At 41.9% G+C, this 128,916-nt stretch overlaps 3 protein-coding genes across 9 annotated transcripts; 1 reads left to right on the forward strand and 2 right to left on the reverse strand.

Moving 5' to 3' along the window:
- Positions 1-27,549: 27,549 nt before the first annotated feature.
- Positions 27,550-57,302, reverse strand: MRPL22 (mitochondrial ribosomal protein L22). The gene is made up of 7 exons (XM_060240259.1): positions 57,119-57,302; positions 54,424-54,469; positions 41,028-41,163; positions 35,991-36,056; positions 32,898-32,975; positions 29,454-29,523; positions 27,550-27,829 (listed from the first exon to the last, which is right to left on the reverse strand). The coding sequence occupies exons 1-7, from the start codon at positions 57,141-57,143 to the stop codon at positions 27,618-27,620; spliced, it is 633 nt and encodes a 210-aa protein (XP_060096242.1). The 5' UTR covers positions 57,144-57,302; the 3' UTR covers positions 27,550-27,617.
- Positions 57,301-90,367, forward strand: GEMIN5 (gem nuclear organelle associated protein 5). Of its 2 annotated transcripts, none has more exons than XM_060240257.1 (28): positions 57,301-57,551; positions 59,201-59,355; positions 60,519-60,700; positions 62,324-62,475; positions 62,733-62,849; positions 64,978-65,110; positions 65,401-65,563; positions 66,290-66,502; positions 67,396-67,481; positions 67,846-67,928; positions 68,793-68,929; positions 71,602-71,675; positions 72,129-72,310; positions 73,744-73,883; positions 74,656-74,827; positions 75,280-75,495; positions 76,079-76,186; positions 76,984-77,112; positions 78,017-78,112; positions 79,283-79,420; positions 79,603-79,750; positions 81,007-81,126; positions 84,667-84,877; positions 85,934-86,191; positions 87,040-87,202; positions 88,274-88,811; positions 89,550-89,646; positions 89,903-90,367. In XM_060240257.1, exons 1-28 carry the CDS (start codon positions 57,386-57,388, stop codon positions 90,068-90,070), a joined length of 4,545 nt encoding a protein of 1,514 aa, XP_060096240.1. In that variant the 5' UTR covers positions 57,301-57,385; the 3' UTR covers positions 90,071-90,367. The 2 variants fall into 2 exon arrangements, with proteins under 2 accessions (XP_060096240.1, XP_060096241.1); XM_060240258.1 differs by having other exon boundaries at positions 62,736-62,849.
- Positions 90,368-91,178: 811 nt separating this feature from the next.
- Positions 91,179-116,511, reverse strand: CNOT8 (CCR4-NOT transcription complex subunit 8). Of its 6 annotated transcripts, none has more exons than XM_060240264.1 (8): positions 116,384-116,511; positions 110,365-110,523; positions 105,288-105,481; positions 102,629-102,790; positions 96,407-96,551; positions 92,512-92,622; positions 92,153-92,305; positions 91,179-91,382 (listed from the first exon to the last, which is right to left on the reverse strand). In XM_060240264.1, the coding sequence occupies exons 2-7, from the start codon at positions 110,479-110,481 to the stop codon at positions 92,156-92,158; spliced, it is 879 nt and encodes a 292-aa protein (XP_060096247.1). In that variant the 5' UTR covers positions 110,482-110,523; positions 116,384-116,511; the 3' UTR covers positions 91,179-91,382; positions 92,153-92,155. The 6 variants fall into 6 exon arrangements, with proteins under 6 accessions (XP_060096247.1, XP_060096246.1, XP_060096248.1 ...); XM_060240263.1 differs by having other exon boundaries at positions 116,312-116,421; XM_060240265.1 differs by lacking the exon at positions 116,384-116,511 and adding an exon at positions 116,154-116,202.
- Between the last annotated feature and the right edge of the window lie 12,405 nt (positions 116,512-128,916).

The raw sequence follows: 128,916 nt of genomic DNA on the forward strand, positions 1-128,916 counted from the left end.
TTCCTCCATCCAAATTCTAAAAGTTCTCATGCAATTTCTATTTTTAACTATACCAAAATATGCAACTTGTGTCCCACTAACATTTAGGATTGCCAAATGAAAGTTAAGCTTAACTCCACTGAGATATCCTAAAAACAAAGGGCAGTCTTTAAAAACAAAATACTTACCTTAACAACAAATCGATTCGACAGCTAACCCTGCTATTAGGTCTCAGTAAAGTTTTGGTTCCTCTGACACTTTTCCTCAGTTCATCTATCTTGAATATGCTGTTGAAGGCTTTCACAGCCAGAGTTCATTATTTGTTGTAGATTTTCCAGGCTATATGGCCGTGGTCTTGGCATTGTGAGACCTGACATTTCACCAGCAACTGTGACTGGCATCCTCAGAGGTATAACCCAGAAAAATGGAGTTCTCTCTGGGTCAAAGTGAGAAGAAAATGGTAGGCATGTAATTTATATCTACTCAGGAAGGTGGGGCAGGACTGAGTCATTATCTTGTAGGAGCTTCCCAGGCTGTGACACGCTAATGGAGGAGCTTTCCTGAGAAGGTTCTTTTGTATATGGATTGGCTATTGAAATTCCAATCTTATCTGTAGTGCTGTTGTAAGCTGTAGAGCATTTTGTGTTTTTCAGGACTGGAAACCATGCCCTATTCATTTTTAATATTATTATTAAAATGTAGGCACATTTCTTTCCCCATATGCATATAGCCTCTCATAGAAGTTTAGGAACACAAGTCATTACTTGCCTTTTTGAAGCCATTGCCATCGTATCTCATTAAACAGCATTGTGTTGTTTCTTACAGGGATCCTGCAGGGGCAGGCAAAAAGTACAAACACTAGGCCCCCACAAGGCCTTTGGTGGATTAGGTCACAATGTCTAATGTTAATAGGGTTGCCAACTCATGTTTGGGAAATACCTGAAGATTTGGGGATGGAGCCTGGGGAGGATGGGGTTTGAGAAAGGGAGGGACCTCAGCAAGGCTGTCTTAACGCATGGGCCAGCAAAGGGGCCCCATACTAATCTGTGTATGATGCAGTACTAATAACTATTTACATTTTTAGTTGTCGTAGGGGCCCAGTACACTGCTTTGCCTGGGGCCCATAATGCTGTTAAGATGACCCTGGACCTCAGTGGGGTATAATGCCACATAGTCGACCCTCCACAGTAACCATTTTCTCCAGGGGAAGTAATTTCTGTCATCTAGAGATCAATTGCAATTCCTGGAGGGTGGGACAAACAAAATTGTGCACATTCAACCTTTCACCTTTTATATTCAAAGTAATGGTTTTACAGAGTCAAAGAGAGAGCTTATTGATGAATTTGTCATCATTAAATATTACTAAATAATATTTAACATGTCAGTATTGCGTGTACTTAAATATACTATATTAGCTACTGAAAGAATGAGAGGGATGCAAGAGGAGGATCACAATTTTGCTCCAGGACCAGGTTCTCTTCCTGCAGTCCTGGTTTCTTTCCTGGATTCTAGATATTCTGGCTGCCAAATGAACTCTTTACACAGTGTGTGTATGTGTGGGTTATTCATTTGCTGACTGCCACCACACAAACTCTCCACATGCACGTATACCCAAACACAGGAACAAACAAAACCTCTACTCACACTTGCTGATCAGACCACTTTCAGTCATGTTGATTGATGGTTTGGCTTTTGAAAAAACAGCAAAGAGCTGCTTACACAGAGATTGTTCTCAGCAAGCTCTCTAAGGTGTACGGCATGCTAGACTACTGAGAAGGAGGCACAGCTGTCCTGTGCCTGTTCTTTTCTACAGCAGCTTGCCCTTTGAATCTGAGTTTGAATTCCTTGAAACAACAAGAGATGGTGGTGATGCTGTCCACAGAATATAAAATTAGGTCTGTTCATACAGCACATATTCTTGAGATATTCTGGCTGTTCGTTGAATGTGAAAAGTTCAGTGTTATCAGCCACCATATCTGGAAATTTCCCATTTCTTGTTCTCTTCTGAGTTATTTTTTTCTAGGAAAGGTGCCAATTAGCAATGGGTAATGACCAAAGATGATGATTATGAATAGAGACTTGTTTATATTTTGGTTTAATTAATAATTATTTTAAATTCCATTGGCTGAAGTGCAGCCAGATGAATATGCCTTCGTAATCCAGATCTTGTTGATAAAGCGAAAATTGAATGAGTGGATTTCTAGCAGGATTTAGAGAATTATAGGGAATACCTGTGGTTCAGTAGGAATATTTGGATTAACTGTACATCTCTAAATCAGAGGGTGGACAGATGTCAAATACAAGATGAATTATCAGACATGCTTCAAGAAGAGCTGAAAAACCTGCAGTTTCTGCTGATCATGAAACCAAATTACAATAATTTGTAAAACTTCACATATTACAAATTATGAAGATATTTAATACGTAACAGTTTTGTAGTCCTTTAAAGGCAGGGTTTCCAGCTGTCCAGTTTTGAACTGGACAATCTGATGTTTCCTATTTCTTTCTGTGGAACAAATTGAGAAAATACCAGACCTATAAAGCAGAAAGTAGGCAAGTGTCCCAAGCCTTGATCAATCCCTGGATTGGGAGTCTAAGAGAATCTCTGCAGTTGCTGGTTCCTCCTGGCCCCTGTCACCACCAATCATTCAGCTGGCAGCAGCAGAAACTTATTTTGCAGCCCAAGCAGGGGCTGAAGTGCACTGGTGACATTGGTAAGACAGAGACTAGTAAGGGGGGGCCCTAAGCTTGGCCCTCCTAGAGTGACTTTGTCAGTCTCTTGATTTTATTTGATCTTGATTTTGATTTGACTTGATTTTATCTTCCTTCCCTGGCACTAGGAGGAACAAGAGCTCTCCTGTTCACTGCCTTCTCACTTTCCTGCCTGTGTTGCTGGCTGTGAAGAGCCTAAATTTCCCACCAACTTCAAAGGAGGGGCTTTCCATATTCTCTAAATGGGCACAGGAGGGGTTTCAGCACTCGACAGGGAGCAGGTGAGTACTTGAGGATCAATTATGTCTCCTGATACTAGGAACTGTGAAGAGAGATGGTGAAGGTGGGAGCAATAGTTAATTTCTCTGAAACTGCTACATGTTCTCTCTTTCTCTCTGAATCTTGAACTTTTGCAGAATTCTGAAGGCTGCTCACAAAGCCCTCCCCACAATTACCTGCAAGTTTGGGGGCTAGCCAGGAGGCTGCAACAACATCAAGACTGGAGTAGTTCCCCACACTGGTCATTAGCACCAGGACCAAGTCAGGTAGCTGCAGCAATATCAGCAGGGCAGGAAAAACCCTCCCCATACCCATATGGTCCAGCAGAACAGAACTGGAGGGCTCCAGCAACAGCAAAGTGGCAGGAGCAGCCAGAGATGGTAGGCAGATTGACCTGCCAGGAACAATTGGAGGGGGGAGGCCTCAACAGCACACCTGGGGTAGGTGGCCAGGACGACCAGGCTATCACAGGCTAAGTGGGCTGGCGCACACCAGAGCAGGAGATATGAGGAGAAGGCAAGAAACAGGCAGAGTCAGGAGGGGGCGTCTTCCTGGGAGCAGCTTCAGACTGCAGGAGGTAGTTTTGAAGCCTTATATATACTTAGAAACAGAGTCTGTATTTGCTCTACAAGAATTAGTACTACCATTCTTAGGGCTGCCAATCCCCAGTTGGGTAAGGGGGGAAAATGCACTCAGCCTTCATGTAATAAAGTCACACTATCAACAAATTTCCCTTCTGTGTATTATTCAAACAATTAGAGATATACCTTTTTAAAGGACCTACACAGAATACATCATTGGTACATACAGTGAAAATGGAACATTACATAGTAGGAACCTGTAATCCAATGCGATGCAAATTAATGTCTCTTAAAATGGGAACCTGTCCCAATTTTGATGGATCACTGGTGTCCCTGTGTTGTGTAGTTATTGTGTGTATGGGAATTAGTCCATTTAGTCCAAGTAGCACTATAGCTTGATCTTCCAGCAAATGGCCACTCAGCCTTCAAGCAGCAACTTGGCTTTTTATTCCAGCAAATGGCAAATCTGCTAACTCAGTTGAACCAGTTTGCTTTCCACGGTGTTTCCCAATAGCGTTATCAAAGCTTACGTTGTTCAAAACTTATACTTCCTCAGTATAAACATTCAGCAGCTTCGCAGTCTTCCATATGATTCCAGAATTCATTTGCTTTACAAGAATCAGTGCTGCCATTCTTAGGGCTGCCACTCCCCAGCTGGGATCAGGGGATCCCCTGGTTTGGGTTATCAGATAGTGGGGGCGGGGGAATGTCTGCTGGGCACTCCATTATACCCTATGGAGATCAGTCCCAATACAGTATAATGGAGAATCAATCTGGGTTTATGGAACTCCGGCCTGTTTTTTGAGCAGGCTGTCTTTTGAAGTAGAGGCACCAGATTTTCAGCATAGTATCTGATGCCTCTCCTCAACCCCCCCCCCCCAATTTCAAAAAGATTAGATTGGGGCTCCAATTCTATGAGCTCCAAAAGAAGGTGCCTCATCCTCCATTTTTCCAGTGGAGGGAAGGCATATAAAAGGAGCACAGTCCCTTTAAATGTGATGGCCAGAATTCTCTTCAGAGTTCAATTGTAGTTGTCACAATCTTGCTCCTGGCTCCACCCCTCAAAGTCCCCAGATGTTTCCTGAGCTGGACTTGGCCACCCTGGCCATTCTTGTGACAGCCCACAAAAGTGGTTCTGGATTTATTGTCTCTGACTATGGCTAAATTATCAGTTTTTCTTTCCAGATAATTAATGCTTTATATCTTTGGATCTCATTCATATATAGAAGCTAATCAAATAAAGACAACTTCTAAGGCCTATTAACTTAACCAAAAAATCAGTTTTAGCTGCTCAGTAAATTCAGAGCACATTAGAGATTGCTGTACAGAGCCAAATGGTCATCCTTTGTGTGTCTAAAATGATTTTCAGCTCATGATGAAGTATGTGGGAAACACAATCAGTATCATTACTTGCTGAAAATCATTCTGGCCATGTGTTTAGCTGTCTGCAACGTACATCAACTGCTCTGCATAGCCGGGGCCAAGTTTCAGCTCCTGTGAATATGAACAGACTAAATGTAAACAGAAGTTGGCATCTGCAATATTGTTCGTGTCCAGTTTATTTGGACTGTAGCTATGAAAAGTAACTGAACCAGAAAAGCAGCTAAAGAGACCCAATGTAGTATAGTAGCTTGGGTCACTTCCTTAGTCATGTCGTCCCCCCAATATGGCCTTGATTCAATCACTGTCTTTTAGCCCAGCCTCCTTTATATTTTTTGGTGTAGGGATAAAATGAGGGATACCCACAATATAAGGAAGGAGGAATTATAAACATAGCAAGATAAACAACCCCTACATTTAGCATCTAAAACACTGTTCCTTCAAATCTATTTTAGAAAGATCTGCTCATGTTATGTCAACCTCCTCCCCCCAAATAAATATCTGTATGGTGGATGGCATGCTGTATTTTAGTTGAGAACATTATTATTATTATTATTAAATTTATGCCACCTTCCCCCCCCCCCCCCCCCATCAGTAGCCACTTTGCTCAGCTAGTGAAACTGAGAAGCCTAACCAAATGGTGCAGTTTCACATATTATTATTTCTGACAATGTCCCAAGCTTCCACCCTGAGCAACCTGATGGAAGAACATGATTCTAATCTGGAGCACAGGAATCATCACCCAGCTGGTAATTACAATTCGGCTGCTGAAGCGTGTTTCATTTGGCAGGAGGTTAGAGAGCTGATTTAAAAATAATAGAAAAAAATGGAAACACTTCTAAGTATTTAAAAGTTGGAAGAAGATTTGCACTGAAGTTTCATTGTACTTCATTTTTCCTTCCATTAAACTTAATTATGCCAAACATAGCCTACAGCTTTAATCTGTCCCTGCTAGTCTGCTTTCATGCATGCTTGCTTCAGATTTTTGTATCATCAGCATATATAGATTATGCTGAATCTACATTGTTCTCTGCATCTTATTAATACAATTAGTAGGTAGGAGAAACCCAAAACACTGACCCCAGTGGGATCCCTTTCAAAATAATTCTTTAATTGGAGGTCACTCTATTAATGATCACCCTCTGCTAAAGGCCTGCTATCATGCTTAACAGAGGATTTCATCAGTAATTAGGACTTAGATGCCCCATACAAATGCAGATTTGAAAGTGATTGAAAAAACAGAACAGAAACCAATTTGTGTGCTATGACTTGAGATCCCAGAATATATTATAGCCTTCATATCTTTACCAATGTTTGGTGTAGGACAGCCAGTCTGGTGCCAGTTTGGTGTAGTGGTTAAGAGTGGTGGACTCTAATCTGGATTTGATTCCCCACTCCCCTACATGCAGATGCTGGGTGACCTTGAGTCAGTCACAGTCCTCTCAGAGCTCTCTCATCCCCACGTACCTCACAGGGTGTCTGTTGTGGGGAAAGGAAAGGAAGACGACTGTAAGCTTCTCTGAGACTCTGAGTGAAGGGCAGCGTATAAATCCAACGTTTCTTCCTCTTCTTCTTTGACACATTCATTGTCCTGCTGAATAGACCATGCCTTTTATATTTCTCCAAGAAACTCACCTAAAAGACCCTCAAAAAGATACATTAAATACAATTTGGTATGATAAGCAATACTCATCTTCAGGTACATCAAAGGCCAGAGGTGCAGCAGTACTAATACCAAAGCACTTACGTTTTAAGCTTATTGAAGAAAAAAAAGGACACTCAGGGATGTTACATATTCATAAAAGGAAAGCTGGAAAACAAATTAGTTACATTGGGGTTGATTTACGCCCCTAACAAAGGACAACTAAAAATTTTAGCTGACACCCTAGACATATTAAGCAACTTCCAAGAAGGAGAGGTCCTACTGGGAGGAGATTTTAACCACATCTTAGACTCCCACTGGGATAGATCTAATTAAAAAAAGAAAGCAAAAACAAAAAGCAAACCAACTGACCTACAATAAATACTTGATAAATATGGGCTGAGTGACACCTGGAGGACATGACATCCTCAGGAATGAAATTATACTTACTTCTCACACAGATTTCACACATACATATGAATAGATTACATTCTAGCTTCATACTCTTTATTTGACCGAATAAAAGACTCAGACATAGAATTAAAGATCTGGTCAGACCATGCTCCAGTATCTCTCACAATTCAATTTAATGCATACAGAACAACACATAAAAATGGGTACTAAACAAATCCATTTTATTACAGCAACATCTCACAGAACAAATAGCCAAAAACATATCATATTTTTTGCAGAAAATAATCCAGATACCACTTCACATCAAACAACATGGGACACTCTGAAAGCAGTCCCCCGAGGCCAGCTAATCTCAATGTCTGCAGCACAAAAAAAAAAGGAAAAAAATAGGGAAATTGATAAGATAAAGCAAAACATCATAAGGCTTGAAATTTTACACAAGAATACAGGTTCTAAAAATACCTTTAATATGTTAAAAGCTGAAAGAAGATTACTAGAATCAATTATATCGAAAAAAATTCAAAAGGATTTACTTTACATAAGACAGCAATATTGGATAAAAACTCCAAAGACACTAAAAATTTTAGCATGGAGGGTCAAGGAACAAAAACATGCCGGACACGTTCATCACATAAAAGACTCAAAAGGTGTTGAACATACAGAGTTAAAACAGATCATACAAGTCTTAGAACAATTTTACAAAACCCTTTACACAGCTAAACGTATTAACAATGAAATTATAAGGAAGTACGGTACATAGTGGAGAACAACTTAGTACAAAAGCTGTCAGAAAGTCATAGGAAACTAATAGAACAAGAAATAACAGAAATGGAAGTTCAAAAAACAATTGGACAATTCAAAAGTAATAAAGCGGGGTGGGAAGTGATGGCTTTCCTATAGAATTTTTTAAGATTTTTAAAACAGAGATCAGTAAACCACTAACAGAATTGTGTAGCAACATTTTTGCCACAGGCAGGGTTCCTAACACATGGCTTCAATAAGAAATTATACTAATCCCTAAACCCAATGCAGATCACACTACAGCTGCAGCATACCGACGCATAGCCTTATTAAATCCAGACGCTAAGATATTTACAAAAATCATGGCAGAAAGACTAAAAAAAATCCTCCCATCATATATTAGTCAAGAACAATCAGGATTTCTTCCACAGAGAAACATCACAGATAATATAAGAAAAACTCTTAGTATAATAAATTACTGTGGCAACACCAAACTAGAAGCCATTTTACTGCCATTAGACGTGCAAAAAGCATTTGACAGGGTAGACATGAATTATCTCCACAACATTTTAGATCTGATGGAATCTGGGAAAATTTTTAAAAGAACAATACAAGCAATATATGCAAAACCTACCGCAGTAATCAAGGCCAATAATTTAACTTCAGGGAAAATACAGCTGCAAAGAGGCACTAGACAAGGCTGCCCCCTTTCCCCTCTCCTTTTTATTTTAGCAATGGAACCATTAGCAGAACTTATTAGGAAAAATCCTAATATTAAAGGCATCCAAATAAATAAATCAACCCACATTTATATGCTTTATATCCTGACGATTTGATATTATACATTTCAGACCCAGAAAAATCCCTACAGGAACCTAAAAATTCTATCTCACAATTTAGCCAAATCTCAGGTTTAAGTTTCAATGACAATAAATCAGTGTTGCACTCACTGAACATCAAAAAAGAACAACTGAACATATTGAAAAAGAAGTTCTCATTTAAAATTGCCCCCAAAACTTGGCAAAATCTAGGCATATATATCTCCACTAACCCATCAGAACTTTTTAAAAACAATTTTGGACGCATTCACGAAGAAGTGCTAGCCATGCATAAAAAATGAAAATCGCAGTCTTTTGCCTGGTCAGACAGATTACAGCAAATTAAAACTTTTATCATCCCAAAATATCTGTTCCTTTTTAGAACACTTCCACTAGACATTCCACAAAAAACTCTCATCACATGGCAATCAGAATTGAACAAATTTCTATGGAACTATAAGAGACCCCACATTAAATTTAAAACTCTAACACAAACTCCAAACCGAGTTGGGACAGGTCTACCTAATCTAAAAACATACTATGAAGCATCAAACATTGCAAATATCGTAACAGCTGCTGCAACATCTAGCACACCAGAGTGGTTCCAGATAGAAAGAGGGGAATTAAGTGGAAACTTTCTATATAACTTACTATGGGACAAAAATATTCAGAAAGAATTTAAAGGCAACACAACAAACTTTTTGAAAAACTTTTAAAAATCTGGTTTCGGAAATCACAAACTAGCCCCAGGCATTTCATATCAAGCCTTATTTATCTTACAATAATGGTTTGAACCAGCCTGGTTCAAACTGTTCCCATTCGTAAATGTTCCCATTCAGGCTGTACCCATTCATGAATGTTCCCATTCAGGCTGTTCCCATTCGTAAATGGGAACAGAAAGGAATAAACTGTATAATTCACCTACTACATAAAGGCAAACTTAAAAGCAAACTAGAGTTGGAGACTAAATTAGGCCAAAAAATTCATTGGTTTATATACTTCCAATTAACACATCTTATAAATTCACCACCTTTGGTAGAGACTAGAAATCGTCAACAAACACCATTTGAGCAGCTCCTTCAAAACAGAAAAGAAGGGCAGCCCAGTTCAGAGAACCGCCGTGTAGCTGCGCTTGAGTGCAGAACTAGCGTAGCCGGCCACAGTCAGCTCCCAAAGGGGAAATGTTATGCCACACATGGGGAGGGAGCGCAAGCCTGACAAGCGAGAGAGAACCCGTCACCATAGTGATTCTGCCTATGTGCACGCCATTGGCCCACTGCCGAGGTGGGGATGGGGGAGGCACAGACTCATGCGGGATGACGGGATTGGCCAGCCCATCGCATGTGACCGGGAGAGGGGGTGGAAAGCCCGCACCTGAGAGGTCGTAAATTCCCTCACACCCTCCTGCAGTTAGACACTCTGCCAATGGCAGACAGATAGGCAGAAGCATGCACAGACAAACAAGAACCACAAAGTGCAGGAGGTCGCTGCTCTAAACAGTGGCTGGAATTTGTGTCTGGGAGCGGGCAGACCACCAAGTTCACCCTACCACCACCACCCAGAGGCCCCCTGGTGTTGCCCTGCCACTGCTCCCTGCTATGTGCAAGGAACAACTCCCCTGGGGGCCACAGAACTCAGAGTGCGAGCCACTGGGCATGCATCCACTTAATCAGCCCCCCCCTTTGTGCTCTGTACACAACAGCGCTGTGGGGTTGGGTAGGCTGGCAGCCCAGGCAGGCTGAGGGGTGGCACCCCCCCTCCCCTGTCCAGCCACATGGGAGTAGTGTGGCAGCTCATAGCCCTCTCTCTCCTCCAAGACCCAAGTCTGCCCACCCTCCCAGGCATTCCCTCGGAGAGGCCACTGACAGAGTGGGAGTGGGTTGCCCAGGGAACGTGCAGCAGATGCCAAGCAGGAGAGACAACAGAGGGTACAGATCAGACTTTATTTTTCCAGAACAGAGTGCAACAGTTTCCCTGGTGCATGCTGGTCAGTCTCGCCATGGGCAGGGCTTCATTCAGAGCAGCGGGCGGAAACAGCTGAGGGAGTGGAGGGGGGTGGAGTGACACACACGGAAGCCTCTGTGTTGTATTCCCACCTGCAAAACAGAGATCAAGAGCACCTGCAGGGGTGGCAGCTGGAGGAGCAGGCTGCGTTTCAGCTGGCCACTTTCTTAAAGGGACAGTCTCTGACCCACCTCCCCGCATCAGGGCAGCTGCCACACACACACCCATGCCCTGCCAGGGGTTTGGAAAGTGGCAGAGGGCAGACCAAGGGAAGGGAGCAGGCAGCATCACAGGGGAGCGGGGTCAACAAATGCCCCCTGCTGGAGCCCACTGCCGCGTTCAAGTGCCAGAGACACTCGCACACCGAGCTGTTGAGAGCGAGGGGAGGGGGAGGACAGTGGGGGGGGCACAGTGCAACTTACCCAGCCATGGGCGACAGTCCTCACATGCAGAGCCTCCAGGAGCCCAGAACCTGTGGAGACTTGGAAACAAGAACAGTTAGCCACTGGGGAGAGACCTTGCTTTCCCCCTCGCAAGTCAAAGAATTGCAACTTCTGTGAAAATTTCTGATACAATCCAATCTTTCCATTTCACATACACATGGGCAAAAAGACATTCATTCAGCCACAGACAAATTATGAAATAACCATAGTGAGTGACATGAATATCTTTGTCACATTGACTGTTTTAACTTTAGTTGAATTGGGTAAATTAAACCTCTGTCTATTAAATCAAAGCTTATTTGCCCATTTGCATCTGAGGCAAGTGTGTTCCATTGGTTAGATGATATTAAGAAATGTCCAAAGCTAGATGAGTTAGGCATTTGGATGGAATGCCCAGTACAAATGCAGATTTGAAAGTGATTGAAAAACCAGAATAAAGACTGATTTGTGTGCTATAACTTGAGATCCCAGAGTATATTATAGCGTTCATATCTTTACCAATGTTTGGTGTAGGACAGCCAGTCTGGTGCCAGTTTGGTGCCCTCCCCCCCCCACTCCCTGAAGGTACTTTTAGACTTTTTCCGCACTAACCTTGCTCCGTGCCAGGCTTCCATTTTGCTCTGGAGCAAGCTAGCGATTCTGCACCAGCTGCTCCATGCCACCATTTTGCTCCAGGGCAACCTGCAATTTGGTGCGCAGCAACAGAAACCTGAAAAGAAAGGTTTCTGTTGCTGTGCACTAAATCATAGGTTGCTCTGGAGCAAAATGGTGGCACGGAGCAGCTGGTGCAGAATCCCTACCTTGCTCCGGAGCAAAACGGAAGCCTGGCATGGAGCAAGGTTAGTGTGGAAAAAGCCTTCGAGATGTACATTTGGTGGGGAATTGGGGCGGCGGGGGGGTTGGATTTGGATTTCAGGAACTGTTTCCATACTGGTATTCCAGTTTATTTGGGGTCCCCAATACTGTTTTGTAATTTGGATTTGGGTTTTATTTTGGAATTCTGAAATTCTGGGTATCCCCTACATGGGATATTTCTGAGGGGGTGGAATGGCTATTTTTCAAGTATTTGATACCAAGATTGCAGGGAATGTAGCACTGCCAGGCCACTAAAGACCCCCCCCCCCAAGTTTCAAGCAAGTTGGATCAAGGGGTCCAATTCTATGGGTCCTGAATAAGGCACTCTCAGCCACTCTACTTGTCTCCATAGTTTTCTCCATAGTGGAGAAAGTACATGCTCTAATCATATCTAGATTTGATTACTGTGATGTGCTATATGTGGGGCTGGCCTTGAAAAGTGTTCAGAAACTTCAGTTGGTGCAAAATGCTGCAACTAGGTTCTTGACTGGAGTGGGTCATAGTCACAGTCTTGTTCCATCTACACTAGCTCCCAATTTGTTTCCAGACACAATTAAAGGTGCTAGTGCTGATATTTAAAGCCATATATGGTTTGGGATTAACCTACCTGAAGGACCACCAGTTCCCTTATGAGTCTACCAACCACTGCAGTCATTTTCAGATTGGGGGGAAGCTTCAGTCACCTCCTCTCTTCTGCTTAGCCTTTGCCCTAGGGCCCTGCTTCACTCCATTCATATTACTCATTCTGTCCATCTGAACCATTTCACCAAATTAAGCTAGCTGTTAAACAATGCTACACTACTATATGAGTTTCTGGGTTGTATCTAACCTGCTGTCCTTGACTTTACTTGTCCTTTGGAGCGCTAACTTGCAATTGCCTCCCCCCCCTCCCCAACCTATACAACCTCTCTCTCTTTTGGGGGTAAAATTACATCTAGGATTGTTTCACTGGAATTTTTAAAATAAAACCTACTTCTGACTTTAAGTTCTTTCTAGTCTAAAAGCTGGCCTTTTAAAAAACTACATCCTGTGATACAAGAAATTATTTTTAAAAAACTGTTGTTTTTTTCAAGCCTACAAACAAAGCATCCCCCCCCCAAAAAAATTAAACTAATCCCTAATCTTTCTGAGAACCTGATTTCAGAGTTTTAAAAAAAAAGACTAAAAGGTCAGCTGAAACATTTTTGACCATCTGTGTTCAGTTGTTTGAAGCCTAGGTCAGTCAATTTTATAAAAAGTAAAACCTGAGTCCGCTTGTGGAGAGGGCGGGATAGAAATTTAAAGTAATAAATAAATACAATTACTTTAAAAAAAATGATTTGGGCAAAGAGTAACCAAAGTCTACTTATTTTTTGAGAACTGAATCCTAAGCTGAAATTTACTCTGTTTCCTTTTAAAATGTCTAAACCCTCAGCTACAGTTAATTGTTAATAAACCACATTCAGAAATTTTCTTCAGAGCCTGTTTTGAAAAGCCAACAGGAACACTCCAAAATTCCACAACCCCCCCCCCCCCATATGCAACAGAGAAAGATCTTTAAAACAACTGTAGAAGAACAATGGCAAAACCAGAACCAGGAGAACAAAAAAAGATACACTTTTAACACAGTTAGAACTAGGGAAATTCCCCCAAACACAAATGCTTTAAGTTAAAAACAATGACAAACTTTTAGATACGTGGAAAATTCAAAACAGTGCAAAAATTCTGAAATACATCAGGAGAACCCAAGAGCACAAGGCTTTTAATCTCTTTATTTAAAAAAAAATCAAAAACAAAATCAAGAAAAATTGCTTTTAAAAAGAACTAGAAAGAAAAAATGCTCTCTCCCCAATTAAAACCCCTTCTTCAACAACCCCCCCCCCAAACCCTTAAAAACAAAAAACACAGAAACACTTGAAATCATATCAAATAAAGGCCACTTTTATGGTTACCAACCTCCCAGTAGCACTTGGAGATCTTCTGCTATTATAATTGATCTCCAGATTACCACGATCAGTTCCCCTGGAAAAAATGGCTGCTTTGGAAGTTGGTTTCTATGGCATTATACCTGCTGAAGTCTCTCCTTCCCCAAACCCCACCCTCCCCAGGCTTCACCCACAAAATCTCCTGGTATTTCCCAACAGAGACCTGGAAGCCCTATTGTTATGTATTGTACATACCGTATTTTTCGGTCCATAAGGCGCTCCAGACCATAGGACGCACCTTCCTCCTGGGGGGCGATCCGCTGCCTCCGATCCCGGTGCTACCCCCACACCTGCCTGCCTGGCTCCAGCTCTGCTTCCAGCAAGCGCTGGGATCGCTCCATGCTGCCCCCACCGCAAACCCAGCGCTTCGCGAGCGCCGGCTGCGGAGGGGGCAGCGTGCTTCCTCCATGCCTGTCTGCCTGGCTCCAGCTCTGATGCTTACAGCAAGCGCCAGGATCGCTCCCTCCGCCCTCCGATCCCGGCACTTGCTTTAAGGATCAGAGCTGGAGCCAGTCAGACAGGCACGGAGGAAGCACGCTGCCCCCTCCGCAGCCGGCGCTCACGAAGTGCTGGGTTTGCAGTGGGGACAGTGTGGAGTGATCCCAGCGCTTGCTGGAAGCAGAGCTGGAGCCAGGCGGGCAGGCGCGGGGGAAGTGCCAGGATCGGAGGTGGAGGCAGCGGATCGCCCCCCCCCCTGGAGGAAGGTATGTCCTATCGTCCCTTTGCTCCATAAGATGCACACACTTCCCCCCCACACACTTTTTTGGGGGGAAAAGGTGCGTCTTATGGTCTGAAAAATACGATAGTTCATAGTAGCAAAGAAGCATGCTTCTGCCCTCCAGGATACTAATGCCTACGTTACAATTGGCCATTCCTTTGAACCGGCCAATCGGGGCTCTGGGCATCTGAAGGTCATATGCAAATAATAGGATCCTGGAGTGTCCAATGTTTGAATTTCCCACCAACTGAATGGGTGTGTTTTGGGCAGCATCTGTGTGTTTATATTCCCTGGTACTTGTCTGTTTTCCCCAGTCCTGGTTCGAAATAAAACTGAATTGCATCTACCCACGGCTGAACTCAGTATTTTACATTGGCAACAAGGATGGGATTTACCTGGGTATGCAACCCCGGGAACGGAGCTGAACACTAGGTGGTCGCTTGGGTAGGCAACCCCAGGGTCCATGCAAGCTGAATCACTAATGGAATCACATTGCTAAAACGCTGCTGGGAGGAACCAGCACCTTCAGTCAACCGGCACACCCAGAGCTACTGTGTTCCAGAGTGAGATGCAGCACGGCCACCAAGGTCCAGTTCGATCCATTTGACGCATCCAGCGACGATTGGGACTCCTACATCTCGCGGTTCCAGTACTTCCTAACAGCCAATGACGTTACTGAAGTCGCCAAAGTAAAAGCTACGTTCCTGAGTGTATGTGGCCCAGAGACATTTGACATTGCAAGGGCTCTCGTAGCACCAGCTGAGCTCGACTCCACCATGTTTCAGACAATTAAAACCCAGCTGAAGGAGCACTTTGCGCCCAAACCATCATGATTCGTGTGCTGCCACGCATTTTACAAATGTGATCAGGCACCAGCAGAGTCAACCGCCTGAAATTTCTGAATACACATCCATAGTTGCATCACTCTGAAATTTCTCAACGGTTTAAACCAGGGGTGTCGAACTCATTTGTTATGAGTACCAGATCTGATATCAATGAGATCTTGTTGGTCCAGGCCATGTGTGTCATAAAATGTAATGCCAGGAAGTGGAAATATAAACTTTATAAAAGACACTGAGGTACTTTCTTTTTTCTTTTTTTTTAAAGTGCTTTCTTTGTATTTTTCCCATGGGGTCGAGGGAACTGGACAAGGGAAGCATTGGCTCTTTCCCTCTCTCCCTAGGGGATGAGAAAGGGGAGAAGCCTCAGCTAATAGAAGGAAGAGGGGCTTGGCTCAGTAGCTCTGCTATGCAATTGAGGAAGCCTGGCAAAGCAAGCTCTCCATTTCCCCACTTCCTACTCAAGGGAGGAACCTCAGCCAATGGAGAAAACAGAGGCTTTGTTCTGTAGCTCCTGTGCAACTGAGCAAACCTGGCACAGCAAGCTGTGACACAGAAGGAAGCAAGAGAAAGGGAGAAGGAAGCAGGGCCTGGTAGGAGACCTCTGGAGGACTGATCCATCCCCTGGGCTACATGTTTGACACCCCTGGTTTAAATGATATGGCATTGTAAACTGAGATGAAAACAGTTGGAGCGTCCCTTACTTTTCAATTACTAAAATGTATAAAAATGCAATCTGGGACAAAGTTATCCTTGTTAAATATAACTAATCATATTCAGACAGAAGATATTGCATGCTTAAGTACCTTTCAAATGAAATCAGCTGCCTTGACTAACAGACTGTGAAATATATGTATTTTATCTAAAATGAACCTATCCATATGGAAGGAACATTATAGAAAAGCCCTTGTCCACTGTTGATGGATAGGCATAGTGTATGTCAATATCAAAGATAAAATCATTGAACCATCCCATAACAGTTTTGAAATACTGGGTGATCAAATAAAAATGTATATATTGATATGCAATTATTTGCCATTTGTACTCATCAAGGAGGTTTTGGCAGCACAAGAACAGAAAATGAGCAAATTATGGGTTTTTAAGTCTCTTAAAGCTGAAATTAAGTTTGAGATTGCCTTTTGTCCCTGAAATATGTATAAATTAGATTTTATTTATAGCAATTTTACCAGAAGAAAAAGCTGAACAAATCTATTCTGTGGCTGCTCATCAGTATATGAGTACAAGAAGGGATGCAGAGAGTTGTGAGACCCTTGGAAGTAATCATTAGCATGCTCAAATCTTGCCCATCATGACTAGTTAATTCATATTCTAGATGTTTTCCTAACTAAGAGGCTCTTTTTAAAGAAATTAGGGTTGCCAGCTCTGGATTAGAAAATACCTGGAGATTTTGTGGATGGAGCTTAAGGAGCGCAAAGTTTGGGGAGAAACCTCAGCAGAGTACAATGCCATAGAGTCTACCTTCCAAAGTAGCCATTTTCTTAGGGCTACCAAGCTGCCGGGTGGGATGGGGGTTCTCCCACTTTGGGTCCCCAATCAGCCAGCCCACAGTGGGCCAGAGGGGGATCCCCTCCTGATGCCACCAATGCAATGACATCACTCGTAAGTGATGTCATCGTGCCAGCGACATCGCCCACTGGCTGCTCTAAGAGCTTCTGGGGAAACGCTACGGACACTTTATCAATTTGAGAGGAAAACTCTATGGTACCATAGAGAAGACTGGAGGCTGCGAGGGACTTGGCAACCATACATTTTCTACAGGAGAATTGATCTCTGTAGTCTGGAGATCAAAAGTGGGAGATCTCCAGGCCCCACCCGAAGGTTAGCAAAAAAAGTGAGAAACACAGAAAGCAGGAAGACAACCAGGCACAAGTCTCCACGTAAACAAGGTCTCAACAACAATAAAGAATTTTTATAAAAACATTATAATAAAGTCTCAAAATATTATGCAGTAATTCAGAGTCAAAATTATTTTCTACAATTCATGGAACAAATCCATCTTGGAACAGGCAATCCAAACATGCAAATCCAACAGGTAAGTATTTCATAATGTGAAGCAATCACTTACGTATGGAGGATACCTTCAGTTCCAATGCTGAAATTATGCCAAATATTACAAATCCATCTTGGTTCCAAATAGCAGCTAATGAGCAATCCAGGAATACTGTGGTCTCATTTCACTGTATGCTTTATCTAAGCTTTACACTTCAAATGGAAAAAATGTCACCACATGCATTCTAGCTCTGCTGTCTTCTCAATGGTTACAAAATGTTGATATAATTTCAGTCAACTTTACCCCTCTTAGCAAGGTGTTTCAGAGTTCTGTAGCCATTCAACTCCAGATTATTTAGAACAGAGGTGTCAAACTCATTCTTTTGGAGGGCTGGATCTGACATAAAAGGGACTTTGTGGGGCTGAGCGAGGCTGAGCCATGTGTGTCCTAAAATATAATGCCAGATAGAGGAGATACAGACATTATAAAGGACACAGGCAAACACAAAGATATTTTTAAAACTTAAAATACAAACATGTTTAAAACTCTTGCAATATTTTGTTTAAAATGGGAAGGTATGGGAATAGTGGGATTTTGCAATGCAATTTAAAAAATAAAACATAAAGGAAAAGCACAAGGATAACATAGCAGAAAACTAAAAATATAAAATGCTCTCAGGCTGGGAAAACATGAAATGGCAAGGCATTGCAAGCTTCTCCCCTCCACCCTGGGTCTACTCAAATTAGCAATAGCTCTCCAGTGTAATATCCTTTTTAACTGTGGGTTCCCAAGTTAGAGTACCCACTTGGCATTAGTTCTCACCCCATTGAGAAGAGACAAAGCTGACTCAGAGTTTAATTTGTAAGGAAGCTTCAATCAACCCCAGGAAGCTTCAATCAACTGGCCATAGAACCCCTGGGAAGTGTACTGAGTTCCTCTCCATTGAAACAAGGTTGAAAGGAAAGTGTGGAGTGGATTTTCCATTCTGGTCTGTTCTGCCCATAGGCCTGAATGGAAAATTCATTCCACATTTTCTTTGCAGCTTTGCTTCTGCTTTAGCAGAAGGAGCTGGGAACAGCCTTGGAGCTTCGCAGGGTGAGGACAGGAGGGGGAAGAAGAGAGCCTGATTAAAACCCTTGGGTGCAGTGTGGCCTGCAGGCCACATGTTTGACACCCTGATTTAGAACCTTTTGAATCTGGCTTTCAACCTGGGTATGAGCCTTTATCTTGAATGATGTGATAGATGACTTTCACCAGATGGTTCACAGGATGTGTGTATCCCTCCTTATATTTTTGAACCTCTCAGCATCTTGTATCCTTCTAGCCATGCTTTGAAGGCACTGTCCTGAAGATAGGTTTTAGGATTCAGTATTTTCTTCCATGTTGTAATTCTAAGAAGCCAAGATTCAAAGTGTTGCAAGATGAAAAGAAGGTTGATGCACAGTCCCAACCAATCAGGGTGCTCCATTTTGTCACCACCAAAGGGCTTTTATTATATTATAGAAAATAATCCCCCTTCCTTTCTTTTCTGTATCCCATCTTAATTTATAATAATATCATGAAATATTTAGAAAAAGTCATGGAAATGTTATAGTATTGTTACTACACCGATTTCATTTATTTATGCATTTCCATGCTGTTTTTCTTCCCAAAATAATAAAAAATGGTTTAAAGAAATTTCCACAGCTAATTTAATCAATATAAATAAACAAAACAACAAAATCTGCATTTGTTATTATAGACCATGGCTTGCACATCTTACTGCAGATTTTCAGAGCAGTAAGCCTTTAATCTTGATTTCGGATTCTGTGCCTGCCTTACATGCTATTCTTTTTCTTCTGGTGTATTTATTCTGCAGCTACAGTTTTTAAAACTGCACTTTGCTAAATTGGGGTGGAACATCACTTGTGACATGTGAAAGGTGGTGTCCAAAGTCCAAATCAGCACTGGCACCAGGTTATAAGGCGCCCCGGTCTCCCCTCACTCATGGGCAAAGTGTGCCCCTCACCCTGGTCTTCCCCCCCCCCACAGGCACCTGGCCAGCCTCACCTTGCTTCAGCTGCCTTACCTGAGGGGCATCTGAAAGGCGGGGCAGAGCTCCCTTTCTTGCCATGCTCCAGTGTGGTGCAACATGGCCTGGCTGTGTGCGCTACAATCCAGACACACGCATGCACACCACCTTCACTTCTGCCACCCCCTCCCTTCTGGGCAATTTAAAACATGGGAGGGGACACAGGCCTTTATCTGCAAGTGGGAAGGAAACAGCTCTTTCTTCCTAGCTCACTCACTTGCTCCTCCCACCTGTTACCTAAGAAGGGGGCACCCAATTCAGTGCCCCTCCAGGGCCACACTCATAGGCAACTGCCTAATGGGCCACTGGCCCTGGACACAATTAACCTATTTTAGCCACATAGAAGTGTCCAGCAAACACCTTCCATTTAAATCCTTGTGGTTCAGATTTTATGCAAGCATTTTAGCATTAGTTCATTGAATGAAAAGGAACAGAAAGGAAAGCAGTGGAAAACCTACTGTTGAAACTAGCCAGATTTTTTCTGAAACTGACAAGCAGCTGAGAAGCCCTATTTTCCAAATTGCCATGTACTAGGGGATTATCTGTTATCAGCTATTGTGAAAAATGGGAGTCACATGGTCTCATGATATGGGGGAACATGCTGGATGTACAGAATGCACAGTAGAACCCACTGACACTGCAAGCTGTGAGCATCGGCAACATGTGTATGTGCCTGTGTACATTTGTACAAAGTTGGCTGCAACCCCACCATGCCTTGCTGAGGGTTGCAATTTCTATGGGGGAGGAGTCCTCTGGCACAAGCTCCAGAGAGCTTTTTTAGTCTTGTTGCACTAAATTGAAAAAAAAAATGGAGGGTGTTTGTTATTTTCACAGATGCCCTAGCACAGCTGCATAGCATTGCTAATTTCCTCCCCTTCTTTGCAAATTCAAGTGGTTTTCTCTTTGTGATTCTCTAATTTGATCCTGCATACTGGTGATGATTGTGGCAGTTTTTAAAAGCATGTTCTGTGCAGATTGCATTCTTCTTCCAAATGGATTCCAAGCAATTATCAAGTTTGGTGGTTCACAGAAGGTCCAAGTGGCTCAGCCACCATTTTAATGTTAGACTACCAGAAACTGCCAAAATGGTCCCTACCCCCCACTAAAGCATTAAAGGAAATTTTCCCTAAAATTCCCCTCCCACTGTCTATCTTTAAATCTCATGTCAATTTCATTATATGCTGCCAATTCCCCCTCCCTGGGGACACTGCCATTTACCTCCTCTCTGATCCCCCTTTCAAATCAATACCATCAGGGAACTAAACCTTACACAGCTCCTTTTAAACTTCCACTCCCGTCATTTTTAAAAACTCTGTGATCTGAGACAAGCAGTAGTAGTCCAATATCCAGGGCTTTTTTGGAAGAAAAAGCCCAGCAGGAACTCATTTGCATATTAGGCCACACCTCCTGACACAAAGCCAGCCAGAACTGCGTTCCTGTGCATTCCTGCTAAAAAAAAAAAAAGTCCTGCTCATATCACTAAACTCATGCCTTGTGTGAAAAGAATTAAAAATTTAAAAGCAAGGGGGGGATGGAGCTTGTACACTGATGAAAGGGGGAGGATGGAGGAAGGTGCAGAGTAGGCAGCATGACCTGGATGTGGGTGGGGGGTGACCTTCAAGGGGCAGCAAAAGGGTGGGGAAAATTCAAGGGAATGGGTATGCTTCTGAATTACCTCTAGCTTGAAAAGTGAAACATGGGAAAAATTGACACAAAACACTCTCAGAAAATCCAGAGGAACAGCAACCAGACAGTGCACTGAGCACTGAAGGGAGGAAAATCAATGCAGAATGAGAAAGAAAACCCAACAGACATGCACGGTGAAAGTGAGTGGAAGCACCTGTGCATAGTAGGTCCATGAGTCAAGGGCACACTCAAGATCTCTTGCCTCTGACCACATCCAAGCTTAAATACTTGCAAGGAGAAGAAAAAGACACTCAGTCTAATTGGTACTGAATTTCTGCAAGCAAGCTATGGGTGCTGCAACTTGGACCCCTTAAATCCAATCCTCACCAAACCCGGAGGGCACGTAGTCAGCTGAAGATCCCCTGCAAATGTGGTGTCTCTTAATGACCACCTATCATGCCTAAACTTGAAGGACAAGTAGATGAGATTCAGCTGGAGATTTCTTGAGTGTTTGGTGTCTCTAGCTTCCACAGGATTCTTTCCATACACTCCTGGACCTGCATTTGTCAAAATGGTCCATTTGACAGCTGCAGGTATAGGGTACATGGAATGGATCCTGTGCAAGCTAGAGTTGCAGGGGACTGCCCCCCCCAGATGCTCCTCTACATGCCCTCCAAGTTGTTGCTTTGAAGTTTTGTAAAAATTTTGATTGAGTGGAGACAGTCTGGGAATGTATCTTTTCACAAACCTCCACAAACATCTTGAAAGTCTGTGTTGGTTACCTGTCACAAACTTGACTTTGCAATGCATGAACCTGCCAAAATCCATCACTATCTTTAGTTCATGAACCAGTTTGTGCCCATTTCCACATATCCAGAACAATATAATACAAATGCAGCCAAAAATTGTTTATGTTGTAAACTTTGTAACATTTATGTTTGCAGTGATTATAAGTAAATACACTTGGTTATATACAGTAGTTGATAACTTTTAAGAGATTTTGTATTTTTCCCACAGGCATTTTGTGTTCTCTAATATAAGTCACCTACAGCTGGTAACTTGGTTGGAAACCCATGTGCCAGGAAGTTGGGACTGAGGTGAACTAGAGCAGTCTTCTTTTGGGGTAAATGGAGGCATCTGAGGGCTCTAGCACTGGATATGAAGACTGTGGGGCTATGGAGAGGAGTTCCAGGTAAAGGTCATATAAGGTTTTGACGGTCAGTAAAAAATCTTGAGAGTCCCTTGGACTGCAAAAAGATCAAATCAGTCAGTCCTAAGGGAAATCAACCCAGACTGTTCCCTGGAAGGTCAGATGCTGAAGCTGAAGATCAATACTTTGGCCTCCAAATGAGAAGGGAGCACTCACTGGAGAAGATCCTGATGCTGGGAAAGACAGAAGGCAAAAGAAGAAGGGGACGGCAAAAGATGAGATGACTGGAAAGCATTACTGATGTAACAAACACGAATTTGAGCAGACTTCGGAGGATGGTGGAAGACAGGAGGGCCTGGCGTGACTTTGTCCTTGGGGTTGCGAAGAGTCAGACTCGACAGTGTGACTGAACAAAAATATCTGTGTACCCATTCCCCTTGCTTTTTTTTTTACTTTTTGCCTTTGGGGTGGGGTTCATAATGTAAATCCTCATATAGTTTCTGATTCTAGTAATATGTTAATATACAACGCAACAACAACAAGACAGCCTTTATTGACATATATAAGAATAGAAAATAGAGGGTCAGCCAGGTTACATATTAAAAGAATACATAATCCATACAGAATAAAATTAAAATTACAAAATAAAAACAAAGTAGCAACTTAGTAAAACCTGATACATAGTACTACTTATCAGGACGAGTAACCATGGCTCTATAAAAAAACTTTGCTACTAATTCTGTTATTTCCGGATCAGAATTATTTAGCAAGAAAAGCACCTTAAAATCATCAGAGGTCTCTAAAATTTGGACCAATATGGAGTATAAAAGATCCCGGCAGTACGCCAAATAGAGAGGACATTGGAGAAGAACATGGACAACAGTCTCAACACAATCCATTTTACAGGGACAGCACCTATTTGAATAGGGAAACCCTTGGAATCTGCCAAATAAAATGGCTGACGGAAGGGCATTGAATCTGGTCAAGGAAAAAGCTCTGTGCAAATTTGGAGCTAGAAGTTGGTAGAGGTACACATCTGGAATATTTGCATTTGGAACAATCCCTAAGTTTAGGGGAGAACAGGTTTTGTTGGCAAGACTATAAAGAGTTTGTAGCTCTGAGCTTAGTAAACTAGATTTTATTTCTCAAAAAATCCTCGGACTCAGAAAGCAAGGATAAGGAATCTAAAGATAGATTCAGGGAACTTATTTTAGCTTCAATGTAAAATAGCCAGCTAGAATTATCAGATTCAGAAAGTAGCTGATACAGAAAACTAAGTGGATCAGAGTTGGTCATAACCAGAATTTAATAGTGTGAACCCATGCCTTAGTAGCCAACAAATTCTGTCCACACTCCAAACATAAAACAGCATAAGGGACATACATAGGTATCCCCATGATCTTTCGTGAAAAGGTGGAGTGGGCACATTCAACTGAAATGTCAACTGCATCAATCCAGAGAGGTGCCCCATACAATAATTGTGCTCAAGTTTTAGCATTAAAGGCCTTAAGTGCTGCTGGCACATAATGATTACCTCTGTCAGAGAAATAAAAGTGAGATATTGCTGCAGCACTAACTTTAGCTACATTAATAGCCATTCTGCGATGGTGGGTCCAAGTAGCGTTGGATTGAAAATAGACCCCTAGGTGTTTGAAGTGCTTAACCTGTTCAAGTTTGTTACCACTAATAGTCCACTTGTATGATTTTCGGGACAAAGGAAAGACCAGTAACTTTGATTTTTCGTAGTTTAGCTCCAGTCTGTTAGTCACACAATATTCGTGACAATGGTTCAGTAAGCATTTTAATCCAACACAAGAGGTAGACAAGAGAACTGTATCATCAGCATATAATAACAAGGGGATGTGAGCAGAACCAAGTCTAGGGCTGTGGCCATCAACTAAAGAAGGTGGCAAGATCATTTTAAAAAGATTAAACAAATGGGGAGCTAAAATGCACCCCTGCTTAACTCCTTTTCTTGTGCGGATCTGGGGGGGGGGGGGGGGAGGGAGTCTCCCAGACAAAGAACACCTGATTTGACAGGATGTGAAGGTGTGTAGTCTTTTAATAAGAAACAATAACCTCTTATCTAAAGACATCCCGTCAAGCTTTACCCAGAGAAGTTCCCTTGAAACCGAGTCAACAGCCCCTTTTAAGTCTAAAAAGGCAACATACAATTTAGACCTTTCCCTTTTTGTGTACTTATTGATCAAATGAGCGAGGACTGTGGTCCAAAGCTGACTTCCCCTGGCAGAAACCCACGTGGTTCTGGTCCCAAAATTTTACTAGGTAGCATCCATGTACAGAGCTTAATTTGCAAAAATTTTGCATATAGTTTCCCAATAACAGATAAAAGACTAATTGATCTAAAATTAGAGGGATTGAGATGGCAGCCCTTTTTGTAGATGGGAACAATTATTGCATTAGTCCAGGCTGCTCGCATCTGGCCGGTCTTATTTACCAGGGTGAAAAGAGCAGCTAGTGGAGGGGCCCACCACTCTGGGTCAGCTTTCAGTATCTCAGGAATTATCACATCTAGGCCAGGAACTTTGCCTAATTTTAGCTGATCTATAAGAGTTATTTCCTCAGGTGTAAATACAATGAATGAGGGCTGTGACTCAGCGCTAGAGCATCTGGTTCGATCTCCAGCATCTCCAGTTAAAAGCACCAGGCAATTTGTGACTTGAAAGATCTGCTCCTGACTGTGAACAGCTGCTGCCCATCTATGTAGGCAATACTGACTCTGATGGACTGATTCTGTATAGTTTCATGTGTTCATGTCAAATAATATAATTACACACAATGATATAGTTCGTATAAGGGCTCTGGGTATGCTTAAATATAGAACTAAAGAAAGATCACTTCACTATCCAAAACAAATGATATCAATACTTATTCAGCGTGGGAAGAAAGACACAGTCTACCATTTAGAGAAAACAAAATTATAAACGGATGTTCAAGCTTCGAATCCAGTAGCACCTTAAAGACCAACAAGGTTTTCTTAGGTTGTAGCCAGGAGGTGCTGCCTGCCTTTATGGGAGCACTTCACAAGACGTGAGGTCCCCAGGACTGTACACAAGATGGAGGATGCTTGTCAAAAAAACAGGCCAAGTGAAGTCACTCTCTGCAAAGGGCCAGAGAAAATATGTCTGAGCTTGTTCTAACTGTATAGCAATTACAACATAGGCATCCTCCTGGCCCAGCTCTCTCCCTCGCCCAAAAGCCATGCATAAGAGCAATGGACTCCTCAGATAAAGTATTACTCACAATCTAAACACCAGCCAGATGCTAATGGCCCATCTTCCTAACTTCCTGCTACACTCAGCTTCTCTTTTGTTCACCTCTATGCTAATACGGACCATGCTGCTAAATCTTTTGTTTTCCACTCTGACCCCTCCTCAGAGTATTGAAACTAAATTAATTACAGACATTAAGTTCATCATGGCTCATCCTGGCAGACCAGCAGAGTCATTCTCACCTTTTGTTTAAAGCTTGGACTCAATTCAGGCACCCAGGAAAAACCCATCAGCACCCATCAAGAGCCATCACAGCTCTGGGAGGGGCTCCACCCCTCCAAAGTTTATTTAAGATGAGAACAAATTCCCCTGCCTTGTTCATTCTGTAAGGTGCCATATACAGTTTATATCCCCCATTTCTCTTTGTAATTGGACCTATAGGACGTGTCACACTGGTCATGCACATCCTCATCTGTTTTCCTCTATACAGACTTCTGCATATCCTGGACCAGGTAAATATAACCCTCTTCAGCAATCCCTAAAAATCGCTTTTCCTCACCTCTATTTTTCCTAGTTCTTTGAGTGTATTTTTATTTTATGTGTGGTTGTATTTCCTACATATTTTATCAGTAAATATTTTAAAGTATTCAAATCTGGAGTTTTCTTTCTGGTACTAGACCTCTGTATCATTGGTGGAGATCCTGCTACAAAAATAGCTTTACCCAAGTTTACTTTTTGCTAATTCCCCATCTTAAGAAGCCAGCATTTCTGGTAACAAGGTACAAGCTTTGACTCTTAAAAGCTTTTTTAAAAAAACCAGGTAATCCCCTGTGCAAGCACCAGTCCTTTTCGACTCTGGGGTGACGTTGCATCACAATGTTTTCACGGCAGACTTTTTACAGGGTGGTTTGCTATTGCCTTCCCCAGTCATCTACACTTCCCCCCCAGCAAGCTGGGTACTCGGAATGGAAGGCTGAGTCAACCTTGAGCCAGCTATCTGAACCTAGCTTCTGCCAGGATCAAACTCAGGTCGTGAACAGAGAGCTTGGACTGCAGTACGGCAGCTTTACCACTCTGCACCACGGGGCTTTTCTAAAGGTAAAGCTTGTTGGACTTTAAGATGCTACTGGACTCAAATCTTGCTCTTCTACTGCAGAAAAGCAGAGCTACCCACCTGAAACGATATAAATGGATGCATAAAAACCAATCTGTATTAAAAATAAGGAACTTTTAAATCAGTACGCCTTTTAGTCTGTAATGTACATTTTTTCCGTTGCTAATGCTAAGAACTTTGCTTCCACAGAGGTTAGCCAATTTATACATACAACGGGATATGTAATGCAACTGTGAGGAGTCATGAAGTAACTGAACTTTTAAAGTTTTCTTCACTTTGTTAGGTGTTTCCAGAAAATGAACAGCAGTGCCATCTACAGCCATATTTTGGTGAACTGAAAACTCAGCTCAGTGTTTTTACTGTGCAGTTTCTATGAACCATCCTCTGCCTTCTGCAATGTATAAGATCAGGAGCAATTTTTTTTTCTCCAAAATTGTATATTCCTACTACTATCTTCCTCCTTCAGTTTAATTATTGGTCACATCTAATCTGAGCCAGGCAGTGCTTGTTTGTCAAACATTAATAATGGTTGCATTTGTGGCCCCCTTTCCCCCGAAGATTTATCTAGTTGCAGTCACATGCCCTGTGCTCAACATGAGAAACTCTTATGAAATATGTTTTTAATAGGGTGGCAGTGCTGCAGGGACAATTAGAGAACTGAGATCTAAAATACTATTAGTGAAGCTAGGACAGAATCCATTTTCTGGTTTAACTGACAGCATACTTTAAGTATTGCATGTAAAGAATTTTCTTGCATGCTCAGCATATGCTGCCTTTTAAGAGGAAAAAAGCTAATATTTTCAGAAAATGTAAGAACTTCAAGGAAAGCTTAAGAATCCAAATATAAATCACCTTAATGCTGCTCAGCAGGCTCACCTCCTACCATTTTCTCAAGTAGCATAAGTACCTGTCTAGAGCTTGCCATTCCCTCCCAATCACCACAAACTTCTTGCATTTGAATGCTGGAATCAAATCCTCCTTAAAATGGATTTTATTTACAAGTTTTCCAAAAAGGAAGAAAGAAGTACAAAGCATAGAATATATTACAGTGTATTAACAATGTTTCGGTTACGAAGCTGCTGCACGTACTCCTTCGCTTGATCAAAGCCAGTCTTTGGTGCCTCTGGAGGTGGAGGTGGGCCTTCAACTAGTTTCACGAAATAATGACACTTGACTTTGTCCATAATGCCAAACATGCCTTTGCCATGGTAGCGGATCCTTTTTAGATAGTGGCCTTTCCCAGAGAACGATCGAGCTAGAAGATATAAAATAAACTATAAATATTAAAAGGAGAATCCTGGTTATTACACACATCTAGAAAACCCTTAACAGAATTTTCAGCCCTCTGGATGCAGCAACTCTTTTAAATGCATATGCAGTAAGTGCACTTGGCACGATAGAGGCGTGTAGAGGCACGGGAATGGGGAAAGGAGGCTACACTGGCCTCTCATGGAAGCCCGCTCTCATGACAGAAAGTTGACCAATGAAGACTGAAATCTATCAATCCAGATCTTATTCCCAGTATTTGTAAGTAATAAAAATATGCTGACAGTATCCAATCCACAGAAAAGTGTTCTTGTAAGCTACCAACCCTGCTTTACAATAAAAGCTGCAGATAAGCATTCATTTCAGATATGTTTCACTTTCATGGTACATTCCTATGACTTTATGGAACACCTGTGCCAATGATATTTATATATATATATATATATATACACCCTCTTTTCTCCCATGACTCAAATCACCTCACAACACAGCTCTTCCCTCCTCCATTTTATCTTCACAAACAACCCTAGACTACAGTGAGGCCTTACAAAATGGCTGACAACAAGGTCTATATCAATTGGCAGCAAAAGAACCATGGTAAGATACCAATTTAAAATGACTAACGCTGCCAGTTAGTGCTCTATTACCAGGCATTCCAACCGTTTTCTCTAATACAGTGTAAGAGCCCCCTCTATTTTTTTTTTCGAAGTCATGCCCTACAAAGCGTAATTTACAAGTTGGTCAATCACCTCCCTCTGGAATTTCCATTTGAGGTGCTATGAATCATCATGAAGTGACATTTTATTTTTCCCCTTGGTAAAAGCTATTTCTGTGCTGCTTTTTGTCATCACAGGTTTACGAGAGAAATGAGCTTCCTATGGCAGCAGCTGTAATAGTGGAAAGGTAACCGGATCAATTGGGTACTGAGGAGTCAGAAGGCAGTACATAGACAGCAGATCTAAATACACTTTATCTAAAATCTTTTTAACCTCAATTAAAGGTTGATAGATGACCAGTTACTGAAAAGTGATGTACAAGCTGTGAGCTAACCTGCCATAACAAAATGAGTTACAAACTAATGAAATGGGCAGCTGATGAAAAATGGTCTAATGTTTAAGACTTACACAGAATAATGTGTTTTTCATGTACACTGCTGCTGTGGTGAGAAACATTAAGTAATCACCATGGGAAGAATTCTATTTATACTTTCTTCAAAAATAAGTTACATTTTAGGAGTCTTATTTTTTGCATCTGCAGTAAAAGAAAGCTTTAATTGGTTGTTGAAATCACTGCTAAAAATGAGATGACATTCAAACAAGATATTTCTATTGTTCACCAGATTAATACTTTGAGTAATGAAATATATTTGCTCCAAGAACAGTATTAAATATAGGTCAAACAAATCTCGGAGAGAGAAAACAGCATCAAGAACACACAACCTCCTCCTACTTCCTTGCTCCATTTTGATGCTTTCTCAACCATTATTAGTATGCAGAGTAATGTACTGACTACAGCAGTTGTTCCCATAACTGCTAAGCTGGTTCATACCACTGTCCTAGACTGAAATAAGGCGTTCAGAAGAAACTTTCCACAAAAATAAGCAAATTATTTACCAATATATAGGTTGGATTTAAACTCTACATTGTATTTTCTCACTGCCAATTCTTGAGCTTCTAGAAGAACCTATTTTGGAGTTAGAAAAATAATACAAATCACAGATTAAAACCATGCAGTTTTAAGTAAGGGAACATGAGCTATGTATTGACCTTTATAAGAATAACTGCATAGCAAAAGCCTATCCCCCTACCCCCCAGTACTTGGAAACTGTAGTATGGAATAAGCAAGTAAAGTTCAGTGATGACCATTACTAATAAAATCACACCCACTTAACCATGGTGATATCATGAAAGATGACAGGACAGTTCTTCCAAACGAAAATATATTTGGTGGATGCCATTTCAGTCTTGACAAGCAAGATACAGAATCTCTATAAATAGCTTTCAGGTTAACTATGACTTAACTCAGGGTGTCGAACTCATTTGTTATGAGGGCTGGATCTGACATAAATGAGACCTTGCCCCACTTGCCAGGCCATGTGTGTCATAACATGGAATGCCAGGTAGCAGAGATGTAAACTTTATAAAGGGCACAGACAAACACAAAGATTTTTTAAAAACTTAAAATATGCTTAAAACATCAGCACTCTTGCAATATTTTGTTTAACAGTCTCTGACAACTGACACCACTCGCTCTGAATTATTGCATCAAAATCTGGAGACAATGTCTGTGCTGTATGAGTATGCTGTTCAAGTGTTGTTCAGGTGCACATCTGTAAGCCGCAAATCTATTTCTGATTTATTGCCATTCATTACAGAAATCTCATGGTCAGTGCTCTGTGCCCTGGAACCCAGGGGAAAGCATGAAATGGCTGGGCACTGTGCTACTTTGTGTGCTGGTCAAGAACATGTGAAGGCACCATGACACAGACTGAAGGCTACGTGTTTATCTACAAAGCTATAGCCTTCCCCAGAAAAATAACTGCAACTCCTATGAGGCAGTGCAAGAATAGAGAGACAGCAATGTGTAGTGGTCAGTATCAGCCTACTATCTGGGAAGCCTAAGTTCAAAATTCCCAGTCTCCACTTTGCTGGCTTCTTGTTATTCCTCATATACGCAGTTCACATTGCTTTCCTACAGAGAAAGATTGGATCATGAGGGCATTAATACAGTAAAAAGGAGGAGGGAATCCAGTTGCACCCAGGAAAGTTCTGGCAAAACCAGTTTAACAAGAGAGAGGGAGAGAGAAGAAAGGCAAAAAGCTCTCATTTATCTTGAATAAAACTGTGTTGGTCTTAAAGGTACTTTTTGTATTTCTCCAGTGGGACTGAGGCAGCTGAGCAAACTAGCATCTCTTTTTTCCCCAAGGAAAGGGGGAGGAAGGAGAAACCTCAATCAGTGGAGATGGTTGGCTCTATAGCTCTGCTGTGTGACTGAGAGAGCCAGGCACAGCTCTAGCTTTGACTGAGAGAGCTCTAGCTGTGCCACGTTCTCTCAATTACCCAGCAGAGCTACAGAGCCAAGCTCCATTGGCTGAGACTCCTTGTCCCTCCTCCTCCTCCTCCCTTGGGGAAGAGGGAGGGGGAAGAGGGAAAAAGAAGAGAGGCTACTTTGCTCAGATGCCTCAATTCCATGAAGAAAAACAAAATTGGTGATGACAGAAGCAGTAGAGAGGGAGAAGGAAGCAAACAGTAGTGGGCCGCATAGAAGCCCTCTGGGGGCAAGATCAGGTCCACTGGCCAGACATTTACTTAGCTCTTACTGTTAGAACATCCTTTGCAATACATTAACAACAACAACAATTTTTATTTGTATCCCGCCCTCCCCGCCGGAGCAGGCTCAGGGCGGCTAACAGCATTATTTCATACATTAGTCATACAATCAATAAAACTACATTAACAGTTTAATTAAAATTCTAATTAAAATTCTAAAATTAATAAAATATATACTGGTGCTATGATTACGTTTACATTTATGATGGCGAGTTCTTTAGCAGTTTCCCTCTTAATCGGTGAAGGCCAACCGGAAGAGGGTAGTCTTGCAGGCCCTGCGGAACTGTTCAAAGTCCCGCAGGGCCCGCATTTCCTCTGGAAGTTGGTTCCACAGGTGTGGAGCCATAGTAGAGAAAGCTCGGTTGCAGGTGCTTTGCAACTTCACCTCTTTCGGCCCGGGAATGTTCAGCAGGTTTTTCCCAGCTGACCTCAGTGCTCTCTGGGGTTCATATGGGGAGAGACGGTCCCTAAGGTAGGCAGGTCCTCGACCATATAGGGCTTTAAAGGTAATAACCAGCACTTTGTAACAAATCCAGTATACAACTGGCAGCCAGTGCAGTTTGCGCAGCCCAGGCTGTATGTGACCCCACATTGGGAGCCCCACATTATAATTCATTTATCCCAGAACCCACCCCCATTTACAATTTTAGTGATTATTTTTTTTAGCCAAACATAGTGGGTAAAAACCCATAGAATGACCCACACAACATCCTCAAACATTTCTAAATATTTGCTTTTTCAGAGGATGCCCCACAGAATGCCCCAACCCTGTAACTGTTCTTGACTCTCTCAAATAAAACAGCATTTTGGGATTTTGATGCCAATGCTTTCATATGAACATATAAAGCTGCCTTATACTGAATCAGACCCTCAGTCCATCAAAGTCAATACTGTCTACTCAGACTGGCAGCGGCTCTCCAGGGTCCCAAGCTGAGGTTTTTCATGCCTACTTGCCTGGACCCTTTTTAGTTGGAGATGCCAGGGATTGAACCTGGGACCTTCTACTTATCAAGCAGATGCTCCACCACTGAACCACCATCCCTCCCAATTGCTCACCCTTCACAATTTTCTGTGTACCCCATTTTCCCTTTTACAAAACTCTTATCTTATATCTTATTGATGTATTTATTCCGTACATTTTTATCCTACCCAAGGAGCTCAGAGTGCCATACTTCCATCTACCCTTTTTCATTTTAGCCTCACAATGACCCTATGAGGAAGATTAGGCTGAGAGAGTACACTGAACAAGATCACCAGCAAATTTCATGACACACACAGAATTTGAACCTGAGTCTGCTCCCAGATACTAGTTCAACACTTTCATCATTGTACCAGGCTGACTCTTAAAAAAAAAAAAAAAACTAAGTACAACTCAAGGTGGAAGGGGGTCTGTAGGAGTGGGTGGTTAGACTAAATGCCTGAAATAACTGACAATGATTTAAATGTAGCCCATTAGGCAGCACAAGCTCATTATAAAATGGCTAGAACACACAGATATTACACATTACTGACACACCAGCTTTGTATGAAAGAAGATGTTGATCCTTTTTTGATACTAGATAATCAGTGAGCTAGGGAGAATTAACAAAATGAGCCCGTACAGCTCACTATAAACGAGCAAACAGAAAAATCTGCTCTGTTCAGACCTTTCTTTTGGTGTATTGGTGGCTGCTGAAATACATGGGTCTGACCTTAGAAGATGGAATTCTAAATAAATCTACAACATACCTCTTTGACCACTTTTGCTCCCTTTTTATCGATGAATTCCAGCTGAGCTAGTGCTTCATCTATGCTCATGCCTCGTATCTGGAATGAAAAGTCACAAGAAAGATAAAACCTTTAAGCAACTGGGAGCAGAAGGAAGAATTTGCAATACAATGTGTACAATGAAGCAAATTTCATAAGACGTCAGTCTATGTTGAATAGTCAACATATTTTAAATTAAAAATATTAGAGCTATATGACAATCCCTGTTTGTAACTAATTGCTATGCATGATTTTATGTAAATGATACTTTAAAGAACTTTGACAAAAAGTACTAGTGATTCCCAAAGCAGAGAATTCCTTATAGAAAGCTACATCATTTGGCTTCTCACCAAAGCTTCCTAGCAACAGTTTTCTCACATCTCTCATGTACATCTAGATCTGTCTCTCACAATACAGAATCTGCCACAAACTGCTCTTGGAGCCCTCATTAACTATGGAGGCCCAGATGGCAGCCACTGCCAAACCCACATTTTATCATCTTAGGCGGATAAGGCAGCTGGTCCCATACCAAGAATGCAGTGACTTGGCAAGAGTGATCCATGCGACAGTCACCTCAAGAATAGACTACTGTAACGCCCTCTACATGGGGCTGCCCTTGACGCAAATTCAGAAGCTGCAACTGGTGCAAAACACAGCAGCCAGGTTGCTAATGGAGCTACCTCAACAGGAGCACATTCAACCTGCGCTGGAATCGTTGCACTGGTTGCCTGTGTTCCAGGATCACTTCAAGGTGTTGGTTATGACCTTTAAAGCCATATATGGCCTGGGACCTGCCTATTTCCAGGACCGCCTATCCCCATATGAGCCTCAGAGAGCACTCTGATCAAGTTCACAAAATCTCCTCATAATCCCTGGGCCAAAAGAAGTTCAGCTGACCACCACTGCCTTTTCGGTGGCAGCCCCTGCCCTGTAGAACTGTGGCCATGGGACGCTGCCTCTTAGGGGAACACCACCAGAGCCAAGGGGACCTCAAACTCCGTATACCAAAATGGATGCTTGTCAGAATACAGGCCACGAGAGAACACTTCTTTCTCTCCCTCTCTGTGTAACACCACAGAAACATTCTGTAGCCTGGTTCTGATTGCAACAGAGGCAGTTTACAGGTCTGTTTACTCTCCCCGTTCCAGCTGTGTGACTAGATTATGAGTTCCACTGGTAAGCAGCATCCTGTCTCTGTCTTTGGCCATCTGATTAGGTTGGCACCTTCCTGACTCATGCTGTAACTCAACCCTTGTCTCATCGACTGCTTTGGCATTGTCTGACACCTGGATTTCTGCTGCTATCTGCTATGTTTATCGCTTTTCAGGGTATCACCCTAAATTAATTTACCTCTCAAAATTACCTCCTGCATCATTTTCACCCAGCCAGATAAACATTACTGAGTCAGCCCTGTCATTGTATCCACCTGGAGATCCATTAATAAATTTCATCAGCGGCCATCCTGGTTGCCATATTGACAGGAAAGTCTCCACCCTTCCAAAACCCTATATAAACTTGGTCTAAACCTCATTATGGTGTGCATTCTGTAAGGTGCCTTCATACAGTTTGTGCCCTCCATTACCCTTTGTAATGGGATCTATTGGGCATGTCATGCTGGTCATGCATACTCTCCTCTTATTTCTCCTTTGCTACATGGATGTCCTTCAGCTTCAAGAGAAGTAGTATAGCCTGTGTGTCTCCCCCTTGGCCTCTGCTATTCCTCACCCCTTTATTTCTTAGGTCTTGTATGTGTGCCTATATAATTTATGTGTAAAGAGAGTGATTGTATTGCAACACCTACATTATTTTAAGTAAACATTTTAAACTTGCACTTTTGTCTGGAGTAATTTCTTAAGCATCCAAACTTCGTATTATTGGTTAATAAGATTCCAGCTCATTAAAAGCTCTATTTGGGTATTCCTGCTAATTTCCCCATCAAAAAAAGGAGACCCAAAGCAATTCCAGTAACAGAACACCCTCCCCGAAAACATCAGGGCCTTGTAGGACTTGCCACAATTCCGCAAGGCCTGCAAGACAGAATTGTTTAGGCTGGCATTTAACTACTAATGGGGAGGTGCCCACTATTCCACCATCCCACAGCCATTGGTATTTGAACCCATTCCAATATAAAAGTAGAGCACTAAACAACACCTAACATCATTATTACATGTCATGCTCAATAAGAACTAACCACGCCATCTTGGACTTTAGGGAATGAAACTGAAGGATTGTTTTAAACTGTACAAAACTGTATAAAATGTTTTTAATGGTCTTATTGTAATTTAATTTTAGCACCGTTGTTTTAACTGTTGCTAGCTATCCTGAGCCCGTCAGGGGAGAGCGGGATACAAATGTAATAAAATAAATATTGTATTTGTTCCATGCAGTAAGTTATTCAAAGATGACATGATCAACATTAATAGCATGACCAGCACAAGCTATGAACAAGAATGTCTAGTAGACACTGGCTGCCTCATGAGGGCAGTTTCAGATGACTTTCTTGTAGCAGCCACATTATCAGCAACTGCAGAGGATCTGCCATTATGCAAATGATCCTGATGCGCTTTCTGTTTCTCAGGAAACAAGGAATTCACTGTGGGTTTGGTCTTTGTTACCACATGTATTCCAACCAACACAGTGTCTTTTTACCACTGGGCTGTGACTCAGTGGTAGAGCATCTGCTTGGCTTGCAAAGTCTCAGGTTCAATCCATGGCATCCTCAGTTAAAGGATCTGTCAGTAGGTAATGTGAAAGACCTCTGCCTGAGACCTTGGGGAGTGGCTGCCAGTCTGAGTAGACAATGCTGACTTTGATGGACTGAGGGTCTGATTCAGCATAAGGGAGATTCATGTGTGCTTTCTGCGGCCCAACAGCCAGACCTTCTTGTGCTGTGTGGCAAATGTGCAGTTCACATAACATTTGAACTATGGCATTTGTAAGGCCAAGGTATGAAATCTTTTGAATTCTTTCAGCCACAAGTACTTGTTGCAAGATCAATGTAATAGAGTTGTTACTGAACAACAACAAAATCATGGATGCCTTATACAACAAAGCCAACAAAACAATTTCTCTTACCAGCTTGGCCACGTACCACATCTTGTCCATACTGTATTTGATGTGTCTTCGACAGTGGTAAATTTCCTTTTAAAAACCAAAAGTTTATTCTTTAAATTAATTAAATGAGGGTGATTATAATGCCCTCAGGAGGAAAAATTGTTTATAGCAAGCTAAATACACACTAGATGAAAACAGAAATCTCTCCCTTCCCCCCAAAATGATGCTGTGTGTGGCATAAACTACACAAGAAAGTGGGCAAGACTGGTAAGACCTCACAGATAAAGCTTGATGTTTAAAGGAAGCAAATGTATGGCATGACCACAAGCTATAAAACATTTTATCTATAACAGGGCATTTGAAAACTGGGCAGAATACTAAAACCAGGCAATATCATGCCAAAGGCACAAGGACATAGGAATGGCAGGCTATGTTGTAAATATGCAATGAAATCTGACACAACCTTGAAGGCAACAGAGGGGGCACATGACTAATCCTTTGCTGGGCACATCCACATCACTGCTCATTCTTCTGTCTCTTTCTAGTAGCCCTCCACTGTCTCTTCCTCCCCACCACCAGCACAGTGCTGAATTCACTCTGCTTTTCCTTTCTTTGCCCAGTTTTAAAGAACTTCTGACTTCTTATCAATGAAGGGAAGCAGTCAAGCCCCACATGCACTTATCTCAGCTGTGGGATTTATACATGCAGAGTGTGTATTCTCCTCCCCACCTTTATCTTACAGTTGCAAAAGACGTACAGCCCTTTGGGGCCAGGTGGCAAGGCAGCACCAAGATGAACACACCCGGCTCATATTTTCTTTGTTGCATTTTACAAACGTCAGAAGCCACAGAAACTCAGCTGCATGTTCACTGGTCCAATACAGGCCCCTCAGGAAGCACTGAGGAAAGCACATTCTCCTCAGCTATGCTCGCACAAGGTGCCAGTGGGCCACTATCTTGATCTTGAATGGTTTTAGATGGCACTTCAGGTACTATAAATTCCCAGCCATGGTATTCTAAGGGAGACTGCATGGATGAGGTACATTATAATAACACATGTAATGGGGCAGTGCAGTGAGGTCCGCAGTGTATGACCATGCCAATGTCGCTTCCAATGACAGCCTCACCACCACTCTTCCACCAGTCAGTATTATGGCCAGAACCAACAGGTGAATGTCAATGTAATTTTTTTAAAAAAGAAGAAAGAAAAACAAAAAAGGAAAATAAGAGTTTTTAAAAGAGAAGCAAAAACGCACACAGGCAAATTAATCAGTTGATAACTGAAGTCCCATGTACACTTTGTTGCCCAGAAATATAATGCATATATTCAAATCATATTGCTGGCAGAATCAATAAATGTGCACAGAAGGTAAGATGGGGAACATTTAAAACACACACACATTGTACTTGTCTCTAATGGAACCATTTTTCATTTAGCTGTGTTTATCAGCAAGGCAAAAAAATCTGACAGTATGTTATTTTTAAAAAAAGAAAACGCAGGGCCAAAATTACAGTACCTGATGGGAAAACTTGAAAAAGTTTTCATATGGGTCTCACTGTCTTTCCCATACATCATGTTATCAAGTTAGCTATTTTGAGGACTTAAAAAGTAGGATCCCTTTTCCTTCTATGGACCAAACATTTAATATTTAGCTTATCTAGCTTCACACACAATATCTGACAAAAGATCTTCCAGTTTTCTGAACATGCTTTAGAGCATGGTCACAGTGGAATTTAGGCCAGATAAGTGTATTCACTGTTTTCTACCAAATTAAAACCATGGCTGCTGCATCATTTTAGGCTCAGTCAAAAGCTACATTTATTTTGAGTCTAGTGCCACCTTTGAAACCAACCAAGTTTTTTTCTGGGTATCAGCTTTCATGCACATGCTCATTTCTTCAGATACATTGAAACAGAAGTCACCATCATCAACCATTACATAAAGGTAGATGGTGGGGAGGTTGTTGCCAGGAAGGGCCAATTAGAGCCAAGATGCATAAGTAACTGAGCAGTAAATATAACTAAGACTGGATTAAGGCGATTGGTAAGACCTGTGAATAGAAGTAAATTAGCATACGTCAAACCCTATGCCAAAGGATAAATGGACACAAATCTGACATCAAGAATCACAAAATTGAGAAACCTGCAGGAAAACACTTCAGTCTTCCAGGACATTCAGTGGGGAACTCAAAGAGCCTGTTTTATTGCAAAGGAACTTCAGAAGCCAAATAGTAAAGGAGACTGCTGAGTTACACTTCCGGGTTCCGGTCCTGCATCTCGACCTGTGCTATTAGTGACAGGCTGCTTTGGCGGGCCGCTGCGCCGGCCCCCTGGGCCCCACAACGATGGGACCGATGCCACAGGGACGGGCTCGAAATACTCTATAACCCCTCAAAAGAACAGCAGTCTAGCTCGCTTCCCTCGAGCCCTGCCGCCATAAGCCTCAAGGGGGCTCATTTTGCGGCATCTCCCGGCGGGAGGGTGGCACCCGCACGGGACATATATCAAATGAAAGAGGGGGCGCAGGGCTATCAGAAACAGCTGGCGGAGGGAGTCGGGAGCCCACCCCACTGGGGGATCCACACCCCGAAAGTGATGAAGGTGGCGCAGATAGAAGGAAGGAAGGAGGGAGGGAGGGAGGGAGGGAGGGAGGGAGGGAGGGAGGGAGGGAGGGAGGGAGGGAGGGAGGGAGGGAGGAAGGAAGGAAGGAAGGAAGGAAGGAAGGAAGGAAGGAAGGAAGGAAGGAAGGAAGGAAGGAAGGAAGGAAGGAAGGAAGGGAGGAGGGAGGAAGGAGGGAAGGAAGGGAGGAAGGGAGGAGGGAGGAAGGGGAGGAGGGAGGGAGGGGAGGAGGGAAAGAGGGAGGGGAGGAGGGAGGGAGGGAAGGAAGGGAGGAGGGAGGGAGGGAGGGAAGGGAGGAGGGAGGGAGGGAAGGAGGGAAGGGAGGAGGGAGGGAAGGAGGGAAGGGAGGAGGGAGGGAGGGAAGGAAGGAGGGAAGGAGGGAGGAAGGAAGAAAGGAAGGAGGAAGGAAGGGAGGAGGGAGGGAGGGAGGAGGAAGGGAGGAGGGAGGGAGGGAGGAGGGAGGGAGGGAAGGAAGGGAGGAGGGAGGGAGGGAGGGAAGGGAGGGAAGGGAGGAAGGAAGGAAGGAAGGAAGGGAGGAGGGAGGAAGGAGGGAAGGAAGGGAGGAAGGGAGGAGGGAGGAAGGGGAGGAGGGAGGGAGGGGAGGAGGGAAAGAGGGAGGGGAGGAGGGAGGGAGGGAAGGAAGGGAGGAGGGAGGGAGGGAAGGGAGGAGGGAGGGAGGGAAGGAGGGAAGGGAGGAGGGAGGGAAGGAGGGAAGGGAGGAGGGAGGGAGGGAAGGAAGGAGGGAAGGAGGGAGGAAGGAAGAAAGGAAGGAGGAAGGAAGGGAGGAGGGAGGGAGGGAGGAGGAAGGGAGGAGGGAGGGAGGGAGGAGGGAGGGAGGGAAGGAAGGGAGGAGGGAGGGAGGGAGGGAGGGAAGGGAGGGAAGGGAGGAAGGAAGGAGGGAGAGAAGGAAGGAAGGCTGGCCGCCCCCTCCCGCCAGCCACCCCCCCTGCTTTCGGCCCCCTCCCTCCCTGCCTGCCTCGGGGGGGGCTTACCGTCTCCCAGGGCGCGGGTGGCGGCCTCCCCTCCGGGCGGGCGGGCTGGCCAGGAGGCGCAGCGGCGGCTGGTGCTGGTGGCGGTGCTGCTGGCAGGACTGGCGGCGGCTGAGGAGGTGGCCGAGCCCACCGACCCGGGGCCTCCTGCCACGCCGCCGCCGGCCCGCCTCTCGCTCCCGTCAGGCCTGCAGGGAGGGCGGGGCGGGGCGCCTCGGCCTCCTCGCCGCTTGGACCCCCTCCCCCCTCGGCGGGGAGGCCGCTGCCAGGCCGCCGGGCCTGCAGGGAGGGCGGGGCGCCTCGGCCTCCGAGCTTGAGCTGGTGGCCTGGCTGCGGCTGCCCCGCCGAGGGGGGAGGGGGTCCGAGGAAGGAGGGAGGGAGGGAAGGAAGGCCGCCCCCTCCCGCCAGCTGCCCCCCCCGCTTTCAGCCCCCTCCCTGCCTGCCTCAGCTTACCTTCTCCCAGGGCGCGGGTGGCGGCCTCGGCCTCCCCTCCGGGCGGGCGGGCTGGCCAGGAGGCGCAGCGGCGGCTGGTGCTGCTGGCGGGGCTGGTGGCGGCTGAGGAGGAGGCGGCCGAGCCCACCGATCTGGGGCCTCCCGGCACGCCGCCGCCTCCGCCACGCCGCCCACTCTCCTGGCCCTGCGCATGCGCAGAGCCACGCGCAGGAAGGAAGCTCCCAGCCTCCCTTCCGGACAGGCGCTCGCTCGCCGCTGCCTTTCCCGCCCGCGCTCTCGCTCGCCGGCTCCAGGAGCTGGCTAAACCGGGATTTTTAATGGTCCCGGGATAGCCAGCCCGGGAGGCGGGAATTTGGGGGCGGCGGCGGGACTTTCCTGGGCAACCGGGACGATCTGGCCACCCTAGCTTTCATCCAGTCTTAGCTATATCAACTGCTCCGTTCCTTACGGATCTTTAATTGGCCCTTCATGGCAACACCTTCCTCACCCTCTTAAATATATGTAATGGTTGGTGATTTCTGTTTCAGTGTTTATGAAGAAGGGTGCATGCACACAAAAGCTTATACCCAGAATTAAACTTTGTTGATCTTAAAAGTGCCAGTGGACTCAGACTTTCTTCTGCTGCTTCAGACCAACATGGCTACCTGCCTGAATCTATCATTTATTTTGCTTAGCAAAAAGAGGTAAAAACGATAAAACATTCCTCAAAATGTAGCTGTGATGTGCATATTAATCTGACAAGTACAAACACCTCGTTTTGCAACAGTCTTGCCAAAGAGTGGCTGGGACACAGGTAGTACCTCTGGAAACATATGGGTTTATACTATAAATTTTATATTTGATATGTATATAGTGCCCTGGTTCCCAAACCCTTCAATCTCATTCTAACGCTTTAATTATTTGCTCAGAAACTGTCACCTAACAAAATTAAATAAAGACTGTGATAACTACCAGCTATGCAATTTGACTGTATATATTAAACAAAAAAATTCTCTTACTGCAGGTCTTCGAGGCTCTCCTGGTTTCTGAGGAGGATAAACTATTCTATTCTTTTTTTCCCAATTTCCAATACTTTGATAAGATGTCTGCGTACGGATATTTGAAAGAAGAGGAACAGTGCAAGATGCTAATAACCTGCAAGACATGATTTGGCAATGCTTTGAGCTTGAATTATCAGCCGTTACTAAAAATGTTGATTGCTAAATTCATCCCAACTTATGACATTTGTTTAATACAACCTTGTAATAAAGCACTTACCTGTGAACATGCAGTATTGATATCCAGGTCAACAGACACATACTCACAGGGACAGAACAGGTGCTATCGCACTGTTCTGCATTAACATAGATCAAAGCTATGACAATTCCTCTAATACATGTTACGTCCCTCTGACCACAGGGCATTTTACTGGCTTTTTGGCTAGAAGGGAGAATTACCCTCTTCTGCAACTTTCCAGTATTGCCCATGCACAGCTAGCTCATTCTCTTTACTACGTTTAAGAGGCAAAAGGTAGCAGGCAAGAAGAGCTCTCTGCGCAGCATCCATAGTACTTAATATTTTTCATACAGAATTATACTGTGATGGTATGATGGTGGAAAGTGCCGTCAAGTCACAGCTAACTTCTGGTAACCTTGTGGGATTTTCAAGGCAAGAGATTTTAAGAGGTGGTTTGCCACTGCCAGCCCTCATATTCCTCAGAGGTCTTCCATCTGAATACTAGCCAGGGCCAACTCTTGCTTAACTTCCAAAATCTGATGAGACTGGACTAACCTGGGCTATCGGGGTCAAGGTATAGTCCCAATGAGTATTCCCTGTAAACGGAGCGTGAACTAGCTCACAGTTTTTTAGCCTCCAGTTCATACATTTTTGTCTTACCTCAGGAAGGATGGCCACAGAATAAACTAATTTAAGCAGCAGCCAAATCGCTCACCCACAACTTTAATGCCAATAGTTCACAAAGTGGAATTTTTGCTCACAAGACCCCACCGCTTAGAAGGAGCATTGGTCCCAACCAGTGTCCCTTCTAAGCTGAGTTAGTGTGACCTAACTCACAGTTTTTTAGCCTCCAGCTCACCTATTTTTGTCTTAGCTCAGGAAAAATGGTCCCAGAGCAAACAAATTTATGCAGTAGCTCACAACTTTAATGGCAGTAGCTCGCAAAGTAGAATTTTTGCTCACAAGACACCACAGCTTAGAGGGAGTATTGGTCCCAACCATACTTACATGAACACACAAACATATAAAGCTGCATCAGACTGAGCCAGACCATTGCTATTTCAAGATCAGTATTGCCTGTTCTGACTGGCTGTAGCTGTCCAGTGTCTCCAGCTGCAGTGTTTCACATTGCCATATTAGATCCATACCAGTCAGGCTTCCGCCCAGGCATAGGACAGATTTAGTACTAGTCACCCTCACAGATGGCCTCCAAAGGCATCTGGATCTGGAGGGATCAGCAGCACTGTTTTTGTTAGACCTGTTGGCAGCATTCAACATGGTCGAACACCAGTTACTGATCCACTGCCTCGCTGATGATGGGATTCAGGGGCCTGCCTTACAGTGGTTCTCCTCTTTTCTTCAGGGTCAGGAACAAAGAGTGGAGACAGGGGAGCAGCTGTCCCAAAGCCACCCGCTATTATACAGAGTGCCACATTGGGCTGTTCTCTTCCCAATGTTCTCTTCCCAATATGTGCCCCCTTGCCCAGATTGCCTGGAGGTATGGGCTGGAATGTCACCAATACGCAGATGACACTCAGCTCTATCTGTTGTTAGGTGGCCAGTCTGACTACAACCCAGAAAATCTGGACCTGGAATTACAAGCATTGGCTGGCTGGCTCAGGCTGAGTTGACTGAAACTGAATCCGGCCAAGGTGGAGATCCTGTACTTGAGTTGTGGCAGTTTGGGGATGAAGATCTCACTCCCAACGTTTGACAGGACACAGCTGCTGCCAGTGCCAAGGGTTAGGAGTTTGGAAGTGCTCCTGGACTCCTCTAACAATGGAGGCCCAAACAGCAGCCACTGCCAAATTGGCCTTTTACCATCTCCAGCTAGTTAGGCAGTTGGTTCCCTTCCTAGACTACAGTGACCTTGTGACAGTGATTCACACTATGGTCATCTCGAGACTGGACTACTACAATGTTCTGTACACGGGGCTGCCTTTGTCTCAAATCCAGAAGCTTCAAATGGTACAGAATGCTGCAGCCATTCTCCTCGTAGGAACACGTTCAGCCTACACTGAAAGCACTGCACTGGTTACCTATTGCACACTGGATTTGTTTCAAGTTGCTGGTTACTACTGGTTACTACCTTTAAAGCCCTATATGGCCAGGGACCTGCATACCACAGGACCACCTTTCCCCATATGTGCCCCATATGAGTAATACAGTCCTGGTTTCAAAATCTCCTCTCAATCCCGGTCCCAGAGATGCCAGGCTGACTGCACCTTGAGCAAGGGCCTTCTCGGTTGCAGCCCCACACTGGTGGAATGAGCTCCCCAAGGATGTTAGGGCCCTATGGGATCTCTTATAATTAATCAGGGCCTGTAAGATGGAGCTCTTCTACCAACCTTTGATTGTTAAATCTAGTATTTGCCTGGACAGATTGATCTGGTCACCATGAAATTCAGCCCTCAGACCCGAAGTGTATTTGGAGGATATGAATGCTGTGACAAAGATGACTGTAGTACCGCTGTCACTACTATAGCACTTTAATGTTATTGTAATGATTGTTTAATTGGTTTTAATGTTTTAGTTTGCTGCCCTGAGCCTGCTTTGATGGGAAGAGTGAGATACAAATGGAAACTACTAAATAAAAATAAATTAGAAACAAATTACGCACTATCTAACCTTTTTAAATAGAGATGTCAAGGATTGCTCTACCACTGATCCATACCCCCTTCCTAATTTTCAACATGAACAGCAAAATGAAGCTGTAAATCCAGTAAGCAATCCTAAATCAGTGGGACTTCCTGGAAGTTACCAATGAATATTACTCACTAACAGGTTTCATATTAAAAGTATTTCATACTGCAAGACTCCCCCATTACACCCACCGTGTTACATAAAGCTTCAGGACCAGGGTAGGGGTGGCAGACAACTAAAAAGTTGGATACTGAAGGAGAAAAAAATCTTAGAGGGGTTTCCAGGCCACGTCGCCTTGAGCTCAACAGGGTCCATGGGTTCTCCTGCCTGCGGCCCCTCTGAATCAGGCAGGTGGAGGGGTGCCACGGATGTGACACCCCCAAAGAGACCCTGAAGGGGTCTCCTTTTGGCATGGGGCTTTTACAGCACGACAGGGGCGCAGCGGCAGCTGTTCCTGTTCTCCCTGTACCCCCCAAAGTTCCCATCGTGGTCGCCATTACAGCAGAAAGTGAACGCCCAATCGCTTGCTTCTCTTCTTTTCAATAAGCTTTTGATCTATCGCTTCTCTACCTCAAGCATGACAATTCTACGTAGCAAGTAAGTGTGCTTTCAATACTACTGGCTAATGGGTCGTTTTACGTTACAACAAGCGGGCAGTTCAAAGGAAGGGAAAGAGGTTGATATCTCTAATTTCCCTGTGAATGAGGCCTCAAAAAGCTAAAGAACATTTTTAAGTACTGGAAATAATTTAAATTAATCTGAATATGGATATTTAAATTGACCCAGATTATAACTGGATATCTGTTAAAGAGACTATTATTTGGTTGCAATACGGTCTGAACAAAATGAGATATTTGTTAGAGAGATTTCTCCTTGTCATCTGATTGAAATTGAAACGCTAACACTCAAAATTCCAGCTGGAGGAGATTGGCAAGGACGGACTATCTGGGACTCTGAGTTACTTTTCAACTTGGATTAATAGACTGAGTTTGTTGACAGAGAAAAATGGCTTTGCTAAGCGAAATCTTCTACAAAAAATATATTTTAAGCAATTTAAATTCTCTTAAGAAGGATCTTGGTTCATTAACAGAGTTTATTAAGAAACAAATGGAAGCTTTTGTGCTGAAAGCTAGCGAAATCTCAAATCTACATGAGCAGAGTGCTAAAGAGAACCTGGTGACGTCTGTGGAACTGAAATGGGAGAGTGACTCGTTGGGAAACGAACAAAAGAAAATCAAAATGGAACCCTATGGCGCAGTTAAAAAAGAAGACCGGAAATGGAGACTGACTGAAGCTATGTCGAGAGGAACAAAGCCTGTGGAATTTTTCCCACTTTCTTCAAGAGGGATGACTGTATTAAGGAGTAAGAAGGTGTATTTTAATCAGAAAATCATGATGTGGAAATCTTTCAGGAAGAAGGGCTTTTTGAACTAGATCTCTCTCCGTGGATAGTCAGATATGGACCTTGCAAAAAAAACCTGATATGTGATATTAAAAGGCTAAGTGAGATTTTTTTTTGGGGGGGGGGGCTATAACAAGTCTTGTCTAGAGAAATATGGACATAAAAGCTAAAGGACTAAAAAGTTTTTGAAAAGAATTTCATGTCAAAAAAGTTAACTTAGATTAACTTTTAAGAAGGCAGACAGCATAATTATTTTGTAATTTGGTACACTTGTCTTTAACAGATAATGATATCAGCTTTTTAAGTTTGCTATCGATATGGGTAAACCTACAAGCTAGTCTGTAATTGTTAGGAAGGTAAACACCATAATTATTTTGTAAATTAGTAGATCTCCTTCTAATATGTTTGTTTGAAGAAATGGTCTATAATGAGATAGATAAATCATTGTGTTCTATTTTTAGCCTGTTAAGAATAAAGATATTTGTCTCAGACTGTATTAAGGAGAGAGAAGGTGAATTTAAGTTATAAATCAGAAGATAGATTTCTTTTTAAAAAGAAGGGTTTCCTGAACAGTCTCTATCTTTGTAGGTAGTTGGGTATGGAACTCTTAATAAGAACAGATATGTGACTTTTAAAGGTTAAGTGAGATTTTTGGGTTATATTAAGTTGTTTTTTCTAGAGCAATACGGATATAAGAGTTGGATTAATTGTTAAAAAGGCAAACAGCACAATTATTTTGTAATCTGGCAGATTTGCTTTTAATACACTTTTCTGGAGAAACTGTTTATATTGAGATAGACAAATTACTATGTTGTATTTTTTTTAGCTTGATATGAATTTTATGTGCTTATTTTAATGAGGATATTGTTAAACTAACAAATTAGTCTGTGCTTTCAACATGGTTAAGCTAAACCAGCCAGTCCTGTGTTGTGATTGCTCTGACTTTTTTTATACTTATTCGTGTCGAAGAAGAATCATTTAGACTTGTATTGCAAGTAACAGTTCAGTAAAAAAAAATTTATAATGAAAGACGAAGATGGTAAAATATATGGAGAACTTTATACTTGCAGGTAGAACGAATTGGGTATTTTATTTGGAGGTAGAATACAACTGATAAATTTGTATTTTTCTTTGTTTCTGTTTTTCCAATTCTGTATATGCCCTTCCCTCCTTTTATGTATCTATGTTTCTGCTTCTTCCTTTTGTAGTTAAAATCAATAAAAATTATAAAATACTAAAAAAACCTTAAGGAGTACTAAGTTCTTAAAGAATTTATTTTTATTTACATTATTTATAGCCAACCTTTCTCACTGAGATTACAGGATAACCCTATCCCTAAATTCCTATTCTTGGATCTGTATGTACAGAAATGTAAAGCTTGCTATTCCCATTATGTATCCATAGTGTTTTCTCTACAGCTACTAATGGGAACTACTTTTGCTCACTTCTAGCTTACTGTGTGGCCATTATGCATATACATATGAACGGCATTTAGAAATTTACCTATAGTTTTTATTCAAATAATAAACATGACAAATATTTGCTGATGATATTAGTGTATTTGTTGTCTTCTCAAGTTCAGAGAAATATCAAGGAAGGAGATACATCTCCCTCTGGAACTCTGCAGAGCTTCAGATGCCATTCAGCAATCTGCAGAAGTTTCCAGGTTCTGTTTTTCTTTACAGGGGTATATCAGCCTGTGCTTCTTGAAGAGACAGATAGATGTCTTTAGGCTCACAGAGACTTGTCAGCTTCATTTTGTCCATTCACACAGAATGCTACTTTAGGCATGCCTAAGGGTATGTGTTGTGGGACTTTTAAAAAAAAAAACTTTTATCTCTTTTCAACAGCAAAACCTTATGGAATATGCAAGCTGGTTTTGATATTTCCAACAGCAAATTACCACCTAGTATTAGAGACTGCTGTTGCAGAAACACAAGTCCCTGATGTGACCTCAGCCATTCCATACTAGGTACATCCTAGTTAGAGCATTTCAGTGAGCTTTCCATGGGTGGCCTTTGAAAACTGTTTAGAAACTTCAAACAATACAATACAGGGTAATCATATTGCCTGCAGGCATTATTGATAAAGCTCACGCTAGTCTTGAAATATCTGCACTGGTTTTTTTTGTGCTTCCTTAGCACAATTCCAGAGTATAGATCTTCCTTGGCAAGATAAATATAGTTCTAACTCAGGTTACGTGAAAGACTATTCTCTCACATAGACCTACTCGCTGGTCAATACCTTCATTAAAGGACTCATCAACTAAGGCAAGGTCAGTGTACACTAAAGGCTGCGCTTCTTCTATGGTGGTGCCTAGCTGATAGAACTCCTTTCCTACAGAAGCATGTCCAGTGCCAAATTTCCAAGCTTTTAGGTATGAGATAAAAATGCTTTTATTTAGCTGTTTCTACTGTTTTACACACACACACATTTTGTTCTGATTCATGTTTTTATTGGCTATCCTACTTTGTCCTTTTATAAAATGTCTGATCTGAAATTTTACTGCCTCTGGAATAGTTCCACTAAATTGTTTGCTGACTTGTTTTGATTCTGATTTTATTTTTATTGATTTTGCTGCCTGCTTGAACTCTGGCTTTAATCTTGATTTTACTGCCTCTTTCTTCTAACGGTATAGTTTCGTCTTGTAACCCTGTTAATTTTAATTTTAACATTGTTTTATGCTTTCAAAATATACTACAAACTGCCTTGTAGTATATTTTAACATAAAAGGTTATTATGTATTTTAAAGAGCAAATAAGTGAAACTCTGTTGAGCAACTGAACCTAGCGGTATGGTTCTTTTGACATGGAAAAAGAGAGAAACAGAGAAAAAAAATACCCTTACCAGGAGTAAGCAACTAGCAAATCAGTAAATCATAAACCTACATTAGTTAGGTGATAGCACCATCTAGTGCTCAATGCTGTTATACTATGCGAATAAGCCTAAACAAATTATATTTCATTTTAAAGGCATTGATTTATTATCTATGAATCAGAAATACTATTTTATGAGACTATATTGTTTATATTTTATTTTTGTGCAAGCTATTGCCCTTGGTTCACACAGTATACTAAAATTACCTTAAACAAAGGAAGATATTGAACAAGCACTTATAATCCCACTGATTTTTTTTAAAAAAAGACCTACACATCTATACTATTCTCATATCTTTCCCATACTGCATTCTGCATTAACAGAATGCTATCACCTACTGTTCTGCAAGAACATCCAAAATAAGAATGAGATATAATGAAGGCCACTAGGAAGCTAGAAATCTGCTCTCAAATGCTAAACTTAATAGAATGGTAAGAGCAGTATACACTGAACCATGGGCAAGACTTCGTATTAATACAGATTTAACGGAGTATATGATGATCAGCAAAGGAACAAGACAAGGTTGCCCTCTATCTCCGTTGTTGTTTATAATGACTTTAGAAATTTTGCTGATGCAAATACAGGAGAATAAAGAGATAGAGGGACTGAAATTAAAGGGATTTTCCTATAAATATAGAGGATTTGCTGATGATGTTATGTTCATAAATGAAAACCCATTAAAAGTAACACCACTGCTCTTGAGTAAAATACAAGAATATGGAGAACTGGCTGAATTTTATATAAACAAAGAGAAATCAAAAATTTTGTGTAAAAATATGAGAATTGAAAAACAGAAAGAATTACAGAGCTTAACTGAATGTGAAGTTACGACTAAAGTAAAATACCTAGGTGTGGGAATTACCATGAAAAATATTGACTTATATAAAAATAATTATGAGAAGTTATGGCATAAAGTGGAAGAAGGTATGTTAAAATGGAATAGACTCAATTTGTCATTATTGAGAAGAATAGCCGTAATAAAAATGAATATTCTACCAAGAATAATGTATTTATTTCAAACTATTCTGATTGTGAAGGACAATAAACAATTTATTAAATGGCAAAGGAAAATTTTGGAATTTGTATGGGCTGGGAAGAAACCAAGAATTAAAATGAAAGTGTTAACAGATGCTAAAGAAAAAGGTGGATTTCAACTACCAGATTTAAAACTATACCATGAGGCGGTGTGCTTGGTGTGGATAAAAGAATGGATAACTCTGTTAAACAAAAAACTTCTAGCATTAGAAGGACATGGAAACAAATTTGGGTGGCACGTATATATGTATTATGGTAAAAGTAAAATGGTCAGAAGGTCAGAGCGCCTGCTCCGGCTGCAACGCCACTGAGGATGTTCTCAGCAGCTGAGAACGAAACGTCTGGAAGAGAAACTTTCTCCAGTAGAACACGGCACTTGAGCCCGAAAGATTCTACAAATCCTAATGATGTTACCAGCCGTGAAAACCTGAAATCTTTGATATCAGTGATGTCTACGGAGATGAGAGAGGTGGATAAAGATCTGGTGATTAAGAAGTCAAAAGAAATCAAAATGGAGACATTCTGCACAGTTACAAAAAGGAGGTGGAAATCAAGTCTGATTAAAGTTTTTATAGCAGGAAGTGATGGCATGGAGATCTCATCTCTTTTAGTAAAACAGATCTATGTGCCAAAGAGAGAAAAGGCAGATTACTTCAAGTAGACCAAGGCTTGGAAAGCTTTCAAAAAGAAGGAATTATAAACTGTTGCAGTTTCTCATAATTTGTCAACATGGAATTAATAAAAGGGAACCGGCGTGCGGCCTTGAAACAGTTTCGAAATGACAAGTGAGACTTCTAGAGGTGTGTGGATTTGAAATTGCAAATGAGACTTTTAAAATCTGAATGCTTCTCTTTTGTTATTTTTATCTAAGTATCATATATTCTCAAAGCTAAACAGAACAATTTAATAGAGAGTGGGTTAAGGAGGTGTATGATTTTTTCCATCGGCAAAAATAAATGTGTGAGAGAGGAGGCCGTTTTCATCTAGGGATCTTAATTTTTTTTACAAAGTTAAATAGAGCAATATAATAGAGAGTGGGTTACAGAGATTGTATGATTTCTTGCTTAGGTAAAATAATATGGGAAATGAGGCTGTCACTGTTTATTAAACTGGTGCTTCTTAGAGTAATATGAAAATAGGAGATATAGTCTCCAAAAAGTTTAATGAAAAACATTCAACCAAGACAAACAATTAATTTGGGTCAATTTATAATAAGGTAGACAACACAGGTATTTGAAAATTTTAAAGATTTGCTCCTGGTTCTTTTCTCTTTTTATAGCAATAAAATTTGTTGATATTGAAATCGAGAAAAGTACTGCTAGGTTTTATTTTGGTCTTTTGTTATTTTTCTTTTTTTCTCTGTTGGAAGCAATTAAGGTAGTATTAAGGATAAAGAAATTATATTCATATTCTCTACTTATGACTATTAATATTGTTAAAGTTAGTCAGTGGGCTTTATTTTGGGGTTGGTCTCTTTGCTTTTCTCATTTGTTGGTCTCAAAGATGAATAGCTTAGATTTATATTATAAACGATAGAATAGTGAAAATATATATAATAAAATAATAAGACTGTATAATGCAATGGTTGTATTGGGTTAAAATTTAATACTTGCAGGTAGAAGGAATGTAATATCAAGTTTGGAAGGTAGAAATGTAACAGCTATATTTACGGCTTTTCTTTTTTTTCTGTTTTGTTCTTCCCTTTTTTGCTTCTGTATCTCTGCATCACTCCTTTCCCTTATACTGAAACTTAATAAAAAAAATTAAAAACGAAAGAGAGTGAATGTGTTTTTGTGATACACTATAAGGACAATAAAATTCCCCAGTGCAATAGGGCACATATCCCAATCTGGTGAAGATAATCTGTACAAATCTCATCAAGCCTTTGCACGTGCATCACTAACTGGATCAATCTGGGGGGAAAAAAACAAGTAGCTAATAGTTTTTAAAATAAAGTCTGAATACAATGTAACTTTTAACTGCTTTTAAACAGTGTCATGGCTCTTTGACAATAGGAGATCCTGCAGCAAAGTTAAACTCTGAAACACTAACTGCACATGCAGGTGTCTCTCAAAGGCATGACCTAGTGTCAGAGATGCAAGCTTGCATTTCCCTGAATCACCATTCCTTTTACCTGAGCAGCACCCAGCCCTGTGGGTCCTAGAGGCTGAACGCATGCAAATAAAAAAGACCTTTGTAAAAAGACATAAAGGTTTACGAAACAGTTTTTAAACAGAATATCCCATATCCATACCAAACCTTTAATGGCATAACAGTTGCGAATAAAAATACACAGAATATAAAAATGTAAACATTGGAGATAAAATCAAAACGAAACCGAGCTTACAGATACATTCATACATGGTCAGATTTAAATTTAAGGATGTCAGCCAAAAATTTTGCCACAGCCTCACTAACCTCCCCCTCAGTATTGTTCAATAAATAATAACAGGGAGGCAGAATAGACAAATCTGGGGAAAAAGAAAGCTTGCAAAATAAATCTTTACGGAGATTATGATAAAAGGAACAATCAAGAAATATATGCTGAATTGAGTCGGGAATATTCGCTCCACAGGAACAGAGTCTGTCGCCTAAAGGGACTCTATGATATCTCCCTTGTAAAACTTTGGAGGGAATCGCATTTAGTCTAGCCAACATAAATGCCCTGCGATGACTTGGAATGGTTAAGTCTGATAGATAATGGGGCAATTTGCCGCAGAAAGCATAAAGACCTAAGGAACCTGGGGAGCAAATATAAGGGTCTGTTGGACGTAGTTTCGTTTCCTCCAACTCCAACAATCACAGTTTAATACATCTGAAGATATATGACTCGTCAGAAGTAAAAAAATCATCACCCTCTATCCCCAACTGGTTAAGTTTGGACATAAGAACTGCTGACCAGGATGAAATATATGGGTCTCTTTTCATACAATCAAGAAGGCTGTTAGCATCTGTTCTAAAGTGAATTTTGAGCCAGAATTTAAACACTGAAATCCAGGCTTTTGTCTCCACCAAAGACTGACCCACTTCAGAGCAGAGAGCAAAGCAGGACACACATTTTGGCATACCAAGAATTTGTCTAAAAAATGAGGCTTGAATGCCCTCCACATTCCTGGTAAATTCTGAGATCCATATAGGGATACCATAGTGAATTTGGGCTAGCATTTTAGCTTTGAACACCTTAACTGCTGCCGGAACTAACTGGTTGCCCCTTGCAAAGTAAAATTGTTTAATTTGAGCAACTGAACATTTAGCCAAGTTGATGGTGTTGTTACGATGTGAAACCCAGCTTAACTTGTGGTTAAAAGTGATCCCGAAGTATTTAAAAAATTTTGTTTGCTCAGTTGTTGAGTTGCCAATAAACCATCTCTGTGGGTGCCAGCAATTTGAAAGGACAACTACTTTAAATTTGGCGTAATTGATAGAGAGTGAATTACAATTACAGTAGTCATATAAGGCATTCAAATACCTTTGCAGGCCCACTCTCGTGCAAGAGAGGATGGTAGTATCATCGGCATAAAGTAATAAGGGGACCGCTCGACCTGCTAGTTTAGGCGGATGACCATTAATAGGGTTCAACAATTGTACCAGGTCAGTTAAAAATAAATTAAAAATATGCAGGGCCATAAATAGAATATCACAAGGCAATACAGTACCTATACCTCAGCAACAGAGAAATAAATAGCTAACTTTCTATCTAATACATTTAGTACTTAGTATTAGATGGCACACCTTGCAGCATGAGCATCCAATCTGTAGCCTAAAGCATTCTATATGTTACAGTCCATCATGGTGCAGCATAACTAGGGATGGACACAGATTGGCCCATAAACTAAAGTTTATCACAAATTTTGACCAGTTTGTGATTTGGAAAGCAGTGTTTGCAAACTGAAGAGCTGCCACAAATTTCCATAAATTCTGATGCAGTTCATGAAGAGCAAAAAAAAAAAGTTTAAATGGATCTGAACCATTTAAACCCCTGCTTTCTATTCTTCACAAAAAACAACTTTTGGTGGTGAGCAAAGAGCAGGGGTGAAATGGCTGGAAGACATTTCGCCCCCTGCTTTCTGCTCACTGCAAAAAGCCATGGCCATCAGATAGCAGGGGTTAAATGCCTCCCAACCATTTCACCCCACTTTTTGCTCACTGCCAAAAGTGAAAGGGTGTGAAGGGGGACAGAGAAACCTGAGCTAGAGAGGAAGTAACAAGTCTTTCAGTCTCAAGCCAACTTTCAGTAGCACTGGAATTCTTCAACATACAAATAATAGAGTAGATTGTGAGTAATTTTACATCCAGGTTTGACGTACTAATTATATACAGAAAATTATGATCCAGATTTACAGAATCTCTGAAGTATGGGCTCTTGTTTGAAATTTCTCACTTCCTCCCCAAAGGACTTGAGCTGAAAAGAGAAAAATTTTCAGGTGTGTTACTCAGGGCTTTTTTTGTAGAAAAAGCCCAGCAGGAACTCATTTGCATATTTGGTCACAACCCCTAATGCCAAGCCAGCCAGAATTGTGTTCCTGCTGAAAAAAAGCCCTGGTTTTAGAAGAAGAATCATCATTAGAGATTTATACCCCGTCCTTCTCTCTGAATCAGAGACTCAGAGCAGCTTACAATCTCCTGTATCTTCTTCCCCCACAACAGACATTCTGTGAAGTGGGTGGGGCTGAGAGGGCTCTCACAGCAGCTGCCCTTTCAAGGACAACTCCAGCGATAGCTATGGCTGACTCAAGGCCATTCCAGCAGCTGCAAGTGGAGGAGTGGGGAATCAAACCCGGTTCTCCCAGATAAGAGTCTGCACACTTAACCACTACACCAAACTGGCTCTCCAGTTTGAGTTGCTTGAATTACATAGTGCTCTAACAGTACAGTTGGCCTATCTTAAATGAACAAACTTAAATGAACAAACAAAAAAGTATTGAGGCTGCAAAAGCTTATGTAGCCATACTTGTCTTATACATTCAGGTCAAAAGGACAACAGAAGGCATGCAACTGTTGAGAAGCAATGAAAGACATGCATGATCATCTCATGAAGATTAGGTATCCTTATAGGTGCAGAAATGCATCTGTATATGTTTACAGCATGACTATCCTGTCTTTAAAAGGATTTCACTCATTCTAAAAGAGAAAATATTTCATAGGATTTTTTTCAATACTCCCCAAAATTGAAGGTGCTGTTACTTTCATGCTTGTCTTCCTTCCCCACTATAAACACTCACCTCCCAGCCCGGGTCCAACTGCTGAGACTCAAGGCATGGGCAATCCCTAAAAGAAAGAAAGGAAACATCAAAGAAAGAAATGAAACACTGGAGAAAAGAAACATTAATTAATAATAATTAACAACTACAAAGTGTTGCTGTTAATTACTGTTAAGGACTGCCTCTCCCTCATTTCCAGTTTATAGACTTTATTTGTATTTATTATTTCTATGCCACCTGTCCTTCTATTCCACAGTTCTTCTCTCCTGTCTTCTCACAACAACCCTGTGAGGTTGTTATCAGAGAATCATAGAGTTGGAAGGGACCTTCAGGGTCATCTAGTCCACCCCCATGCACAATGCAGGAAATTCACAAATACCTCCCCCTCAAATTCACAGGATCTTCATTGCTGTCAGATGGCCATCTAGCCTCTGTTTGAAAACATCAAAGGAAGGAGAGCCCACCACCTCCTGAGAAAGCCTGTCCTACTGAGGAACCACTCTAACGGTCAGGAAGTTCTTCTTAATGTTGAGCTGGAAACTCTTTTGATTTAATTTCAACCCACTGGTTCTGGTCCTACCTTCTGGGGCCACAGAAAACAATTCCACACCATCCTCTATATAACAGTGCTTCAAATACTTGAAGATGGCGATCAAATCACCTCTCAGCCACCTCCTCTCCAGGCTAAACATCCCCAGCTCCTTCAACCTTTCCTCATAGGACTTGGTCTCCAGACCCCTCGCCATCTTTGTCGTCCTCCTCTGGACCTGTTCCAGCTTGTCTATATCCTTCTTAAAATGTGGTGCCCAAAACTGAACACAATACTCCAGGTGAGGTCTTACCAGAGCAGAGTAGAGCGATACCATCACTTCACGTGATCTGGACACTATACTTCTGTTGATACAGCACAAAATTGCATTTGCATTTGCCTTGCATATCACACTGTTGACTCATGTTCAGTGTATGGGCCACTAAGACCCCTAGATCCTTTTCACATATACTATTGCTAAGACAAGTCTCCTCCATCCTAAAACCATGCATTGGATTTCTCCTACCTAGATGCAGAACTTTACATTTATCCCTGTTAAAATTAATTTTATTGGTTTTAGCCCAGTTTTCCAGCCTGTCAAGATCATCCTGTGCCCTTTGTCCATCTTCTATTGTATTTGTAACCCCTCCCAATTTAGTATCATCTGCAAATTCATCATCTTCATCCAATGAACCTTGAATGGCATAGTAATACAATAAAACAGGGATAAACAGTCCAAGAACTAGACACCTAAAAATGTAAAAAAGGGTCACCACCAACCAGAACCCACTGAAGTTGAAAAGGCAGAGCAGGTAGGCAGAATAGATCTATTTTTTATATTCTCTAGTTCTTAATTTCCAAACACATGACAGGAACTCAGCCACAGATGCAGTGATTTCGGGTGACTTCTCAGATAACAAAAAGGCTAAATTATTATTGGTCAAAGTGTTTGAAGAGGGGAAAAGAGAACGAATCCAGTAATGGCGCAAAGAAGAGTAATGAGAGCAGCGAAGGAGAATATGCTGTACAAAATCAGGTTCCTTAAAGAGGCAGGAGCAAACTCTTTCCTTATAAGGAATGCTCTTATATCTGCCTTTCAAGACAACTGAAGGGAAAAGATTAAATATGCCAAGCATAAAGCCTCTGCGATGTAAGGGATTTGTCAGGTTAGAAAAATACTGTGCCATAGAATCTTGAGCAAAAGGGAGGCCAAAAAAATGTGGGGGGCAAACTCCAGAGCTACCAGCCTTGATTATTTGGGTTTCAATATCCCAGATCATTCTTCAGACAAACTGAAATATGGCCCTTCCGTTAGATTAGCCAGGCAATCAAGATCAATTACAATGGATTTAATTGTGGATACTATAAATCATCTGCAAGTTTAATAAGCATTCCCTCTATTCCTTCATCCAAATCATTTATAAAGATGCTGAACAAAACAGGTCCCAGAACAGATCCACTGTCACTCCTCTCCAAGTGGATAAGGAACCATTCACAAGCACTCTTTGGGTGTCTTATGCTGAGACATAACAAATAGCTCAAGCTGGGTTTCATCACGGCAGAGTGGAGACTGAAATTTAGAACTCTTTTTTTGCTGTAATCTGACAGATTTTATCTATTTAAAAATTTTGCACAAAGATGTCAGGAAAGGTCTTACTCTCCTAGGCTTCTATAAACTGCAAAACTGAACTATTGAAGAGGGCTTTTCTGCACAGGTAATAGGGTTGCACTGTAGAAAACAGTTCACAAAATTATTCATTGTAAGTAGGATCCTATTCTGTAATTTCTGTACTGCTTAATATGTCACAGTAATGCTTCAGTTTCTTTCTGGTGGTTCCAGGCTTCTAAAATCCGAACGCACTTCTTATGAACGTCCCATTTTTATGGCTGTACTGACTCACTACGTGTAATCCACCTTGAGTCCCTGTGAGGAAGGAGGACTATAAATAAATAACACTAATAAATGAAATAAATAAGCCCTCCTTTCTCCCAGACACCTGTGGCCCATTCTAGACACTACATCACCTTTTACGCTAAGAAATCCCCACAAACAAGCAGGCAAAAGAACCTTAGAAAAACCCGTCAAGCGCATGACGGCCCTGAACATGAACCCCAAAATCTGGGGCACGGGATCCGTGGTTTCCTCCTAACAAGCTCGTCCGCTCCCTCTTTCTCCCCCTAACTCACCTCCAAGGATCGCCGGCATCGCCATCCTTGCCGCCTTCCCTTAGCGACTTTCGCCCATAACCCACCTGCTTTACGGCGCAAACATAGGAAGGACGTTAGGTAGTTTGTCCAAAACGAACCGCCGTAGTGCCTTGGGAGCGTGCCTCTCTTGCGACAGCACGTGGGGAAGCAGTGGACGCTTTACGGCGATGTGCGCTGATGAGCGGCTGCTAGTTAGCCGAGTGGAGGCATAAGGTGCTGCTATCTTGGAAGGGAGTAGGACGGCTGATGGCTGCGGCTGGGGTGGGGGCACCTGAGCGGGCGCTGCTGGCCTCACCTAATTGGTACTGCAGCCGCTGCAGTGATGCCTCTGAGGATGGGGGCCTTTTCGGCTTCGCGGCTCGCAATAACATTTGTCTCCTGGTGATCCATTCCGGCGTGCCAGAATTCTACGGTACGGGTCCGGGGTGTCTCTGCATCACCGGTCGGCTCTCCGCGTTTCCTTTGCGCTTTCCTGTTTTAACCGCTGCACCGTTCCTGGCTGCACATTTCTTCCCCACCCCCGGCAATAGGAAGTAGGGACCAGTAGCACGTTAAAAGAGCAAAACTTGCTTCCAATTCATGAGGTTTCGTGAGTCAAAGCTCCATGCATCAGGAACCAGGGATGTAATTTACGCCTCATCTAGTAGACAAGAGAATGAACGTGGAGCCTCCTCGGGCAGAGGCGCAACGTATGTCTTTAAATATTAGACAACAAGGAAGAAAGAGGAGTTGAATGCTCTTACTTTTACACTACCACCGCGTTTCCCAGAGGCATGTGGTTGAGGTGAATGGGGGTGGGGAATTGAGGGTTATTTGGGCTGAGTGCCACTGTTCACTCTTAATTCTGCCCCGCCCCCGGTACTGAGCAGAGCAGTTCACATCCTGAGCAGAATATAACTGCTGTAATCTTAAAATGGACAATGGGCAGTGCAAGACCCTGCATTGCTCCAGTTAGTTGTTGAACAAACTGTGTTAAGAGGCAACACTGTGTCTGACCCATTGAGGCAGTTATTTTCTTGGGTGCATAATGTTATTTCTCTAGGTTTAAAAAAGCTGCTGTAGTTTGCTGTAATATCTTTTTTTATAGTTTGGTAGCTGGAGCGGTTTGCTTGTACACAGAAACTTATACCTTGAATTAAACTTTGTTGGTCTTATAGGTGCCACTGGACTCAATATTTAATCTGGTTATATGTATGACTACTGGAGTTCAGTGAGATTTATTTCAAAGCAAGTGTTGAGGATTGTAACTGAAGAAATAATGACTGTCAAGAGTCTTAGCTAGGAAGCCCTTATTTGAGGCTTGGATTTAAGTTCCGCTCTATGCCCAACACCTGCTAATGTCAGTGTTCCTCATACTCTTAATGAATGTTTTATTATTAATTGTTATAGACAGCCTTTCTTGGAGCAGCTTGACCAATTAATTTCAGTCCTCAGTCATAAGCTAATTTTCATTTTGCTGAAAAAGTGTAGCTTTGTATAAAAATGAGGCGATAGCAAGAAAATAATTCTGTAACAGGAGTTTTAGCTTTCTAAAAAAGTGACTATAGCAAGAAAAAAAATCTGACCAAAGATGTCAAGATGTCTCAGCTTTAAAGGTCAAAATGTAAGATTGCAGCAGTTATATTCTGTATTTACCATATTTCCTTTCATTCAGAAGATCATCGCACAGCTCACAACATCAGGGTTGATTTTGTTGTTGTTGTGAGCCCTTGTACTCTGAGCAGCTATTTCCTAAAGGAACTTGTATTAATTATCCGCTGGTTAGGTTCAGAGTACAGCAGCCCCTTCTCTTGTACAGAACAAAATATTGCTTCTAATCCGAAGTATTCCAGGATTGCTTGTGTTTCACTGGTGATGTTTCTTGTACTTGCAATAATATTCAAGCTGTCTTTCAGTATTGGCATGCATTCCATTAGTGACAGTATTTCCACTTCTGGGGCTAATAAGACCCAAGTGTTTCAAGTATAACCTAAAAGTAATTTTAACTGTGTTAGAATCAAGTTTGAATTGATTAGATGGATAGGGTTTTTTTAGTGACGCAATAATGTTTTGTCACCACAGGTGAGCTAGTGGGCCACACTGAGAGGGTTTCTGGTTTCTCTTTTTGCCACTACCCTGGTCAGAACAGCTACTGTGCCAGCAGCTCTGAGGATGGAACTGTGAAAATCTGGGATTTGCAGACACTAGCTACTGTAACAGAACACACACTGCATCAGGTAAGATAGAATTGCTGTTAACTACATAAAAGTTAGATTTGTAATCACTGGGCATTGTACAGTATGGTAGAAATTATACAAGATTTTTGGGTTGTCTTCTGTTGAATTTCAGCACTTTAAATTTTAGTTCAGTAAAATTATAGGGTATGAGGAACATGGGAATGTTCTCACTAACATGATAAACCTTTCAGCTTATTTCTGTTCTTTTTTTCCTTATCCTAACCATTTTGATTTCAACAGGGTTTACTTCCACATAAATGTGTTTGGGATTAGAGGCTTGAACATTCACAAGAAAATATTTCAGTGCTAATTCATCTACTTTTAATTGCTCTTAGTTGAATTTCAGACCCTCAAATATCTTTCTGGTTTCTTTCTCTTTGTTATCTGTTTGTCTAAACATAATTAATTTTTGGTAGTCTTCTTTTCCAGGTCTTTGCTGAGTTCCAGCAAAAAAGGGAGAGTGAGATATGGGGCAATTTATGTAAGATGACAGAAGGTTCACTGCATTTTGAATTTCAAAAACTGTGAATGACTGTACCCAAGAAAATTAAAAGGCTTCTTCAACATGTTGATCTCACTTTATGTTTTTCTGTACTGTGGTCCATGGGAGAAGCAGTAATGGTCTGGATGTTGCAGGGCTTTTATGGGGAAAATGCATAATTTTCTGGATTTCCATCCTTGTGAAAAGTTATTGTGCTTTTGTAGGGTTTGATCCCATGTTTGGGCCAGGGAAAGCCTGTAGTCTTGTTTGCATTGAAACGCTCATCTAGGCAATCTTGGTCCTATTGTTGTATGATTTGTAGGCTGATTGTGGGATTCCTTTTGTATACAACCTTGATTTCTATGATTGCAGAAAGATGGGATATAAATAAAATTTTCTGTGCTGTGGTTAGTAGTTAGCTTTCTTTGAGGGCTATGTTGAGAAGCAAGTGAAACCTGCCTCAGCCCTACCCATAAAGAGAGCTGCCAAAAAATTGTGTTGCCACAGGTGTCATTTTCTCCCTATTTATTCTGCTTCCAGATTGCCAATTCAAGGGGATAACTGGCATTCCCAAGGAGGTTGGAATTGTCATGATAGCTGAACCCTGTTCTGTGAATCTTCATACATCCATGATTAATTTGCCTCTTTTTTTCTCTTTCCTTCCCTTTTTTTCTTTTTTCAGAATACAATCTCTGCATTGCACTGGTCACCCCAGGTGAAAGATTTAGTTGTGTCTGGTGATGAGAAGGGAATAGTAATTTGCTACTGGTACAATAGAAGTGACAGTCAGCAATTCTTTCCAGAACCCAGGACTATATTTTGTCTTACTTGTTCTCCACACCATGAGAACTTGGTGGCCATTGGGTAAGTACTAATAAGGCTACATATGTATTTGGCCTCACAGAATAAGCAACACAAAATGCATAAAAATGATCTCTTGCTGATCTGTTTACTATGTCCAGCAGTTTTCACTTCAGGGAGGAAGGGAACATTCCCAGATCCTCTTGTATCTCCACATTGATGGTCTTTCGCTGCCTCTGAGGATCAGAGCCTAAACTTAAAGTCTTGCAAGTTAGGGGCAAGTGGGATGAACTGATGCACACAGCCTGTGCTCATCTTTTTCTGAGCACCTAAAATAATGTGCATGCTCCATAATTGCATTCTGCTTGAGAAAGGGCCATGACTCAGTGATAGATCATCTACTATACAAGGTCCTGGGCTCAGTTGCTGTTTCTCTAGTTCAGGGGTGGCCAACAGTAGCTCTCCAGATGTTTTTTGCCTACAACTTCCATCAGCCCCAGCCATTAGCCATGCTGGCTGGGGCTGATGGGAGTTGTAGGCAAAAAACATCTGGAGAGCTACTGTTGGCCACCCCTGAACTAGTTTAAAAGATCAGTTAGTTTAAAAGAACATTATGCGATAACATTTTTCTGTCTTCTATAGATAAATAGAGTCTAATTATCTGTATTCGCCAGAGCTGTTAGACTGCATATCAATCAGTTCGATGGCCTAAGTGTAGGATATGATGAAGCATATGTGGGATAAGAAATTGTTTCTTTAAATATAAATGGGAAAATTTCCAGTTCAGATTTCCCTAAAAAACCCACATTACTGAGTATCTGAAACACTGGAGAGTCATTGCCACATAAAGCATAAAATACAGACCTGGGCAAGAGATTTGACTTGATATAAAGTAGCTTTATGTGTTCATGTAGCCCTTGGAGTAACCAGCAAACCTTATGAATTCTTCAGAATAGAATATGACTGTTCACAGATAGGTGCACAGTGAGTGAGGATTTGAACTTTTTTCCTTCCTTACACAGCTTGTGTCAAGTCTCTGTATTTCAGAAAGCAAAATAACTTCAGTTGAGCCCTCTGTTCAGCACAGAGGATTGCTGCAGAAGTAAATAATGACTGTGGAGTATTTCAGGTTTTATCTAGGCTTGGTGTGTGAATGTGGTAGAAGGCAATGCTTATGTTTTTGAAGTGGCTAGTACTATATTCTTGGTCCTACTGTTGGCCCAAAATAAGAGTTAACCATGTTCATGTTGTTCCAAGATTTTTTGTATTTATTATATTTACAAACAATAATATTCCAAGATAGTTTAAATTTTTGATGCTTAGCACTTTTCCACTTTATGCATCTTTATTGTCTTATGTGGCATTTATTTTTTCAGAAAACAGTTCTTAGCTGGCAAGGCAATGTTCCCACCAGCTGGGCCAGTATTGCTAACATAAAATATTGAAATCCTTAATTTAATGGAGCAGTCATTAATATGTGAAACACTAAGGCGATTCTTAATTAACTGAAGCTTTCTGACTTCACTCTGTTACAAAACCTCAATGAAAAACATAGCTCAGTTTTTAGAAGTTGTAATTGCTGGAATCCAGTCTTTCAACTAGTAGCCCCTCTCTTGTGAACTGTACCTTCATCCTGATGAAACTCGATAGATCATTGTTAACTCAGAATACCTCTTTTACTTTAAGCTATAAAGATGGGATCGTGGTTATAATCGATATCAGCAGGAAGGGAGAAGTTGTCCATCGCCTGAGAGGCCATGATGATGAAATACACTCCCTGGCCTGGTGCCCTGTGCTTGGTGAGGAAAGTCTGAACAGCCGGCAAGAAGAGAGCCAAGGTACGTGCAAGTGCTTGTGTGGACTTCTCCAAGCTGTATTGAGCAATGTGTAGTTTTGTAAAAGACCTCTTCAGCATCAGCTGAATAAAGAAATACAAATCGTTTTATTTATTTTATTCCTGTTTGTCCTGACTGTCAGGGTAGCTTACAATGTACAGTAACCATCACAAAAATACTAAATAGGATGAATGAAAACAGCAGCAATTAAAAATAAAGTATTGTGCTATTGTAATTTAATTTTATGGTCATTTTGGAAGAAGGTGGTGTTAATGGATGTCCATTGGAAGAAGCAGTGGCTGTAACAAAAGGCTGTTACTTGGCTTCAGGAAGCAAAGATCAGACCATCCGTGTGTGGAGCTATACTCGAAGCAGAGGTAAGTTTGGGGCGCTGAAGGTTCCTTGAAGATGCATGTACAATCCCCCCCATTGGTTTCCTTCATGCTTCACTGGAGGTCCATTTTAGAAAAAATAGAACAGTAATTATAGTCAGCATTTTTAACATGCAGAAAGCCTCAATGAATGTGAAAGGCTTGAAGGTCATTTCCTTACAAGTAAGCCCCATTGAATAACAAGGGACTTATTTTTGAGTAGACCTGATTGGTATTGAACATAAGAACATAAGAGAAGCCATGTTGGATCAGGCCAATGGCCCATCCAGTTCAACACTCTGTGTCACACAGTGGCCAAAAAAACCCAAGTGCCATCAAGAGGTCCACCAGTGGGGCTAGAAGCCCTTCCACTGTGCCCCCCCCCCAAGCACATTGGTTTCAAAGCCTTGCTTATGTGAAGCCCTGTTGTAAATTTTAATGACAAATCACTGTCCAGGATGTTTAGACACTGGTCCTGGGAGTTTGCTTTTATGTTCTTGTGTAAATATACGAACATGCATGTTTTTTCACTGTTCTAGCAGACTTTGTTTTTGGTCTTTTATGAACAAATGGCTTTATGCCCTGAAGAAATCCAAAAACAAATGAAAGTGTTTGCAACAGTTATTCCTTGGGATGCTCAGAGGTCTCTTACAGCATCCCTTTAAAGAGCACAAATCAGAAGGTCATGTGTTTGCTTGTGTAATTGCCGGCTGCATCCTGCAACTTCTGAATCTCTCAGATTTGGAGTTCAGTGAAATCTGCTTTTTGCTCTTTTGGAAAGACTGGGTAAGAAGCTTTGAACTTTAATCTTTTTTTCTTAAAATCTACTTAGGTAGAATAGGAATGACAGATATGTTTATATAGGACTTATTTCTATGGGATTTGCTAATATTCTGTGTAACTTTAATAGTTTGCTTAGTCAGATCTAGGGCAATCAGATTATTTTTACTTCAAGTTTTAGTTAATACATTGATTCTTTACTGGCTAGGAAATAACAGGAATTCCCTTTAAAACTGGAACAAACAAATCTGAATGTTTTCCTTAGAGGAGGGGTTCCCCAACATGATGCCTACAGGCGCCATGGTGCCTGCCAACACCTTTTCTGGTGCCCATCAAGTATTTTATAAAAAGTGGGTGGGACCTTTGCTCATCAAGACTCCTGATTGGCTTTGCAGATTTTTAAAACATGTTATTTGACTGTAGTTGCCACCACAGTGCGAGTCCAAAGGAACTTGCAGACTCAAAAAGGTTGGGGGCCCTTACCTATTGAGTGCTGTGTTCTGTCCCTCAATGACTGAATGTTGTAAGGGAGTATTCAGTCACCATGCAGCACAATGATTTAGTGTTTAACTCATTTCTTCTCCAAGTGACTGTTGAAAGTAATGCCACTTCACAGATTGGTCGCAATGACCACCACAATGTAGTTGCTGGTACTGCTGTTGACAGAGACTGAAAGAACTCAGAAGATCCTCCTTATGATAGGGGAGTTCCTTGACAGTCCTAAGAATTGATGATTCCTAGTCTCTCATGGGATATGGATTGGATTCTAAAGACTGATGCCAGAATACTTCATTTAAAAAAATATTTTGTATTATAACTCATTATTTCTCCATCTTACATTCCTACAATATCTTACATTCATATTACAGATCCATCAGTTACCCCCCCTCCCAAATTGACCATTATAGCACTCATTTATATTTGCAACCACATGCACACTCTTTGGAGCCTGAGCCTTATTTCGTTATTGGCCCCTCCTGTTTTTACCCATCCTATATATTTATACCATCTTTCCTTAATTTCGTCAATCCTTTCCTCTCCTTGCTTTCCTTGTTTTAGTATTGATAATATATCTGGCTGAATCCATTCGTATAAATAACCATTCCATTTATCCAAAGTCCATTTCATGGCATCTTTCCAACCAAATGCTATGACAGCCTGGGCCAGAATACTTCATAACCTCTTTGGTTACCTGCAGTGCATGCTTAATTTGTTCTTGGGAAGTGAGATGACCAGTTTTACATTCTGAAAAATGGTTGCACTCCGCGCCAGACTCTGTCTCTGTCCTGGCCTAGTGTTAGTGGAGCCTGCCAGACTCTTAATTTGTTACTTTGAAATGCTTTTGTTTCTGTAGCAGTGATAACTCTGAAGCTGCCCTTTTTAAAAAGGAGAGGTGGAAGTATTGAGTCTGCTGTCAAGGAACGTCTTTGGTTGACTGTGCACTGGCCCCGAACCCAGCCCACACAGATCTTCTCCAGCTGCTTTGGGTGAGTAGCCTGCTGGAGTAACTTGATGGAATGTGAGGTAACTACTAAAAATGTGGGCAAGGGGGCTTCATGTAGAAAATCAGTCTGGGGCATGCTGTAACTTCTGTGTTTCTGTAGGTTTATACAAGAGTTGGTGTTCTCTCACCAGCCTGTTCCATTTATAGAATGTCATGATAACATTCGTTGTGACACATTCTGTCTGAAAAAGTTCTGTGTAAATTTCATTTACTGCTGTTTGCTTGGGTGTGTCTGTATCTGGTTCTCTCATGTTTCCCTGTCTTTCCTTCCAGAGGTGAACTGCTGCAATGGGATTTAGCACAACCTGGGAAACGAAAGTGGGTGATTCTAGGATCTTCCTCTGAAGGACAAAACCACTCTAGAATAGTGTTCAACTTGTGTTCTCTGCTGTCAGAAGGCAGAGAGCTCCTTCTCTCCATTTCAATGGATAGAGATGTAAGAACTCGTATCTTTTCATGTACTATAGAAGCATATGAAAGTTATTTGTAGAGCTTTGTGAATGATTGGACCTTCCAGATGTTAGCTGGTGATCATGAATTGCTTCTACTTGCTGTCTTCCTAATCTGAGCATGACATTGGAGATCTCTGACTTTTTTCTGAGTTTTCCACTTATTGGAAATAACTTGGGAGGAAGTATTAATTCCAGCACAGAAAAGAGAAATCCTGCTTCATCCTCGGTTTCATACATAAGGGGGTGGGGTTGGCTATTTCTGCTGCTGTTTCCATCTGTGTCTCCTGCATAATCTTAAATTCACACATTTTTCACATGGCTGAGTGACAGGCATGTTGTCCTTTCACAGTATGCAAATTGCATCGCATATGATGCAGGTGTTCCATGGAGTTGTCCAATTGGTACAGCTTATGAGCCCATCACCTTTTTGAAGAGTGATGCACATTTTAGTATCTTAGAGCATCTCATAGTACGTCAACTGTGTGATGAAGCACAACTGCTCTCCAGTCACACACAAACTGTTGCTGTTCCTCTGAGTGTCGAAGCTCTTGGTTCCCTGAATTTCAGGCTGCTGCACCAGTTACTTACCCTTGGAACAAATTGCTTCTTTGTCATTTGTAAATAGTATCCTTCTGGATGAAATACTTTCATAACACTTCCCCCTGATCTTTTGTTATGCTTCTATTTGTAATGCTTTTATTTTTCTTCAGGTGAGGTGTTGGGATCTGTCAACTTTAAACTGCTGTTGGACCATGCCATCTCTTGGGGGCTTTGTTTATAGCCTGGCATTCTCACCTGTGGATACAGGCTGCCTTGCTATAGGAGTAGGGGACAGCATGATACGAGTGTGGAACACCTTGTCAATAAATAATCACTATGATGTGAAGACCTTCTGGCAGGGCATTAAATCCAAGGTCACCGCTGTAAGTATTTTGCAGATCTATTTCTTTTAAATGAAGGCAAGAGTCTGCATAATATGTTGTCTTGCTGGCCATGTTTCCACAATAGATTTTTTAGAAGTGGGACTTTGTGATAATATTTGCAAGGCTAACAGAATGCCTAACTTTGGGCTTTCTAAAATTTTGGAGGCCCACACCCCCAGCAGACTCCCACTTTGTCCCTATGTTGTTTCTGAAAGTCTGCTGACACCCCCCCCCCCAATTACAGTACTTTGGGGATTCAGTGGGATGCAGCAGGAGGGAAATGCAAGGAAGTACCACTCTTGAGTCTGTGGGTGATTTTATCCTTGGGCCTCAAGCTCAAAGCAAGTCTAATATTCAGGTACCTGTTAATTTTCTCGCATTTAGTATTTGCAGTTTGTTTTTATGTGCATCCCTGTCCAACCAAAATGTAACCTCTTAGAGTTGCAAATGTCAACAAATATAAGCAGTTATTTAGTAAAAGACATACCTTTTAAGTAATACAGATTTGGTCACACACCTTTTTTGGTATCTTATTTTTAATGTGTGTTCACTGTTTTTGATTTTTAGTATGGCTAGGAGCCTCAGAAGGTAAAAGTGACCTGATCCACCCTGGACCTCTGAGAGGGCATGGTTGGGAATTTTCCTTATGTGTCTAATTCTTTAAAAATTGCTCAGATATGGAAAAATGTAACTTTTCAGCTCACAGTCAGAGATTCTAGGGATTTGGGATATTTATAGCAGTGACCCTAAATGCCTAAACTGTGACAATCTGATTGCAAAGGACTGCCTTGTCAGTTTTCATCTTTTCAGTAATCTACTGAGTCAAAATAGCAATAGTGTAAATGAATCTTGGGTAACGTAGAGTTGAAATCATTTTTTCTCGTTGCTTGCAGCTCTCCTGGCATCCAACTAAGGAAGGCTGTTTAGCTTTTGGGACAGATGATGGGAAAGTTGGCGTGTATGACACTTATTCTAGCAAGTAAGACATGACTACTTTGACAGTCATGTGGTGGTGGTGGGGCTGCTCCTAAACCAGAGGGGTGGGGGAAGGAAAGGTGTATCCATACACATCTTCTAATACTGAAAACACATCTAGAAGCTACCAATCACACTAATATTCCCTATCTTTAGGAACAGGCAACTTCAAATGCAAATAGAATGATAGACAGTTCTAGAAATGCACAGGATTTGTGAATGAGTTGCCTGTTCTAGCATCTGTACACTGTGCCTGTTTTCTTTACCCTTTTATGTATAGTAGTAAAACTGTTTGTTTGAATTATAAATCAGATAATGCATGGTCAGTGAGAACTGTTTAAAGGTGATGTTCGTTCTGTCTCCATTAGGCCCCCGCAGATCTCCAGTTCCTACCACAAGAAAACTGTGTATGCATTAGCATGGGGACCTCCTGTTCCTCCATTGTCTTTTGGTGAGTCAGATTGTTATAGCTACAGTACTTTTTTTGTTGGCAGCAGTGCTTTACATGTACTGTACAAATCTATGTTCGGATGTGTAGCAGAAAGACTGGGCCAGCTTTACAGTGCTTGTAGGCCATTAAGGTCTGATTTAGTGATAAAAAATCTATTTCAGTAATGATTTTTATTATTATTCGTTGCAGTAGTTTGGTTAAGGAAGCTCTGGCAAGGCAGTTCAAGATGGGGCTTATCTGGTGCCTTAGTTTGGATTGTGAGGAATCCCTAATTCAAGCACCATACTAATCGATAGTGATCCCTTTTAGTCCTTATCCCTAGCTGAAAAGAAGCCTAAGTTCATGTAACTGCATTTGTTTGCACATATCTCATGTTACCCTGTCACCCCTCCTGCTGCCAGTTTCCCCACATCCATGTTCAAGTTCAGACTTTAAGCTCTTCAGGAAGCAACTCTCTTGCCTGTGTTATCTAGTAAAGCTCCTTGTATATTGATAACACTATATAATTAATCTGACAATGTTACAAGCTAGGGGATGCATGAAAATCTGTTTGTAACAGGGTTTCAAACACAAATTTTAAAACACTGTTTGCTGTGACTACAAGCGACAGGGAGATTTCACATGACAGTTTATTCTTCCAATGTTTATTTGTTCCTATAGATCAGTGACAAGGCTGTGTTGTGCAAGGCTCCTGTATGCCTCTAGAGGGTGTTAGAACTGCATGAGTTAAAAAAAAGCTTAATACATTCTTCTGTGCAGGTGCATACTTTTTTGAACCAATTTTTCATTCAAAGGGTAAGCTCTCAGAAATAGTTGCCACTGTGCTTGCTTTCTTTTATTTAGTATTCTCTCTCTTTCTCTTAGGAGGAGATGGTGACAGACCTTCAGTAACGTTGTATAGCTGTGCAGGAGAGGGAGTTGTCTTCCAACACAATCCTTGGAAACTTAATGGGGAAGCTCATGACATCAACAAAGTTATCCGAGAAACAAATTCAATCAAAGTGAGCAGGAATTCTTGGAGCATGATAGAAGTTATTTCTGCTCCATCTGTATTGTTCTGTACTTGTGGTAGATAAGCTTATTACATTGATGGACTGAGCTGGTGTGGTGGCATGGAATCCTGAGTTGCTCAGGGAACTACACAGTTGGTAGTCCAGTTTCTGTGAGGAAAGACCAAGTGTCAGTTAGCTAAAATTAAAACCTTATACAGGGGCAAGTCAGTGGCTAGGGAGCGGCCTCTGGCAGCTGTAAAGTTGAGGGGTAAGGAAGCTCAGAGACAAAAACTCTCAAGGAACTGTGTAGAGTTGGAAATGGACTGAGAAAGAGGATTCTTAAAAGAAGGGAAGATGAAGAATGAGTTTGAAGAAAGGGGAGATGGGAATTAGGGGGCTTTGAAGAAATTGCAGTACTTAAAGACTGGAGGGGCTCTATCCTATAGGTGAAGAAAAAGAGGACTAATGAAGAAGCTGGGATACAGGTAGTCTGAAATGCACAGAGCTCAGAAGACAACAGGTGTCAGAATCAGAGAGCTGACAAAAAGAGGAGCAATGGTTAAAGAAAAACGGAGAGAAAAAAGTACACACATTCTAGGAAAGAAGAGGCAGAAAGGGAGGTAGCCAAAAGGTCATAGGAGCTAGACTTAATATCTGTCCAAGGCAATTCTGTATCTTATGCTGTCACTTCAGCCTTTGGCAACTCTTAAGGGGGGAATTGAGGGCCAAAAATTGGGAGGGGAGGCAGGTATAGATGATGCTAAATTCCACATGTGGATTTGAACTAACTAGACAGTTCTTTGACTTCAAGCCTCTACTTTAGTTCATATATGCAAATCTGTTGCAGGTTTGAAACATTGACCCCTCCATGTGAACTTTTTGCAGATGTTTAACAGCATGCAACTAATGTTTCTTTTGTGGCAAAGCCACTGTCCATTGTTCTCTTAAGTCTGTAATGTATTTGCACAGGAAAGCTTAACTGAACAATTTACTGGGTTCTGGCTTTTGGGTCAGCCAGATGTTGTCTAAACACTTCAAGTTTAATAAGGCACAGTGTGTGCCTTATTTTTGGGGTAAGCTACTGTCTCCAACACCATTGTAGAAAATTAAGGAGGGAATGAAAGGTCACAGAGGTGGAATATAGAGTTTTTGCTCTCGTACTGAGGTGAGATTCTCCCTGCCTTGTCTTGTCCAAGAAATTAAATTGTGAAAGTACTAACATCACTCTAATAGTGATCTTGATGGTCCTGTGTCTACCAGGCAACAAAACAAACCACCACAGCCCGGATAAAGGGTTTCTGCATATTTGGGGCACTCCTCAGATAAGAAAAAACCCTGGGTAAATTTATGAAGGAAGCCCCACACAGACACACAGTATTCTGAGGACTGAGCATCCTCATTGCCTTCCAGGAACTATGGGATCTTGAGGGCCTTGAGTATTGATTAAAGAGGGAAAAACAATAAAGCAGGAGGGAAGTTGCTACTCAAACTCCTGACAATTTTCTTGACAGGGAGTATTAAGGGTCAAGAGATGCATGTCTTGAGGGACTCATTTGTCACAAACCTCTTCCTGTGCCAATCCATGATTTTAAGATGTTTAAGGGCTGTGATCTTGAAGCTAGGTGTTTTGATGATGGATGTAATGGGAATCCCTGAAGAAAAGTTCTTCTGGTTCTGAGAAATTGTACTACTGGAGACAATGAAGGGGACATACGAATGTAGGAATAGCCCTGCTGGATCAGACCAGTGGTCCAGCATTCTATCTCACACAGCAGGCAATCATTTCCTCTAGAGGTCCAACAGGACATAGAGACTTGAGGCCTTCCACTGATATTGCCTTCTCGCACTTGAAAAGGTTACTGCTTCTGAATGTTGAAGTTGCCTTTAGTCTCCATGACAAGTAGCCTCTGATAGACCTATTCTCCGTGAATCTGTATTATCCCCTTTTACAGCTGTTTATGTCTGTGACCATCACTACCTGCTCTGGCAGTGGTTTCCATACTTAGATCATTTGTTATGTAAAGAAGTATCCCCTTTTGTCCATATCATTGTATAAAATTGTGAGAGGCTCAGATCAGGGCTTAGGAATGTGTAGTGTGACGTGCATATTCCTCAGCTTCAGTCCCCTGCCCCCAAATCCCCCAATATGGGGAGAGTTAGGTAAAAAAATATTCCATTTACATGGTACTACTCAGGTAACTGTGGAGCCAGATGGTTCAGAATTAGGGTTAAGATGAGCATTCAACTAGTCATGTAGCCTGAGAGCTTAGCCATGATATGCTGTTGCACTATGGAGGAATATCTTGTAAGGGGTTTTCCTGACTCCACCCTACCTATTCTTTGTAGGCTACCAACTTGTGTCTCCAGATTGCTGCTTGTTACATTTGTGACCATAGTCATTATATCCAGAAAACGTTCTAGTTACCCTACACATTTTGTATGTTTCTTTATGGGTCAGTGGCTTTCCTCATTTTCCTGTTTCCAGTGCATAGTAGTAGTTGGAACAGTGGCAGACATTAATTTTTCACTCATGAAAATGATACAGATACCAGAAGTGGTTGAAGGGATTTATCCAATTTATCCCATCTTTGTAGCTTATCCCCCCCTTCATATGCATTTTTGTCAGATTTGAGGAAATTGATGCCAGAATTCTTAAGGTTCTTAATTTCATTTTCTTTTAGCACAAATTACCAGCTCACACAGAAATCAGCTGGAAACCAGATGGCACTATCTTGGCTATTGGTAATGAGGATGGGTATGTGTTTAAATTTTAATTTTCTTTCACTTGACGCTTGTATAAATGCTATTTGGGTAAGGGAGTTTTAGGCTAGTTGGACTGCACATGAGTTTGGAGGGATTCAGCTCAGTGGTTCAGCACCTTTTTATGAGGACAAAGTCACAAGATCAATGGCATCTAAAGTATGTGAAAAAACTCTGCCTGAGTCACTAGAGAACTGTTCCCGGTCAGAACAGACAATATTGAACTTGATAGACTGATGGTCTGATTTGGTATAAGGCTGCTTCATGTGGTCCCATGAGTTTGTGTCTGTAATTTGCCCCTGGATTGTATTAAAATTTTCTAGAATACAGGTGGTAGTATTGAAGTTTTCATGTATGCTTCTAAGATAATAGCTGAAAAACTGCATTCTGCCATGTGATGCAGTCCGTGAACTGACTGCTCTTCACTTTTTCTTCTCTAACCTTATAGATCAATTGAAATATTTCAAGCTCCAGAATTGAAATTGCTGTGCACCATCCAGCAACACCACAAACTTATTAATGCTATTCGTTGGCACCACAATCATGCGGCACAGCCAGAACTGAGTTACATGATAGCCTCTGGCTCAAACAATGCAGTTATTTATGTGCATAACATCAAGAATGTCATAGGTGACTATTGCTTTTACTGTCTTTAGATCTTGTCAGTACACAGTACAATGCTGTTCCTCACCTTCTGGTCGTATGGTATTTTGTATGGATTCAGAGCATTCTGTCTTTTCCTTCATTTTGAGGAAAGAGAAACATTGCGAGTGCTCTAAAGGAGGCCAAACTAAAAATAACTAGAGAACAGGCCTTCTCTATAAAAGCACCCCAATGGTGGAACCAGCTGCCAGAAGAGGTGCGGGCCCTACGGGACATTAGCCAATTCCGTAGGGCGTGCAAAACCGCCCTCTTCCGGCTAGCCTTCCAAGATGGAGCCTGAAATAAACATCACGCCATCATTAACATTAATATAACTGAGATAGCAATGAGATGAAACTATTTTAGACTGATTTTAGACTGTTTTAGATTATGTAAAAATTTAATGGTAAATTGTAAATTGTATTGAAATGTATAATTGTTTTATTGTTCAACATGGCTTTTGTCACACCTTGTAAGCCGCCCTGAGCCTGCCTCGGCGGGGAGGGCGGGGTATAAATAACATTTATTATTATTATTATTATTATTATTATTATTATTATTATTATTATTATTATTCTAATCTCTGAAATGCCAAATGGCAGGGGAATAGTTGGATTTCAAAATATCATTCTCAGTAGTTAGAATTTCTATGAAACTGTTTTATCTTTCAAGTTTGTTTGAAAAGTGTCGGGGACCTAATGAACAGAAATGAACTGTTTCTACTTAAATGTTGCCTTATCTATTCTTGACATTTTAGGGTCTGGACATCTTGTGTTATAGCAATGGATAGTCCCCTTGGGGGGGGGTGTGGAATGGAAAAGAGGGAAATGAATTCGTAGTTCATACCAAAACTAGCATTTGATTTTGCAGCAGCATGGCTGATGCCTTGAATATACCACCTGGAATCCCAGGGTTTTACAGAGATTGTATTCATGTGTGATTATTAGACCAAACAAAAGCCAAAATCCTCAGTTTATTTGTGTATGCAAAGTTGTAACTTGGGCTCTTGACAGCTCTTGGTGGATAGGATGCAAGTGCATGCAAGTTACTATTAGCTTTCTAAACTGTTCCTTTTTCTGTATGTTGAGTCTGTACCCCAATCAAGTTCTAGCATATATTTCTAGTGTAATGTCAACTGGATTGATTGCTACCTTGGGAAAACTTTTTGTGTCAGGAGTTGTCTTTGAGTTCTCTCTGAAAAGTGGTTTTAGCAAGACTGAGGTTGCAAATGAGGGGAAATTACATTGGCTATGTGAGAGAAGATTTCTTTTTGGAGAATGTACTTGTGCATTGCACAAGTGTCAGAGGGAGCTGGGTTCTCTGTCAAACAAAAGGATTGCTTCCATCCATCTTTACTCTTTGAAATGATTTCAGTGACATTTTCCTTCAGTTATTTCCATCCTTGTTTGTTTTATCTTTAGAGAACTCTCCGGAGAGGCCTGTGACAATAACAGAGCCCTTCCGTACTCTGGTGGGGCATACAGCTAAGATCACTAGCTTATCTTGGAGCCCACATCATGATGGAAGACTTGTTTCTGTTTCTTATGATGGTACTGCTGAGGTATGAGTGCAAAGCAGCCGAAGATTTTATTTTGTACCATTGCCACAACTCTAATGGTTGATAGAGGAATACCTTTCTTTAACAGGGAAAGTGCTATTTTTTTCTTGCTACTTTTCATACTTGAGTGAGGATGCTTACTACAGAATGTATGTTTCCCTTTTTAGTGTGAAGGGAAGGCATGTGTAGGAAACTGACATTATATGGGAACATCTGTCAGAGAAAGACTCTTACAAAATGGATGCAACAGCTTTGCATTTGTACTTCCTAATTTCATATTGTTCTTTGATTTGTACAGAGCAAGAACTTCCATTGTTAGAAATATCACTGCTAGGGCTACATGGTGTTGAGTCTAGATAGCTTATTTATAGGCTAGCTGGAGCTTTGCAAGGGTTCTGCAGATTTCCTACTTGCTGTTCCCTGGTGATATGAATGCCACTCCACTGAGGATTGTAATGGCATGCTAGAATTCCTTTTGTTTTTAATGCGTATTTGTTTTAATGATTGGAAATTTATAAATAAAGTGTAGGGAAAGATGGAAAGGTTTTTGCTTGGGCAGATTGTCCTCTTAATGGGGAGGAAAGAAATACTAAGCTAAACACTATTGAGTGTGATGTATGCTCAATTAAGATTTGTTTTTCCAAACTGAAGTGTATCTGGATGCCAAAGTTGTTTTTGATGAGGAAGTCTCACAGAACATGACATAAATGAATAACCTGCTTTGGGAAAGTTCTTACAGGTTTCTTTGTCTTTAAGTGAGAGATTTTGTTCACAGGTTTGGGATGTTCTAAAGGAAGAGCCTTTGCACAATTACAGGGGACACCGAGGCCGCTTGCTGTGTGTGCAGTGGTCACCTGTGGAAACAGATTGCGTTTATACTGGAGCCGATGACTTCTGTGTTCATAAGTGGGTGCCTGCAAAGCAGGAATACAGCCGTCCTCCCCAAGGTCAGTATACTTCTGATATGCAGGTGTCAAAGGGGAATGCTAGAGTCTGAGAAGGCTGGAGATGGACTGGTCTGTCAGAAAGAGGTGCTCAAGAGGACTAAATAAGAAAGGCAGCAATTCAGGCCCTTGAAATATTATGAAGACAAGAGAAGGTTCATGGGGCAGCATTCCATCTCTAGGGATGTGAACAAGCAGATCAAATACCAGAGGCATGGAGAAGAGTCAGCATGTTCCTCTAGGCTGTCTGTGGGGGCAGAGGTTCTAGGAAAGCTGAGACAAAGATGGTGATTATCACCCATTGCTGCTGTAGATGTAGTGCATGATCTCTACTGTGGCACTGGTGTATCTCCTTTTGGTGGCCTAACCTGAGCACCTTTGCATAACTTGAGCACCTTTAGAAATGAAAGTAGCTCTTTTCAGAACAGTCATTGGTTTCTGTTGCTGGTTATTAGGTAAGAAGAGCATTGAGCTGGAGAAAAAGAGAAGCTCGACACTCAAACTAAAAGCCAAGAAGAAGAAAAAGCTACTGGGGAAGATACCTTCAGCACCAGACATTCCAGTGAATGGTGGTGAGGATGCCATGGAGACTCTGTTAGAGGAGAATGGGCTGTCGGACCAAGAAGGAGAAAAGGAACAAGAGGAGCCAGCTGAGAGACCTTCCGCCGAAGGTATTTAGTGTGTATTCCAAAATCCAGCTCTTCATGCAAAGATGTAGTCTGCAAGCTTAACAGTGAATGATTTCACGTTAGTCTGGAGAGCAGTGTTTAGATTTCCAAAAGTGAAGTGGTTATGAGAAACAGCTGGCTGGCTCTCCGTATCATCCATTTGTAGGAACATGAGCACTTAACAGCCAAAGTCCCTCCAGTCTTAATTAAAATTACGTGTTTTGTGAGGCAGGCTTTAGGCTGTGCCTGGCGGTACAAATAAAGAAGGGCTGCAAAGGGGTCCCTGCACTTTTTTCCCTGCCTCAGAAGCCTGCCAGACCCTTTTCAGTTGTGTCAGTATGCGGGTGGCTTCTTTGCCGCTCTCTTCTGTGTCACTTGCTTTTAGCCAGCCTTGAGAGCCAGAGGTAGTGAAATAATCATCTGCTCCTTATTAGCTTTTAAACATCCATGCTGCTTTTTCTCAGCATAGCGCTTTGGAGGTTCTGTACAGCTGCTGTTTCTGTTTAAAGCAAATAGAGAGGTGACTGTTGTGCTGCTCATTGCTCAGCCTTCTCTCCCCCTTTTTGTTTTTTGCATGATGCTTCAGTCCACAAGGATTTCCCTACATGCCCACCACTTGCTTGCGCAGCAGACATTCCGAAGCCGCCTCTCAGCTTTAGAACCCCTCCTGTGCGGAAGGATCATATCAAACCAGGTTGGTACACATCTAATGTAAATACAAGGTACCCAAGTAAGACGTCATCAGTATCACACAATAAGAGACTGAATTGAGATGTTTTGACCCGCTTTTAAAAAGCCCGTCTTTGTTAATTCTATTTACATATACCTGAGAGGGGGGGGGGGTATAGAGACGCAAACTGTAAAATGGAGACTTGAGGCAGGAATTCAGGCATGAGTTGATAGATTTGAATGGTACAGGGCAGACAAAGTTAAGTACTTTTAGGTCTCATTTATTTTCACACTTGGTTCTTCCATTAAAGTGTATGGGATTTAAATGTGCTTAAATTGAACTGGATTGTACCTTATGATTTAGAGAAAGGAACACGATGTGTTCAGAACTTCGTATCTCACTATTTTCATGTAAAATAGACTGGCAGCTGGCATACTTTAATTATTTTGATACAAGATGCCCAGAACTGTACCCTGCTACTGAAATTGTAATTGTGGCAATGTTTATTCCTTCTTCCTTTCTCAGTCGTCTTCATGGTTTGGTTTGGTTTTTAAATGTATGGTACATGTTGATCCCAAATCTGGTCAATTCCACATAATAGCTCTCTAGTTTCTAATTCTTAAATGGTGATGGCTAATTTCATGTGCAGTGGGCAATAATTCAAAGTGGAGGTACTTTCCTCTCTTCCCCACCCCCAAACATGCAAGTATGTCTTGCCATGAATCCTGTCACCAGCACATTTGAGAGTTGATTTCATGAAATTTGAGAAAGGAAATCTCTGACTTCAGGTCTAGTTATGAGACTGTTTTATCTCCCTTCAGGGTCAGATTCTTCCATAAAGAGGAAAAAGCCACGCTCCATACTGCCTTTCAGCACATCTATGGACCAGAGGTCAAAAGAGGAACTGCACCAGGACTGTATGAGACTAGCAACTTGCTTACACTCCAAAGGTACAAACATGTACCTTTGTACTGATGGTTCTCCCTCCCCATGTTTGGTTTGAGATGTGCTGATGGTTCTCGCTCTCCATGTTTGGTTTGGACAAAGTTCTTTCAGAGTATGTGTATTCTGATGTTGAGATGTTTTCGGTAGACACTTGAATGAACTTGCTGAACCTGTTTGTTTTAAATTAAGCATACAAACAGCATGCTTGTGCAACACTGGTGTTGCAGACTGTTATATGGAAGTAAGTGCTTAAGAATTATGTGCCAGAATGCTGCACGTGTTCATTAAAAACTTTTATGTAATGATTTTATATTGTAAGGAAATGTTGCTAGGTATAATAAACTGATCTGACTGCTAAAGATATTTCTCCTTTCTGTCAGTTTATTTGATTGTAGAAATGTTTGCTATTTTGTATTAAATTGTGAATGGCAAATCTTTTTAAGGTATTGTCACTGAAATAATAATGGTTGTCTCTCACTTCATGTCACACTCAGTCTGTTTATAAGATTAATTAGCAGGAATTTTTAGCATCAGTTGTGAAATCACCATTTTTTAATTTTAATTTGAAAAAGTACAAAAGGGGAAGTTCTGTTCAAATCTTAGGTTTATACTTTAGTGTATAGTAATGTGTACAAAATGGAAATTAACTAGTTCTGGAGATCAGACAAGGTAACAACTTGCAAATGGAAGAACTTTAAAATGAATAATATGGGTGTTGAAGACCTTCTGTGTGTGTGGAGGTTAAAGTATCCTTTTAAATAACAAACTGCTCAAAGTTCTTTGAGCACAAAGCGGTGCTTTGTAAGTAGGAATTGTGATATGCCATCTATGACAGTGGGGAAAATCTTCATAAATAAGTATGTGTGACAAATAAGAAACTTGTTTTGTTTTTCATTATTTCACCTGCAGATCAGGAGGAGGATTTACTCTCTCATTCAGAGGACCATGTCCACCTGGGGCTGTTCACCAATAGACCTACGCTATACAGACTGATGGAGATAGAAGGTTAGTCCCTGGATCTTAAACCAGGTTTTATCATTGATGCAATCCATCAAAACTAAGGAAGAGCATAGAGTGGTACCCAAAGACATGCCTGACTGCAGGCACAGTGTAAATTGTGCAAAATGCCTCCTGATAATTCCTTGTGGATTGGAGCACTGCTGTATCTTTCTTGGCAATCCAGTTCCATTAGGCCAGATTAGGCATAATCTGTGACTGCTGAAGCTTCTGTGGGGCCATCAGGAATGGCTTCATAATAGGACCTGTATAATATTAAATGTACATCTAATACTGGTTGAAGAATAAGTAGTTGAAGTTGGCAGTATGCCTAAAAATCTCGATTACTAAGCAGGTTGACTTATAGACATTTGTGCAGACTTCCCCCTCAAACACAGACTTTGAGCAAGGATGCATTAATGGGGTCTCTCTCAAGTAGAAACATTGCAGATTTGTCCTAGGTTAGAAAAAGAGGCTTTTTTCCCTGCAGTAATCTCCACATTATGGCAAATTTGAACAGTTATGATGTCAAAGACTAAAACCACCTTGTACTGAATACAGCCTTGGCTTGCTGACTTCTTTTGTTCAGTACTGTGTGCAACTCAACAACTAGTATATTTTGGATTGGATTGCACCTTGTTCAGGTGCTGTTAGAACTCTGGCCTGGAATGGTTTGCTTGATGTGTATTGCATTGTTACCCTGCCTGTCCTTCAAAGAAACTGGAGCAGCAGAAGAAATGCTAAAGTGGGCACCACAGGCATATCCAGAGTGTCTTCCTTGGCAAGTGAGACCTGGAGATAATTATTACTTTGGAGGGAGGGTTCTCAGGCTTCTTTCATTTTCTAAATTTGTTGCACCTATCAAGACTAATCTCTGCAGGTAAAAAGTTAAAAAGTTAAGATTTTTAGTTTACCATCTCTACTAATTTGTTATATATTTGATGCTATGTAGTATCTGTCAGCATATGCAAGTTTGTTTCTCTGAACTAATACAGCTTGAGGGTGCTCCAACCAGTTTGCCAGTCGCAATCAGGTAACCAGTTTATTAGTGAACTGTTTCTTTGTTTATGACCTGTTTGTGCTTGTTTGGCAGGAACAGACTGACTGCGTAGAAAGTCTGAAGGGACCATAAGCCTGCTGTCTGTTGTCTGGAGGATAACCTGTTTTGTCTTCCAACAGGAAAAAGCCATTTAGAGAATGGACACCCAGAGCTATTTCAGCAGCTTATGGTCTGGAAAGGAGATATGAAGGGTGCTCTTCAGTCAGCAGCAGAAAGGGGAGAGCTGACGGACCAGCTGGTGGCGCTCTCACCAATGGGTATGCTTGGCATGCTGGCGGGCCTGTTGCTCTGCTGCCCTTTCTGTGTCAAAATAATGACAAGGGGTATGCAGAGGGAGCCCTTTCTTGTGTGCCTTAATTTATTCCTGAGTTTAGGGGGAGGGAGGTTTATGCTGGCCTGATCTTCAACATAATAATGATGATTTTCCCTCTCTCTTTAGCTGGCTATCAAGCCTGGGTGTGGACTGTTGAAGCCTTTGCAAAGCAGCTGTGTTTTCAGGAGCAATACGTCAAGGCAGCCTCCCACCTCCTCTCTCTCCATAAAGTGTATGAGGCTGTGGAGCTGCTGAAATCACATGGTTTTTTCAGGTCTACATGCTTTTTGTTTGGGATGGGGTTTTAATGTAGAAAAGTTTAAAGGGTTTATTTTAAAAAAAGTCTTGAAAGGAAGTGAGAGCAGTTCAAACTTCCACGTGAAGCAGTGGTAGCACTGCAGTCTTAGATTATCAAAGATGGCTGCTGAACAGGTAGTATGATACTGATTTGTGATTATTTTGGTTTGTGTTTAAAATAGCTATATACCACTTTTCCATAAAATGTGCATGAAGGTGTTTTTTATTTTGCCTGGTCTCCAGAATTGGTTAATGGCAAAGCTAAATGTTCACTTCTGTTGTGTTTTCTCCCAAATAGTTGCCCTTTACTTAGCAGCCTGAGGTATCTCTTCTGTTCTTGATATTTTTATATTTGAATAAAATGGCACCGTTCCCTCCCACCTATCACATTCCTTTTTCAGTTCCATTTTTGTATGTGTCTGTTTGGTTAGTTTTCTGTTACCCAAAGCCAATGGTTTGTATTTGGAGGGTGAGAAATAGCAAAATGCAGTTGTAAACAAATCCATAGCTTGGATTACTGCAAAGGTGGCTAATGCATTTTGGTTAAAATAAGTTCACATAGTCATAGATATGGATATCAAACTTCTTGCCCTTGGTCTTGCACTGTATTGCTGCATAAGGAATTAGATGCAACCGCTTTAGTCTTCTTCAGTAGCATCATATATTACTCACTGCTGACTGACAAATGACTTTCAGATTGTGTTCACTCCCTTAGTGCTACTGGTTCTTCTGGGCAACACCCTGCAAGGATACTGGGTTAATTTACACATGCATGGTCATCACTTGACTGTAGCAGAAAGTGAGCATTTTAATTGTGTGAATGAGCCGTCTTTGTTTTAATCACCACAAACAGACCATTTAAGGTTGCTGTCAGCTACTCAAATCCAGTGCCTTTCAGGGTGTCAATTCACATATTCTTCTGAATCTTAAAGGAATGAGAGATCAGCTGGTAACCTGAGTGGAGGCTGTAAATGTTTTACTATTCAATGGTTCACAGTATAACTTTTAAACAGTCTTCATGTCATTACAGTTTGAGCAGTTACTGATGTAGTGAATGTCACAGCCTCTTGTTTAAGTGACTCCTGTTACAAATAAGTGTAGGGATTAATGTGTGATGTTAATTTAAAAAACAAAACACCCCCAAATAGTATTCTAGGAAGGATTGGGTTAAGCATTCTCGGTTATGCAATAATATAATCTGATCCCCGCCCCCAATATTTCTGTTTGTTTTAGGGAAGCGATTGCAATTGCCAAAGCTAGGCTACGTCCTGAAGATCCAGTTCTAAAAGATCTCTACATCAGCTGGGCAGCAGTACTGGAAAAGGATGGCCATTATTCCCTGGCAGCCAAATGGTACCATTGACACCAAACTGTTTGCTTCAGTGAGAACTGTTGGGATTCTTGGTTATTAGATTCCTTCCTGGGAATCCAGTGTGGATTCCTTCAGTGTGAAGCAACTGTAAGCATCTTGTTTTATGAGTGGTGCAAAATACACTGGAAGCTTAGAACACAGTGGGGCACAGAATGGGAAATGAGCCTGAGTGACTTGATGGGATTTTTCCATTTTGGGCATCTTCCTTTTGCTTTGATGTTGAAGATGAGAGCTCTGAGCCATGATGTGTTGTTGTCTCTCCTTCAGTTAACCACCATTATTTAAGCCTGCTGTAAGCCAAATTGCCCTCAAGTGAGGTAGGAGAATTTATGTAGGTGGGCAAGGATGGCTAACTTAGAGGGATCAACAGCCTTTGTATACCAGAGTGGGTCTTCCCAAATGCTCATATCAAATAATGAGATGATAAACTAAAATGGATATTTATTAGAAAAATAGTTCAAGCAAACAGAAAAATAAAAATCACACCAACTAACATACAGTCCTAGGAATAATAGCAGGAAAATTGGATAGAGGAACACATAGGGACAAAACACAGACAGGGTGCATAGTTCACCATCTTGAAGACTGCATAAGGAATGGTGCAATAGCGAAGATTACAAAGGGGCAGGGGGAGCCAGGGATGACTATCATCACTAGCCATAATGGGGCCCAATTGTGTATTTGGGGATGGCTCAGACAGTAAGATGGGGATACTGTAGAAACACACTGAACTGGCCATGAACTGCCGTTGATATAACCAGATCTGTGCCCTCAAGTGATGATGTCAGGTGGTCCGTGACATGTAGGTCAGTTGACCTGACATAGGGACATGTGACACCTGACATCACATGGGGGCTGGCTCCCAAATACTTGTAAAAAGAATTAATGGGGCTTGATGGGCTTACTTATTGTTTACCTTGGCTAAAATCGTAACCGGAAAAAAGCCCAAAGGAAAAACCCCACGGACATAAATGCTCACAGGGAAAAAAGCCTCCATAGAAACATGCCCACATGGGAAAAAGCCCATACTGAAAAAAGCCCACTTGGAAAAACATGTTAAGCACCATAGATCAGGAGTGGCCAACGGTAGCTCTCCAGATTTTTTTTTTGCCTACAACTCCCATCAGCCCCAGCCATTGGCCATGTTGGCTGGGGCTGATGGGAGTTGTAGGAAAAAAACAGCTGCCATAGATGTTTATAATTATGGATAGCCATTAATAATATTTTGTTATTTTAGGATTAGAATACGTCATATTCACATGCAACAAGAAGTGACCATTTTGTTATCAATGAACTTTATTAAGAAGGAAAAACAATAATAACAGAAATTTAAACTACATAGAAATATATATTTAAATAAAATTAAATGCTTTAACTTTATTAATGTTAATACATTGTGGTACACCAGTGACCACAACAAAAGACTATATAACCCTAATAGTAAAAGCAACAATTATTTAATAATAAAACTCAGATATAATTCTTCATTGCAAATTAGCCAATCTCTTTAAGCAACTAAGTTTATCTTCCACCTGCTCATATTGTTGCACAGAAGTGGCAACCATGTAATGTAGTGCCTCATATTTCCTCTTTTCTACCTCTAGGCAACCTTCCTGTGCATTAGCCAATGTTAGTTTGTGACAAGCCAGGTCCCTCTGCAGTCCATTGAATAGAGACCACACACTGGGATGACTGAAATGGAACAAGGAATTAAGAGCATTGTGCCCCACAACAGTTTATCTGGAATCAATAGTTTCCTTATTTCAAACATTCTATTATAAGTGTCCATGTTCTTTTTTTGAAGTAAAATGTAAACACATGGTAGAGATGAATTACCCACCTTGGCATGCCATGTGTATAGTTGGTAAAACATATTTGGCACTTTATCAAAGGTGCCATCTCCATAGATGGTATCTTTGTTTATTTCAAGCATAAAATTTCTTCCACCTAAAACCAGAATTCTGTCTGGGTTTTTCCACACCAAATCATGAAGTATCAGTTGTCTATACTTTTCAGGAATGTCAAAACGTATGGTTTTTGGGTTAGGCAAATTACTGCCTGCTCTGTGATAGCTTCTCCTTCTTAAATAGCAGTAGTAGTTAAGGCCTCATAGATCTAAGAAGCTAAGCAGGACTGACTCCAGCCAGTATCTGGAAGGAAGAAGTCAATAAACATAGTTAGAATTAATTAAAAAATGGTATAATGAATTACTCCACTGGTATCTTGGACTCTGCCGGGGGGGGGGGCTGTTTTTTGAGGTAGATGCACCAAATTTGCAGCATATCATCCAGTGCCTCTCCCCAAAATACCCTCCAAGGTTCAAAAGTATTGGACCAGGGGGTCCAATTCTATGAGCCCCAAAAGAAGGTGCCCTTACCTATTATTTCCTCTGGAGGGAAGGCATATAAAAGGAGTGTGGTTCCTTTAGATGTGGTGGCCAGAACTCCCTTTGGAGTTCAGTTGTGCTTGTTACAACCTTGTTTCTGGCTCCATCCCCAAAGTTCCCAGATATTTGTTGAATTGGACTTGGCAACCCTATTCCATGGCTACCCTGTTCCACAATTATAAGCATCTATGGTGCTTTACATATTTTTCGATGGGGGCTTTTTTCCATGTGGGCTTTTTTCCTGTGAGCATTTATGTCCGTGGGGTTTTCCCTTGGTGCTTTTTTCCTAGAACCGGCTAAAACAAATCATTGTGGGGAATTTGGATTCAAATTGATTCCTATTTGTAACACCATAGCACACACAATGGGGAAGGTCTATGTGACAGGATTAAGTCTTTCGCAGTGTTGTCTCTCTGGAGCTTCTTCATTGTGTTCCTACGCTTTCCTGAATAGCCAACAGGACCATTCCATTGTTAAGAGTGTGGGTGTGGTAGCAACTTCCTTCTTGCCTGTTGCTTCTTTCATTTTCATTTCCATGGGTGCAGCAGGGGTATGTGATGGTCTCGCTTAGCCTTCATGGAAGTAGGCAGGAACAAGAGTTGTTGTTGGAGGATCTTCCAGGAAGATGGCTTCTGGAGGGCAGCTCTATGTACTGTCTCTACTTCATGACAGGAACACTGTTGAAGTTCTGCAGGGCTTTGGCAGTTCCGCAGTGAAGCCCGGTCTGAAGTCCTTCCTTGCAGGAAGATGGCATGCAGTTCTAGGCAGGGAGTGCAGCAGGGCTTGGCTGGAGAGCTTGCTACCTTAGCACAAGGTCCTTATCTGGGCCACTATTATACCCACTGCTTTCTTCTTGCAATTGAATGTTCATAGTAGTATGTTAGTGTTCTGGAGTGACACAAGTCCATAACATAAATCCACCATACTGAAAGTCCTATAGTTCTGGCTCTTGGCTAGAGTGAGAACAGTCCATTAAAGATGGAGGAGGGGGCATGGGCTTACACTGCCTTGTAAAAACTGTAGTAGAAGGGAACCAGGATTCCAGGGGATCAACAGACAAAGCATATGAAACAAGCAGGGGTTTTGGTAGTGAACTGAAAGCTTCCCTAGTGTAACTTTGTGTTTTTCTTTTTAGTTACATGGGAGCTGCTTCTCCCTATGATGCAGCCAAAGTGCTGTCTAAAAAGGGAGACCCCGCATCTCTAAAAGCTGCTGCAGAGCTGGCCATGATAGCTGGAGAGAAGGACCTGTCAGTGACTTTTTCCTTACGGTGTGCACAGGAGCTTCTGTCTGCCAGGAATTGGGTTGGGGCCCAGGAAGTTCTCCAGCAGCATGAGAGTTTGTTGGTCAGTGCACAATATTACTTCCATAGACGCATCCATGATACTTCATTTATATGATTCCTCTGTGGGTTATGTGTAATTCTGATTCTTCTAAATTTTTTTAAAAAACACTTCGTATTTAAAGAGGGAGAGTAGTGTGGAGGGCAGAGACTATTTTAACTCTGCATATGTTATTTTTCCACTTAAAATCACAACTTGCATCCTCTTCTGCAACCCCCAGGTATTTTTACCCTAGGGGAGGGGGAGGATCTGTATTCCTCAGCAAAGTAAAGTTAGTTTGAAGATAGCAACTTCTATTTTAAAAAAACTGGCACCACGAGAAAGATCCCCAACTTTATACTGCAGTTCCACCTTTTTTTACTGCTGGACAAAAATGATCCTCGAACTAGAAATGAATGTAGTTCTTTCCCCAGTTGAGGGAAATTTACTACCTGGATGTGCTTTAGAATGAACATTAATTATTGTTTAACCAGAGATTTTGGATAATGTTCCTAGGTACAAAGGATCTCATTCTTTGCAAAGATATTTTGTAACTTCCATAGTAACCCATTACTACACTGCTTTGTCCAGGATATGTCGACTGAAAAGTTTTTTGGAAAGGGATCCATCTAAATCAAGTCCTCTTGGTGTTTTTCAGTGGTTTTCATTTAAACCCATCTTGTTTTAGCTTTATTTTAAAAATTCTGCTGGAGAGTGGGCCACTTTTTTTTAACAGTCTTCTGGATATTTGAGTGGGAATCTTGATCCACAAGCTGCAAGAAATCAATTCTCAAACGTATTGAAAATGTGTTTTAGGAGCAAGAGACACATGCTCGTTGCAGGGGAGAAAATTATCCCCAATTCCATTTGCTACTAATTGCATCTGAAACTTTACCATCACTATGCAAGAAGATGAGGTCTTGTATTTTTAATTATCCAGAGGGTCTTTTCCTGATCTCAAAGATACGTTCACAGATAAACATGTCTAACACATTATGAAAATATTGTGGAAAATGTACATTCCCAGCATGCAGTGTTTTCTCTCCTGATTAAAATAATGGCTGAGATTTTCTTTTACAGGGACACAGACTAGTGTTCTGTCTTAATGAGCTGCTTCACAAATGCCTTCATGAAAGGAATCCAGTGCAAAACAAAAGTCCATCCATACCTTGCTACCACAACTGGGTGGTGAGACAAGACTGCTCTTTCATGGAAATGGTGACCACTGTATGGCAGAGTATATTTGGTGTGCATACTGTTGAACAAGCACAGGACATGTTTGAACAGCTACAGACTATTCAGTATCCTCCTGTCACAAGCAACACTCCTCCCCGGCAGGTAATCTTGTGTGTTGACTGTAGATTTCAATATCTTTAAACTGGGGAGAAGAGAATTCTGATATAAATATAAGCATAAGAGGGGGCTGACATTCTAAAGGTGATCAGGAACACAATACAGCTGAAGTATGTTATTATGTGCATTGAAGAAGCTGGCCTTGATACTCCTGGTGTGCATTTTTGTATTGGTTTTCCAGCATCTGTCATTGTTTCTGTTCCAGGCTGTGAAAGGAAGATGCTTAGTAAATTCTCGTTTCTGATCCTCTGAATACAAAACCTAAGTGAAACAGCCTTGTCTCCCTTAAGTTTTGTATACTCCACTGAGGCTCCCTTCTAGATTCTAACAAACTGTGATCAGAAACTATACTTTGGAGGTTAAATCCTGCACAATAGATTAATTTGCCCCTGCAGAGTTCTTCTCTCTGCTCACAAGTATTGATCTGTATTCTGAAGCCACAGTTAAGAATGATAGTATTACTGAAGGGCTTTGAACTGTGTATCATTCAGTGTGATAAATCCATTATTGCCCCTGGAAGAATAAATGGCACAAAAAGTGAAGGAATATTTGTCAGGAATTCATATGCAGCTTGTCCAGGGCCCTTATTTGACCTTTTAAAAGATGCAATAAAAACTTTGGGGTTGGAAAGTGATTTAGCAGATGTCAGTTTTGAGCTGATTCAAGTCTTTGTTACCAATTTCAGAATGGTTTTACTTTGCATGTCTCCATGAGTACAATAGTTGAAAGTAACGAAGGCAGAAAATGGGGCTATTTGCTCTAGTGTCTGGATTGCCAGTAGTTGGGCTCAGACTTGTTTTTCCTTCTCAGTGAAGCTAGGTTTCTTTCTCCAGCTCCTGTTCTACATATCCCATGAATTGACCCTGGCACTTCTGAGTCATCAGACTACTTCCTGGGAACAGGCAGTGAAAGCCATTCTTAGAGCTGTAACCCAGAGCTATGATGCTGGGAATTTTACTCTTATGCAAGAAATTTGCAGCAGCATCTTTCCTAGAGGTAAAATCTTAATTTATCCTCTGTAAAGGTATCAATCCATGGAAGCTAATCTCGTTGAAATCCTTTAAGGGAAAAGGGATCCAATAATTCTTCATGTACTATTTCCATCTTCATTCTGTATACTAAACGAGCACAGTTCCTTTTCCTTTGTCCCAACATGGCCCAAACCTATAGTGACAGATGAGATTAGGTATATTAAGTGGGATAACCAAAAATCTGTTTTTGTAGGTGTCCAATACTGTTTCTTGGAATGTATCAGTTGAGTATCACAGTGAAACTGAAATGCCATATTTTGAACATTATTTTATTTATATCCCACCTTTCTTCCCAACGGGGACCCAAAACAGCTTACATCATTCTCCTTTTCTCTCCATTTTATCCTTGCAGCAGCCCTGTGAGGTAGGTTAGGCTGAGAGTGTGTGACCAGTCCAGGGTCACCTGCAAAGCTTCCATGGCAGAGTGGGGATTCAAAACCAGGCTTCCCATATCCTAGTTCAACATTTTTACCACTACATTATGCTGACTCTTTAAAAATCACTTTTTAAAAAATCATAGTGCTGTTATATAACTCTGTAGGTATAACATCTCCCCTTCCAGTTAGGTCTGTATAACATCTGCGCTTCTAGTTAGGTCATTACAGTAACTTAATCTGTTGTTTCCCCCATTATCTTACTAATTATAATAGAATTATATATTATGGCACTTCCTGTTCCAGAATGAATGGCACCAGTGAATCTTCTAGGAACATTTCTTCAGCCTTTCATGAGGCGAAGTAATTCAGAGCAATCCACTTTTAAGCAGTAATTCACTTTAATATCAGAACCCTGGTGGATCAAACCAGTGCCCTATCCATTCTTACGCTGGCCAACCTGATGTTGCCTCTTGGCACTGGGCTTCAGAAATGTATTGCCTCTTAAATGTAGAGGCTTTGTTTAGTCGTCATAGTTGGTAGCCACTGATAGACCTCTCTTCCATGAATTTGTCTCATCTTCTAAAGCTGAGTAAGATTTTGACTGTGGAAGGATATTGGGGTGCTCAGTATTTCAACCGTGTTCATCCCTCTTTTGACAGGCTGCGATTATCTGAGAGAAAAGCTAGACAGCTCAGATTTGCAGAGCTTGTCAGCATACAGGAGTTTACAGGCATTTGTGGCTTATGGGCAATTATACAATCTGTGGTGGAACCTCCCTGCTGATTCCCTGGTCTCAAAACACTCAAGGCTTTCTTCTGAGGCGTGTGGTAATGAGCAGTCCACTCTCTGTTGCCAGAGCAACTCTACAGATGCCTCTAGCCCTGCAGAAGGTATACATGACTCTGAAGCCAGGCCTGAAGAATTCTTTCCCAAAAGGGATAATAATGGTTCTAGCTCAGAAACAGACACTTCAACCAACTCGGGTCTATTAAAGGAGAGACAAGCACTGAACAGTTGTGGAGTGCTGCTTTCAGAAGAACATGCTTCAGTCCAGTGTGTGCAAAGGAATATCTTCAGAGTTCAGCAGACTTTGGCAGACATGATCCATCAGCATCAGAAAAACAACCTTCAGCAAAGTACTACTGATGAGCAGGATTTGGTAGAAACACAGCTTTCCCTACCGAGTCCAAGTCAAAAGTAAGATTTAAAACTTACAGCTATTCAGAGTAACTTCGGAATTTACAAACACTATTTTGAGCAGTCATTGGTCTTCATAGAATGGAATTATGCAGGGTTTTCTGAATCATACAAGCATTTCTCTTCTGTCTGGTTACAGGCTGTTCCCCCTCTCCGCCTTACAGTTCTGGGCCATATAAGGCATAATTCTTCTTGGAATTACATTAGGGGAATGGAAAAGCCGCTGTACATATTGAAGGGGCCCACAAATAATTGACTTTTTTGGTCTCTTGTGTGCTCCCTTTCACCAATGATTCTGGACTGGCAGAAATATTTGTAATGGGATATGAAGAAGTTAAGAAAGCTTAAGATTGGTGTTTCTTGCTTTCCTCAATAGCAGCATAAAAACATTTAGGGAAGTTTGTTTTAATTGGGCTAGGAAAGAAATGTATGCCCATAAAGTGGTGTAAAATTTGAGGTGAATTTCAGTTCTGCGTACTATACTAAGCCTGGCCATTTGATTCACTGAAAATCTTTAAAAGAATGAAGATTACTCACAAATTTACCATTTTATTTAGAAAACATACTACCCTTTAGAGACCTGCTTGAGACATTTTATTAACTGTAGCAAAATCCTTTTCATAATGCCTGAAGTCACTAAAGTTGTCTAGATCTGATTTTTAAGAGGGAAGTATGCTTATAGATTGAACAGGAGTACTTTTACATAATGTTTGGTAATGTAATCTTAACTCTTAACAGTACAAATGAAGCCAGTGAGACAGTTTCTCTACCGGATCTTATGAAACAGCTCACAGAATCAAATCAGAAACTAGCAAAGTTTCCAAGTATTACAAAGGTAAGGGTTACAGGTAATATATCAAAGTTCGAAAAGTAAAATCTGTTCAAGTAAATGATTCACATGTCCACCAGTGGAGATGTGTGCAATTCAGAGCTTTCATAGCATGAGTGACACGAAATAACTTTATAAATGCATGTGCTTTTATAATCTTTTATTACCAGTTAATTATCAATTCAAGATAAACTATATGGCTGATGCTTTGAAAAGGCACCATCTCAGGCTGAGTATGCATATCCAAAACTTATCTTTACAGAATTTGCCTTTCCCAGATGTCCTGGAGTGCTGCCTGGTTATGCTTCATGTGGGAGCCCAGTGCATAGTAGATCTTGATCCAGAGCTACAGGAGCAGTGCTTGTACCTACTTCAAAAATATAAAGGAACTGACATATATGAAAAAGCTTGTAGGAAGTTCTTCACTTGAATCTCCTGTTCTGATCAAGTCACTTTTTTTCTCCTTTATGTGAAGGACTACTTTTGGATATTGTTTCATTCTAGAATGGATGAATAAACTGGCTATTGTTATACAGTCACACTGGTCAGTAATAATGCTTTTGTGGTTGTTTTTAAAAAAGACCATACACCCTTTTTCAATATTGTAAAACTTTTTATACTGTAAGGAAAATATAGAGAGATCCATACAGTATTTTTGTGCCGAATCATCCCACCCTTTGAGCTGCATATGACATCTAAGCAATAAAGAAAATGTGATGTAATTGAACTCAAGTTGTTTAAATCATTCCTGCAGAATCACTTGTTTTTGAAGCACTCACTTCTCTGCACTTTATAAAAACATGATTCTAGAACAGTGCTCTGTTGTATATATTGAAAAATCTATTTACATCTTAATGAACTGTCTTCATACTCCATTACCAGCAAGACTGGTTTCATAATAAATTATTTTAGTTTCTTCATAAATGATCTGGAAGCAGGTAGTATAGTGGCGAAGTTAGTAGAAGATACCAAAATGTAAAAGAGCTCTCCTAATGGGAGGACAAGTGATGCCGTATTATTCATCTCAGTATAGACATTGATATTCTGTAAGAATTGTAGCTCACAGCTTCCAGCATGTTCACTCTGACTCAAGTCATGACTACTATTTGGCCCCTTTTCAATTACGAGAGTACTCTTGGGCAAGTATAGTTTTTCTTATGACAACTGTTGAACCTTAGTCAGAGCATATATCTGGTATGAGGAAAAGACCTACCTCAACTACAGCAGATCAGATGGAATAGTGAGATTGCCATGGAGAATGGTGAAGTAAAACCACCATGGTCCCACTGTGATCAGCTACTTTCAGTGAAGGCCCTTCCACTGCAAGCATAAGGGCTTATCCACCATTGCTTTCCTGGGGAGGTGCCACATTGGGGAACAGCACTCCTAAGATTATGCTATGTATTCAAGTAGACAAAGTGATGGCTGGCATTCACTACTTACTGAAAGCTTCTGCCTGAATTCAGGGTTTGTATTAAATGTACAACAGCATTTAACGTCTTCTCAAAACATAAGGATGGCAGTGAAAAATAGTCTTGTGCCTTAAGAAAAAAGTCTTTATTTTACAAAATTAAGAACCAATAATATATACACACAAGCATTTTCAACACCAGCTTGCAAAATATGTGCATAGTGGAGAGTTTAAGTTTGTTAAAATACCAGACTGTTGTCACCTTCCATTTTGTTTTCTGGACTGTATGAGACTTGCTTCTTACTCTATAGCCATTTTCAACAATCTGGGGCTGTAATGTAGTATAAAAGGGAAATCTAGAAGCTTTAACTTTCACTGGTGTAAAATTTTAAATACAACATGTAATTTTATTCACTTAAGAACCTCCAGTTTATTAGAAGGGTATTTCACTTGAAGTGAAACCAAGCAACTGAAATTGTTTTGGTCCAGACTGTTAATTGCAGTTCTCAAACATGCAGACAACTTTGTTCCAGTCTACAGTAAAGAGTAAACTTAATGTAATATTCCATGGGTGCAGCAATCTAAAGGAAGGAGGTGCTAGATATAGTACTAGCCAATACAAACCATGACTGCCACTAACACAGATCTTTCATGCATTATCTCCACCACCAGGGTTGAATGGTCACAAACTGACTTACACAAAAGGTAAAAACTAGCAGAGGGCTGAAAAACACATCACCCTCACAGAGAGCAAAAGAAGTTTTAAAATAAGCTTTCAAAAGCGGAATCTGCAAGTGCATGAGAACCACAGCTCTGCTGAAAAGTTCTGAAATTATTTACCCCTTGCAAATTCAGTCTGGTTTAAAAGAAAAGAGGTATATACATTGTAACTTGTCCCTCTGGTTCTTACATAGAGGCAAAATACTATACCGACATTTACGAAATCACTTGATCAGCATCTTCTAGGATTTGACATAAAGATGCTTTTTGCCCTCTACAAAAACTATAGTTCTCCTTGTGAGTCATTTGCTTGTGAGATGTGAAACAGTTTTAAAGGAGGCAGTTTACCCCCCATGGCCCCTTGTGCAAAATGAGACCTACTTGTCACTGCTGCATATTGTTGATAATAGCCAAAATACTCATTTTTTCTTGGGCTGTTTCTACATCTTCACTCTGTTTCTGAGCCACTCCGGTACCAAGGCCATACAATCTCCCACAGTACTTTGCATCATCAATTGTATCCTCAAAGAACAACTAGAGAGAGAAAACAACATTACATTTCTAGTGTGTCATTCATCCCTTGTAACTTTTGCCATATAATTAATTGTCAAGACATTTCTGCAGTGCTTGTATTACTCTTGGAAAGTTTGAATAGGGCCTCTTGAATAATATGAAAAATCGCTCAGTGTTTAGCCACACAAGTCCTTATTGGTTTTTCAGAATAGGCAAGTTGTATGTACCTCTTTCATTCTGAAGAATGCCATCCCTGTGAGTAGAGAGTCTGATCCAGCTTGATGCTGCCGTCCAATCCTCTGCAAATCTAGCTGGTCAGCAACTTCTTGAAGACCTCCCTGCAATACAGGAAACAAATCTGAAAAATGAACACGTCTAATGCAGCAGCTGGAACTGAGACTGGATAAAGTCAGCCCAGAAAGTGACTGGATAAAGTCAGCACATCATACAGGCATAATGCACTTTTAGCATGACAGTAGATTGAAACAGTGGACATTTTGTACCACATGAAATTTACAGAATACCTTCAAGGTCAGCCCTATAGATGGTACACTGAAATAAACAAAGATTCATATTTACTTATTCAAATAAAGTTAACCCTGAATAAGAATTCAGTAGCAAATGAGTGATGATACCACTGAGATGCAGAAGACAAAACCCAATTTGACAGCAGATTACATATGACAGTAGTACTGGTGACGTCATACTATGATCTGGCAGAGCCAGGTTCAAATCCTCATTCTAACTTTGGCCAGTCATACATACTAAGCCTAACCTAACTCACAGGATTATTATGAGGATAAAATGGGGGAAAATAATGCAAGCCACTTGGGGTCATAACTGGAGTGTAAAGTGAGATTGAGTTTTATTTACATTATTCCTTTTTTACAAAGCTGTAAGCAATTGTAGCCTCAACCCAGCAATGAGATAAGAATGAGAATGCGATTGTATCAAGGTCATCCAGTGAGTTTCAAAGCAGGGATCTGAGCCTAGGTTGCCCCTCCTCCCCAAAACTATTCCCAGCTATTAATCCTTTACTTTACTTTATTCGATTTATATCCAGCCTTATAACTTTTAGAAAACATACAAGGTCTCCCTCCCACTCCTATATATACACACAACACTTAGATTTGCAGCTGATAAAAAGCATTTTTCATGCCAATTTCCAAGAATATACTGCTACATGTATCATCAATTTCAGTCTATAAAACTGAAAGATTTCTGAACAGGATTATGTGGACAGCCAATAAATGTAATACCATACCTGCCTGCCCCCTAAACATGTTCCACATCAGCAAGACCTACAAACCTTACAATTTAGATCAAAAATGTGGTCCATATTAACTTACACAGATCTTTTTAAAAAGATTTATTTTTCCTGCTGTATGTACATCTTATAAATGCAAGCTTTAGGATTAACACTAGAACTGACAATACCCTTTCCCCACAGCCCATCAAAAAAGACAGTGCTTTCTTGTCATTTTTTGGTCATGATAAAATGACCAGAATCTCAATCCTAATATGCATATATAAATTCAGGTGGATAGCTCTATTGGTCTGAAGCAGCAGAACCAAGTTTGAGTCCAGTGGCACCTTTAAGACCAACAAAGTTTTATTCAAGGTTCATGTGTATGCACACTTCTTCAGATACAATGAAATGGAAGGTACAAGTCCATACATATAGGCAGAGGATGAACAATAAATCAGCATACAGCATAATAAAGATGTTTAACAGATTCAAGGACCAAACAGGAATAAGCCTAGTTTATATGATTATAATTTGAGTTTTATGCCAGGGGAAAACACAGTGAAGGAAACAAATATGTCTAAATTGGAGATTAGCAGATGTATCCTTAATTGTGGAATGCTCAGAGTAATTAACTGAGACCCTGTTGTTACGTTCCATCTGTCTTCTCTTTAGCATGTAGGCAACCTTACAGCATTTTCTTTAAAGTGGGACAACTGGCTATGTAATCATCCCTGACCCCAGCCCAGAGAAATACATTCCAATCTACCATTCCAAATCGCATTACACTGTACTATTCATTATGTTACATTACAATCTACTATTCTATTATTCCAAATAATAAAGACCACATACTGCCTTTCTGGGGGATTGGTGAGAATACAGATAATACAGAATATGGAGAGCCAGCATGGTGTAATGGTTAAGAGTGACGGACTCTAATCTAGAGAACTAGGTTTCATTCCCTGCTCCTCTACCAGCTGGATGACCTTGACCTTGGATCAGTCACAGCTCTCTCAACCCCACCTACCTCACAGGGTGTCTTATTGTGGGGAGAGGAAGGGAAAGTGATTGTTGCCACTGCAAGACTCCTTTGGGCAATGAAGGGTGAAATGTAAAACCAACTCTTCTACAGGCATGGACTGGTAATTTCCATATCATTGTATCTGAAGAAGTGTGTGGATATAAAAGAACATAAGAGAAGCCATGCTGGATCAGACCAATAGCCCATCCAGTCCAACACTGTATCACAGTGGCAAAAAACCCCAGGTGCCATCAGGAGGTCCATCAGTGGGGCCAGGACACTAGAAGCCCTCCCCGTATGCCCCCCCAAACACCAAGAATACAGAACATCACTGCCCCAGACAGAGAGTTCCAACAATACTCTGTGGCTAACAGCCACTGATGGACCTCTGCTCCATATGCTTATCCAATCCCCTCTTGAAGCTGGTTATGCTTGTAGCCACCGCCACCTGTGGCAGTGAATTCCATGTGTTAATCACCCTTTGGGTAAAGAAGTACTTCCTATTATCTGTTCTACCCCAGCTTCTCAGCAATTTAATTGAATATCCACGAGTTCTCATATTGTGAGAAAGGGAGAAAAGTACTTCTTTCTCAACTTCTCCATCCCATGAATAATCTTGTAAACCTCTATCGTGTCACAACTCAGCCAACATTTGTCCAAGCTAAAGAGCCCCAAGTGTTTTAACCTTTCTTCATAGGGAAAGTGCTCCAACCCTTTAATCATTCTAGTTGCTCTTTTCTGCACTTTTTCCAATGCTATAGTATCTTTTTTTGAGGTATGGTGACCAGAACTGCACACAGTACTCCAAATGAGGCCGCACCACTGATTTATACGGGGGCATTATGATACTGGCTGATTTGTTTTCAATTCCCTTCCTATTAACTCCCAGCATAATGTTGGCCTTTTTTATTGCAGTCGCACACTGTCTCGACATTTTCAGTGAGTTATCTATCATGACCCCAAGATCTCTCTCTTAGTCAGTGTCTGCCAGTTCACACCCCATCAGCTTGCATTTAGTTAGGATTTTTGGCCCCAATGTGCATTACTTTGCACTTGGCCACATTGAACCTCAGGGCTTTTTCTGAGCAGGAACACACAGGAATGCAGTTCTAGCTGACTTGGTATCAGGGGGTGTGGCCTAGTATGTAAATGAATTTTTGCTGGGCTTTTTCTACAAAAAAAGCCCTATGTGAAACAATGGTGATGTCCAGGGGTGTGGCTTAATATGCAAATGACTTCCTGCTGGGCTTTTTCTACAAAAAAGCCCTGTTGAACCTCATTTGCCAAGTTGATGCCCACTTGCCCAGTCTTGACAGATCCCTTTGGAGTGTCTCACAATCCTCTGGTTCTCACCACCCTCAACTATTTACTGTCCTCCGCAAACAGCCACTTCACTGATACTCCCAACTCCAAATCATTAATGAACAAGTTAAAAAGCATCAGACCCAGTACTGAGCCCTGCGGTACCCCACTGCTTATTACCCTCCACTCCAAAAATTGCCCATTTATACCCACTCTCTGTTTTCTATTAATTAGTCAGTTTTTGATCTGCAAGAAGACTTATCCTTTTACTCCATGACTCTTGAGCTTACTAAGGAGCCTTTGATGAGGAACTTTATCAAAAACTTTCTGGTAGTCACGGTAAACAACATCTAATGGGTTCCTTTTGTCCACATGCTTATACCTTGAACAAAACTTTGTTGGTCTTAAAGGTGCCACTGGACTCAAACTTTGTTTTGCATCTATAAAGCAAAGGTAATTAAGAAAACAAAGCAAGATATATGTGGAGGGTTTTGCTTGTGGATATACAAGCAAACCGCAGCTACAAGCTTGGCAAAGTACTGAAAAGTACCTTCAGGTTTTTACAGCTTTTCATTAAGTACTTCACATCATATATGGATGGGAAGAAAAGGTTCAGGATATGAAAGAATTCGTGCTCTTCTTCTGGAAGCCTTGAATCTGTTAGCAGTTTCACCATATAACCGAAGTCATACCCGCTGTTGGAGAAATGGTGAAAAGATATGTCACTCAGCAACAGTCAAAAGCTTATGTCTGCTATGACAGATTAACTGCATTCCCCCAATATCAACATATACTTTTCAAAGTCAGAAGATAGCTGCTGAAGTATAGCTACAAGTTTCTGGGGAGATGGGGTTTTAAAGTCCAGCACTTAAAAGTATTTCAATCCATTTATGCTCTGCTGCCCTATTTATAACTAAAGTATCACTTAACTCTACAGCTCATATAACTTTACCTAGATTAACAATTTGGGTAGCCCAATCATTTTTTGTCTACTAAGACAACCAGTTAGCAACTCAGTATTTTGCTAGGATTCAAAAATGATGTGAAAAGTTTTATTTGCTGGATTTCAACATGTCACATTGTGAGAGAAAGGAAAAAGGTCCTGACGGGAAGAGGGAAAAAAACAGGGTTCCACTTAACCTGTAACTGTTGTTCATCAACATACTCTCTGCAGTCACACATCGGGACTGCACTTGTGCAGGTCAGGCATGGACTTTTCCCCAACTTAAAAATCCCCTCTGGAGCAAGGGTCAACTTTTTTTCCTGCCTAAACCGTTACATGCTCTGAAGGCGGGACACACCCTTCTCCCTCAGTTCCTGCCAAGCCATCACTGACAATCACACTGGAAGCATGGCATGTAAGACCTCACAATGGGGCAGGAGGGAGGGGACGTGTGTCTACACAGAAGACATTGATGAACAACAACTACAGGTAAGAGCAACCCTGTTTTCTTCTTCCGTCTTCAGTGCAGCCCCACACTGGGATACTAGCGAGCTACTCACTGAAGGAGACAAGATGAAGCTCTCCCTAAAAAGTGGCTGACGAATTGCCCACAACTGCATCCTTCCTCGCTTGCAGGTCCAACACATAGTGCTTGACAAACATATCCTCCAGTGACCATGTTCCAGCTTTGCAGATATCCCACTAGTGGGACTCTCGTGTGGAACACAGATGACGAACCTTGTGCTCTTGTGGAGTGCGCTGTAACCTGCAAGGAGCACCGTTGACCAGCTGACTCATAACATGAATGAACAGTGGCTATAACCCTCCTTGAAAGGGACTAAAAAGAAGCTGCCTCCCCCTTTCTTGGGCCCCAATAACAAATGAATAAGGCCTTATCTACCTGGAAATACCTCGTCCTTTTCACATAACTTAATAAAGCCTTCTGAACATTCAGGATATGAAGTGCCTTCTCAGCACCAGACTCCAGAGATGGGATGAAAACTGGTAGTACTATCTTTTGTGTCAGATGAAATTTAGACTACCTTTGTTGGAACTCCAAATTGGGGTAGAGTACCACCTTTTCATTTAAAAGCTTCAAAAATGGAGGGGCTGCCCTCGGGGCTGCCAACTCGCTCACCCTCCTAGCCGAAGGAACTGCACAAGAAAAGCACCTTTCTTAAGAGGCAGGGCTAGGGGACACAGGGCCAGTGACTCAAAGGTATTTTTCATCAACTGAGCCAAGACCAGGGAAAGGGACCATTGTGGCACAACGTGAGTGGAAGGGGGGGAAACGTTGAGTAAACACTTAAGGAAACATTGTGATTGCTTATGGGCAAAAAAGTAGTTCTCTACTACTCATGATATGCCAGAGATGGCTGCTAAGTGCACCTTCACCAAGGACTCAGCTAGCCCTCCAGCTGGAAGGGGAAGTGGGAGCAGGAAAAGGGCAACAACCCTTTAGATTGGGCCCAGGACTCAAACCAAGTCCACTTTCTGGAGTAGGAGTATCAGGTAAAGGATTTTCTAGCCTGAACTAAAACATCACACGTCTCAGGTGAGAACTGTAACCCTATGAGCATATTCTCCAAAAACACAAAAGGGACACATTGTGGTATGGAATAGGCCCCCTTGCCAACAAATCCAGAACCGGGGGAAAGATGATAAACTGTGACCCTCACAAGATGGGGGAGTTTAGAGAATCAAATCTGGTGTGTCAAAAAGGGGCAATCAGAATGCAGTCCAAACCCTCTCCTCTCAGCTTCCCTATAACTCTGCTCAAAAGAGGGGAGGCATAAAACTGGGCTTCTGACCAGAGGATTTGGAATGTATCTCCCAAGAAGGCTGGATCACTGCAAACCTGACTGCCCACAACTCCTGAATACTGATGTGAAGGCCACTGCTGAGCTCTGACCACCTGCCCCGAACTGCAAGCTCCTCACAGTGGGCACAGCACCTCGTCAGGGAGACATCAGTAGTCAGGATGAATTGGGGAGCCCAAGCCACAAACAGGACTCCTGTAAAAACACTGACATATTCAGTCCACAAACTAAGAGAATTCAAAGCAGTTCTAGGGATAGAGAGGTAATGCCAGGGTGAATGCCTCACCAGGTTGAAGTTCCAAAGGAACCAGAGCTGAAAAACTTGTCTGTGTAACCTGGCACGGAAATAACTTCCATAATGGATACCATCAGGCTCAAAAGGCACTGGCTAGCCTTAACTGGCAGCCACCTCTTCCATAAGAAAGTGCACACCATACTCTTAATGGTCATGCCCCTTTCTTATAGCGAATCAAGATATCCCAATAAACTGAACCTTGTGGAAAGATTCCAAGTGGGATTTTTCCCAATTAACCACCAGGCCTAAACTGGCACAAGTGGAGACAATCATATTTTGAGGAGACTTGAGGAGCTCCCGAGAGTGGGCCACAATAAGCCAATCATCTGAATAGGGGGAAAATAGTGTAACCCTTAGTCCTCAAATGAGCCATCATCACTGCCATGCATTTGGTAAAAACTCTAGAGGCAGTGATGAGGTTGAAGGGCAGAGCTGAGTATTTGAAAATTTCAGAACCTTGCCTGAAATGAAGGTACTTTCTGTGTGAGAGGTGAATGGAAATCTGTACCCTTGATATCCAAGACTACAAACCATGAATTAGGAGTAAGCAACTCTGTTAGACAACAGAGAAACCATTCTGAACTTGGAAACCTTCAGAAATATGTTTAATCATCTTAAATCAAGGATGGACCTACAGCCTTCATCTTTCTTATCTACCAGAAAAAAAAACTGGAATAAACCCAGGGAAACCACTCCCTCACATAGGAGCTCATGCAGCTGGATTCACAGCTTCGGGTAAGAGTTATCCACCTCTGCTAATGCGGGGAGGCATGGCTGAGGTAAGTTCAAGGAAATGACCATCTTTAACAGTTCACAAAACCTAAACATCAGAGCAAATAGAACACCATGCTCTATAAAAATGAGATACCCAACCCCCAAACATGGGGATCAGAGAGGAAATCTGAACAGATAGTCAAAACTTCTTGGATTGTTGACTCTGGTCCCTAGGAGGAAGCTGGTGGACCCACTGACCTGGGTTTCGTGGTATTTTTTCTCCTCTGGAAGGAAAAGGACAGGTACTGACATTGAGGATACTGGTAGGGCTGCTGTTGCATTACTGGTAGGGAAGAAGAAGAGGAAGAGGAAGAGGAAGAGGAAGATAGAAGAAGATAGAAGAAGAAGAAGAAGATATTGGATTTATATCCCGCCCTCCACTCCGAAGAGTCTCAGAGCGGCTCACAATCTCCTTTACCTTCCTCCCCCACAACAGTCACCCTGTGAGGTGGGTGGGGCTGGAGAGGGCTCTCGCAGCAGCTGCTCTTTCAAGGACAACCTCTGCCAGAGATATGGCTGACCCAAGGCCATGCCAGCAGGTGCAAGTGGAGGAGTGGGGAATCAAACCCGGTTCTCCCAGATAAGAGTCCGCACACTTAACCACTACACCAAACCGGCTGCTGTTGCAAGACATTAGTCTTTGACCTTTATAGAAGGGAGTTGAGAAACCATGCTGCTTTAGGGTAAAGCGCTGCCTTGGGACAGCTTGTGAAGAAAACACACTAACAGCTTTCACAGTTTGATGTTTCTTAATTATGAAGAGAAACTCATCTGTGACCTGAGAGAAAAGACTGGATCCCTCAAAGGGGAGGTCCTCAACCCTGCAGCATGTGTCTAGTGGGAGAGTGGTCATGTATAACCAGGAGTGCCTCCTCAAGACAACAACTAAGGTCATCAATCTTGAGGCCACATCAGCTTCATATCTGCCAGCATTTATCTCTTGCTTAAGAGCCTGATGGCCTCTGATTGGATCAACTTGGCTGACAATCTTTCTTCTGGGAAAGTGCCCAGATGCTGTAACAGTTTCTCCCATAAAAAGAGCTGGTAGCCACCCATGATTGTCTGGTAATTCATGATCCTGAAATTCAGAGCTGCAACTTCCTACCCAAGGAGTCTAAGTGCTGACTCTCCCTAACACACAGGAAGGAGCAGTAGTGAGACCTATAGCATACCGACATGTCCTCAGTGACCAACAAGGAAGGCAAAGGGTCAACTGTGAGGAATTCACAAGAGTCCTGCTTAATCTTCTAAAGGCTTCTGACTCTGCAAGAAGTTGCCGGGGTAGAACCAGGTTTTTACAAAATGGGCACCACCAAATCAGTGAGGCCTTCGAGAATGAAAAACACCACAAAGCCTGGAGCATCTGGGTAAAGGCAACTCAAAATCTTATCCTTTGGTCTATTATCAGATGTGAAAACATTAACATTGAGAGCTTTAGCCATCCTGAGCATTTACTCAATGTAAAACCTAAGGCCTTCATTGGAAAAGCTGTGAGTCAGATCGCCAACCCTTTCTTCTGGGGACGGTTCCGAAATTCCCAGAGCTGTACTGGGACACAACTGTTCTGACTCTTCAAGATCTGCCTCAGGAAGTAAAAGGAGAATGGGTTTCTAAGTACCTGGTATCCCCCTGCTCTTGACGGAACTCCAGTATAGAGGGAGGTGGAACCTGGGACCGCTGAGAGTGATCCTAAGGCCACTGTTGTAGTTCAGCTGGTGACATATAGTAGGGCAGCCACTGGGATGGAACTGGCAGCTGCCAAGGTGAGGGTATTCTTGACTCTGACCAAATCCATTGACCTGGGATACCAGCAAGCACCTCTTTGGAGCCAGACAAGGACCCCACAGGGGAGTCAAGATGCAGTGACGGAGTGTACAGGAGCCCTAAAATCACATTCTGTTCCTCTGGGGATGGCGACTGGTGTCTCCGGTGCTCCGCAGAACCCTCCTTAGCCTTATGCTTCATTTTCACCTGTTTTTTGGTCAAAGGTTCCATCAAGGAATGGGCTGGAAGTGGCAGCGATGGAGGCTGAAGATGTCTTGGTTCTAAATGATTGATGAGGCTCTTTTCAGCAGGCATAGGATCTATTTAGATGGCAGAGCAGTCTGAACTGAGCAAACTGACAGTAGTCTGGAACAGGACTCTGGAGCTGGAACCGAGGAGGTTGACAAGTCCGATGACAGGGTCTTCAGATTGGTTTCAAATTCAAAAGAGCCATTTCCCATAACACAGCTTTGAGGCGAGACACGCCCAGTCAGAACATGCCTTGGGTATAAAGACCTGGCAAATCTTGCAAGCGGCTACATTGTGCAATTCACTCAAAGGAGACAGAGATCATGCTCATCACTATGGGTCATCTTAGTGGCACATTTTGTGCACTTTTTGAAAAGTGCCATGGACACCATGTTGTGAACCACAGGCAATCGAATGAACTAGAGGGACTCAGGATAGGCCAAGAATCACTTCACCCAGTTAGATAGCTCTCCCAGAGGAAGAAGGTAGTCCTACCAGCAGGGGAATTAGGAAGGAAAACCTTTGGCGTGCAAATACAATGGCAAAGAACTCCAAAATCATACAGGAAAAACAAGCTGAAATGACAACACTGTGAAGTATTCTCTACCCATATAGCAGTGAAAAAGAAACTGAAGGAGAAGGGGACACCCCGCCACCAGAGCATGTGACAACTAGGTGGGAAAAACCACTGACTCCCGTTGTGGAGGGGAGGGGTGCCCCTCTAGGGGCTTTCTAGCTGGGAAAGAGTCTGTCCATGGCTGGCCTGCACAAGCACATTCCCTGTGAGGGGCTGCATTGAAATGGAAGATAAACATACTGGAAACCCTATTACAATTCTTTCTGCCCTCCAAACCAAGAAGATGAAGGAAGCATATTCACAAAGTGTTACAAACACAACAATTAAAAACAAGAGACTTTATGACCAACCTGTGAAATGAAAGCCATTTGACATTGTCACAAAGCACTACACCTGAGGTCATAAGCAGTTCTGCAAAATGCAAAGTATCAATCCCCTCCTCCTCGTGCTTCTGGAACTGCAGCCCAGAGCTTGCAAGAAGGTCTATAGAATCTTGAGAATACATATCTTCTCTAGGAGGGAAAGGCAAATAAGCATGAGATGTCAGTCTTTGTTGCACCTAAGCCTTCACCCTTTCTCCCCCGCTAAACAGTTTATCTTGGACTTTCATTTCATGATGTAATATGCAAAATTATGCAATATGTCCTGAATTTTTATCACATTGTTAAATGCATGGAAAGGATTAAAAAGAAACATATTTGCATTTGCAAGCCTGAGCTTTCTCTAGAAGCTAAAATGACCAAATTGAGGCTATTGTACTTTGGTCACATTATGAGAGGACGTCACTGGGAAAGACAACAGTGCCAAGGAAATCTGAAGGCAGCAGAAAAAGCAGAAGACCCAACATGAGATGAATTGACGCAATTAAGGCAGCCACAGCCCTAAGCTTGCGAGACCTGAGCAAGGTTGTTAAAGACAGGCATTTTGGAGGACATTAATTAAAAGGCTTCTCATGTCAGAAGAAACCTGATGGTAATTAACACACACACTCCAATTTTCCAGTTTAAGTTTAAAAAGCTGCGCAGAGGGTAATGGTAAAACCAAGTCATCTCCTATGGATGTGAGTACTTGGAACAATTAAAAGAAAGTGCTCGTTAAAGTTATCTGATCTCTGTTTTAAGGGTGAAATACATTCCATGAAAAAATAAGATTACAGTTTTGACCCTCTGCTATATTCTGGAATTACTGGGATTACAAGAACCACAAAAATTCTCAGATTGATGGGGAAGCAGGACTGCTGAGGAACACAGAGGTCACCTGAAACAGCCGTCCTAGGCCTTGAGCTGGATAGTGGCAATGGACTGTGGCCTATACTGCTCACTTGTGTAGGGTGACAGTCATATTCCAAGCTGAAAATGGTGTACAAAAGTCTGGCACTTCTCTAAAGACTCATGTAACCATAAATGATGACCAGGCAATCTCCCAAGATGCCATAATTCAAAGTGTGTTCATTTGTGCTGGAAGCAATAGAAAAGTCCCCAAATCCATCCTAACTTTGTACAGAGGTCTCAAACTTTGCCTTCTGCCTCACAGGAGAACCTCATACCCAGCACAAATGAGAGTATAACACCATAGGCTCCTACATAGCAGCAGAAGTCTCAGAAGTTGCAATTCATGTGGGTGCACTGGCAAGTATGGAAAGAGCATAAGGCAGGCTTCTATGTTATTTCCAACAATACTAGCAGGCTGCATCATTTACTGCATACTCTATCACACCCACCCACATCCAGATATACATCACACCACTACTGATGTGTCCTCCATTCACTACCAGACCTAACACTCTTGTTAACAGCCTTGATAGGAAATTAATGCAGATGTAATCCTTACAAAAATTAAAATATACTAACCCTGAAGATAAATACCCTTTTTTGCATGTAAGGATATATAATTTGACTTGAACTGGTAATAAAATATAATGGATTTAATCCAAAGTCACATTTGTATGATTGAAAGACACACTCCTGGAAAGGTGAGAAAGTTCAGTGATAGACAGATTTCCTCCAACCCCCCCCCCCGAAAAAAAAATTGCAGTTCCCCATGTCCCAAGGGTTTCCCAACCATCAAGAGCAATTTTTGTAGGGATGCAGAAGAAAAGCAGTCATGAACAGAACTTTGCTTGCAGTTATCAAGATCCTGTACAAATTATATAGGAAGCCATCAAGCTGCTAGAGTCAAAGCTCTACAATACGTGCAACTTAATTAAAATGTTTCAGTTCTCCAACCGCAGAATTTGGATTACCTAGCTATGGATGTGGTATCTAATTTATATTAATTATATTCATATTTGCCCAAATTTGCTGTTCATGACAAAAAAAAATCACACCAGATAAATGTATCTGTGTTCAAGTGTTACAGACTGTGTTTTGGTGTAAACATTAACACAGCTTCCCTTCTGGCATAAACAGTGCAATCCTAAGGAGAGTTACTCCAGTCTAAGCTCATTCGTTTCAGTGGACTTAGATTGGAGTAACTCTCATTAGGATTGCACTGTAAGGATATTAAGTTTTTCTTTTAATTACCATACATTTGTGATTTCCCAAACCTAAAAGATGTGGCTAAATGAGAGACAGCAAAGCTTCTCAGTAAAAACTGAGTTGCCATTCCAGCTGACAAGACTCTAATCTTATATATTACATAATTCACTTTAATGTATCTTTACTACATAAATGTGTTACATGTGTTAATTACAGCTTTGGAAAAGGCCTACTCATTTGTTGCCACAGAAAATATGGCTTCCTGGGCAATAAACTGTTTCTAATTTTAAAATAAAATCTGGTGAGAGGCCAATAGGATTTTCTGTCCAGACTTCCAGCCCAAATAATTTTGTAATCATCCTTGGATCAAGAACAATGTTTTAATTAGGTCTTGAGAAAAGATGAATTATTAACAGCTTCTGAAATAAAAAAAAATTAGCTTGAAGTATTATTCCTTCATACTAACACAGGAATTTTTCTTGCTACATTTTCTCTGGGTGACACAGAACACAGAGATTGCCCCACAACTTACGTAAGGTTGAATTTGAAGTTAAACTGCCAGGTGTTGATTCCAGAAGGATATTCTCCTTTCTCATTTGTGAAAGTCAGGCCCAACTGGATGATTTTCAGAAGATCAACATTACACCGGAGCAGCTGATACTGATAGTCAATAGAGCTACGAAATTCACCAATGGGTCGAACAACAACTCCAGGAAACTCTGTGTCCTAAGCAAGGAGAAAGGAGGGATTTTACTACACTAATAACCTGAGAAATTTAACTAGATAAGAATACCAAAATTTGACTATTTAGTGGACTAACTAAAATTAAATCTCCAGTATCATTAATACAATGATAACCTGTTTTCATATATTCTCAGACTTTTTAGGGTCCTGTTTGTTCTATCTGGAATCAGAGAGATATTTTCCCAACTATTTGTTGATACATTTTCAACTGGATGGCTTTGCTTATTTGCTCTGTCTTCCCAACATTCCAAGGTGCAACTGGAAACTAGCTAACCACACCCTGTGCGTACTGAAACCAGGACAAGGTCCATAGGCCAATTGTAGGCCACACCCTAAGTGCAGCTTTTTCCTTGTAGGAACACTTCACTCTACCAAAAGAATGAAAAGCAGGGGCTGGAGAATGGCTGCATCACTACAGCTGTACTGTTCTTTGTCTACCTTGATTCAGAGGCACATGGTGAAGTTGGTGCCAGCTTTACCAGCCTGTTACAAATACCAAGCAATACTTTACAGCTTATCTGTGTAGATGAACTGCTGGGAGGGTAAAACCTTGGATGCTGCTGCTCTAGAACTCAGCAAAGAGGAATAAGATAACAGCAATGAAGACAAGCAGAAGCATTTAAAAAGTGAAGAAGGTGATGCAGAGAAACCTCTGAATTGGGGAAAGGGAACCTAGCAAAGAGATTAGGGTGAGGTCTGTAAAGAAGAAGAAGAAGAAGAAGAAGAAGATATTGGATTTATATCCCGCCCTCCACTCCGAAGAGTCTCAGAGCGGCTCACAATCTCCTTTACCTTCCTCCCCCACAACAGACACCCTGTGAGGTGGGTGGGGCTGGAGAGGACTCTCACAGCAGCTGCCCTTTCAAGGACAACCTCTGCCAGAGCTATGGCTGACCCAAGGCCATTCTAGCAGGTGCAAGTGGAGGAGTGGGGAATCAAACCCGGTTCTCCCAGATAAGAGTCTGCACACTTAACCACTACACCAAAGTACATACGCACTTTGGAGGGCAGGGGAAAAGGATTAACAGAGGAAGGCATCTATATGTACCTGAGATGGTGCAGAAAGCGTGCATTGTGAAGCAGAGAAAAGGAGTTGACAACAGAACAGGTTAAAGAGAATACCGTACATACAAAGTTAAAATTGTACAAGACCTATTCCCACAGATTATCAAAAGATCCCTCCAGAGTTTATCAAAATATAAACATGGCCCTCAGAATGATAACGTTTTGCTGTCTGGCTCAAAGCTACATTCAAGAATTGTCTGGATGTCGAAGACTATAAACATTCATCTAGAAGTATTTGTAGATTTTTAAAATATTTATTCAAGTATAGCTTGCTTTTCTCCCCACTGGGCACCCAAAGCAGCCTGCAATATAAAACACAGGAATATTAGAGAGGACACATTTCCTTTGCATGAGTCCACATTGGTAGGACAGCATTTCATCTCCTGGGGGCAAAGATCCATGCCATCTGGATCCAGAATTATTCTTTTAAAGTGCAGAGTACCCATGTATCTAACCAAACATCTTACAATAAGTAAATTTATCCCATTGGTTACTGATGAGGAAGAGAGTTTGACCTGAAAAAAACAGTCATTTTCTATGGGTTCCTTGCTATTCCGAGGGATCTTATCCTAGGTTCTATAACCCTGTAACTGAGACATTCACTGTTACTCGTTTCTGCACCATTAATACAAGGATCAAAAACTGATATCTTAATTTTATCAGTAAGCAAATAAAAACACCTGAGATCTGAAGAAAGTACAAAGGGAGAGATGCAGAGGCCCATTCTGGAGGGGGAGGAAAAATCGGGGTGGGGGGGTGTTCCATGAATGCTTTTCCAATTTTTCCCAAAAGGGAACTGGAAAATTTGGAAAGCATAAAAAAACCCCAACAACAACAAAATATTTTCTCTTTTAGAACAAAAGAAATGCTTCTTAAAGCAAAGTTTATCACATTCAAAATGTATAACAAGAAAAATTCAGAGAACACTTTAAAAATTTCAATGGAAAAATTGGGAAATTTGAGGAACAGAACTTGTTCTTGAAAAGCATTTCACTCATTCCAAATGTATAGAATGAAAAAAGTCTTTGTATATATTTTCAATAAATATTTTAATAAATTAAAAAAGAAACATTCAGTGATAATGGTGTGTACTGGAGGGCAGTAGTGGATTAAAAGTTAACAAACCCTTACTATGTAGTAGTATAACCATATATCCACTGTTCTTTCTTAACTACTTTCAAGTTTTAAAAACTGTTAATAAAAAAAAGAAAGCATACTAACATAACCCTTCCAGAAAGAGACAGGTCTATATAGTGTGGATCACATGGCTGAGCATAAAAAGAAAGACGTTTTCTTGATAGTAAGGAGTAGTGTTCTCTCTAAACGGAGTTAGTGTAAGCTAGCTCACTGTTTTTTAGCCTCCGGCTCAAACATTTTTGTCTTAAATCAGGAAGGATGACCCCAGAGCAAACTAACTTATGCAAATAACTCACTCACAACTTTAACGCCAGTAGCTGATGGAAGTAAAATTTTTGTTCACAAGACCCCACAGCTTAGAGGGAACATTGGTAAGGAGAATGCTGCAAGGTAAACATGCTGGCACGAACCCTCTTTCAAATAGGTACTGATAAGTATGGACCAGTATCTAGTCAGCTAAGGGAGGACAATCTCCTATCTGCAGTCCTCAGCCAAGACAACATCCTGTCTGTGATCCTCAGGTATGCATTAGGCCATAAACTCAGTATCAGTTTAAACTAAAGCCCAATGAGCTAATCGCTGTTCAGGAGAAAAGATAACATCGCTTCCTTTGCGTGATATGTTTGGTCTCACATACTTATTAAGTATAGATTGATCTGCCATCGATCATACACAGCAAAACTTCCTGGCATTAAAGTGCAGTGTCGTTAATATATGGCTCCCTATTTGTTTTACTCCATTTCCAGCAATGATGCTGCCCCAGTTGATTTGGGAGGCTTATTGAACTATACCACATAACAAGGTTATAATGTTACTGAGCCAGGGCTACCTATGAAATCAGTGTCAGACAGAAAAATTCATTACATATCACAACTGCATTATCTTTTTGATACACACAGATAAGCAGACACATTAATATTTCTATCATACCTGTAAAACAGTTCTCAACCTAAAACAATAATTTACAACAAAAGTGCGCACCTGGCGGCTGTGGCTGGTGCCACGCATGTAATGCATACCACTTAATTACAGTGAATTTATTTTATACAGCAATCATTTAAAAAGCCCACAGCAAATCAGTCACCAAAAAGGTGTTACAGAAAGGCTTGAAAAATTCTTCCTTGTGTAACCATTCTCTCTTGAAAGTACATGTGCCTTAAAAAGAAAACTGAGTTTTTAAACAAACTCACCTGAGTCAGCAAGACATGATTATTGTAACTTTTTTGATATATCGGGAATTAGTGCCCTGTTAGTTAGAACCAGGGCTTTTTTTAAGCTGAAACACACAGGAACACAATTCCGGCTGCCTTTGCTAGTGTTCTGGTGCTTCCCTGGCTCCTCTCGCCTGCTGCACTCCTGGCGCCGTGGTTGCCTGTAGCCTTCAGGGGGCCTAGCTGTGTTTGTGTGGCTGCCTCCCGGCTCCCAGGCCGCCTGCAGTTTTCAGGGGGCCCAGCTGTGCTGAAGCAGCTACCTCCCAGCGCCCGAGTCACCTGTGGTCTTCGGGAGGCCTAGTCATGCTGGAGCAGCTGCCTCCCGACACCCGGGTCACCTGCAGCTGTCGAGGGGCCCAGCCGTGCTTGTGCCGCTGCCTCCTGGTGCCCGAGTCACCTGCGGTCTTTGGGGGGCCCCAGCCGAGCTGGAGCAGCTACCTCCTGGCACCTGGGTCACCTGCCGCCTTTGGGGGGCCCAGCCACACTCCTGCAGCTGCCTCCAAATGCCCAGGTTGTCCCCCACTTCTATTTCTGCTGTCTTCTGCAGTCTTCTTGGTGGTCTGCCTTTCAGGTACTAATTTACTTTAAAATAAAAAACAGCCTGAAAATCCAGGGATCTGGAAAATCCCTGGGGGAATGCAAGTTCTCCCTCATTTTGAGGTTATAGCCGTCCCCCCTCCCCCATTCCTCTTAATACACAATAGTCTTCTGCATCCAATATGTTTCACTCACACAGTCCTAATATAAAGGAATGTTTTCACTGATTGTTTGTGAACCACTACAAAAGCATTAATAGCTAGTAAGTGGAATACAAATGTAATAAGCATGCAAGAAAGTTATGCTATGTGAAGTTCTAAAAGTCATATGTGAATGTATGAAATGTTCTGATCTGGACAAGACTGTTTTACTTGTGAACAATGTTCCCTTTAAGCTGAATTAGTGTGAGCTAACTTACAGCTTTTTAGCTTCTGGCTCACATATTTTTGTCTTAGCTCAGGAAGGATGATGGCCCCAGAGCAAACTAATTTATGCAATAGTTCAGAACTTTAATGCCAGTACCTCATGAAGTAGAATTTTTGCTCACAAGACTCCACAGCTTAGAGGGAGTATTGCTTGTGAATACAAGAACTGTCTTATATCAAGTTCCATCTACTCCAGCGTTCTCTTTCTAGCATCCAGCTGCCTTTAGGAGCCTATCAACAAACAGTAAGCACGTAAAATACCAAAGGGATGAATGTCTGCAAAGTATTATGCGAAAGTGTTAAATCATCAAGATTTAGACAATAGCCTGTTTTAGATCAATTGAAGCAGCATGCAAATTAAGTTAGGCACCTGTGCTGAATTTACAAATCTGAGGGCTCACAAATCAAAGAAAATATTTATGTCTTTATATCCACCTATAGAATTAAGTCCTAGATGCAGAAAAAAAACTGAACACTGAAGCATCCTTACCATTGCAATATAGCTGTAGCTGAGAACAATTTCTCGAATTTTCCTCATCTCTTCTTCTAGATTGTTTGCCCACACTTCACAGATCACCTGACTGTTTTCTGCAAGTGCTGCTGGCATCTTGAAAGCTCTGCACCACAATCACGATGACAAGAGTAGAAACTGCAAAATAAACAGAAATATAATAAAAGCAAATTACTACGCTATGGCAAACCTAAATTCATTACTGTCAAAACCATCATTCTTTATAACACACTAAATGTTATTGTTTGCATTTTTTTCTCAGTTGTAAATCCAGTAGCACACAGGGTTGCAGATGTAGACATTCCTATCTAAGGGCACAACGTCTGACTTGCACATGTGACTTCATATATACTACAACTCCTAGGATTTATTCTGTCTTGTGCCTCTTTCTCTCTACATATAGTTTAGTTTGGTTAAAGACAACAACAGGATTCTGCTATAGATCTCTGCTGACAGAAGGGATTCTGTCAGCGGAATGGGACTCCCTCACTCCCTTCTCTCACTGCAATCCAAAAAGGCCCCCACAGGCTGTGACCCCTAAGAACAGCATGAGTCAGAAGTCTGCAATGGACAGTGGATTAGACTACCCCCTTCCACTACTGATTATTTTCTACACAATGCAAGGCAAAAATCACTACTCTTTATTAAATATAATAATTGCATGGCAGAAAACAAGTGTACAACCTGTTAGAAGGATAGCTGCAATTATTTATAGCATATTCTTCTCCGCTTTGGTTAAAAACTGATTCTAGTAGGTCTACATTTCAGGCTGGCAAAGCCAAACCATTTCTCAGTGAATCCTTGCAGCTGAACAAAGAAATGTAGGAACTATTTCACTAGCAAAATATTAACAAGAGTTAATAATGCTTAGCATCTGTGCAGCACTTTCAGTGTTCAAAGTGCTTTATGTGTTATCATAATAGTTCTTACAACAGCCCAGTAAGGTAGGCTGTTTTATATCCCTACAAAGATGTGAGAACTGAGACTGGTTGTGTCCTGCCAAAGACTATCTTAAAAATCTGCAGCCAATTACCCAAAGAACAGTTCATTCTTTTAGCTACTATACACCAGTTTAAGTGCATTACTATACACCCTATTAACTAACAGCTAACTTCCACAGATACAGACCTGCTGAAAGTTTGTGCAGCAAACTGGCCTAACCATAAGATAAGACAATAATATTTAGAGAATGGGAAGTGTAAACTGTGTATTGGCTATGGTAATTTGTTTCTTGCTTACTATATAAAACCAGAACTATATGTTTCTAATGCCATTTAGCATCATTCTGACATCGTAAAATTACTTCTGTGACACAAGGTTGAAAAATTTTAATTGTTAGACATCAGTCGTGTACTGGCTTGAAAAGTATTTTGAAGATAGAAGACTGGACTCATTACCCGGTATCAGATCGGCCATTCCCACTACTGCTTTGCTGCAGTAACTTGACCTAATGTATAATATTCATGTTCTATCTAGACTAACCTTTCCTGCATTCATCCCTGTTAGGCAGAGCAAAGACAGTAGACACAATAAATTATAGCCAACTGTGGTACAAGACTCAAACAATTACTATTATTAATGCAAAAAAAAATGAGTTGTGTGCACAACCTTATTTATTTATTTTATTCCTTAACTTATATCCCGCCCTTCCCACAAGTGGCTCAGGGCGGCTTACAACAAACAATAAAACAATAAAATCGGAACAAATTATTACATTTAAAATCAAGCATTTAAAACCTAAAGACCTTAAAATTTTACATTAAAACTATACAGTATAATCACAATCTAAAATCTAGAAGCTACATTTGTCCAGTCAGGCGTAGGCTAACCGGAAGAGGGTCGTCTTACAGGCCCTGCGGAACTGAGTAAGATCCCGCAGGGCCCTCACCTCTTCCGGTAGCTGGTTCCACCACATAGGGGCCATTGTGGAGAAGGCCCTGTCTCTAGTTGTTTTGAGGCGCACTTCCTTGGGCCCGGGGATGGTGAGAAGATTTTGAGTCCCAGACCTCAGTACTCTCTGGGGAATGTGTGGGGAGAGACGGTCCCTCAGGTAGGCAGGTCCCAGGCCATATAGGGCTTTAAAGGTAATGACCAGCACCTTGTACCGGACTCGGTACATTATTGGAAGCCAGTGCAGAGCCCGAAGACCCGGCCGAATGTGCCCCCATCTTGGGAGGCCCAATAACAGCCGGGCCGCGGCATTCTGCACCAGCTGCAATTTCCGGGTCCGGCACAGGGGCAGCCCCATGTAGAGGGCATTGCAGTAATCCAACCTCGAGGTGACCGTAGCATGGATCACTGTTGCTAGGTCGTTGGGGTCCAGGAAGGGGGCCAACTGCCTTGCCTGTCTAAGATGAAAAAACGCGGACTTGGCAGTGGTCGCTATCTGAGCCTCCATATTTAGGGACAGCTCCAGTAGCACCCCCAAGCTTTTGACCCTGTCCGCCGGCCTCAGCGGAACACCGCCAAAAGCTGGCAGGGGGATTTCCCCCCCCCCGGGCCCCGACGGCCCAAACAGAGGACCTCTGTCTTTGCAGGATTCAGTGTCAGTCCACTCAGCCTGAGCCACTCAGCCACGGCCTGTAATGCCCGATCTAAGTTATCTGGGGCGCAGACCGGTCGGCTGTCCATAAGTAGATAGAGCTGGGTGTCATCAGCATACTGGTGGCACCCCAGCCCATACCTTCGGGCAATCTGGGCAAGAGGTTGCATATAGATGTTAAATAACATCGGGGAGAGAACCGCTCCCTGAGGCACCCCACAGTCAAGTGAGCGCCTCCAGGATAGTTCCCCCCCAATCGCGACCCTTTGTCCCCAACCTTCAAGGAAAGAGGAAAGCCACTGCAAGGCCAGCCCCTGAATCCTCGCGTCGGCGAGGCGGCAAGTCAGCAACTGATGGTCGACCGTATCGAACGCCGCCGATAGGTCCAACAGCATCAGTACTGCCGAGCCACCCCGATCCAGATGCTGTTGAAGGTCATCTACCAGGGCAACCAACACCGTCTCCGTCCCGTGACCTGGGGGAAAGCCGGACTGAAGTGGGTCAAGGATGGAAGCGTCCTCCAGGAAAGTCTGTCGCTGCCTCACCACTGCCCTCTCAATGAGTTTGCCCAAAAAGGGCAGGTTTGAGACCGGCCTATAGTGTGCCAATTGGGCCGGGTCTAGAGATGGTTTTTTTAGGAGGGGACGGACCACAGCCTCTTTGAGTGGCGCTGGAAAAAGCCCTTCCGTTAGGGATCTGTTTATGATATCCCGTATAGGATATCTGAGATCCCCCGTATAGGAGATCTGAGATCCCCCTTAAATTGCTATATTGCCAAGAATCCACAAATATAAGCTTGCACTAACAACCTGCAATTATTTATACCTAGTAAGCCTTCACCTCTCAGAGCAAACGATCAAAAAATTCACACACACACCCCGTTACCTGCACTTTAAGGAAAAGGAAATGATGGGGGTTTTTATTTAAAAGTTCCATAACCAGTCAGATAACACGATAACATGATACTTTTCAACTTATGCAAGTGTGGGTTTTGTATGGTAAGTTCTACCTTCTGCACAAGTTCAAAATGAATGGAGAGAACTACAGTTCATATAAGCATGATTCATGGATACCATAATAAAGAAAAATGTGGCTGTAAAAACCCTAGACTAGAAAGAAGCACTAGAATGACTTCTCTCTGAGGAGTACAGACAATATATGTGTGGGAAGGGAAGAGTAGTTAATAGCAGTCAGTTTTCAGACACTGGGGTCAAAAAACAATGGAAAGTTCAGCATGTTTAAGTCACTAATATCAAAGAACTTGAACAAAGCTCTGTTGAATTTTGGCTCTGGAATTTCACCCACCAGTTTCTTCACCTCTACCTACGACAATTTACATAGACACCAAAATCAGTGCCGTCTTTTCCTCTGAAATCAAGGCATATATTGGTTTAAGAATTTGTATATATTTTCACTGATCCACAGAAATCAAAAAGGCAGAGGTCTTACAGGCATGTCATCTTAGACAGAACAATCCTCAAAGGCTTAATAAAAGGCAATCATAAATTGTCCCATCGTTTGATATTTTGTTCCAAATTCAGGCAGACTTACACTTCTAATCAAACTGCTTTAATAGCACAGAAAACTATAATTCCACCATATGAAATTTCTGAATATAACGTTTTCAACAAACTACTTATTTCAAAACAGGATGCTGTTTCAGGCCTGCTGTATCACAGGAATTCCCCAACACAAAGGCAAGCACACAGTCACCTAGGTGTTTTATTAAAACCTATCATCTTTCATAAACTGAAGTAACAACCTGTTACCTTCTCCATGTCAAAAAGCCAGGCTTTCATTCTTAATATTTATTTTTGCCTTTCCATGTTTTATGACATATGTTTGGACATAATAACCAATATGCATAATAATTATAGTAGTAATTGTCCAACATTTTCTCGAAGTTATAAAAAAACCAAAACAACACACTACTATCTTTTTCTTCTTACAAATATACTACTGCTGTCAAGGTATTTTGTTATTAACACTTTCCTTGAAGCGTTGAGAATGTTGAAACGACCTATTTTCCCATACAGTGTCCTTTTAAATTGACACACGTGTCAATTTAGGTTTCTTGGGTTTAGGAAAGATGTTTGCCCTTGTTTCCAGCACCTATATCGAGCAATCACCAAAAAAAAGAAAGAAAGAAATCAAATCCCCACCACCATCGCGACTGACCAAGAAAGGAAGGGGCGGAGGAAATGCTTGCTCAGTGTTCCCCTCCTGCTTTCAATTAGACGGTATAATAGCCAGACTGCCAAATACAATAACGAGATTTCCGGGATCTATTTGGAACCAGCCACTTTTACAGAACACCCTTGCCCAAAGATTTCTATGTCAGAAATAGGCGGCCTCATACCCCAACCCCAATAACAAGAGATTTCTCCCGTTTAGAACCTCGCTTGCTTGCTTTTCCCTCGTATTTCGATCTCTTTTCCTGCCCAAAGAGCTCCGCCTCTTTCGGGATCACCCCACAGTTTCTGCGCTTAATATTCTCCGGCTGCCTTTCTCTGCTTTTCCAAAGCCTTCACGCCTACAAATCTATTGCCAGACGGCTGGGGGATTCCAGCCTATGTATATGGGAAATGACCCGAGTAACGCGTGCGCCCCCCGAGTTTCCGGATACATTTGGGATCTCTTCTGCGCACAAACAGCCCGCAATTCACGCGATCAGTCGTAGTTTAACGATCGACCACACTAGATCGCAAGACTGCCTTCATTACAAAGAAGTAGCAAATCTGGATAGAAGCCCCGTGAAATCTTAAAAAGTAGAAGTGTATCCCAGCGTAAGCTTTCGTGGACTATTAGCCAACATGTTTTAGGTAGATGAGTGGAAAGGAGGTGGGAAGAAATGGGTTGTAATCCACAAAAGCTTAAACTGGAGTAAAATGTTCAATGTCACAAGACCACTATTTGCATTAGGTCTACTGTAAACCACTTGTTCAACCTCTCCCCCCACGTCTGCAGCGGATTACAGCTGTCTCCTCAAGCCAGAATACGGGTATATTATGTCTCAGCCTCATACCCTCAAAAAAACAGGGACAACAACGCTGCACTGCACCGCACCGCCGCGGTCCCGTAATTCAGGAAGCGCTTGCAGAGCCATTTCTGGACGCTTTTTTAAAAAAGGACAAGAACATCCACCCCCAGCCCCCGAGTCTGAACTCCCGCCTTTTGCGCCTAGTGGACGGCTCCATTGTCTCATATAAACAGTTGTCACTATTACCACTCTCCCACAAGACCAACCAGGCTTCAAAAATAACCAGGAAATCCGGTATGCAAACAAAAAAAAAGACCTGCCCCGCCCCTAACCTCCTCCCGCCTCATCTCCAAATTTCCCTCCTGGCCTATGGCTTAAAAGGAAGACCCGAATACACCCCGCACCAAGAGTGCCGGAGAACCGACCACCAGGCCGTTATTCCTTTCCTTCTTCTTGCTGAAGCCGCTCTATCCTACCTCTTCTCCATCACTCGGTGGTTTGGTGTACGTCCGCAACCCCTCCTTACGCATGCTCTAACTGGAGTGACGACGGATATTCCTAGAACAGAGAACATCCGGGTTTTCTTCTTTCTCTCCCCTTCCTCTTCCCATTTCCCGAGCTATCCGAAAAGAACAAAAAAAGGAGGCAACCTGCGCATGCGTGTAGTCGGAGGCAAGCCTTAATAGTAATCGTGCGCGTGTTTCTGGGAAAATGTTAATAATGGAAGAAAAGGAAACATGTTGCGCAAAGTGCAGCATGGACTCGTCGCAGCCGCTGTTTTGTTTGTCTCATCTACAAGTCGTGACTTTTGTCACGGTTGTTGCGCAGGTCTTCTAGCGAGGTTCTGTGAGGAGGAAGGACTATAAAGAAAAATGGATTAGCTTTAGTCGACAAAACTTTAGTGCAGCACGATTTCATTCTGTAGGTTTACTTGGAAATGGTTTCATACTGAATTTATTATCTCCGACTCGTCATGTTGCCAACGCCGGGTTTGGAAATTTCTGGAGATTTAGGGGCGGAGCGGGGGAGAGAGCAGGCGAGGGTATGAGGTCAAAGAGTACAAAGCAGCCGTTTTCTCAAGGGGAGCTGACATTGTAGTCCAGAGGCGTAATTCTGTGAGATTTCCAAATCCGGCCTAGACAGTAGCAGCCCTATTTCCAGATATGCATAGCGTGATTTGCTTCACTGTAGATAAAGGGTTCAGTGGCATTTACTCTTCAAGATTTTAAAACGAGTCCAGAGGCGTTTAAGAGACTAGCAACATTTATTCCAACAGAAGCCTTTGTGAATTATAGCTCACTTGTCAGATACATAGGAGTCTCCTTTATGGGGGAAAGGTGTTATAAAGGCAGGCCAGTTCAAAACAAGATCCAGTCCAAAGAATAAGACATTTTAGCATGTGTGTGAGGTTGTTAAATTGCTTAAAATGTAGACCAAAGTGCAGGATGAAATGAGATGACCAAATTGTTGTAGTAATTAACATCTGTATGAAGAATTGGAACAACAAGTTTGCAACTTTATCAAGAAGCAAGGTCTTAAAATTGGAGGGATTTCCTCTAGGAAGAAGAAGAAGACTGCAGATTTATACCCTATCCGTCTCTCTGAATCAGAGACTCAGCTATTTACAATCTCCTATATCTTCTCCCCCCACAACAGACACACTGTGAGGTGGGTGGGGCTGAGAGGGCTCTCACAGCAGCTGCCCTTTCAAGGACAACTGCAAGGGCTATGGCTGACCCAAGGCCATTCCAGCAGCTGCAAGTGGAGGAGTGGGGAATCAAACCGGGTTCTCCCAGATAAGAGTACACACAACCACTACACCAAACTGCCTCTAGTAAGCAGTTGGGGTCATCCTATGCAATGATGGCAACTGCATTCCTAAAAACTGTTGTTGTTTTTTGAATCCACTGTGTAGGATTTAAGTCAACCATCACACATTGACTAATGGTGGAGCTTTAAATGCAGGTTCTACAATACTTGGGGGCTATGTGGAAGCTGCCCTAATAACCAGCCATGGACTTTGGCAAAAAAGGTGGACAGGATGATAACAAAAGTTTCTTTGTCTTAAGGAGTCTCAGAGTCATCTCTCCCTCCCCACAGCAGGCACTTTGTGAAGTAGGTGAGGCTGAGAGAGTTCTGAGTGAACTGTGACTGGCCCAATATCACCCATCAGGCTTTTTGGGGAGGAGTGGGTAACCAAACCCAGTTCTCTAGATTAGAGTCAACTGCTCCTAACTACTACACCACATCAGCTTTCTCTAGAACATCCCCCTCCAGAGAAATCCACTGAAATAAAAGTTTGCCATTTTATTTTATTGTATCCATAGTCCACCTTTCTTGCCAAGTCTCAAGGCAGGTTCCACAAAACAATATAACAGGAACAATATCTACTAAAAAATTAAACTACCACAAAATTAGAGGAGGATGTACTAAACAACTGAATACCTACAATATAACTATATACCAGTGATGCAACACTGCAGGATTATTCCAAAACCATTATAACCTATGACTACCGACCTGTGCATGCTTACTTGGGATTAAACTCATTTGACTTGAATGGAATGCACTTTAAACATTTCTAAATATTTATTTACAAAAATTATATCTTACTGTTCAGTCCCTCTAAGGGCTACCACACATGCATATGATCGTGCTGTAAATGTTGCAGCCCTATTTCTAGGTTCTATTTCTAGGTTCTATTTCTAGCACCAACCCTAAATCAGACTTTTCCCTGCAGCCACTGTGGCCGGACCTGCCTGTCCCGCATTGGTCTTGTCAGCCACCAGCGAGCCTGCAGCAGACGTGGACTATTGCATCCTTCTTAAATCTTCGTTCATGAAGCCAAGCCGAGAGATTTCTAGGTAAGCAGACACCTGAATAAACTTATCAGGGTGGGGTTTCAATGCAGTCATGCTGGCTTTAATGCAAGTGCTCGTGATGGCTTGGGTAGTAAATGGATTAGCATGTGCTCCCTTGAAGGTAATTGCTATCAGTGTCTCTGCACATACCTTACATCAGCAAAATTCAGAAGCATTTTCTTTTAAGAGTTTAGTTGCTACGTGTAGATCCCTGCCTTGGACTTTGACATGAACAATTATAATAAGTTTATCAGTAGTGGTCAGATTTTGTGATATAGTGACTGGGAAGAAAGCACATTTTTAGATAGGACACCAACGATATATCTAATTCTCAGTGTAGCCCAGTTAGTGAATACATATGTCTGGACAAGACAGAGCTTTTTATAAACCTGAGAAATGCTCCAGATTAGCAGAAAAAATACATTACAGGTTACCCTCTCCAAATTAATAGAAACAACAACCTTTGGTCCCCACTGGGGGAATAGGTGCAGTGTAAATGAATGATAAATAAAGCTGAAGACTGGGGGCAGATAAAAGAAAGGTAGATTTGTGAATGGGAAGGAGATAAGGAATCAGGAAAATGGGAGGGGATATTGGGACTTCAGGAGGGGACTGGATAAACATATGGAGCAGAGGTCTATCAGTGGCTATTAGCCACAGCATATTGTTGGAACTCTTCGTCTGGGGCAGTGATGCTCTATATTCTTGGTACTTGGAGGGGGTCCACAGAGGGAGGGCTTCTAGTGTCCTGGCCCCACTGATGAACCTCCTGATGGCACCTGGGTTTTTTGGCTACTGTGTGACACAAGAGTGTTGTACTGGATGGACCATTGGCCTGATCCAACATGGCTTCTCTTATGACTGCCAGGAGAAGGGAAGAAAGGGGCTTGGGGAAGAATGAGATAAGGAGAGAGGAGAATAAAGTGACCTCTGCAAGACATGTTCTTGCAGGCTCTCTGCTTGTCAAACACTAAGAGACCTCAAGGATTACCATACAAGATATGTACTGTTACTGAGAGGCGCTGCCTGATAAAATGGAGTACCCCAGTGCATGTATGGAGAGAGTGAGTCTCCTATTCCTGGAAACAAAATGGAGTCCGACCAGGAACAGGCCAAGAAAACACTCCATCTAAAAGTGGAGTGGACCCCGTAGAGAGTTTGTTCTGGTTGGCGCCTAAAGTCTGCCTCTATTTCCCCCCAATGCCTCCGCCCAGACAGGATGCATAATAACATGGGAACTGCTGGTAAGTGTTATTCTCACTCTGATCTTCTGCTACCTGTCGATAGCCTCTTCCTTCGACCCATCATCTCCACTCTGCCACTTCATTCAAATTCATGATTAGACCTATCACTCATGGGCTTTGTCTTTCCTAAAAGGTCTCTTCCTGAGTGTCAGCCAAAACTGGTAACAAATCATTCAGTCAAGTCCTAGCCCATCGTTCTAGTAAATGCATGGAAATCCCGATCTGTTGTATTAATTAAGTATCTATTCAAGAAAGCCATCACCGGGCCATCAAGGACTCCTTAGGAACTAACAATTCCCATCTGTCAGATCTCTATATAATATGGGTCAAAACCCCATTTCGGTGTGCATTCTATAGGGCACCATTTGCAGTCTGTACCCCCCGCTGGGTCTATAGGGCGTGTCACGCTGGTCATGCTCGTCCCTCTCTCTGTAATTTCCACTGAAAGGACGTATCCTCTTCTGCATCAGGTGAATATTACCCACTTCAACAACCCTTAAATTCCCCTATCGATAACCTCTATGTTTTCCTAGTTTCTTGAGTGCTTGTTTCGTGTACCTGTGAGTGTAAATCTTATATTACATATTTGAGTAAAACGTTATAAAGTACAATTGCTTGGACTATTCTTGGCTGAAAACCCAAACTCGATATCATCGAAAGCAAAGATCCTTCGCTCCTCATTTGCTCTGCCAAGTCTCTTAGCTAATTTCCCCATTAAACATAAGAGAATCAAAGCATTGCCGGTAACAGTACATATCTCCTAAAAAACAGAAATAAGACACAGCTGAAAGCTTCGAGCAATCTTCCAGAATCTGTGAACATTAACCCATCACTACAACTCCTCAGTGAAAGGATGATAGATTCCTTCAAAGAATAAACTTTTGAAGAACCTACAGTTTCAGAAAGTGAAATGAAAGCTGCACTGGGAACAGTTGTAAGAAATATCACCAGGAATAGATGGGATATCAGCAGAGCTGTTCCAAGCCAAAGAACCTGAGTTCATCAAAAACTTAACAAGAACATGCCAACAGATATGCAAAACCAAACAATGGCCCACAGACTGGAAAGGCTCAATTTGCATTCCAGTTCTGAAAAAGGAGATAACAAAGACTTCAGCAGCTATAGGATCATAACATTACTTTCTCAAGTGAGTAGTGATGCTCAAATTCTTACAACAAAGACTGTTACCATATATGGAATGAGAAATGCCGGATGATCAAGCTGTACTCAGAAAAGGAAGAGGCAGTAGAGATATAATTGCAAATTTATGTTGATCACTAGAACCATACAAGGGAATTTCAAAAGAAAATCAGTTTGTGTTTCATAGATTACAGCAAAGCTTTTGATTGTGTGGATCTTGAAGAGCTATGGTTGGGTTTAGAAGAAATGGGTGTGTCACAACATCTGATTGTTTTGATGTGTAACCTGTACTCTGGACAAGAGGCTTCCATTATGACAAAATATGAAGAAACAGAATACATATGAAGCTGCCTTATACTGAATCAGACCTTTGGTCCATCAAAATCAGTATCTACTCAGACTGGCAGCAACTCTCCAGGGTCTCAAGCTGAGGTTTTTCACACCTATTTACCTGGACCCCTTTTAGTTGGAGATGCCAGAGATTGAACCTGGGACCTTCTGCTTACCAAGCAGATGCTCTACCACTGAGCCACCATCCCTCCCGAAAGATTTCCATTTGGCAAAGGTGTCAGACAGGGATGCATTTTCTATTGCCGCAGTTTCTATGCAGAACATATAAAGTAAACTGGAATAGATTTAGATGAAAGTGGGGTGAAAATTGGTGGAAAGAACTTTAAAATTTTGAGATATGGAGATGACACTTTTATTGGTAGAAAACAAGACTTGAAATGACTAGTGAGCAGACATGGAGATATCACCATCTATTCTATAACTTCTATGCTTCATGTTGTTTTTATGGAGAATTTTATGTTTTAATTCTGATATTGTATTGTATTTATATTGTAACCTACCCTGATCCTGCTTTGGCAGGAGGGGAGGGATAGAAATCCCATCAAATAAATAAATACATAGGAGTGGAAAGATAAACCTGCCCAGTATACAATCATAGCACATTTCGCAACATTTTAAATACAGTGATATTAACACATCTCATATATATTCTATTTCACAGGGTAAGGTAAGGTAAGGCGCTGTTTCAAATCTCTTTGTTAAAGAGGGGAGTCCGAAGTCTTTCCAAAATTTTCACACCATGAGAGTATACAGAAACTCATCAAAGCACAAACAGTTCCTTCCAAGAGCATATTACTGCCAAAAGGTAATACGCCCTTGGAAGGAACTGTTTGTGCTTGTATAAGTTTCTGTATACTCCCCTCTTTGATAAAGAGGTTTGAAATGACGCAACAAACATCAGACGGCTTCTGGCTCCGTCGGAGATGGATCTTGTGAAGTCTTCTGGTAATGGACTTTTGAATTGAGCTATGGTACTTTACTATACAAGCACTTTCTTGCACTGAGCACTTTATCAATTGAATTAATTTTCATATGAAGGTTTACATGTGCTTAGATGAAGAAGATATTTTGTCAAGAATTACCCTGTGAAATAGAATATATGTGAGATGTGTTAATGTCACCGTATTTAAAATTTTGAGAAATTTGCTATATTTGGTATCCATTGCATTCGTTATTATAGAATGGTGTTTTTCTGTTTTCTATCTCTCTGTGATTCTCGCTCTTTATAGTGAGTATACAATCATGACAAAATTAACAACTTATTTGAGCAACAAATCACTTATGAAATTCAAGGAGAGATGGAGCATTTTTATATACATAAAAGACAAATTTAGAGTGAGTGGTTTCAAAGATTCTTATATAAATGTATTGGAAGTAAAGTAGAATGAGAATTAGTTTTAAATATAAACTGTTGAATATGATTGTACCCCAACTGAAGTTACTTTCACTGCATCACAGTGCTTTAAAATTCTTTTGTGTAATGAAGGGGAGAGAAATATTTTCTACTTTTTGTTTTCTATTATATGAAAATCATCTTCCTTTTTGTATTTTTTTATACTACCTATTTGCCAAACGTAATAGCAAGTATGCAGTAATTGTGAAGTATGCAGTATTGAGTATGCAGCAATGGTGAAACTAATAAATTATTTGAGAAACAGATTAGTTATGAAATCTGAAATGTAAAATGTTGAACAGAAATGTAGCCCAACAGAAGTAATGTTTATTGTATCTTATAGATAGTGATCCAAAAACGTTCAAATGTAATGAAGGAGGTGCTGGGGAGAAATATTTCTTATATCTTTTGTTTTTTCTTTAATATACCTTCAGTGCCTTTGGGACTGCCTTTCCTGGTATACTCCCGGGAGAGCCTTGTGCCCCAGAAACTAACATCTGCTGGTGGTCCCCTAGCTGTCCTTGACCAGGGCTAGGGCCTTTTCTACCCTGGCCCCAACCTGGTGGAACTCCGCCAAACTCCATCTGGACCCTGCATGGCCTGTGAGGCAGCGAGATTTTGCCAGGCATTTGGCTGAGGGCAGCTATGATTCCATCCTGGCACTTCCACTTACACACACACACACAGAGAGAGAGAGAATTCTGACACCATCTTTTTAGGGAACTGCAAAGTTTTATGGTTTTATTTATTCTGGCTTTATTGTTTGTAATTATAATCTTGTTCTTAACCACCCTGTCTATCAGAAAGGGCAGTTAAAAATCTAAATAACTAATCATTTTTTATTTTCTGTATTCCTTGGCTCCATCAGCAACCAAAAGAGAGACTGCAGCCAAGAAATCAGAAGGAAACTGAAACTGGGAAGGGTGGCCATGAATAGAAAAGACCCTAAAGGAGGGCTCATCTCTGAGGATGATGAGTCTGCGTACAGGAGGGAAGTTCAACAGCTGTCCCTTTGGTGTAAAGTAAATAATCTTATTTTAAATATAAATAAGACGAAGGAAATTATAGTGGATTACAGGAAGAGTAGTTTGGACACCCAGCCGTTGTTTATTGATGGTGTTATGGTAGAACAGGTGACAGAATGGAAGTTTCTGGGAATTACCATGAAACAGGATCTAACATGGGGGGCAAATACTTTAGCTCTAGAGAAAAAGGCCCAGCAACGACTATACTACTTAAGACTCTTAAGATCACTACAACTGTCAGGGAGTCTGCTGGTTGCCTTTTATCGTAGTTCCATTGAGAGCATTTTATCTTATTGCCTCTGCGCGTGGTTTGGGAGCTGCACGGAAGCAGAGAGAAGGGTGCTCCAAAGAGTGACGAGAAGAGCACAAAAGATTTGTGGATGTTCTCTCCCCTCATTGGTGGATCTGTATAATATGGCATGTAAAAGGAAGATACAAATTATCCTAAGGGACCATACACATCTGGGCCATTTGCTTTTTGAGATCTTACCGTCAGGTAGACGATATAGAGTGTTGAAGGCTAGGACAAACAGATTTAAGGACAGTTTCTATCCAAGTGCTGTGGTTAGGTTAAATGCAGGGTTATGAAGGATTATCTGTTTTAGATGTATTTAATGGTTTAAATGGTTTTAATGGTTTTATGAATGTTTAATGGTTTTATGAATGTTTATTTAATGGTTTAAATGGTTTTAATGGTTTTATGAATGTTTATCCGTTTTAGATGTATTTAAATGGTTTTAATGGTTTAAATGGTTTAATGGTTTCAGATGTATTTAAATGGTTTATGAATATGTGTGTTTGATGTGTTGGTATGTTTGTGGAAGAGCACCTCATTTCGTTGCTCTCTTTTTGTTGAGAACAATGACAATAAATTCATCTATCTATCTAAAGTGTAGGGATGTGTTGTGGTGACCAAAATCAAGTAAATTCGTGCCATAGTATTCTCCATTACTAAGTATGGGTGTGAAAGCTGGACAATTAAGAAAGTTGATAGAAACTAGATTCCTTTGAAATGTAGCATCAGATAAGAGTTTTACAAATACTGTGGATTGCCAAAAAGACAAATATGTGGGTTCTTGATCAAATCAAGCCTGAACTCTTTCTAGAAGCTAAAATGGCTAAACTGAAGCTATCATACTTTGGTCACCTTATGGAAAGACAAGAGTCATGGGAGAAGACAATAATGCTAGGAAAAGTTGAAGACAGAAGGAAAGGAGGAAGACCCAACATGAGATGGATTGAATCAATAAAGGAACACAACTCTTCAGAAGTGTCAATCCTCTAATCAAGACAACTTTTTAATATATGTAATATATACAGTGGTGTAGGGAGGGGGGGCGTGGGGGACGGGTCGCCCCAGGTCCCGGGGCCCCCCATTGCCAAGGGGGGCCCCGACGGAAAGTTATGCAATCCACCCCCCTCCCGCAACTTTACAGACTTATTCCAATTCACCCTAAGAAGGCAGTTCCTTTAAAGGACGCAGGAAAAGTTCTCTGCTTCGCGGCTGTCACGGGAGGGAGGGCTCACTTGCTGCCGGAATTCCAAAGCGGCCTGGGGCGCCAGCGAGTATGGGGGGGGGGGAACTGAACGTTCTGACTTAGAACGCTGGAGGGTCGGCGAAAGTTCTGATTTAGAACGTTGGTGCTTCCTCGGTTGCTGCAGCCTTCGTTTCCAGGCCTGCCCGACGCTTCCTCCCGCTGGGGTCGAGCAAAGAGAGCGATCAAGCTCGAGTGCAGCCGCGGCTTCGGGCCAACGCGGCCGCCCCCTGGAAACCGGGCGGGTCTTTCCCCCTGCAGAACGCGTCGAAGAAGGGCATTTGGAGCGCGAGAGGAGCAGCCCCCGCCCGGCTGCTTCTTCCGCCTGAGAGATGCTTGCAGGGGCCCAAGATGGCCGGCGGGCCGGGGCCACCCCAGAGGAGACCGCGGAGGGGGAGGGGCGCCCGCAGAAGCCGGCCTGAGTTTCGCTTTCGCTTTCTGGGGAAACAAAACTTGTAGCCAGCCGCTGAGCTGCTCTTCTTCGCAGGCGCGGCGCTGCTCCGGTCAGCCAGATGTGCGTGGAGCGCATCCCAGCCTCTCTCCAGGTAGGGGCGGGGGGGGGACCGGGGCAGGACCAACTGCTGCCTCCCTTCTTGGCCCGGGGGAGGGCAGGGGCTTGAGGGCTGCTGCCGGGGACGCCTCGCCCTCCCCCCAACCAGAGAGCCTCGTTACCTTCCCCCCCCCAGCCCCACTGGTGCTCCTTGTGGGGGGCCCGAGTCTAAGACAGGAGCCCGCTTGCAAATGACGGGGAGGGGCCGCTCCAGGACCCCGAGTACCCTGCCCTTGGCATGGGGTCCGCCAGCTCCAGTTTGGGGAGGAGGGGGCCCATTAAGGGAAACAGCCTGCTAGCCCTGGGGACTGAGGGGAACCTCCACCTCCAGGAGCACTAGACCTCTGAATCCCAGAGCCAGGAGGCAACCGCAAGGGGAAGTCTCAGCCTCTCTGCCCAGGCTGTTGCTGGCCCTCCAGAGGAACTGGGTCACTGGGTGAAGTGGGATGCTGGATCAACAGCTGAGCAGTCGGTTAGAACAGATAAAAGGAAGTCTTTCTTCACCCAAAGGGTGATTAATATGTGGAATTCACTGCCACAGGAGGTGGTGGCAACTGCAAGCATAGACAGCTTCAAGAGGGGAATGGATAAGCATCTGGAGCAGAGGTCCATCAGTGGCTATTAGCCACAGAGGTTGGAACGCTCTGTCTGGGTCCATGATGCTCTGTATTCTTGGTGCTTTTTTGGGGGGGGGGTACAGTGGGAGGGCTTCTAGTGTCCTAGGTCCACTGGTGGACCTCCTGATGGCACCTGGCTTTTTTGGCCACTGTGTGACACAGAGTGTTGGACTGGATGACGCTTCCTCCCGCTGGGGTCGAGCAAAGAGAGCGATCAGGCTCAAAAGTGTTTGATCTGTCAGCCTTTCTTTAAAGGCGGCCAAATCCGCGAATGGGTGGGGGAGTTTAATATTTTCTTTCCCCCCTGCCCTTTTTACATACCCATCCTCCGGCTCTTGAATCCCTAACTACTTTCCGCGGAGGAGGCGGCGGCAACAGCAACTGCTCTCGGACTATCCCAAACAAAGTTACCCAAAACTCTCAGAGTTAGGGTGGTGCAGAAAGTTTGGCAGCTGCATTATTCATGAGCTCAGTGTCTGGGACCGGCCCGATTACACGCTACACCAACTGCTAGTCCTCCCACGGCTTCGCTGAGAGCCAGACCCTCCTGGATTTTCAGCCGGGCAAGAGGAGCCTCCTGGGGGTGGGTGAAGCCAGCAGGCTGCTTGTGGCATTTCTCCCTGTCACATGGTGTGGTGGGGTAATCAGGTTATCAATCACATGACCTAGATCGCACCAGCAGTGCCATCTTGGGGGGGGGGTGCCGCCCCCAAAGTGACACCACTTCCCGTTTCGCCCCCCCTCACAAGTGGTGGCCATTTTGGGGAAGTTACATCACTTCCTGTTTCCAGCAGGGCTCCCTCGCAAGTGGTGGCCATCTTGCGGAAGTGACATCATATCCTGTTTCTGGCGGCGTGCACACACATAGGGGGGCCCACATAAATCTTGAGCCCCAGGCCCCCAAAGCCCTAGCTACGCCCCTGAATATATATACACAAACACCCATGTTGGAATTAAGTAAATTAACAAGTAATTATGTTTAAAGACTCTTGACCATTTAGCCTTGCCTGGTCAATGTGGATATTGCTAAAGATGTCAGATAGAATTCAATATCAAAATGTAAGCAATGCAGAAATCTATTTTAAAGCAAATGTGTAGGCTCACTTTCTCTAAGTCTTCATCAGACCATTGATGCTTCCAGGTACCTGTTGCTTCCAGAGATCATTGAAGTCTCAAGACACATCTCTTAATTATTTCTTATGATAGTGGGCTTCTCAGAGCTAGTGGCTGTCTGCAGGAGCTACTGTGAAATCAATGGCTTAGGGGCGAAATAAGGCAGGTACTCAGCATCCTGATGAAGAATTGGGGGGGGGGAGGGGTGATAGAGAGGTTGTACCAATGACCATGGTGTCAACAAAGGATGTTCAGAGATTGTGAACTGCATCCATATTTGGCTTTCGTAATTACCCCAATATCTTTCACCTTCTTCTCTGGTGGAGCCATGATTCTTAAGTTGATCTGCTTCACCCTTTCAGGTAGTACACAACCTGAGGCAGGGAAAAGAAGCAGTCATAAAGAACATAAGAGCCCTGCTGGATCAGACCAGTAGTCTGTCTTGTCTAGCATCCTGTCTCATACAGTTGGCCTCTGGAGGGCCAACAGCACACCATAAGAGGTTGAGACCTTTCCCTGATGTTGCCTCCTAGCTCTGGGATTCAGAAGATTAATGCCTCTGAATGTGGAGGTTAAGCTGAGCCTTGCCAGAGGCTGAGCACATTTCCGTGAGTTCTGAAAGAGAGCAGAGAAGCTCTGAGAGAGAGCTGAGAATAAGTGATACAAGGGTGAAGTTTGGCTAAGCAGCTGAGGAAGTTGCTGAGAATCTCTGAGTTTGTGTGACTGCTGAAAATTCTGAGTTTGTGGTTGCTGGGGAACTGCTGTCTGTTTGGTTTGAGTGGGCTGAAGGTAAAGGTATTTGAAGGTGACTGTTGCTGATCGATTAGGAGTGGCTGTGTTCCCCACCCTCTTTGCATTATTAAGCTGAGCCTTGCCAGAGGCGCGAGCCGAAGAGCAAGAGCTAAAGGGCTCTTGGCCTGTGGCTCTTAGCCTGGGGGCTGTGTAAGGACCAGGAACCCAGATCCCTATTTCCCTTGTGTTCCCAATAAGGTAAGTAGATCCTCCAGAAGGGGAGCCACATAAACAAACAGGATTTAAAAGGGGACTGTATATATTTTTTAAAAAGCTATCATGAAGGTAGAATGCCAGCAGGGGGGTAGGGGCTTTCCAGTGTTTTGCACTGAGTGTCACATGTATGACTATCTGCCCACAGGACAGAAGTCTTGGGTGTGTTCTCGAT

The sequence above is a fragment of the Heteronotia binoei genome, chromosome 5, assembly GCF_032191835.1.
Source record: "Heteronotia binoei isolate CCM8104 ecotype False Entrance Well chromosome 5, APGP_CSIRO_Hbin_v1, whole genome shotgun sequence".
In the NCBI taxonomy this organism is placed as follows: Eukaryota; Metazoa; Chordata; class Lepidosauria; order Squamata; family Gekkonidae; genus Heteronotia; species Heteronotia binoei.

Bases quoted from the DNA above. Each gene is read 5' to 3' on its own strand.
- CNOT8 (XM_060240264.1), bottom strand. From the start codon at position 110,481: ATGCCAGCAGCACTTGCAGAAAACAGTCAGGTGATCTGTGAAGTGTGG. The intron at 96,552-102,628 runs GTTGGTCATAAA...TTTCTCCAACAG, and splicing joins AAATGGCTTTCATTTCACAG to CGGGTATGACTTCGGTTATA. The intron at 92,623-96,406 runs GTACTTTTCAGT...CCTGTATTGCAG, and splicing joins AAAGCTGTAAAAACCTGAAG to GGAGGTCTTCAAGAAGTTGC.
- GEMIN5 (XM_060240257.1), top strand. From the start codon at position 57,386: ATGGCTGCGGCTGGGGTGGGGGCACCTGAGCGGGCGCTGCTGGCCTCA. The intron at 68,930-71,601 runs GTGAGCAGGAAT...ATTTTCTTTTAG, and splicing joins GAGAAACAAATTCAATCAAA to CACAAATTACCAGCTCACAC. The intron at 75,496-76,078 runs GTATTTAGTGTG...ATGATGCTTCAG, and splicing joins TGAGAGACCTTCCGCCGAAG to TCCACAAGGATTTCCCTACA.
- MRPL22 (XM_060240259.1), bottom strand. From the start codon at position 57,143: ATGGCGATGCCGGCGATCCTTGGAG. The intron at 32,976-35,990 runs GTAAGAGAAATT...TTTTCATTCCAG, and splicing joins TGTGGTACGTGGCCAAGCTG to ATACGAGGCATGAGCATAGA. The intron at 27,830-29,453 runs GTAAATAATTTG...TATATCTTCTAG, and splicing joins TAAATCCAACCTATATATTG to CTCGATCGTTCTCTGGGAAA.